The 144,179-nt window shown below is 38.8% G+C and overlaps 2 protein-coding genes and 1 long non-coding RNA gene across 5 annotated transcripts in view; 1 reads left to right on the top strand and 2 right to left on the bottom strand.

Moving 5' to 3' along the window:
• Positions 1-10,128, bottom strand: part of CLN8 (CLN8 transmembrane ER and ERGIC protein) — an 11,387-nt gene extending 1,259 nt beyond the window's left edge. Inside the window, exons 1-3 of one of the 3 annotated variants that reach the window (XM_057372023.1) lie at positions 10,008-10,128; positions 3,010-3,648; positions 1-2,601 (exon numbers count right to left, since the gene is read on the bottom strand). The exon at positions 1-2,601 is cut by the window's left edge and continues 1,259 nt beyond it. In XM_057372023.1, coding sequence (XP_057228006.1) covers positions 2,287-2,601; positions 3,010-3,597 — 903 coding nt within the window. In that variant the 5' untranslated portion in view covers positions 3,598-3,648; positions 10,008-10,128 and the 3' untranslated portion in view covers positions 1-2,286. Of the gene's footprint in view, positions 2,602-3,009; positions 3,649-4,930; positions 5,047-10,007 lie in introns of those variants that run through there. The other 2 variants (XM_057372005.1, XM_057372014.1) reach the window with 2 other exon arrangements.
• A 6,323-nt stretch (positions 10,129-16,451) lies between these two features.
• LOC130576593 (uncharacterized) lies at positions 16,452-24,567 on the top strand. Its single transcript, XR_008965676.1, has 3 exons — positions 16,452-16,512; positions 16,920-16,979; positions 24,427-24,567. It is a non-coding gene; the product is annotated as an uncharacterized LOC130576593 (long non-coding RNA).
• A 13,830-nt stretch (positions 24,568-38,397) lies between these two features.
• Positions 38,398-122,095, bottom strand: DLGAP2 (DLG associated protein 2). The gene is made up of 10 exons (XM_057371990.1): positions 121,034-122,095; positions 105,266-105,477; positions 90,862-91,009; positions 87,469-87,688; positions 71,213-71,562; positions 61,028-61,113; positions 59,430-59,845; positions 51,175-51,266; positions 46,652-46,804; positions 38,398-44,349 (listed from the first exon to the last, which is right to left on the bottom strand). The coding sequence occupies exons 1-10, from the start codon at positions 122,033-122,035 to the stop codon at positions 44,131-44,133; spliced, it is 2,898 nt and encodes a 965-aa protein (XP_057227973.1). The 5' UTR covers positions 122,036-122,095; the 3' UTR covers positions 38,398-44,130.
• Between the last annotated feature and the right edge of the window lie 22,084 nt (positions 122,096-144,179).

Raw genomic sequence — 144,179 nt, 5'->3', positions numbered from 1 at the left:
CCCTCCATAACCCCCATATTCTTTTATTTTAGCATATATTTTAGCATATCACATTCTTTAGCCAGCCACTGTAAAAATTGCACACTCATCCCACACTTCTTCTGAGGCCTCCATTTTCTGTTAGGATTCTTCAGAATTCTGTAGCTGGGATTTTTATAATTACTACCTTGTTTTATCAAATTCAAACCTTCAAGTTTTAAGCTACATAGAGTACACCATCATTCTAATATGCAGTAACTTATTCTCTGTCTTTCTCCCTGGAAGTCTTGCAAGTGATGTCTGGATTTTGCAAGATATGCATTCAGACCATACTTTTGGTTCTGTTTCCAAGGAATTAATCTCTCTGGTTTCTTCCAAAGTACTTTTAACATTACTCTCCCCACACAACTCCTCAGGACAGGTACATAATTTCAAGATGTTGAGAACCCTTTTTACAACAGGATGGTGCCCAGACAGGCAACACTGCTAAAATACTGCAACTTCCTTCTGCTCAGCTTAGAAATAAGAAGATAGCTCCAAATTTAGATTTTTTCTATTAAATATCAGCAGAATAACAGACAGGGCTGCCGTGTAAAATTGCTGTGACCCTCTCAACCTGGTTCTGAATGGGCAATTTCAGATATTTACCACTTCATTACTATCAAAAAGATCTGGCTATATATTTGTGACCCAAAATAAGAAGTTTCCTCTCCCTCATAGAACAGCAATTCAACACTGTACTCACACACAGTGAATTAGGGAACACAGTAACCTGATCACTTCATTCACTCAGAAAAAATCAAAGGCATTCCCACCAAGAAGTAATAAAATGGGGCTGTTTACAGCAAAGAGTGATTTCCTCACACATTTAGAACAATATGCTCCACCACAGATCAGTCCACAAGGTCTCATTCATGGCTTGACCTAAAATCCTCCACAGCCTGGGCTTTCCCAGTTTTATTGCTTTGGGAAATAAATCTGTGTAGCAATCGTCACAGAGTTCCAATTAACCAGTTTTTTTATCTCACCAGCTCCGTGCACCAAAACTAATACCCCTGGCATTCTCCTGCCACTAGGCGTCACTCTCTTCTATAGTGATCTTTAYCCCTTCATCCACTTCCCAACATTTCAATGCAGGAACCATCAAACCAGTATTATACGTGGGAAAACGTATCCATCCCCATTAGCCCCTATCTAAAGAGTTATCCTACTTGTCAGGTCAAGGAAAGATTTTTGTGATGTGTCAGATAAAGTGCAAAGGATTGTTAGCGTTGCTTGGTATGCTCTTAAAATTAAATAAAAATATTAGAACAGAACTCCTACAGGAGGTTATATGGGCTTTCCTCCATAGAGGAATCACCTCAGATTCTGAAACCATCTAAAACTAAAGGTATTCCCAAAAGTAAGAGGAACCATTACAGGAGCACTAGTGGAACTAATCGCATGATCCCTCATGTGGGACATACAAACAAAATAATTTTACTAATCAAGCAGCATTTTTTCCAAAGATGATACAGAGTCACATTCTGGTGTTGCCACTTACATTTCATTGCTTTCAAGCCCAGAAGGGGCTGCTATGATTACCTACTAACCACTCATATGCCAAACGCATGGATCCTCACATGTATGGTTTTGATGGATATGAACTCCTCCCATACTAAGGGCAACCTGGAAACTACAACTTGGACAGCAAAAACTCAAACAATTATTTTTCTGTTCCTTAAGTGCACTTAAAAGAAAAAAATAAAAACAAACACWCAAAAAACTCCAAACCCACAAACCAACCAAACCCAATCCATGACTGCATTCTACCACCAACCAGTTCAGCCACTTGGAATGATTCACTGGCACACAGGAACTAGGTATCCATGCATACCTAACYTGGATCATAACTGATCTTAATAAACAATTTAACATAATTTCCATTATCAGTATCGCCACTGTAGGTGAAATAGGATTCAAGCTAAACTTGATTCAAGCTGAGCTTAATARACAACTTAACTGTAAAGTCACTTTGAAGCATTAGTCAAAGGATGCCATTAGGGAGCATGTCACTACTAAATTAGGAAATACTGTCCAACATGACAAATTGTTGGTGTATTTCATAATGAGGGTTGAAGTCTTCATATGTACGTACATATGAAACCAAACAACGCTTTTCAATACTTGTGATGCATACAGAATGCTACCAGCAAGGAGTCACTTAGTCAATGAGCTTCTTGCAAAAGCTTCTAGCTCACGTGCAAAGAATGACTTTGCATTGTATTCTTCCATCTGTTACCCTACTAGGAAACTGCTGTTTCAGTGCTATATTCTCTTCTTCTGTTGTGTTTCACCATTTAATTTCCCATTTTCCACTGCTTTATTTTCAAAGTTCCAGTCAGTTGGTCTGAGGAGTTGCTGAGTTTTTTTGTATGTCCAGTATGGGTTAAGTACTAGTGTAACAGCAAATAATCCTGAGAATAAAACAATGAAGTGAAGAAGTCCCAGATTTTCTACCACGGAATTCCAGTTGAAAATACACACCCACCACATGTGGTAGGTAAGAATCATGCGGCAGTGAAACAGATGGATCATCACCCACTGGTTTGCCTTCCAGAAAAAGGTGTTAGCACGGCCAGCCTGGAAAAAAACAAGAACACAAAATAYGCAGAAGTGAGATTGTTACTTCAAGATAAGGAACTGAGGAATCTGCAGAACTCATGCAAATATCCAGCTTTCATATACACGCACTCTTAGGCATTTTTTCCTCATAGTGCTACATTATTCCACATGTATATGGCATCCCAAACTTGGTATGGTTCTATACCATGCCACTGTGTACATGCACACAGCAACATACAAAAACCAATAGGGAGGCCTGCAGAAGTGTCATCACAACAAAAGCAGGTATGACAATAACATGGATACCAGTTGGGTAAATGCAGTTTTAATGAAAAACTAMCCAAACAAACCACACAGATTATCTACAGACAAGTGAAATGCATGAAACCTGTTACAAACAGAATCTGAAAATTATCATGTTCTTACCTTCAGAAGTATCCAGGAAATGCACGTTACAGGAGTACTCATCTCCAGCAACATTCCCATCAAAGGCAGATAATGTCCAGATTTCACATTAATTACTAGACCAGCCAAGCCACCAAAAGCAAGCAAATGATGAACTACCAAGAAAACATCAAATGTTCTAAAAATAATGTTGGACACATGAACTGCTACATTTTCAAGCACGAAAAATCCAGCTGCTATTAAACAGTTAAACCAACTCCACTTTTGCTGTGAATAGACTTTGTCAGCATGAAAAACAGGATCTATCAGCAAAGCCCATAAACCAGCAACACAACTCTGAAGTCCAAACACACCACGTGTGACTGCCATATTCCAAAACACCTTCTCCTTTGCATATAAGGCACGATAAGTGGTACTTCTCCATGAAGACAAACAGTGAGACAGAAGGAATACTCCCAAGTAGATTAAAAAACCAGCAGCTAAAAATGTCAAACGAACTTCCCATAAGAGATAGTCCCAGTCAAAAATGGTCCCAAACACTGTGTCATCATTTGTAGGATTCATTTCTTCTCTTTTGACACTTCTCATTCCCACTATAGTCTCCTTCATGTCTATTTAGCTTCTGCTATTACACAAACCAGTAAGCAAGAACTCTTCCATCTGGAACAAGGAGAAAAAAAATTTAGTGAATTTTTAAGTACATCTGCAGATTCTAAACCATAGAGGACTTGCATCCACTGAACTTATCACTTTGGTCCTGTTGCTATAAGGCACAGTTATCCCAAGACAGGCAGACAGACAAAAAAACATAAGCAASATGTTTAGCAACAGGCCTGCAAASTCCATACTAGTAAAAAGTAATGCATTGAAGCAAAAGCTGAAGACAGTCAAGTAGGAAGGTAAAAAAGAGGAAGAGAAAATGCAAGAAGCAAATCCTGTCTTGTTACTTGTGAAACTTTTATTTCAACAGCATTGCGTATTGTCTTACTCCCCTGCTTTTCCCTCACTGATTTCCCACCATTTGCTACATCTTTGGGTGCAATTCAGAATCTCAAATACAGATCCAGGACATAAAACTATAGAAAACTAATGCAGTAAAGGGGACCACTTACACCAAAAAAAGGCTGTTATGATCATGGCTCAAAACAAGACTCTGCAATAAGTTTCTGAACATTAAGCCACTTTCCAAAAAAATAAAACAACATATTCAAAAATGGAAAAAGTATGGAATGCTGACAAGCAACATTATTACATATTATTAGCAACATCAGTGTAATTAGCTGAACAACACAGACATTAAGCGTCTCAAGTTGTCTGAACTTCCTGAACACACTGTAGTCCAAAAACAAAGGGTTGTGGGGAGAGAAAAGCCAGATAACACTGAAATATTTGAATGCCAGCTCGTTTTATGAACCACATGGGTGGTATCAGCATGGCCACCACACTCGCCGCAGCCTGTAAAGGCTTAACACCTCGGTGCGTTTGGGAGTCTGGAGAGCACAAGTGAAAAAGCCACCAAATCCACCGAGGCTAGAGCGCCTGGTGAAAAGCTCCCACCTTGTCTCAGGGGGCAGCAAATACCGCCACCGCAAYCCGGATCCTGTGGGCACCTACTCGCAATGCCCTTTGGTCGCAGGTGCCTCGCTCCAAGGAGGGGGATGGGCTGGGAGCTCCGAAGGCCCTTCGCCCACTCCACGGCCTCACACCYGGCAAGACCGACTCGAAGTCCGAGYWGCACCCGCCTTTATCTCTCCGGGGAAAAGCGGGGCAAAACACACCAATCCCAYGGCACGACCAGGCCCTGAACAGCGCGACCCCTATCAGAAGCCSTGGCTCCAGCAGGGCCGCGGCAGCTCCCGGGGCCCCGCACAGACACGGCACCGACACCGACACCCACCGTAACCGCCCCCCGCCCCGCGGCCGCCCAGCCCCTCACGCAGACCTGGAGACCGGCCCCGACGCACAAACCCCGCTGTCACCCGCCGCTCCTCACCCACAGCGCTGCCCGCAAYGACGGGACGGCCCTTCCCGGCTCCGGGACTGCTCTCCCCGGTCCCCCGGGAGCGCCCGGCCCGGCCCGGCCCGACCCGCCAGGGGAGGCCCCGACCCAGCTCGACCCGCCGCTCCCACAGCGCCGCCCGCAGCCGCCGGGCGCCCTCTGCGCATGCGCCACCGCCGGCACCAACCACCGGCGCCGCGGGATGGGGGGAGGGGGGAGGCGCGGCTGTACCACTTGGGCAGGGGGAGCCTTGTTTGCAGAATGCCTTTCTCTACCTGAGAGCACTTCTGAGCATCGACACCGCTGAGAGGGCAACACTKGATAGACATCTGCTCAGCAAGAATGAGAGTGGAAACGAAATATCAGTGATGCCAYAGCCAGTACATTTACCTGTAATTACCCAGTTTCATTAAAGGCAGTAAATTACTAAATGGATGTCGCGGTATTCTGCTACATGATTCTCTTCATACTTGTGACAATTGCTGCTGTCATCCCAGTGACTCAGACTGAATCTCCCGAGGTCACTGAAAGCAGCCCGGGAGGGTTCCTGAGCTCTGTGAATCCCGCACCCGCGGTGTACTTTGGCTTCAACAGAGTGACTGAAAGGCACTCTGAATTTTGCCAGGAGAAAGCTCAGTCCCACAATAGACCAGGTGATTCCTCAAAAAAAAGTGACCAAAAAAGACACATAAAATCTAAGCCACAACTTCTCTCACATGGAAGATTGGCCAGAACAGCTGAGTCTAAGCTGATTCTACTTGTGATGAGAGACCAGAGCTGGAAAATCTACATCGGAAGTCTGACTCATTCTTGGCTTCCAGATGGGGAGAGGGAACTGCYGTTCCCTGTGGAAAACTGGGCCCTGACACACGGCAGGATATTTGGGCAGCAGGGGGTTTATACGTTTGCCTTTATTTGTTAATGTGACAGCAGTGTCTGCGGCAGACCCCTAAACTCTGTGGATTTTCCACCTCAGTACAGGCCGCAGCGACACCTGTTTGTTGGGAAAGTCTGGGGACAAACCTACCTCCTGTGCCTTCTTTTATCGTGCTGGCTGTGAGGCATCTGAGCGCTGAGCTGCTCTGCAGACAGCCCAAAGGGATAGCAGGGCTCGGTGCCACACACCCAGACACCAAAGGGTGCCATCGCGGTGAGTCACAGSCGGAGAGCTCCTGTCACTTGGCTACAGCAACCAGGACAACCAGGCTCRGCAGTAAATGCGGGGCAAGAAATGTCAGCCAAAATACTGATTTTATACAGSCAGCGCATTCGAGTGACAGAGGTCCTAATGACATGCTCCTACAAATTGGTCTTGTAGACAGGAGGATTAATTTTTGCACAAAAGGGAGAGTAAACTTATTGCAACGTTTTGGGGGGTGTCCAGTGCCATTTACTAACACTGAAAGGGAAAAGGAACCACAGGGCCTGAGAGTTGGAAAGTAAAAATCTGGAGGAGTTTTCACCTGGAAAGTACTTCCTACCTGATGGGATATTCATTTATCACCCCGCCCCGTTCCCTGGCAGATGCTGGAGCTGTACTGGGAAACTGATAAGGATGATAAAGCTGATCAAGAAAAAACTGGGAAGAAGTTGGAAGAAGCTGCTCTCTCAACTTGATGGGGCTTATGTACCAAGGGCATGTGTTTTAGCTTTCCCCAATTTTATTCTTTCCCATAAGTATCTTTAAATAATTCCTTTWAGTTGTCACATCTTGAGGAAGGAGATTTCTTTACTTACGTATRAGGAACTAAAACCATGTCAAAAGCAAGATTGCAGGCTGTTGTCTTCCTTGTGGATTTTCTTTGTCTTTGCTGCATTTCTTGCCTTCTCAAAACAATATCACATCTTTTAATTACTGTCAGCTGTAGCTGTGTTGAAATAGTTCAGTGTTACTTTGCAACTACTACAGAATAATACTTTCTGTTATTAYACTGATAATACAACCAAACTTAGTAACAGCTTTTTTATAGGCACTTCATTGTGATCACTTCAGGTATTCCAAAGTAGTTCTTCCTGCAGTGAGGCTTATCTTCCACATTATGTCAAATTCACTTCTCCCTTTTACAAACATTCTGTCTGGATGCTTAWACATACCCTGTCAAAGCTACATTTCCTGTCTACACTGTCTCAGTTTTGGAAGTCTTTCTCAGCATCTTCAGAATGTCATGGAAGCACAAAGARCACCTCCTGGCAGGGATTCCTGCCTACAGTCTGGATGATCCAATTGCTCCTTGTAGCCAAAAGCCTCTCCATACTGATTTGATGTGCTTTCCTGAAGTAAAAAACTGAATATGATCTTTTTTCTCTTTACAATATCTGTGTTTTGTTGCCTCAGTRTCTACATCTATACATCCTCCATCATGTGGGGGCTTTGAAACAAGTGGTTGCATCCCTGCTGTGAATTGAAAATTATTTCATACACACTMTTCCCGAAATGTGTATAAATGTTGTCCTCAGAATGTTATTTTGACCAAGCTCTTGCTTCAAATGGACCCATGCCAAATTCCCAGGAACCATCTCGACAAGTACTAGTTAATTCAGGTGAAACTCGTCCCAGGTAGCATAGTAATAATTAAATACTGCATGTGCTAACAAATCAGTAGCTCCTCTGTTTTATTTACAAATGCACAGGTATCTGATGATAGTTAAAAATATCTTTAGTTTTAAAGCTTTTGTTTGCATTATTCCCAAGTCAAAGTGCCATGATCCCAAGTCCTTTTCCAACTCCCTGTGCTTCTGGAGAGAGAGTAGCTGCCTCTYGGTGGTGTGAGAAGGCAGAGGCTTAGGAGATGAATATGGGGGAGACAAGGCCAAACAGTGGCATTGTCAGTGAGAGGGGASCCTACTTTGTCAGAGACTGCAGGATGACTACTGTAGGATGTGTATTTTATGCACATGTGGTGGGAATACCGAATATGGCCAACCTGTGCTTCCACTAGCACTTCCACCAAGAAGTTGAGTAATGTGTTTTAGGACTGAGTTGAGAAAGGAGTTTCAGTCCTATTATTGAATTAATCCATCCGTTGCAGGCAACTGTTTGTCCTGCAAATATTTGCCTTGGGCATGTAGTGGCAGAAAAGTCCACAATAAGCCACCCTGAATTCTGCCTTTGCAGTGGCAACAGAGGGCATTTTTCTCCCTGCAGGAGAACATGGCGTGATGGGGCCAGAAATTACCTGTGGCAGAGAAAAGGTTGGAGATTGGAAGAAATCCTACCTGACGAGGATATTTCTGATTTTATAGCTCTTTCTCATCCTCTGAGTAGCATRTGAAGGAACTCAAGTTACTGCCTAAGGATATTTTCATTAATTTTTTTAATTCCAGAGTACCAAACACTTGTAGTCAGTGTATGTTGAAGTCATATGATCATATGTAAAACCTGAGCTGGTAATMTTCCTAATAGAGAACAAAAAGTCTACTGCTAATTTAAAAGACAWGACCTTGTTCACTTGTCAAAAAGTTTTAGCCCTCTGCTTCCAAAGTTTCAGAAAACCTTGCATGTTTACAGGCATTGATTCATGCATATATGCACAATTTGTGCTGACCTGCCACACAATCCTGTATTTTCACTGACATGCTTCTTGAATTCTCTTTTTKAACTGAAATTTGTACCTTCACCACCTACTAATCTACAGCCTGTGTTCAAATCTATGGGAACTTTACTACTAATAGTGAGAGCTTTGGTTCACATCTGTGGGAGGCTTACTTCATACCTGCCTCAAGGAACACTGTGGCAATACCAAATGTGTAATCTCGGTTTTTTAAATGCTTTACACATACTCTCAAAGTTCTTCTGATTCTTGTTCAACAAGTACTTATGCAGTATTCCTAGATGCAAACCACAGTTGTTCAAATGAGCACTTTGAACATGCTCGTTCAAGGCCTTTTTCCTCTGAGCTAGTAGAAAGTATACTTGACTTCTTTTAGAAAACCTGTATTACAAGGCTTTCATGTGTGCCATGAATTCAGAATGCCTTTACATTGCATATTCATCTACCCAGGCTTCTGTGCTTTCCTCAGTACTGGGAGATCAGCACTAGTCTCTACAAACTCATTTTGTACTTCACTTATAGTCAGTTTTAAATGAATTAATCAACTCCTTATGCTTCAGAAGAGATAGTGAAAATAGTTGCCTTGAAACACTTGATATTCTCAAAATTTTAAACAATTYAGATTTGCTGAGCATCCACACTTTSAGCTACCARTTGTGGGGAAAATCACAGCAATKAAACTGTTTCTGCCTGCTTGAATCTTTCCAGATAATGAAAGTAATATAGAAAAACTGGAGACTCTTTACTCAGTCCCTCTCAAGCTTATCCCCCATTTCTGTTTACGAACATTCCATGAAAGTGCTGGAGGTATACATCCACTGCTGAGTAGTGCTGGATACCTCAGTTTCACTCAGAAGGCTCTGGTACATGTTCACATAGTTCAGGATATTAATCATTCCCGTGCTGACCCTGGGACATCTGGCCATTCCTTGTCCACTGCTTAACTGGACCTCACCAAGTACAGCCTTTGGACAATTATTCCTTCACTATTTCTTCTCATTCTTTTAATTCCATTTAAGTCAAGATATCCTATCTTCTTTTTTTTTTTTTTTCCTAGTCCTAATTTATTTATATTTTGATAGATGTCAGTCTCAAGGTTCCTCCTGCTGGGTCCAACTGTTTGTCTCCTGAATTCATCTAAATATCAAATTCTCTTTTCTGCTGGCTCTACAGTTAATCTGCAATTAGTAAATCATTGCAGCTTCACCTCTTCTTTGTCTCCTTAAGTTCCCTCCTCACTTCTTAGTCTCCTTCAATTTTGCAAGCTTCTCTTTGTATTCCATGCACCATAAATGTGTGTTGAGTCATTGCTTAGATATATTTAATATTTTTCTTACCTCTTTTCACTATCTCTGTCTAGTCATGCCTCTTTATGGTCCTCTCTGAGGATCTTAACCTTCTTATGCCCAGTATCACTGATCATGCTAACCCCTCCTTTTAACCCACAGAATAATAAGTAAGAATAATACCAATTGCATCCAGTCCTGGACATGAGTTCCTCAGTTGCCTCTGGCTTTCTTCAGGTAACAAGCATGAGGTGATGATAAGGTCTTGGATTTGCAGTTGAATCTTTTTATACCTCCCTCACCCAAAAACATGTCTAAACAATGCTCACTGGAACAAGTTAATCTGCCTTAGTAGTCAGGCTCTTGCTTCACCGCTGTAGTCATGAARGTTAGTCTTAACTGGTGTTTCAGGTTTACCCAGTAAGTCTACTCCTTCCTTTTCATTTCTCACACAGTTATCTCCGGTGCTTCTTCAGGAATCAAAGGAAAATACTGTGTCTGTCTCCTGGATATTGCTTATCATTATGGGGATTTATTTAGTTTCAGGTAGTCTCACTTGGGTAAAAACCAGGGGCTTTATCAGCAGGTAAAATGATGTTTTTTTCAGATTAGAGCAGCTAGTGCCTGGCTTACCAATGGGTCTCTCGCAAGGGTTTAGTTCCAGGTATCACCTCAGAYCATCTCTCAGTTGCATCTGTAGACAGCTACAAACAGTTACTGTGAAAATTATCCGAGGTGAAGTTAAGGACCATACAATTACTGTGTGGCAACAGTGGGCAGAAATGAGGAACATTTCTGTGGCATCAGCCAGAATTCTGACTGGTTTACTTTTGGGGATTTTAGCAAAAGAACAGCAAATCCATCACAGTAAGAAGATTCTCAACAGCCTAAATCGCTTCTTGGAATAAGCAGTCCATCAGAAGTAAAGAAGATGGAAGGTGACAAACGATTTTCTTGTTTTCAGCCTGATCCAAATGGAAGCAATCAGTTATTTCACAAATTGCAGTACTGTGCAACAATTACAAGAGTATAAAGCAATAATTGATGTTAGAAATTAAAAGAAAAATTATTTTTGTTGCAACATTTTGCTAGGAAAAGTTGGAAGAAATGTGTACTTAAAGCAACAGCTGAGAATAAGCTGCTCTTATGGCAGGTTCTTTAGACTTGCAAAAGATAGAATCTATTTTTTTTTAATTTATTCTATTCAAATTAGTTCAGAATAAGAAGATTGTTACCATTTACTTCATGAATTTCTAAAAATAAATTCTTCACCTATTAATGTTAGTAAACGGCAGTTGTACTGTCTGTTTTTATCCTTAACACAGATTTAACTGAGCCTGTGGTGCTGAAAAATCTTCCTAATATCTCCTTTCTCCTCACAGCTAGCTTAATATGCAGTGGTCAGGAGTCAAATATTTGATGTCTGCCACAAATCTGTCAGTGTTAAATGAGCCCAGAGCTTTCATCAGTCTTCCATTTACTGCATTGGTGTGGTGTGCTGAAACAGAAGGCATCATCCAGCACATGACCACTGAATTGATTTATACCAGGCCCTGTGTGGGCTTTTGCCATTTCTTTGTATTCTATTCTTCCTGAATTTTCACTTTCAGTAAAAAGTAAAATGGCTTTTTCACTATTCTGCTACATTCTTGCATAGTACGGTGGGTTCATCACATAGCTCAATAYGAAAAGAAAGACTTAAGGCCTTTCATTCACAAGTCATATCCACAGAGAAAAGAGTACATTTCAAGGGTGAGAAGGAAAATGTGCCAGAGAATTCTCTGCCAAGTTATTCTCTCCTATTTCTTGCAAACTTAATCAAAACCCCACTGAAATAAACCATAGCAAGTTATGGATATAACCCATTGTAGTAGCATTTACAGTATTTTAAAGTGATTTAAAGGAAAACACACAATTAACACATCACAGCATTTTAAAGAAACAAGGTTTTATGTAATCTTACCTTTTGCATATTAGCTCACAGGAGATTTTTATAGTATGTTTTGARCTGGTTGGCTGGTTTCATCCAAAGTAAATATGATCTGAAAAGTTTCATAGAAATCAGTAGAAAGGAGCTCCCAATCAGGACCCCATGAAAGGAAAGGCTGCACCACAAAACATGAGTTCTCTGTCCTGTTTGGCTACAGGTCCATCAATTACCAGAGACAGCCCAAACTCAACAGCATATCACCAGATTCATGCAAATTTCGTTCTGCAAATTGCTAAGGATGGCAGAAGATCAGTGAGAATAACATGTTATGAGAGAAAATCATAGTGGAAAAATCACAGAAAACAAGTTTCCTTTGCTGTGCTGCTCTCAAAACAATTTGAATTTGCAATCAGTAATGGCCCCTCAGGACCATGAATAAGCTTTTCAAGCTTTTTTTCAGAAAAGTTGACACCCAACATTATCAATATTTCAGAGGGATCCTTCACAGYCAAAACCAAAATTAGCCTTAGTGGACTGAGGCTGTAATCTGTTAAATCTATGTGTAAATATTTCCTCAAGTTCAGAGGGTAATGCTGAGCATGGCCCTGCTGGTGACCAGTGGGCTATGGAAGGAGCCATTTTTCACTGGTTCAGTCATGTTAATAAAGGAAAAGYGCCATTGAGAGTTACAGTAAAGGTCTTCACTGTAACCAGAGTAAATTTTTTTTCCTACAAAGGTGATAGACTGGACTGAACTTTATACTGAAGTTGCTGCATTTGTGAATTGGCAGAAAAGWGATACCTGCTCACACAAACTATAGAAAACAAGGGCCCTAGGTCTTTGCCAGTTATTTGGAAAGAAGACAAAATCTCCCATGCATCAGGCATATCTAATACATAAGCATTCCAAATAAAATTAATRTCTCAAAAAAAGAGAACAAAGTGAAGGCAAAAGGCGTCAGTTAATCAAAACCCTTTGTTAAAAGGAGACAGTTTTTGCAGTGTCAAAGGTGCAGGATCTCTGCTGTTCCAACACCTCCAAGGGACAGGCTATTAACAGAAACTAGATTTTACCTGCCAAGTAATTCTATTTCTGATTTGTTCTTAAGGTAATTAAAGGTTACTTTATTAGCTCAGTTGGTTACAACATGGTACTAATAACACCAAGGTCATGGCTTCAATCCCTGTATGAACTGTTCCCTTGGGAGTTGGACCTGATGAGCCTTTTGAGTCCAGTCCAACTCAGAWTTTTTTGTGAAATAAAATCTCCCTCAGGAAATGTGTTTCACAGAAAGGGTTTGAAATAGCTGCACAGAATGAAACTTCCCTTAAGGTCTTTTAGAAGGAKAAGCTCACTTTTCCTTATAAAATGAAATCTCAGTTTACCTACAMTACCAGAAATCAAATTGACAACAAGGAGATAGCAGGTGTGCTCATGAAATCAGGGAAGGAGAGTTTAGTGAACATTTAGCYCTTCAGTACATGGAAAAGAACTCTACATTGACAAGGCAGTACATTTTCGTTTGCTAAGGTTAAAGTTTCATTCTGCTGAAGTGACTGGATTTAAAACTGCATGCCAAAAAAATCAGATCAATCATTACTATGGCTGAAGAGGATAAACAAAAAAAAAATACTGTGAGTATTTTAAAATGACAGGTGTCTGAGGAAATCTGATCATCAAAACCGTATTGCAGCACAATAAATAATGAAATACCAACTTCGCCTGAAGCCTAGACATAAAGATCCAGATTCACTCTTCTTATTTTACCCCATTTGTTTTGTTATGTATTCCCAGTCTCCATTTTGTATTCAATACAGAGCTGSAACTGATAGTTGGAAGCAACATGAAAGAAGAGAATACATTAGAAATAGCAACAAATTGCTTAAATTCAATCTGTTAAATTAAGTTTTTGTGACTTGAATTATTGTGACTTACAAACCCATCATCTACTGCAGAAGGTGAATTTTTCATGAAGCAACCTGAAGAATAAAAATGAGCAAATACCTCTAACTTCTTCCAAAGTAACAGTCAGGAATAAGTTCAAATACTAATTGGTACTGCTGCATAACAGAATTTGCAATATGATCACAGCCACTGTCTTTAGAAGTGAGTGGGAAGTGAGTAAGAACAAAGGAGCTCTTAGAGGGCTCAATGGGCAAATTAAAATCCAGCATTAAGGGGGAGGCATGCATATGAGATTGGGACAAATATAAGCTGCCAGAGGAAGGTCCTACTTTCTATTGTGCTCTTTATTTTAGACCGATGAGAAATCAAGCAAAATTAAGGCTGCTGCACATGTTCACTGCAAGATCTGGCTGTGCTGGCAGAAGCTGTYGCCTTCAGCTGACTACCTCTCCCTCACCATTCATGTTGCAGCTTACTGCCCCTTCTAATCTGCTGCTGAGCTGCTTATACTYTTGTCAAGGCGAGCTGGGTTACTTGGAACAGTAACCCTTTTCTGACCTGTAGCAGGAAGCTCCAGGTAGGAAAGAAACAGTTCTGCAAATAGCTTAGCTGACAGCTGGAATGGAATGATAGTGTCTGGTGGGAGACCTGTAATGTCCTTTTAGCTGACACAGCCTGGAGCTGGAGAAAAGAGTGTCCATTGTCTGGTTCTTCAAAACTAGCGGTGACTTCCATGGCTGCCATTTGCCACAACTTCATATGCAAAAGATTTGTAAAGCACCAGCCCTTAATGGTAGCAAAAGTAGTGTAAGGGTTTTATTTTACAAAAGAGAAATCTGTGACCAAATCTGTACAACACAGACCTTGAGTTAGGCCAAAGTGKTATGTGTCTATAACTGACAATAGAAATAAAAAAATAACATTACGCCAAATGCAAAATAGCATATAATTTGGCTAAAACTCACAGCAAGTTGTAACAGCCTTCTYCCTGAAAATATAGTTCTTGTTGCCTAAATGTGTCAGATGCAAGGCCAGTAGCTGTTAGCAAATATCTACTGAAAGAGAAATGACAAACTATAATAAAAGGATTAGGTGAAATCATAGAATGAAATCATAGGATGGTTTGTGTTGGAAGCAACCTTAAAGATCATCTGATTCCACCTCCCTGCCAGTGGCAGGGACACCCTTTACTAAACCAAACTGTTCAGAGTCACATCCAACCTGAACACTTTCAGCGATGTGACATCCACAGCTTCGCAGAGCAGCCTGTTGCAGTGCCTCACCACTCTCACAATAAAGACTTGCTTCCCAGTATCTAATCTAAACCAACTCTCCTTCAGCTCAAGCCCATTCTCCCTTGTCTGATCACTGCACACCCTTGTAAAAAGTCTCTTGCTTACTTGCAAGCTCCCTGTAGGCAGTGAAAGGCCACAATTAGTTTTCCCCCCACGATATTCTCTTGAGTTTTTATGCTGCTTGTTCCATCGTCATTGGTAGAGGTGAAAGACGAGTCACTGTGCTGGTCTGGGAGACGTGCTGAGATTCACCTTCAGGTTACAGCACACTGCATAACAGCACCTAAGTCTAGCAAGCCCCCAGAAAGCAGATTATTGTCATTTGACACATGGTCCCAGGGAGGTGAATAAATCACCGCCAGCCAAATGAAAAGGCAAGAGCRATGATTAGGCTTTGGAATTGCCTGACTGGGAGCTTAACGAGAAGCACACTTAGATGTCTATTTCCTTGAAAAATGAGCACATTGTTCCCAGGCTGCACTGCAATGCATTTTAAAAGATGCAGCTGTCATGGGACAACTCTAAGCAGGGTATAGTTATAACCCCAAATAATTTCACCTTCTCTATAACCCCTTTGGTCAACAGTGCTGGTGAAAAATCTGATCTGATGTGGCCTCTGTGAAGGTTTGATAACACAGGTGGCCACATGATCTAGAAGCCAGGATGTGTCCCAGTGGTCTGTTGTAGGCATGTTGCTGGCTGTGGGAGGAAGAAAGTATCCCCTACAAAGGATATTSTGATTTGATTAGACAAATCAAATCAAGACATAAGGATTAACCCATCTAACCAAGCTCTGACATTGTTGTTTTCATTGGATAAATTAAAGAACTCAGTGATTAATATAGGCTTTGCAATTATTTACTTCAGTCCTTTGAGTAATACAGGTCACTGGACATCCATTATTTAATTTGCTTCAAGTCCATAGATGTTGCTGAATTAAAATATATCAACCAAATAAAAAAAAACAATGTTGATTTAATTATTTTTAGTGATGGGCAATCCTTGATAGATTCTTTCAAGAGTTAATATGCACACAGATAACTAATGAGAGCATTATTTATGGTCTGAATTAGTTTAGCTTCATCTTCCAGCCACTGAATCTCATTATACCTTCAACAGCTAGAGTTGGCATTTATAAATTGTGATCAAGGGGCCTTTAATCTTTGATCATTTAAATAGAACAAGCTTTTAGGATAATTAAACAATCTATAAAAAGTTTTGTGGTTTTAATCAATAACTTTTTGAAATCTTCATCTGTTTAGACATAGTATTGTAGTAGTTGTTTTACCAGCAGCCTATAGGAAAATACTACGAAAATATTTCATCTCTTTTCTAGCCCTGTSTTTGTACAAAGATTACCAGAATGATGTCCAAATCTTTTTCTATATTTCTTTTTCCTGAACAYTGTTGTGGAGGCATGTTCTTTGTGCCTGAAGTCATCATCTTACTTATGACTAGGGTAGGTGTGCACCCTTTCCAGTGAATCAAACTGTTGATCTCCTCCTAACTCAGTGTGTGACTGCTCCTGTATCCAGCTGGGATTTCCTGGACTCATAGGTAGGTGTTAAGCCTCTTCACMGAAACACAGTTTTTAGATGAGATGCTGTAGCTAAGAAGTAATAGGTTTTAAAATAATTCTTCAGCTGTAATTTGCTTTGTTAGTTCTTCTCAGTCTGTTCCTGAAAGACAAGACAGTGAACTTATAACACTGTTGAAAGACTTTTGATCTTACTTATCGACATGCAAATGGGCTATAGAAGAGAAGCATTTTTAAAGAAAAGTATTTTTATATATAAACTTATTTTTAAATAAAGTTATTGGACTACAGTTGTTATTACTTTTGTACTGTCAACACTTCTGGCCAAGAAAATATGGCRTAGCTATTCTATTGAAAAAGAGAGTTGTTTTAAAGAACTTTCTCTTGTAAAACATTAAATGAAAATGTTTGCCTTTTTTTTTCCCAGAAAAACAGCTGACAGASAGCTCATAGATGCTAGATTAATAAAGCTGAAGGAACAACACAAGTAAGTAYGTGATTTTGCCAGATTCATATCAAAACAGCTGAGCAGGAATGACATATAAGCAGCTGGGGAGGGCTGAAAAAATGTGAGGCAGACTACYGGTCCAAGTTCCGTATGAATCGTGCTCAGAAGGCTCTCGGAAGGAATGGAGGCACATTTAGACAGAAATCCCAACTAAATTGACAGTAAGACAATCAGGTGGGTCATGAGGGTCTTCAGCTGACCAACACCAGGCTTCCATAGACTCRCATGGCTGTCACCCTTCTACAGTGCAGCAGCCAGTCCACAGAAAACATTCATCCTGAATAAACCAGTTTTAGCTGTGGCTAAAAAGTGATTTCTCAACAGAAGGGACAGCTAATCTGCTACTGCAAACACATCTTAATGTAGCCCTTTGCCATGTCAGCAGGTGTTTGCCCAAGAAGAAGGCGTTGGGAGTGTGCTTGTGTGTGCCTGGAGAAGGCGCTGACAGCAATCAGTGTCATCAGGCTTGTCTAATAAATACTTCTGTCATGTCTACTCCCATCTTCCATTTTGCAATACCCTCAGGCCCAGTTCTCAAATCCCTCTCAYCTCACTTCAGCACCCACCTCCCCTCTTCCTTCCTATTGCAAAGTAAGACATCCTCAACCTCTTTTCTGTGCCCCACCAAAACAATTCCCCAGTCTGTACCTCTTTCTCTTCCCCATTCCAAAATCCCTCTTCTGCCAAACTACTAAACTTTTCTGTTGCAAGGCCCTTTATCCAAAATCATGGGATCCATCTCCCAGCATCTTCATGCCTCAGTATTTTAATCCTATCCACCTGATACTCCTTTCCTATGGTTTGGCTTATTCACACTTGACAGGTCATATTTCTGTAAGACTGCCTTCGAAGATGGAGAGAGAGTGGCTCAATGATTGACTTCTCAGAGCCAATAACAGTTCAGTTCATAGCATGTKTGTTTTCCTGCTGACAGGATAAAAGCTTGAGATGGTTTGAAGGGAATCTTTTGCAGTTAAATCTTGTGCCTTCTACAATTAAAGCTTAAAAGATCTATTTTTTCACATTAAGAACAAAATTTAAGCTACACAACAAGGGACGTCTTACTTACTTCTTTCTTAGTGTTTCTCAACAGTTAAGTGATGTTTCTCCAGGGACTGACAACCCTGAAGAAACGAATGGCTTAATGCCTTTGCTGCTTTTAGCCCAGACCTCTTACCAGGTGCACAGTAGAATTGCAAAAAAAGGATCAAAAGCTAATTCAACAGAAATGCAGGAAGATATATGGAATTGAGCCCATTCAAGTCCATAATCATAAAAACATTTATGTGCCCAGTTTTATGAGCTGCTCTGCAATGGTATCGTTAAGCACCATCTGAGTGCTGTGAAGGCTGTGCCACAGATGATGTAAATCACTGTCTAAATCACACTTTTCCCAACTGCCTTACATAGAAGACAGAAAATAAACCCTCTGAAATCCAAGGACATTTTGGATTGGAGAGTRTTTAAAATACAACTATTTCTGTGTGTGGAAACCAGTGTCAATATTTGAGGAGAGTATACTGAGAGGACAGAGGTAATGAGYAGAGCCCAGAGAATAAGGCAGAGTCATCAGACAATCAGGCAAACATCTCTGTTCAGCACATTACAAGACACTAAAGAGGAGAAACATTGAAGAGGGGACAAAAGAAAAGTGTTAGCAAAAGTGATTCTGGGGGAAAACAAAACACCCTGGTATGTATTCTGGGTGTAATAAATATCAGTTTTGAACATTTGAACAATATTTATTGGGAACTGCCTCATTGCRGAGATTTGTGGTATTTAATGCCTCYRTTTCTRATGGGGAAGAAACTCTAGAAAAGTAACAGAAAGAATAAAAAGGAAGGGCAGATGTCTCCTTGTTGAGTTTTGGAATAGTTTCTATATATGAAACTTGYTTGGCTGTATTAAGCCTGCCAGTTGGGAGAAAACAAGTGCAAAATTATTTTAGAACMGAAATTTCACACCCTTGTCAGTGTTGTATTTTGATTAGCTTTATTACCTAATCTTGCTTTCATATTACAGTTAAAAAATTGAGATTATGTTCATCGATATGTCTTAAAGGACCCTCAATTTTCAGTTTCTTTGTTGTGATTCAGTAATTGTGCAAAATAAGATAATATTACAAGTTTTATTTACAAAGGTTGAAGGTCTGCTTAGACTCTGTGAAAGGACTATTTGCCAGCCACTTATTTTTCTACCATAGGTTTCTCTAATATCTCTTAACTGTTTTCTTTACCCTGTGTGTTAGCTCATTCTAGTAAGTATATTTAAAAGTAGTCATCAGCTGTATATTAAAGGGTTGCTTTGATACAAAGGCATTGTTTGTCTCACATAAATGAAAAATGCTTTCAGTTCTTTTCAATATTGCAGCATTTGYATTTTTGTTGCATGCATGTATGCATTTATCAATTGGCATTATAGAGTTTTCCTTAAGCTGAACTGTGGGTGTACACCTAGTATGTGGAAGAACAAGTARGCATGTGCTTGTGATTGCTCTCATTTCAATATGTCCTTCAGGCAATTTATCCATAAACTAGAACAAAGARCACTTTGAATATTTATCATATTTAGGAAAGTTCTGTCCAAGAAAAAGTCAAATATTCAGGGCTTGGCTCTGCCTTTAGGCAACCGGTAAAGTGGAAGAGAAAAGGAGAAAAGAAATCCTAGGGGTCTTCAGAAAGGGTGTTCATGGTGGCTAGCTCAGTATTATAATTGTATATCCCCAGCTTCCCTCTRGTCAATGGAAAATAAACATGTTTTCTGGGAATATTTCTTGGCAGCTGAGCTCGGTGTGATCTGGGACCCAAAGAACATCAGTGGCTTGGCCACCATCTTCCAGGACATACCTGTGCTGATGGTTTGGCTGTTGGGAAGAGTGGCTCAGCAGKAAGGAGAGAGTGCTGCAGTCAGCGCAGATCAGCTCCACGAAGGCAGGGAGCAGTGCTGGCTGTAGGTCGTGCAGCCCTGCAAAGGACAAGAGTGCTTTTGGAAGCAATTTGGCTCCTTGGCAATTGCACAGTTTGCTGCACAAGATCTATGGCAAGGCAGGAGCAGTGAGGCTTTGATGGCAGGGCTGTGAATCCCCATGTGCCTGCCAAAGCCTTGAGCCATCCAGGATGGTTTCTTTCTGGGTTATCAGCCCCTGCAGCCCCGTGTCTCTCAGAAGCTGCCCAAGGAGGGCTGCTAACACAGAATAAATGTGATATTGGCAGGAAGGTTCAACCAGGGTCACAGTATAGCAGGCACATCAGTTTGCACTGAAAACATGCCAGCCACTGCTTCAGTGAGCTCTGTCAGCCAGGCCATAACAGAGGGAGCACAATAATATTTGCAGAGAGGAGAAACCTCTATATAGACTCCCATCTACCATGGCACATGTGATCTCTGCCTTTCCCTGACATGTTTTCATGATCTCTGATAGCCACACCAGACAACAATTCACTCTGTCTGCCATTGCACCCGCTCAACCCATCTTCATCAATGATCACTTCAGGTCTGAGGCTGCATTTAAGACCCTGAGTGCAGACTATTCTGCATTTCCTTTTTGTTTTCCCTCTTCTCTCCATAAATAATCTGTCATCACATTAGGGGGGGAAAATGACACTTCACATGGGTGTTGTAGGATACAGAGCAATCTCTGTGTAAAGATGGAAACAYCAGAGGGAGATTCAAGGCAGCACAGGAGCAGAATATCTGAACAAGTTTGAGAAATAGAGAGAAAGAGAGGTCCCTCTTACCACCCTCTCTCAGGACTTTGGGCTTCCAGTCCTTTTCTGAGACAGTTCACTGATCATCTGCTTTACTAAAACCTTTTGAGAGAGAGGGTGAAAATAAATGTCTCCTGCACCCAGAGCTCCAGAGCTCCATGGTGACAGCCCTTGGCCACTGAGCACYCCTGGTAGCCCACCATTCCTCAGACTGGCTGGGAGGATATGAAAGCACATCAGCTGCAGARCTAATGGACTTGGCATTTCATCAGCTGCACAGAATTCTCCATGCTCTTGTCAAAGACAGCTTGAAGCAGCAGCTGGTTCTTAATTTACTCAGATCAGACCATTAGAGACAGAATAGGGAAGCAGCATAGCATACCTTTGATGTAGGAGGCAAAAATTAGCTCATCCTCTCCCACTGTCTCTATCCACACTCTTTTCTGTTTTCATTACAGTGTACTTCTGTGGAGAAGGGAGCAATAAAAATGGACACCCACCATGACTCCATCCTGCCTGGTGGCCTGGGCCCCAGGAGACCTTAACCCTTCTTCTCTTCATGGGAGCTGCAGAGGGTCACAGCACATGATGATGCCATCAGAGGGCTCAGCACTTGAGCCCCACTGTGGAACTGGGTCCAGCATCAGCAACGTGTGCCTAAACCACAGGCTTCTGATCAGCCTTTTGTCAGGGGGTTTTATCATCCCATAGCTCCTGTCCCTACACACCAAGGCAATGTACAAAGGCAGACTCACTGCTGAAGCTTTGGAATTCAGTCTCCACTGGCAAGGAACCAGATCCAGTTATTGCTTTGTCTATATATCTATTTACTTTCTTTAATTAAAATAGGGGAATACTCACAAAAACTATTGCAGCAGCCCCAAATAAAGCAAATTAAACTCTTTCAGAAATAAAGGCCTGGAGAAAGACAACAGTCTAATTCATTGTACATTCACAGACTGAGCTCATGCATAGATACATCTTGCAACTCCTCCAAGGTCTTCTGTAATGAAGCAAAGTGGGGGTTAGCACGCAGCTCCTGGAGGAACTGTTCCTGGAGGATGATGTSGGCTGTGCTCCCAAGGGAGAGCATAACTGGGCTGGGTGCAATTTTAGTTACACAGTTCTTCCTCCACCCTGTGGCTGTATTTGGCTTYACAACTCTTCCTGAGCAGCTGGGGACCTGTGGCAGGAGATTCACACACTTTTTCCAGGGCTGTAGGGCCAACTGCATGGCTGCAGCTGCCCCTCGTTCGGGGCAGGAGATGGGAACAGGGACAGGTCAGAAAATGCCTTTGGGGTCTCATCCTCAACTTTAATGTTCGAGTTTGTCCATGTCTGGTTTAAGGCGGGTGCAAGAGGTGCAATTTTGCCTGGTCACTGGTTGTGAGGYACAACACCCAGTCAGGGGCACAGGGTCTGTCAAGCCCTGGATTGCCCTGGGGACAAGCAGCCTTATGCCRCTTAAAGGTTGATGCAATATTACCTGGGAAAGTCTGGCCTGTTAAAAGAACACTACAGTTTCTTGCTTTAGTTCCTAATCTTCAAATTTCCTAATCTTCAAATTTACAACTTTATATGGTCTAAGAGCAGCCTATAAAAAATACTACAAGCTCCAAAAATTATAGTCACCCTACTATTCTTATCCACTGTTGGGTTAAATGTCTGATTTATAATTATTATAAATAAGGTCAAGCACAGGGTAGGACTGACCTCTATAATAAAAGCTTCATGATAAAAAATTTCAGTAGTTTCATAGTAGAAGTCTAGTGCTGACCCTGTAAAAGTCAGTAATTAAGATTGAAACCCTCCYGAGGACCGAATTACTGAGGAAACTCACCTGAGTTTCAGTGCTCAGAAATTTATTGCTCAGAAAGGATTTGGTGCTGGTTCCAACAATAATTTTACTAAAAAGACGTGTCTTGCTGTGTCTYACTTGCTAATGATTAAAACATCAGAGTGGCACTATCACACATCACAGCAAGGGAAGTTAAAGGGTAAATAAATAAACGAGATTTTGTCTTCTAGACAAGAACTTGGCCACAGCATCCTGTGCATAAAGATCCGACACATTTTGAGCGGCCCTTGTGGGATTTGTCACTCTGGCAAATTCTCCTTGCCCTGAGTTCTCATTGCAGAAACAGCCGCCGGTCGGCAGCCGAGAGAGCCTGCGAAGAGCTTGCGGTGCATCCTCCAGCGCTGCACCTCGGAGCCCGGGTCATTTCTGAAGGACTCGCCAGCGCTCCCAGCTTTCACTGGGTTTCTTTTTACTTATTATTGATTCGAAACCACGCAAACAAATACTAAAATTACTACATTTTCTGCCATAAAACCCCCCAAACCCCTGCAACTTTCCCGTGCCGCTCTCCGGCGGGGCACGGCGCTGCGGCTCTGCTGCCACCTGGTGCGGGGACAGGGACAGGGATAAGGACAAGGACAGGGACAGGGACAGGGACAGGGACAGGGGCAGGGACAGGGACAGGGACCGGGATAAGGACAGGGACAGGGACAGGGACAGGGACAGGGACAGGGGCAGGGACAGGGACAGGGACCGGGATAAGGACAGGGACAGGGACAGGGACAGGGACAGGGACCGGGATAAGGACAGGGACAGAGACAGGGACAGGGACAGGGACAGGGATAAGGACAGGGACAGGGACAGGGACAGGGACAGGGACCGGGATAAGGACAGGGACCGGGATAAGGACAGGGACAGAGACAGAGACAGGGTCAAGGACAGGGACCAGGATAGGGACAGTGATAAGGACAGGGACAGGGACAGGGACAGGGACCAGGATAGGGACAGTGATAAGGACAGGGACAGGGACAGGGACAGGGACAGGGACAGGGACAGGGGCAGGGAGGGTCTGGCTGCGCCGGGAGGGAAGGGCACCCAGTGCTGGAACCGGGCAGGATCTGTCTCGCCCGTTCTCCTCCCTGTCTCAGCGCCTTTTCCAACCCGTGGGCAGGTCACGGCGGTGTCCCCAGACAGCCCGAAACCGCTCGGTTTGGAGCCCGGGGGTGCTGCAGCCTCCGCCGGTGCTCCGCAGCGATGCCGGGGGGATGCGGAGGGTTGCGGCTCGGCGGAGTGCGGAGGTGACGCTCCCCCTGCGGGTTTGGGCACTCATCCCGGTTACGATGGCAGAGAACGGAGCGGGAAGGCTGTTTGTTACCCCTTCCAAAACGACAACAACCCCGCATGGGGAAGCAGGGGCATTATTCCTTGCTGGCACACGGGCACCTAACGTGGTGCTGGCACATTCCTTGCTGGCACACGGGCACCTAACGTGGCTCACAGCCCGTGGTGTTCCCAGCTGCCGCAGGTCCTGCCCGTCTCTCCGCCCGTGTCACCCATGTCCTCCCTGCGGGATCCCCGAGCCCCGCTGGGGACAGGCGCTGCTGCCCGTGCCCTGCGCTCTGCCAGAGCCCCGARCAGCTGCGGCTGCTCTCTTCCACCGGCTCAGCAAGAGCCCCATGCACGGATGTTAATTCCAGGGAAATAGCAATGCTGCTGTCGTGAAATCAGGACCTATTCATGAAGCACSGTGTGAGGCACATGGATATTTAGAAAGACCTTGTCAAAAAGGGACATAGCTCATCACCTGTGGAATTACTCCTCGGAGCAAACAGTGGTAGTGCACTGCTTCTTTGCATCACTTCATACTTTTCAAGAATATTGCTATTAACAAACCTTTTTTTCCCGTTTAAACTTAACCCAGCACTAGAAGTCATTCAGGAATGGAAGATGCAGTGAGAGCATCCCTTGCAGAGAGATAAGGAAGAAGACACAACCGCCAGAAGGCTGGTGTGGGACAGGCATGACACAAATCTGCAGAACTGAAATTACTGTTTTAATTAAATAAACAAGCTTTTTGAGCAAACAGTTACTTAAACATCTTTGGTGTTTATTTATTCATAGAACTGAAATTACATCTGAAGCTCCCAAGGAGTCCCTAAAATCTTGCCATTTATCCCACATGCCTGAGGCTACAGCATGCCCACTGAGTGCCTGTCATTTCTGTGGGTTTAGCAGTGATAAATATAATGGTTCCAGCTCTCATTTATATTAATGCCATATTCGTGTGAAGGGGTCATAAAGTGAATTCTGCTTCTTTTCAAGGTTTAGGAGCATAAAAAAATAGCAAAGCAGACATAGATGGGAACATGGCAATTGTCTCCCTGATTTCTGAAAAGAAACATAAAATTGAGGAGAAGAAAAAGGTGGATTTGCTGAATCCTGATCATTATGCTTGGAGCAAGCACAATGCTGTATTTACTCAGAGCGTTTAAGGAGAGATGGTATCACCAGAGCATGTAATCCAGCCTCCTGCACATCACAAGCCATTAACATTCACACAGTCATTCCTTTATCAGGCTTCATCACTTGAGTTTGACTAATGCTTATTTCCAGAAATCCAGTTATTGTGCTTTTGATGGCCAAAGAAATGAATTTGCTGCTTTTATTAGCAGCTTGTTCCAGTGACTAATCTCAGCCTTAAAATGCAGGCCTTCTCRGGAGCTTGAAGCCGTCTAGCTTCCCCTTATGTGCTGCCTGTTGTACTTTTCCTTGCTACACAAAGAAACCTATTAATTTTCAGTACTTCCTGGAAAATACGGAYATATTGAGATGAGACGACATTTTAGATTTTTGAGCTTGGAGTAGGATGGGTTGGATGGAGTTTTTTAGTAGACTATACAGATCCTGTCTTCACCTGAAGACATTTTCTGACATTTAATGTAACTTTCATGATTTTAAATTTGGGGGTGTCTTTGAAAGACTATATATGGACTATAAAGTCTATGTCAAAAATATCAAACAAGGAGTTTTAACACTTAGTTAGAGCTGAATTTACTTTCCTAGCTGTTTTATATGTAAATGTAAAAACAACTTGTTTGAAGTTGTTCATAATTCTATTCATAACTGTTTTCATTCCATCAGAATGTTCTGATTTGTTGGTGTTGAGATGATTTGCAAAACTGGACTATTTTRGGTAGAAACTATTAAGGATTGGACAATTCACTGAGGAGTGTCYTTTTTTTGATAATTTTTGGTTGCTCAATTTTTTCATTCTTTCTGGTGCAGACAACATTTCTCCAGAGAAAGCAGTAGTAATACTAATAGCAGGGGAGCAACATTAATCCTACACAGTGCAAGTCTACTTCTAGAAGGAAACTGCTGTCAGAATATTATGTAAGATAACATCTGCAGATGGAGAAGAATATCCTTTGTCCCCATCTACCAGGATGTGCACYAGTACCCTGGCTACTCCATTATGACTCTGACTAGCTTTGCCTCCACAAGTTAGCATCAGACTCTGGTAAATGATCCTTTATTAGTGCCTTGAAAATCCATTTGTAGTTCAGAAAAGTAAATCTTGAACTGACCTGTGTCTTTTCTCTAGGTGGAAAAACACAAGAGATACTTAATATTTCAAGAACAGGAACAGCAGATTTTCCCATCCCCAAATATACTGACTCATTTGAGAAAAGTTGCTGAGCATAGACTGAGACCAGCCAGGTACAAAGTTGCATTCAGTGAGTTTTGTGCTTGGCCACTGCCTATGGTGGTGGGCTGAAGCAGGGAAGAGGGGCAATCACGATCTCAGAGAAGGTGTTTGCTCATGTCGGTTTCCATRTTGTGACAGATCATCCTGATTTTTATGACAAATTTTCATTTTCAAATTGTACTTTTCTCTTTCCATCTGAAGCTAATAGGGTTCCTTTTCCACCTCCAGTATACAGAAATATGTCCCAAATGCTTATGCCACAAATCTTCATGCAGTCCTTGCCAATAAATGACAATTTGTTATCTAGAGCAAAGCAAGTGATTTCTATTCCATGACCTCTCATTAACTCAGCTTTTTCTACCAATGGTATCAGATTGTGCTGTGGTGTAGATTGCTRCAGCTATTAAAAGTTCTCTTAATTGCTGAATTCCAGGGTAATTTAAAGGTAAACCCATGTGGGCTGGATGGATCTGTCATTTAGACACTCCCTTTAAAATCCCTACTTGAACAAATGCTCAGTCAGACAAGAACTGTCTTTCACAGCATTTTTAATTTAGAAGAAACTGAATTATTTCTTACTTTATAGAACACAATAATACTTTCATTATTTTTGGAATTAAAAAATTGTGTATCTTAAAATAACAATATCAACCTTATGGATTGTATCTTACATTGCTGTTTTGAAACTGAAGAATCTAGGTGGTATCTAAGTCAGCTTACACTAAAGTTGTGCCTTAAATTATTTTATTTAGAGGTATAAAAGGATGTATTCTGTTTGTATGGTTCAATTGTCTAAATGTAGGCAGTCAGAAGACAAACCCAGGAAATTCAAAATTGTAGGTTTAAAATTCAAGTGCTATTCATGAATGCTCAGGGATAAGCCCAGGCCACTAAAGTGAGGGGCAAGGATAAGTACAGGGAGTCAACAGCAGGTACTTCTCTAAGATCTGGTAGACCTGGCTTGACTTATATTTGATAAATGTACTGTTGATTTTCTTTGGCATACTATGGCTGATTATGCATTATTGAAATGAAATTCCATCTGCAATATTTTGTAGTGAGTTTTAGTTSTTGATTTATTTTTAGGGTATTAACAAGATCTAGATATTACCCACAACTCCAAATGTTTTGTTCGTTTATTTGTTTGGGGTTTTTTGAATTTGAATGAAAAAACAATAAATAAAATGAGCAAAATGTATTCTGTGATTCAACATTCTTGATRTGTTTATTTATTCATTTATGCCTCATTGCTTGCCTTGTGTCTTGAAATGTGTCTCCTGGCCATTAATTAGAATTATTGAAATTCTTTTATGTTCAGATAGAAACCTTGTTTAATTTCATTATGTATTTTTCTCCTTGCTGTATCATAAATCCTTATGTTTATTTGTAATTTCTCACACTTGCATATTACAGGACATTACTAGGAGTGGGAAAGTGGAGAGAGGGTTCTGAAAAACACTCCATGCCCCAGCTGGGAATTTGCTCATCCTACTTCCCAACAGCTCTCTTGGCCTAATATGAGCTGCGTTCAATCTAGTCTTTATAGAATGAGGGACAGGTTGGGGTTTTTTTTTGCACTCTTGCACTCTGCAAGARGCTTTTAAATCTCCCAGCCTCTCAACCCCAAACTAAAATCCAGTTTGGTATTTGAAAGAATTGACCTTCATGTGAACTGATCTCTTAAAAGGGCTGAGACATAGGTGAGTAATGATCTGCTGTATTTTCAGAGGCATTGACTGAGAGTAGCTGAGCATCTACTTTTGAGTAGCTGTGAATTCAGTCTGGCCCAGGGAGAATGAGGTCCTGCTCTATCCCAGCAGGCAGCCTTGGCCTCCAGCACCTTTTCCACATGAATTTCTTCCTGTTTCCTGAAGCATACCCTTCCTACCCCCTGGCTCATCTYCTGTTCTTCTTCTTCAAGCTTGCTACCCTCCTTCTCAGTATGAGCTAGATTTCTTCCTCAATAAYTTTTTGCTTCCTGAGCACTAGACATGAAAAAACAAACATCCCTGGAGATACTCCCTAGCTTCCAGTTAGAAAAATCTACTCAGTTTCTTTCCGGTTTCTTCAAAGCTGGAAGAAACAAGTAGAAGGAAATTCCTGGTCTCCTGTCCTGTCCCTTACCAGGCTCTGCATGATTCTTGTGCCCAAAATCTCAAAAAATCCAGCTTGAGCTACCATGCACAAATRGCTTCTGTTTTGTTTTCCACATGACTCATGCAGAGCTGAGCTTTACTCTMGACATACCATGGAGATCCTCATTGCTATGATGCTGGTGAAATGAATATCACAATTTTTTTAAATAGAAAGAAAAATAGTTTTCTTCCTAGTCCTACTCATRAGAAATGCATTCTTATGCCTACAAATGCTCTGCCAGGAAATTTCTCAAGATGCTGATCAATGGCATGGAAAATTTGAGATTGAATTTCATTAATGACAAGTACTGGTGTAAAGGAATTTATTCTTTATGCACATGTGTGCATGTGTTGGGAATACAGATGCAAGCTGGTTATGTATAGTTATAGCAGAGGAGCCAAATGGGAAGAAATGAAATGAAAATTAAAGTTCTTTGAATAGCATGAGCATGGTGCAAGGAAACATTTATASAACTACATGACAACACGAAATTCCCCAAACTCTCTGAAACAGGGAGAATCAATACCACCGGAGAAAAATCTTGAATTTGGTGCTTTTTATTATACCAAATGCTGATGTGTTGGTTTGATGCCTTTTCTCTTTTTTTTTTTGCTGATGTGTTGGTTTGATGCCTTTTCTCTTTTTTTTTTCCTTTTTCTTTTNTTTTTTTTTTTTTTTTTTTTTTTTTTTGACAAGCTCTGTCTACAGAAAAACATAGATTCCATTATTTCATCAGTACACTGATGGTCCAGATGTACCAGCACAGTCCCAAATGTAGTTTCCTTCTCATCTCATTTTACAGGAGATATAGTTCCCATTGCACCTGCCCTACAGGTGCAGTTGTTTCCAAGCATGTGGTGCAATGTATCTTGTTGTCAGGCAGTGGATGCTCAGCCTCAGAGGTTATGAAAACCTGATTTTTTCCCCCTGCACCACTGTGACAGGCTGACAACATCTGGGACAAAACCCTGTGGCAGAGGGACAAAGCTGGGGCCAAAGTATTCTTGGCTGAGAAGAAGCAGGCACCGAAAACAGATCCAATGACTCCACACTCTGATCATTGCCTTTGAGAAAGCATTTTCACTCTAACCTATGCAGACACACTTCAGAAACCRTTATTCCCAAATGTATCTGTTTGCCGTGATGGAGCGCTGTGATTCCAGRAAGAGAAATGTGTTATTGCGAATGAAATCTGTTCCAGAGTTTGTGATCACTTTTGGGGAAAATGTGCTCGGATGCAGCAATGGGTGGCAGTATAAACTCCTGAAATGCAGAGAGCTGAGCTCAGAGGTGCTGGCTGAGCCTGCTGGACACGGCAGCTGCGCTGAGCCTGTGCCAGCAGCCCCCAGTCCAGCTGCGCAGCAGGACACAACCAGGGTGCAGCAATTCTGCTGAACTTTGCTTGCCTTTGGAAAGACATCCAGGAGGGCAGGCTGCGAARCAGATGAGATGTGATGTTTGCCTCTCATTCCTCCCACTTTCCAGACTAGCAAAATGGGACRGCAAAAAGCTTCTTCTGTCCTGCTTGACACAGCCAAAAGGAACTGAATAATTTAGTGCCTCCCCACACTGTCCCTCCAGACAGTATTCAAAGGCATCCCCTAATTCATTGGTTTCTCTATTTCCTTCTTGACAAAGAAGTGTGRGAGAACTGCATTTATACCAATTTATTATACAAGTTACAGTGGTTTATTTAGTTAAATGAAAGAAACAGTGAGGTTCCTTCCAGAATAAGGTAAAATGAAGCAAGAAGGGCCAAAGGGGGTTTGCCTTTAACCAGCACTGTACAAGGAGAAAACTCCCAGGATCCTAGTAAGTGTCTGTTTAGAGCAAAAGCAAATAACATTATAACTTCAGAGATATTCAGAAAGGGAGGCACATCAGCAGAGAAAGCAGGGGGTATGTGGTGGGGGTTGAAAGGGCCGTCAGCCCCTCAAATGCTTTCTGAAATCCAGATCTCCCTTGGGAAATGTAAGTAAATACAAGGAGAATTACAGCAAGTTAGATGCTATTTTGATCATAATAATATTTCATTTTTAACTACTGGAAATGAACTTGTGACTGCAAAGCACCTATTGTTCATTCCTATCCATCTCTTGACATCTCTCACCCACTTCCCCAGGAACAATTTCCCTCATATATTTTACTTTGAAAACTACCCCCTTTCATGGGTTGACTGAGAGTTATCACTCATCTTTTTCCTGAGCTCACCCAACCTTTTTCTTCACTGGTGAAAATACAATATGAGCTTCACTGGAAGCCATTAACCTTTGTCCAAAAAAGTCAGTGGTCCCACTATAACATCTGACACTATATAACATGACAGACCATCACAGAAGATATTTACAGATATTTGATTTGTGACAATAAAGATAAATGCTTAGCAGCTCACGGGCCAGCTATCCTCTCTGTTTTCCAGAAAAAAAAAATGTTGAGCCTAGAAAGAAGCCAAGGAAGGGTCACAATCTGTTACATCTCACAAGGTAAATGCCATCAAAGTGAAACACATCACAGATGGTAAATGTGCCCCAGAGGCTTCCTACAAGTCTTTCACATTGCCATGAAWTGCTGCCGTCTGCTCCTCAGGTCCTTCCATGCACAAAACCCCTCCTCTCCTTGCATCACCTGRTTCTCCTGCGACACAGTAAATTCCAGGTGAATTTTGTAGCCTCTGACATRCAACAGCATTTTTTATTACACTCCCCTTACTTAGATATTTGTGTGCAAGCAAGCTGGGGAAAGACAAACACAGGGAACCTCYCCTTGGCATGTGCTATCACAGCTGGTTCACAGGTGGTCTTAAGGGACTCTTCTAACTGAATGGATGGAAATTCACATTTATCTCCAGGTATTAGGCTTTTTTCCTTCTTTGGTTACTAATTAGGAATGTAAAATCTGATGAAGGGTTACAGCTTCTCTAGTTATTTCAAATGGAGGTGCTCTTGTAAAATTTGTTTATTCCGGATCTTATTAAATAAATGGACAATAAAATGTATTTTGGRAAGATTTGGGAGAATGGAGTGAATCTGAGTGGAGGAATGAAAGATCTTGAATTTGTTATAGACCAATTTGTCTCAAAACAATACAACCACCTGTCCTAACTGAGGCTGAAAAGTGTCAAAATGAATTAGCTCATCTCATGCAGAATCTGTTTGCTTTCTGGCACAATATGCATGTGTGCATTTGATTTGAGATCTGGCTGTAGAAACAGATATGTAGCATGAATTAGCCCAAAAATGTTTTTTCACTGCAAAGTAGAATTATAGTAAGTCCTATTTCAGCTAAATTATAGAATATAGTAAGTCCTAAATCAGCTAAAGCAATCATGTATTTCTAATAAGTAAAGAATAAAGAATATAGAATTGACATTTGTTTTGCTCTATAGGTTTTCCCTTTCCTCAGCCCTGTTCTCCTCATATTTGTTTTCAGCTACCTCTTTCTGCGATTTAGACAAGTRAACGGTTTTATTCTGAGATAGAGAATGCACAAACAAAAAATAACATGAATTCTTGCCATTTAAATAAGTAAATATATATAAAATTTACAGTTGCTCCTCTTTTATTTCTGTATGGATAAATATATACATACATATTATATATACACATATACATATACATATGTATATATATATACACATACACACATAAAAAGCCACACAAACTAATACAAATATATTAATWTAAACATTAATAAAATTCTAAATACCAGATCTTTTAAAGATGTTGTCAATGCTTCATAAATTTAGAAATATTTTACAAAATTCACTTTGACATGTTCAAACCCCAAAGCATAACAGTCATCTGCTTCCCTTGCTGTTCAGTCATGATTTATTTCCTATCTGGCAAAACTGATTTATCACTTTTATTATGATTGGAATTATGTCATTTTTTAATACATTGAATCCTTGATTTTTACCAAAGCTAATTTCCTTTTAAGATTTGTCTGAAGCAGTCTATCATAATATACACCTCCAGGATCTGCATTTAAATTGATCTGTCATTACTTTCCATTCCATTGACCTAAGCCCTGTCCTCCTCAAATATTTCAGTGCCAAGCTCTGCAGCGAGTGTGATGATGCTCAGTTGCCAGGAGGAATATGGCAATGATGGGTGCAGAGCCCTTCTGACAAGCAAACTGCTCCGTTCTTCTGATAGCTCTCACCTCTGCAGGGGAGTTAGTGTGGGTCACAAAGGGTACGTGAGCCACAAAAAAAACACACAAAAAGACTTTTTATGAAATTCCGGCTGAGCAGGTTAATACTGTCTAATCCTGGTCAGGACCTGGGCTTCCATTCAGGGGTAAAGGCTGAGGTGATGTTACCCCTCATGTAGAGCAGAAAYTTTAGGTGTTTTTCTTAATTGCAGCACCTCAAGCAGCCTAGTGCCTGYTACTAATAAAAGGGATATGAACCTCATACTGAGAAAAGAACATTGCTGMCTCAGCTGTTATCACCATTTTTCTGCAATTCCCTTATTTAGTATTAAGGTGTTTTATTCTAGAACAGCCCATCTTTGTTCCTTAGTCAGCTGATAACCCCAACACAGTGAGGAGAAGAAGCGGAGACCCAGCCACAACATTGAGCACTCACCTCCCCAAGTGCTGAGACCAGCAGAGGCACTGGCCTCTTGTATCCACTGCCTGGTCAGCTTCCCCTTCTGGGAAGAGCTGGGGAGCAGCTCGCTGGGCAGCCCTGGCAGCTTTAGGAGGCAAATGCCTCTTTTTCCTCCTGCAAACCGTGTGTTGCTTATAAATAGAACCATGGGATGAGGGTACCAGTGGTCTGGACCTTTCAGAGGGGATGTGTACAGTCAGGATCTGGATGGTGCTTCCTGTGGCTTTTCAGGGAGTTCTGACACTTGGATCACAGCTGCAAATCTGCATAGGKAATGTTTGCTACCTTGTCCTTGAGTTAAATAGTTAAATAGGRATTCACTACCCTTATCCAAAGAAACAAAAGCTAGCCTTTTCCACTAATGATGCTAATAACCTCCTTCCAGGGAATGGGGAAGCAATTTCATTATCAGCTCATAGCAACTTATTTGTATTGAAACAAATCACTCTTCTTTTAGATCAATTTTCTGAACTCTGTTCTTTTTAAATATTTTCTAATCCTTGTTACTTTCTTTCAAATTTTCTCCACTGCTTCTCAATTCCTCCAAAATAGTATTTAATAATCTAATCAAAACTTAACAGTATTGAACAAAGTGAAAAAAAGAACCTCTGCAGCATACAGATTTCCCTGCATACCCAGTATCTCACTTGCCACTTTCTCAGTGGCATCACTGAGTATTCAGCCAGTCACTGTCACTTTTAGGCATTRAGAAACATTTCTGCCTATCTCACTTGTTAACATTTTGTGTTTGCAGGTTTGCCTGAGACTCAGAGGGTAATTTCTGCCATCTCAGACAGAATGTGGGTGGAAGTGGCTAAGTTGAAGATAGSATGATTGAGTCTGTATCCCACCATTGCCCAAACATGACAGTCTGGTTCCTAAACACAGACAGGCAAGCACACAGAAAGCAGYCTGCCCTGTGCCCCAGACGTGCTGGGCTCATACCTAGGACAAACCCCATCTCCACCCAAGTCTGTTAAACTCCTTAGACACCWGACATAGAGCAAAATGCAATGCCCTTGGACATTTCTACTGAGCAGCCTGGATGGGGGAGGATGAGCCGTGTCTCAGATACACAAGTTTGATTTTTATTGATCTGAAGACTTCTTCCTTCTATGGGTAATTTGTTTTAGCTTGGCTTGCAATGTCAAATCCAATAATGTGTGTGCACACCGCARTTTAAGATTGTGTATACATGGATGATTACACAGCACGATAATTTGTTAAGCCACACTAATTTAATGATATGCTAATACATTGACTATTAGATTTTCTYTTTTCTTAAGAGCATGTGTTGATTTAGCATCAGTTTGACTCTCCTTTAGCTTGTGATCCACCATAGATAACATTTTCTTAGCTCTGCATTTTCTCAAAAGAATATTCTGTCACATCTGAGTACAGCATTTAGTGTAGCATTAAGTATAGCGTTTTTCTTTTTTTCTTTCTTTTTTTTTTTCACTGAATTACATCACATTGAATTTAGAAAGCCTATTTTCTTGGGATCACCATGAATTTTAATCACATCCTCTATAGAATCTGTAGCAATTYCCAGGTCAATAAATAAAATCCTCCCGGGTTAATGATGATTTTTTTAGTGAATCATCAAAGTTGTCAGGGAAATTGCTGAATAGTATTGAGAACAGATTATATTTTTCTCCCTCTCACACTTCAAAAGGCCTTCAGATTTGACAAGAGATCAAACATATCTATATTTAAAATAATATTTTAAACTGCATTAGTTTTAATTTTATGAAAACTTCATTTAGATAATATTTTCTCRGTTTTATATGAAAATGTTACCCTGGAACTGAATCAAAAACCTCAATGAAGTGAAAATCTATCACAGCCTACTGTTTTTACCTAATTCTGTRGGCCATTCATCCTGTTAAAGAGGAAAATTAAATTGGCTGACATGATAGGATATTGGCGAACCAGTGTTACCTACTTTTTATCACTCTGTTATCCTCTAGCTACTTATAAATTGCTTGTTTAAAAATTCACAGCAGAATCTGTTCAGGGATTGTGTTAGRGCTGCAATAGGTTATGTAAGGTACTTGTCTACATTTCAAAATYTTCACACTTCAGCTGTGCTGCTACAGTTAAAACAATAACAGCCTTCCACAAGCCCACTGTCAGTGTCAGTGCAGTTCAACTGGAATAAATATGTTAATTCCAGAGCATGTACTCTGCACCTGATTATTTGGTTCAGCAATTGAAATAAAATATGTCACATCTATGCCCCAGCTTTACTTGACCTTACTAGCTCATCAGGGATGCCTGTCCTCATTTATRTGGGTGCGCCTGTAATACCAAGGCTGACATTCAGCCATCTGTGAAGCTRTTGCACAAGAAACAGCTTGGCTGTTAGTCCTAAGATCCTTTCCAGATTGCAGGAAGGATCACCCTATTTCAGGGAACTCGTGAAGGTTAAGAGGAGCTAAGAGGTTATTGGAATTTTGGCTAGAAGTGCTCAAGGCCTGAGTTCTGATATGGCAGTACAGAGCTGCTGTGAATGATGCTCCATGTCATAATTTCCAGCGTTAGGAGACAGACAAAAACAACCACTCAGCTGCTCTAATGACCTCTCCCTAAATTTCATTCTCATTAAAACTGCTGACATATAGCTGGAAAATTTKGAGCCTTCCACAACAGGTACTAAAGATGAAAATTTCTTCATAGAAGCAATGAGCCATCAGAGTATCAAATGTTGAATTTTATTGGTCTTACTGTCAAGACCTTTCACAGCCTCTTTGTACACCACCTGTCCATGGTGTACCTAGCACCAGTCATTAAATAAGRAGATGTCAGCTTCCACCTCCAGGTGGTTCAGGATGCCAAAATTCATCATCTCTGTGTTAAATTTTCAAACAAATACCTTTATTGAACTCAATCCCTTCTYGGCAAGACACCCCTGAGGGTATCTTCCACTTCATTATCCTCTCTTTTTCTGATGACTGCAAAACAAATGACAACTGATGGGATGCTGCTCTTCATTTTAATTAATAGCATCTCACATTTCCCATCAATTTCTCTCCTGTGTCTGYGTATCTGTTGTTTCTTATCTATTGGTTAGGCTGTAAATTCTTTGTGGTATGGGAAAATTTTCATTTTGTAAATGTACAATGTTCAAATGGTCTGTAGCTAGAGGTCCTAAGAATTATAATGGTATATATAATAAATGAGCAATAAAAATCTAATGATTCAAGCAACTAARCACTTTTCTATGCAAAATAAATTCATATTTTTCATATTATTTCTGATATCTGCTTTGTTTAGACTAACCTTTGTTTCATGCCTATCACGGTTTTTTTCTGATCAAGAAATGTGGCAAAGTAAATTGATCAAATTTTCTGCTGAGTTTGTAAAGTCATTCCCAGAAGGAGACTTGTCTGCCCTGAAAGGAGCTGAAAACCATGAAGTAGGCTAGAAGCTCTTTTTGGTTATTCTGTTGCAAACAGTAAAAGCATAAAGAGAAATGCTTCAGGATTCACCTTGTCAAAAAATAAAAAAGAAAAACAATCAGTTACTTCTGTGCACAAGTAATTCAGTTTTGAKGTTTTTAACAAGCAAAAGAGACTAGTATTCTTTCTGTTAGCGATACACAATGTTCTCATTTCAAATCAGTGGATGGCATTCTATACTCATAGAATTAATTTCTATAAATCAAAACGAATCAATGGAATTGCATAGCTTATTCCATTATATGCTTTTTTCCTTCAGGTTTTATTTGTTTCTTCCTTTGATTTCAGCTAAAATCCTATCAAAATTATTTTTTTAATAATTAATTTCCTAATGTTTCAAAGGCTAGAAGTCTAAAGTAATAATTTAGTACTGTCTAAAAATTGTCTAATTRAAAATGTCATATTTTAACTAATACAAAATTCAAAATGTAATAAAGAGTGTACTCTATTTTTTCTCAAAAAATTTAATTGCAGAATTATTTACAGGAGATGAACATAAACAATACATAAACCAATTGAAAGAGGCAGCTTCATAAAAGAGCCATGGGGCAAAATAGTGAAGCACATTTTCTTACAATCAGCTGGAGGTGAGTAGAGAACCATGAAAAAAGAATAACTCAATAATAAAACAATTTTCAAATATGTCTTCAAAGTAACAAATAACATTCTGGTAAAGAAGATATTACTGAGAAGCAAGAAATTATTGTAGCAATGAAACAACATACTGTACATTCAATTTAGGTATCCTGCATGCTACTAAATAGAATTTATCAAAAGAACCATAAAAGCATGAGAAAGAGAATTACATAAAATAGTTTAATTCTAGTGAAGTGTAGCTTTATACAGATGGTGAATATTTGGCACTCAGTTCATCCTCATTGTTGATATGATTTCTTATGTATATATATATTTATATATATTTATATATACTTTTAATGATAACTAAACAGCTAGTTTCCTGGTTCTAACATTCCTTGAAGTTCTATAGGAGGCATTTAATTTTGTCCTTAGGCCACACTTGATTATTTTGGCATGTCCATGGTAAATGAAAGTATGAGTTTTGTCTCTGTACAGAAAATCCTGCACAGTCATAGTGGCTTTTCTTCAGGAAAGAACAGTTCTAGAGCATATAAGCCAGGCTACTTGAAAGGGAATTTTATTTCAGTAAGGAAATTAATARATAAATTGAACTAAATAATACATACATGCTGAGCCCTTTTAAAATGAGACAGCCATGCTATTAAACYTCCAAAGGGTAAATCAAAAGATGGATATGAGCATGTGGAATACATGGATAATTATAAACAAAGCCGGCATTTTTTTGTGAGGACTCTCTTCCAAGCCTTGAACCTGCTACTGAGCCCTCTGCATGACTGTGACCTACCTGAAAAGAAGAATGAGCTCCTACTGAGTAATGGCACACTCGCTGCCTTGAATGGAGAGTCCTTCCTATCTGAGACTTGCTGAGTCAGATTATTATACTGATTCAGATCTGATATTTCTTTCTGGTTTCAGTTTCTGAGCRTTGATTCTAACACAACTGGGATCAGAACTTAGCCTGAAGCTCTACAATAATCCATCTCACAAATAAAAAACTTGTATGACAGTGAGGCTTTAGGAATTGGAAATAGTGTGTTGAAGGAGAGAGTTGCAAGGTAAGGAGAAGAAAATTCCTCACTAATGGGTTGTGTTTGTGAATAATGACTATATATTCAAATAAGCCTCCCCCTCATTTATGCTTAGGTGAAAATATTCATGRTTTTGTACCTAGAGAAGTAAAAAATCCTGTCCAACAAAACCAATTTAGAAAAATAACAATTTGGCCTTAATAAAATATAGAATTAAATTGCCAGCTGAGGAAAACTCTTCTGTGTTTGCTCAGTTAAAGAGCAAGCTGTGTAGATAAACTAATTTACCTTAACTACGATCCGACTTCAAAAGCCTGGTTTTCTTCTGGTAATGAAGGGAAATGGGAGAGAAGCTGTGGAAAGGTGGATCACTGAACGTGCAGTCTTCTTCTGCCATCTTCTTTTATGAAATGCAATATGCATTTAATGAGAAAAAATCTGGAATACCRTTTTTAGATGAAGAATCGTAGAATCGTTTATGTTGGAAAAGACATTCAGTAATGAATGCCATGGCCTCTTTCAGCTATTGGAATTTYATTTCATTAAGAGGAGCTGAATCAGCCTACATATGCTGGCCAAATTTTCTTTTGGGCAAYGTTCCATTTCAATTTTGGTTTTATACTTGCTGTCCTGAACAGCCTATTATGTAGTTAAACAGCTACAGCATTATGCCATAGAGGAAGCTGCATTTCCGAGATAAATTAAGCAATTTCTCTGGATACAGAGAGCTTAATTCCTGACAGAACTCTGTGTATGCATAAGAGTGTGCTATAAAACATCTGTTCCTGGAAGATGGTCCCTGGAAGGGAATGTGGTGAGTAGTTGCTGATGGGCCATGGTGCTGCAGTAGGCAGTGAACCTGCCACAACTGGCAGTGTCGAGGATGAGCTGCAAGAAAGTGGCACAATCTACAGGAATGTGAGTGTTGGCTGTGGTTCCCGGGCCCRGTTGTCTGGAACCATGACAGTGAAAATCGTTATGTGTGTCTATAGATCCGTGTAAATCTCCTCTTTCTGTTCTGTGCAGTGTGAAGCAGTGGCCTCTCCTCTGCTGGTCCTGTCCATGCAGAGAGGGGTCCCCATTGCTCTGCCACACCAAGAACCCTCGGGGTTAGGGCTGAGTCTCACTGAAGAGCAGCTGCCCAAACCTAAGCACAACCATCAATCCTCCCCCTGTGCCCCATGCCATCCCTCGTGCCAGCTGGGCTGGAGGGCAGGCTCGGGTAGAGAGCAGGGYGCYTGGGGAGGCTGCCTGTGCAGGACCMCGGGTGGATCTCTCCCGCTAACAAAGCCGGGGAAAATGCACTTGTGAAGGGGACACTTGCCAGGATTCCTGACCRGGAGGGCTCAGCTGCAGGTGCCATCAGGTCCTGTGCCTTGCACCAGCCACGGGTCTCCTCTGGCACCCTCCCAGCGAGCTCCTCCACTGCAGGGCCCTCACTGCCATTGTCAGGAGCAGAAAAGGCAGAGTTTGTTCTGGAGGATTCATTTGGTGCTCATCACTCCCTGCCTACTCCCTGGAGAGAGTGCTATGAGCACTGATTGCCCTCATCTCTGCTTTGCTCAGGCCTTCCTCTTGGTTCAGCAAGTCTTTGCTCTCCTTCAGCACAGGCTCAGACTGTGAGGTSCCAGATGCTGGAAGGGTCTGTGGAAGGAAACGCCCCAGCAGTTGGGAGAACCCCCAGCATYCCGCCACGCTGGGTGACCTGTTCCAGCTGCAGCCCAGCCTGGAGCTCRTGTGTTGGCTAATAAAGTGCTTGGAGATCCTTCTGGATGAAAGGCACTGTGTAAGTGTGGGTGCCAACCTGTCCTAGAGCAGGAGACACCTCTCTAGACATTGAGGGGTTTGTTGAGACTCCTCCCCTCGAGCGCAGTTGGCGGGCRGGATCCTCACATCACAAGATGCTCGAGGAGCAGTAATGGGAGGAACGTTGCTCTTTGAGCTCTTTTAAGCTCTGAGGCTCTGGTTTCACAGGTTTTCAGTGCACACAGCCTGACACCTGGAGCTGCCAAAGCAGCTTCAGACCTCAAATTGGCATGCACGAACCAGCACTCGATGGGTCAGCCCCCGGTGTGCCCCCTGCCACTGGTGCCAACACAGAAATGCTGAGGAGGACACCAAAGCCACCGACTGGGCAGGGCAGGCTCAAGGCTTTGTGTGCAAAAGGCTGAGCTGGGCTGATGTGGAGGCTGCTGCTCTGAGCAAGGGGCTCYATGGAGAGGGCCTGGGACAGAACGGTGGCACTGCCTGAGGTGCCACAGGGCCAGGAACCTCTCCAGGGCATCGCTCCCGCAGGGCACGAGGAGGCTGCGGGCCACTTGTGACACATTGGGCCACGTGTGACACCATCACGTCGCTGTTACTTGCAGAACCACCCTATGACCAAACACTCCTTCTCTTTATATGAGATGCAGTGCTGAGAGTACTAATTTACTGATACCACAGGACATGGGCTTATTTTAAAACAAATCATTTCCATTGTATGAAATATATGTTATATCTGTCTATATATATGAAATTCACACACTTCCCTATGCACGCTTTAATTCCTTCCTGATTGATCTCAAATCTAATATAATGTTAAGGTGTAAGAATGAATTAAAGTATAATTTTTGGTATTAAACTGTACAATGTTTTTCATCTTTGCATTCTGCCAAAGGCCATTCTAATCAGGTTGACATGAAATAATAAATTGCTTCATAATGTACTTCACCAAATTACAAAGAATTTAAAATCTAAAAAAATATACAAAGCAAAAATAAGTATGGTAAATACCAACAATTTTACCATTCAGGACTTTTTCCTTATTTAAATTTTCTGACTTCTGTTTATTATAGTTTTGTTTTACAGGCAATGACTAAATGAACAGAGACTTTCTATAATTTTAATGTACTGAAATACATATGAATCCAATTAATATTTAACACTAGACTATTTTRCTGTGTTCAGCTGTTCTGAGTGGGTCTATACCATGAACTCTCAAAGGAGAAAGCATTCCAGTTCCTATCTTTGTGTTTATTTATGTTCCTCCCATGCTGGTTTTGTGACTGACTTTTGTTTTTATGATGTGGGGTCAGATTACAATTGATCTGTTTATATGTTTATCAAGATATGGTGTTTCTCATGTCAGAGACTGAAGCAATCTGACTTTGATTTATTTGCAACACAAATGTGATAAGCATAATGTTATCTTGCTAAGCTAACCAGACGTACAATATGTAAATTGAAATGTCTTATTTGCCTTAAAAGAGATAATGTTACCTGTACAATAATTTAATATATTGCACTTAAAAATGTAATGTGCACAGATAACATATTATCAGATTTGTCAGTAAACATCTAGTTTAATTTTGATCCTTTCCAATAGCTTTTTGTGTTTTTCTTTTTTTTTTTGTTTTGTTTCTTTGCTTGTTTGAACAAGGTGGAACAAACAGAACTAATAGATTCTTAGATCTTATATTGAGCATTTTCTTATAACAGCAGGGGAAATGTAGAACACAGACTCCTCCAGGTCAGTATTATTAGTCCAGCTGGGATCTCAGTTTATCTGTAATCTGCTGGRTTTACAATTTCTCTCCATAAAGTCTGATTACTGGCAGGATCAGGTACAGCTTGTCTCAATCGCATGGCCTGTTGCTGCAGGTGGGAGGGCTCAAGCGAGTAAGGCAAGTGTGATTCCTCCTGGAAACATACATGGAAATTAGATAAAATATATCAGCTGCCCTATGTATGCATACARGTGTGTGTGTGTCCCTATTTTAAATCTCTTCATTCTAGGAAAAAATACTGGCTTGGGTTTTGTGTGGAAATTCTAATTAGCAGCTCCACTTTAAGATACCAGTTTTCAAGACTAAAGATGCCAATGTCTTGCATGTAYTTTGTATTTAAAATTGCACAATAAATATAGGAAGTGTCAACCATATTGTACACTGCCTAGGATTCAGCTCTTTCTGTAATAGAAAATGCCTTGAAAACACAAGGGATGGGAAATATAATGTTTTCATCTATAGAAGAATATTTCAGGGATTTATTATTTTTTATTACTTTATCTTTTTTTTTTTTTTTTTTTTTTTTTTTTTTTTTTGCATTCTTGAAGGATATACATTCGTCTTGGTTTTTGCTTCAAATATAGTTTAAGGCTATTTGGTAAGGTATATACCAGATACCAGGCTTATTTTACAGGGGTGTCTTCTCACAGAAACTTCTCAAAACTTCATCTCTTAAGATTCATACCTTGAAGCCAAGCATGCTTTATCAGCTGTCCAAAGACAGAACTCATGCTTAATACCACACACTGTAGGAAAAAGAAGGAAAAAAACCGAACAAATAAACAAAAGAAAACAGATTTGAAGCAATGTCAGATCTGCATAACCTACGGTATTTCATGTTTTCAGTCATCCATCAGGCTGCAGGGTGCGTGGGATTTGGATTTAAAGTGCTCAACAGGTGAAGAACCAAAGTGCTCGAGTATAATTAAATAGTTGTTCTGCCTATGGCTAAATACATTGCATTTGTTAAAGCAGGTAAACAGGGAATGCAGTAGCTGGGGCTGTCTGTCTCACTGGGTTCTCACTGKTTTGACCTAAACTTGGATTCAGTAGGATTCAAACATTGGAACTGGGGCTGCAGGTTACTCATTTTATTGCGTCTTCACCTGAAGACTTCTAAGTGCTGGATTGCTTGATTGGTTCTGGAAGGTAGGTGAAGTGGAATAACTCTGTCTTAATTTGTTTTAAACGAAAACCTCTTGACTGCAGTGGCTACCACTACTCTCTTCTGACAATGTGAGGCTTGAAAATATATTATTTTCCATACATTCCATGGAAATGGAAGTGCTGGAAATCACTTATCTCTTGAGTCATGGTTTTTTTTTTTTTTCCCTATGTATGAAGCAAGCAAGAACCTTATTCTTGCCATAAATGATACTGCATAGAAAAATAGTTCTTAAAAAAACCCCAAAAAAACGAACAACTGTAAACCACAGTTCACCTTTACCTTAACATAACCATTTAAACTTATATATACTTACCACTCACATTCATATTTCTTAAACTGTTTACAACATCACAACTGGCATTTTAAACAAGCAAAATTTTTTTTGTTCTCAAGGATACCCTGGAAACTCAATTGTTATAACAATTTGAGAGTTTGAAATAGTACATGTAGCACAGCTCTTGAAATGAAAGAGAGAAGGTTTATAAAATAAATATTAACATGTAAAAGAACTGTTAAAAATGCAATGAGTGGTCCAAAGGAGCGAGAATAAMTTTTTCTTTACTCATCTTACTACAGAAGATCTAACTTTTTAAGGCTTCCGTTTTCCTTTCACCCATCACTCAAGTCCTCTTGCATTACAATTTTGCTTAGGTTTCAGTGTYGTTATACTGCTAACAGCAAACGTTTCTGCGTGGACATTCCCACCATCACCAGACTTGTATGCTTCTTGGTTTCTGATGAACTTTGGAGTTTTAGTGACTGGATATCCCTGTTCATCTCCAGAAACTTGAACGAGATGAGAGGCCTAACGTTATTTTGCAGTAACAAAGATGAGAAGAGTGGCAGAGTGCATGAGTAAATATGTTAGCTGGGTTCTAGGAAAAGAAACTGGAGGTCAAGGAGATAAATGGGTTCTTTCTTTCCTGCTCTTTACATTTGTAGCACCTTCTACTTGGAATAGCTAATGCCTCTAGTGAATGGTGAGATGCACCCATTTATAGTTTGTTATTCTTATCCCTAATTATCACACATTTTATAAAAATATAAATAACAAAAAGTAAGCTGGGTTCCATCTCAAGAGGTGTTTCTTGTTGTCCTCTGAGAATATGTTGGATAAGTCAGGTCTTGACAAGCCCTATCCATTGTAGCTGATTGTAAGTCAGACAATAAATACAAAAAGAAGTCRTTCTTGCGGTGAGCTCAGCAAATTCTGAGGAAATCAAAAGCATTCCACTGTGCTTATGGCACAAAGAACACAACAGCAAGGGCATATTTAGTGGAGAGAATGAGACAAAAATTACCAGGTAAGTGACAAACTGTACAAGCATTTTGTTTAAAAAAGGAACTCTGCAGCATTCTGTCTTTAAAGCCGGGTTTGAGCCTCTGGGATATAGATCTCAATGCTGTCTGCACGCTCTGTGGCTGAATTCTGCCGGAAAGAGGCTGCTCGCTTGGCAGCCATCAGCCGTCTTCTGGCTTCTTGTCGTTGTCTGTCAGGTAGGTCCAGAGATTTTTCTCTTGTGATAGGGAATTTTCCTTTTGGGGGCTTCTTTGGTACAGGAGGAGGAATCTTTCTTTCTTCCTGCAATAGGGCATTAAAACTAAGGGTGAGGTGCATGCAAAAGGTACTCATCAGCAGAGCATGCACATCGAAGACATGAAATGCAAAATACTGATTACATACATCAAGCATGCTCAATTTGTGCTTGCCCATCAGCTAATGGATTACATGAACAGCTATCCACACTAGGGACACTGACAAAGCCCTCTTGTTTTGACACTTATTACACGTTCTGTGGTCCTGTGCCTGAAAAAAGACTGCGCTTCCTTCCACTGTCCTTGCAGGTATCAGCACATGCAATCTGCACACCTCACTTTCAGATGGATTTATTTAATTGCAGCTGACACATTATTACAATCATTATAAACAGAAACACACACTGTCTCTCCAATAAGAATTCAGCGCATCTGTGTGGTCTGATCAAGTGAAAAGACTCTCTAAGATTAGCGGGACAGGATTTCTGATTAAATTAATCATACTGAGTTTAGCCTCAGCTGGGTATGAGATAGCAGCTGTGTATACATGTCTATTAGTTTAGTCTCCTCCAGGAATTGCTATATGGAAACATTCAAGCGCCAGCCAGAGAGGGAAGATTGGGCTAATTGTTCTGCTTGCCAGCCTGGGCCATTTTAAAGAAAATTATTCTGAAAAGTTATCAAATTATAAAGTGAAAGTCAGTAGATTTTATTACCAAAGTAGCTGTGAATTTCTCTGCAGGTGTTAAATCAAGAATTGTTTTGAAGCATGAAATGGATATTTTACTCCATTTAGAGACTGTGAATTATCATATGAGGGCCTATAATCAAGGCATTGTACACTAATTTAGGTTAGAAGAGACAGACCTCTGGAGGTGATTTCATACAATCCCCATTTAAAGTGCATTTGAAATTAGATGCAACTTTGAAGTTAAATCAGTTTTTTTWAAAGTTATGTTTAATACTGGACTGCATAGCCCTGAAGATGGAGACTCCACAACTTCATTTGTATAGATATGGTTATTAGGATAGATGTTTTTGCTATATAATTTCTTAAAGTAATAGTAATAGTCCAGAGCATGGGCTGTTCCTTATGGAGAACACAGTTAACTTGATGCACAGCAGGATTTGAATAATACAAAAATTGACCTGATATACCTATGGTTTACAGACTCTTCATTGGTTTTTGTTTTTTGTTTTTTAAACTCATCTGAGTCTACTTCTGAAATGCAATAGCCAAGACTAAATAACTAAGGTTATTAAAAAACATTGTTCTACATTAAACACGAACAGTGCAGCAGCCTAAAGTACTATTCCCTATGATAGCCAGTTTTTCCTGTCTTTATTTTCTGTTTCCTGTTCTCAGGCAGGAACATAAAGGCTCCACTCCTGTCATCCCATCTTAATTTTTTCCCCCACTTTTGGTTATTTCCCTCTTAAGAATATCACTGTTGCTGYCATTATAATTTCTTACTTCCAGCTGTCACTAGTAAGCAAGAATTGCAAACTCACCATCCACCAACCCGTTGGCTGAAAATTAAAATCCAAGAGGAGCATGAAGAAATGAAAAAGTTGTCAAAATGCCTCCTAATTCCTCCCAAACCAAACAAGTATTCACCTGAGGCCAACAGTACTGACTCAAACCAAATGCTGTTTTCATCTGACTGATACAAYAATCAGCAAGGGATAATCAAGTGATGAAGTTCTAGAGAAGGGAAAGGCAGTTTCAGAATGACACTGCTTTTATGGGCAATTTTCTACCTTTGGCTTGCAAGCACAGTGTGGGGCATCTCCGAAATCATGGAAATGAAGGGTAAAGGTGTGGGCAATTTGCCATAGTACTTTGTCCCCCAAAAGTTTGTGGGCTGAACTTTAGTATGTCCTGCCCTATGTTTTGTCACGTGCTCTTATCTCATTCCTGTTCTATTATCTGTTGTGTCACACAGGTAGGGTTAAGCACTGCAGTGCTCAGGTTTGAGCTGCCCCTAATATAGCGGAATGCAGAATTTACCTTGTTGGAATTCTCGGGCTATTGTCTTCAGTCTGAATTAACAAGAATATATTTCTGTTCTAGCCTTTAGAATATGAATCCAAATAATTTGAACAAAGTGTCATGGAGTAAACGAGCCCAGCAAAATCCATTTTATTTATTATACAGTTCAGCTCAACATTGGTAAAATAGAAAATAACTCCTCATATCTGATGAAAGTTTCCATGTAAAAATTGGGCCATGCCAATTAAGTACTTCCCAGGGTTAGAAACCTATTGAGTTTCACTTTTGTACTTAACACAGGGAGACTGAAGAACTACAAATGGGGAATAAATGGTATTGCCCATGGTCTGCTTACCTTCCTTTCAGGTGATTCTATTATTTTCCATTCATTGAGTTTCAACTGGTGCAATTCATCAAACTTCATGCTGACGTCTTCAATGGAGAGCTGCAATAAGTCCCAGAAACCTGCAAGGTCCTGGGAGGTTGGTCTGGGCATGGCACTCGGGTCCTGTAATGCACAAAGGAGAGAACGTGGCTACTCCAGGAGGCTTTCAGTGGGGTGCACTGAGGCAGGAAGGGCACTGTGCCAGATTTCATCGCTGCAGCCCTGCTCAGTGCCAGGGCTCTGTGTGCCTTGCAGCTGGGAGCTGTGACTGGAAAGCTGTGCCTCCTACACAACCCAAACATGAATGAGTCGGATGTCACACACGAGCTTTCTTGAATCTGCGGCATGGGAAGTTCCTTAGCACCATATGCTGTGCTGACCTGCATTTCTAAAARGGAACAAACTGACAGCCTCTGTCTGCTGATTATTAAAGGCAAGGGGAGGGAATGTGATTTGTATTCCAGCCAGCCTGAAGACTTTCTGGTTAAAAATTACCTTCACAATAGCTGCTTAGAAGACAAAACAATGCCACAGAGATGTTGTCAGCTTACGCTCAACTTGATGTTTACACTGTCTCGCAYTTTCGAATGTATACATGAAGTATGAAATTTTGATGGCATGCTTGGATTTTGTTCTCCTGAGAGTTGAATCACACTCAGGAAATTGGGAAGGCACTACCACCAGGTACTTCAATTAAGAGGCTCTGTGTGCATAAGACTTAATGGACAAACATTGGTGGTAACAGTTAGCAAGATGATCCTCTATGTGATTATTACCATTACGCCAATGCTGGATAAAAATTGTATTATAAAATGGTATGCAGACTCTTAACCCTAAGCTTTCTGAGCACTGGTACTAGTTCAAGAAGACATCTTTGTCACTTTTATGAATGAGGGCTAAATTGGTAAACAAGTCTGTGAAGGGGATGAAGAAATGCCTTTTTCCKTCCAGGACAGGAAGAAGGAATTATGATGATCTAAAACATGGAGCTGGGAGAGATGAAGTCAAAACCAGGCCAAACAGACTTTGGATACYCCCCTTCCTAGGCAAAAGTTGTAAAGACAAGTTTGCTATGTTAGCAACACTGCAGTTATTGCAGGCTCTGTGCCTCACCTTCCACAAATCCAGTGGTCAAAGGCATTTTATATTTTAACATAAGCCTGCAGCTGGCTAGAAACTGGGAAGATAAGTCAGCATTGCTGTTGAATTCCTCCCTTGAATCACACATTTCTATGGGTTTTAAACTTAGAATTGCTGCTCAGACTTGGGTTTACAAATGCCTTTGTAGGAGATGAGAGCCTGGAACTATGCATGACAACATGCAGTGTCACCCATACCTAGACCCCTGTTGGAATCTGGGCCAAGAACAACTCAGAAATCTTCTTCACTAAAAGAATGGGTCTCCTTTTAATAGTAAGCCTTAGGGATTTAAAAGAATTAGCCATACTGAGTATAACAGACTTCTGGGAAACATAACAACTCCAGATTAGTGTTTACTGAAAACTATTTATTTGGGTGGATCCTAATTTACTATAATGCAATTTAAAATTTATGTCAGTGGTTTACTTACTCTACAGAGGTCAATATCTCAGGCTTTGGGAACTCACTCCCTGTGTGAAACTCATGAGGACAGTTCCACAGCAGTCGGTCTTATCTTGCAGTCTGCTCTCTCCTGCCTGGTCTCAGGCTCAGTCACTGTCCTCAGTTCCCTCTAAATAGGCAGGAAATGATGCCACTCCTTGCAAGGCCATTGCCTTCTGAATCAAGGCTAATTCTTCTGTGCCTTTGTGCACCCAGCTCTGCTCATGGCGTTTGTGCAGACCATGGCCCCCAGCACGACTCTTGCAGAGGGCTGTGCTGTGTGTGGTCTGGACACAAGAGGGCTGCCTCTTGCTTCTTACACATCCACAGCTCACAAATAAATGCTGGCACAAATGAGTACTATTACAGCTAACTAAGTTTTGAGAAGATTGGCTCAAACCTGCTTCTTCTCAGAAACTACTCATTTATTTCTCTCTTACTTGGAATTCAGCTTTGCAGCCTTCCTTCTGAAGGAAGCCTAAAGCAAGCAACAAGTACCTAGCTGGTGCTCAAGCTGCTCTGTTTTAGCCTGCAACCATGACACAAGCTGAGAAGGATCTATGCTGAGTAGAGAGACTGGAGGAGGACACATCAAAGGAAAAAAAAAGGGTGTTGCAAAAACTAATATGAATAATGCAGAATGGACTAGTTATTAACCAGTAATGACCTTTTTTCTAAGTAGTTAGTGCAAACAGTATACATGTAGGAGATAGCCAGCTAGATTCATAAAAAAATACTTCAYTGAAGTTTACATTTCTGTGAATTTACCCTAAGTGAGAGTCTTTGATAAGAGCTCTTAACCCAGAGCATAATCAAATGTGCTGCTTGAAGTTCCCATGACCCTTTAGAAAAATCCAGAGGTGAGCTTCCTGGTTAAATTTCAGTTTGAGTAAGTATTTTCCTCTTAAACCCTTGTTACATTTTGATAWGGCAGAAGTAAATCCTATTGTTCTGTGTCCTACGTTTAGGCTTATAGTTGCCGAACACTGTCACAGAAACCGCCTTGTGCAGCCCTGCATGTGCTGGGTGTTTTGGCAGGGGGAACACAGACGCCATCAGCATTCCTGTGGGGCACTGAGATGCTTCCTGAGGATCCTATGGAAAGCTGGCTGTCGATATTCAGTGACTATTTAGCAACAAATGCTATCATTAGGTACGGGAAAAAAAAGCCTTCGAACATGAATGATCTAAAGTCCAGTTTTGCAGYCGCTGCTTTCTGCAGAGCCCATGTCTGATTTAATGAAACTGAAGGATATTCAGAGCCCAAACTTTGAGAGAGGGAGAAAGTTGCTGTTATGAAATTCAGAGGTTTATTATTCAAATAAGAAAAAGAGAAGTAAAATCCTGCCAGCTTTCTGGTCGTGCTGTCTACAAAGCTGCAGATTTCTCCTTGTGCTCCTATTGCTTTTGCAGTAATGAATTGCTCTTGCTCCCAAACAGCTGGGGGCTGTGCTGAGCAGGAGCTGCTGTTAGAGTAATGCTCTTGAGCACAAGTGCTGGGCTCACTTAAAGATAAATGGAGTGGAGTGGAGGTTAGGCTCTCCAAATCTTAGTTTGCATAGCTTAATCAATCAGGTAGTGGAGGGCATTTTCAAATTTGCAGTGAGAAACTTTCAGACAATGAGGAAGATTCCCTCCTTTTGGTATGAAACAAATTTACTATAGGGAACACACATGATTTAATTGATAATACAGATACGGTCAACTGTTGCTTGTCTGACTTTGTGTATTTCCTCTGTTACTCAGTAACAGCTATTAAAATTCCTGTTTTGACAGAGCTTTTGAAGTGCATAATTGGATTCTTTCCTAATGAGGACCGTATATCTTATTATTTTCTGTGAGAACGTATGACATTTTTGGCATGACTTTCTCAGTGTTATTTCACTGCAGTTTCTGGTATTCTGAGTGTTAACTTTAGGGATGGAAAGTAGCAAGCAGGTCTTTGCAGAATGGATGTTCTGCCTTGGAAGTTATGAGACAAATACCAATGAGCAAAGAAAAGTATTTAAGCAGATGTCTAAGTTCTGTCTGCTGTCCTGCACAMAACAAAATTCAGTTGCTTTCAATATATGAGGTGTAGGGACAGTCAAAAGGAAAAGGTACACTYGATATTTGAGAGAGACACAGAAAGGTGTTCTACCACCAGCTGTRGCAGGAAGAATTAYGTTCTTCTATTGATTAGTATCATCKTGCCACAACRTTKGTATCACTGATGGCTGCTGTCATATTAATGAAGATAACATTTTGAATTGAATTAGTCTCTAATGAACTTCCAGAACAATAGCAGTGACTCTCATAAGTAATATAATGCATCTGTTCTTTTAGCCCCAGGACATCTTATATATAATTGGCAATGCAAATTATCCATCCCAATTTTATGAACATTTTATATATCTAATTTCCATGATCAGTCCTATTTTTGGGTAGGTACAAAGCTGGATCATGTATTCTCCACTATTCTATTTTGCTRTTTTCCACTGATTGTAATGTGAAAATTTCCCCCTTTTGTACCTAMAATATAATTACTATACTAGAATATTTCAAAAACAAGSCATCATATTATGTCTCAAAAAACTTGCATTTGTTCCCTTCTCATTGTCTTTTCTTTAATAAATACAAGAAAAAGAGAAAAGACAAAACATAAACAGGCTGAAATTACTGAAATTGTGTATTTGCTTCAAAAAAAATTCTACTAGAATCATACTTAAAGACTAAGGTAAAAAAAGGGTGAAGTAAATGTGGGCTATGTAAATAACATTTCAGAATGCTACTGTTTGGGTACTTGATTTTTTTGGTTGTTTTTGAAGTAAAAATATGAAATTCTAAAATTTTAAGTGAAATTTAATGGAATGTGAAATATTATKGATTAATAACATTCAACTCTTAAAGAATAGCCAGGCAAAGTGACTTACCAGATTTTGTTGACAAAGCCAATAAAATTGCTGGAATTTCTGAGACATGAGTAGCTGAGCACTTCCAACAGCACTTCGGATCTTACCTAGGACTAAACATACAAACAGATTATTACCAATAATTTCTTTTTTTTGCAGTACATACAGTATCCATCTGAAAAATATGAAATTCCAGCTGAAATTTTTGTTTATTTTAAAAGGGAAGTAAATATTTGGTTTTGTTGCTCATGATTATACACAAAAAAAAACCCTAAAAATCACTGTGGTAGAGGAAAACTCAGTGGCACCTTATCTTTTGGCAATAATAAATGAATACTGAATGATATATTAATAAGTTCAAACAGCTAAGACTTTATTTGCTTAAGGAAGTAGAAAAAAAACAAGGGACTATATTCAGTTTCCGAAAGTGGGCATCCATCCATCCATCCATCCATCCATATGTTTTTGAAAATACTCTTAAATTTCAAAATAAATGACACCTCCCCCACTTACATTTGCTCATACAATTTGAGAGCTGTTGAAATTGTCATGTCTAAAGATCCAGTTGGATGCCTGTTCCTTCTGATGTCAAAGGGACGTGTACCTTAGATAATACCTCTGGTTCTGCAATTGCAAATCACTTCACTCTCTACACTTGTGTGGATGATCCCTGGGTAAGCTCCCTTTATCCTGTCTGTTCTGAGGGTAAAGTTAATGCATTCAACTGTAACATAACATATTCCTACCATAARGATTAGATCCTCAGAGAATTACATCTCTGAGACACGTTTTGGTACACTCATCAGGAATTACAGGCTGCCTTCCCAGGAAAATACACAAAGTCCTCAGCACAGGAGCTTCAGACAAAGTGGGACACMAGCAGGTGCTCCAGGACTTTGCAGAACCAGGATCAGCCCCCCAGGATGTGTTGGTCTTTCCTCCCTGTCTGTGTACRTGCCCTTTACAGAATGCACTGGGGAAAAGGACCAAACTCATTTTACTTGACTTCTGTTCCAAGATTCATCTGTCCATATTAAAATTTTTGAGTGCTTTATAATCTGAGCTCAGCACCTCAGCCATGTTAGGCACTTATTTTCAGGGGAGTTGAACTTCCTCCTGGAGATGCTTCTGTCTTTCTACTGACAGTAGAGCCTAAGGGGATTGGCTTCTCCCTAAGAAATGAATTCATCCTGACTCCCACATTTGCTGGGATAAATACCACACTTTGGTAGGTGGCACCATGCTTTTCTATACCTCCTTCCTACATATCCTTTCCTACACTTCCTTTCCTCTACAACCATCTCTATGATGAAAAAGCAACATTTTAAAAAGCATTAYAAGCTGTGGTCTCAATCAAAAATTATTTTAGCTGGAGAATTTCCAGATCTTTAATTAATGTTAAAAATATAGAGAGGTGGGGTAAGGGTAAAAAGGAATTACTCTGATATATTTTACTTGATTTTAGAGAAACCAAGTTTGATATTCAAACAGAATAGTGAGTGTGGAATAAAGCTAAAGTAGTATAGCACAACTGATCTGCAGCCCATGACACAGAAACATTAAACTATGGCAGGGTTTAACATTTTGTTGTTACTTAGAAAAAGTATAGGAGGGCATGTGAAAACAGTATTTTGGTAACAGGTTTTACATTWTAATTCTGCTTTGTATAGACCAGTGAAACATCTGCTCACCTACAAGTAGCAGCAAGAGATAATTTGAAAGTTTTGGGCTCTAATTACAAACTCAGTAACTCTCAAGGCATGTGTTAATATGTAGAGCTCTGGTTCTTAAACTCTATTCCATTTTCTGTTAGACAAACAGTATAGCTGTGCCACAACACTAAATTAAACAGCAATATACATAATTCATCAGTCCTGTGTGACATCCATTGTGAAAGGGTTAAGTGGTTCAGGGCKGCATGAGTAATTCACTGGGGTTGTTTTTGTTTTGTTGGCCAAATGATATAAAGCATTCTAATTGGTTTGGGGTTTTTGATCACCAAACGCCTCACTTTCCTCTACAGTGTTGTTGGCATACAGAAAGGAATATTTTGAGTATTAAAAACTGAACAAAYGTATGAAAACATAAACAAAAATGTTTCATTTCATCTGAAACAAATTGCTTAAATGTGGTTTTCAGTATTTTTAATAAAGGCAATGACTAYATTGACAAACAGCCTTGTGTCCTCCTTTTTTCTCTCAGTGATCTGTAGCTTAGGACATTAGACAAACTCYCTTTTCCAGGATGAGGAATTTGCTGTAGCAGGTCCCTGACATCACCTATTCCATGCTATGTTCACYGATTCACTGGGCAAAGAAAGAGTGGGGATGACTCCACGGGCTGATGGTTGTATTGCTTATCTCTAGAGAGTAAAGTTCAGTTTGAGTTTCCTCAGCTGAATTTCACAGCTCATAGTTCAAGTGCAYAGTCTGAGTGAGGGGCATTGGTTTTAGCTCTTCTGTAGAAATGTAGAACCTGACAGAATCTATACATGTCTGATAYTTTCTGGTGAATCTCAGTTACCCAAACCCCCACATTAAATAAATATTATTCTTATCTTCCTTATCATGAAACATCATGTCAACAAGAATTAGTGACTTAAAGGTCAGTCAGACTGGTCAAGACTTAGACACYGGTGATGTAACGTTTTGGTGGGACACACATCTGTCAGGGATGTAAGATGGGGCTGGTTGCATGTGCCACTGAGTCTCGGTGCTGAATACACATATATAATTACAGCCTAGCATTCGYCCAAGATCTAACTCTATTTCCATTTTAATAAGTAAATCAGAAGTAATAAAACATAGAGGTTAGAATCCCTCATATTCATGCTACTCTGCCTTGCTGTAATTAAATTAAAGTATTAAAACACTTCAACTCATAATCTTTAGCACAATATTAATAGACATCCAAAGCCTTGTTATTAATTTCATGCATTGGGGAATTATTCTGATGAGTGCAGATTGATTATCTCCATGAAAGAATGATGAATGTTAGACACTGGAGCGATTGAGATGTTTGGTGATGACTAGAAGATTTTTCTTGTAAATAAATTATGATGAAATCTACCAATACACAAAACTAACTAGACATAATAGTCATATAATCCATATACCTCTCTCTGTTAAGATAATGCTATATTTGCCCAAATGTCAGGAAAGAGTCACACAATTAATTAATTAATTCTGCTCTCTAAAGCACTCTATTTTTGTTGTGTGATCCTGTATGACTTCAGTTTTGAACATATACAAAACCCTGACCACGACYTCAGCAAAAGCAGACTCAGCATTTACTCCCTGGTCACAGATTGTACAAATTGTGCAATTAACACAATGATATATTTTCCTGTCTATGTGTGGAATGGAATTGCTTGGGAAATTCTACAAAACCTTGTAATCAAAAATTATTTCATATCATTAATATAGAGGGGGGGAAAGTTAGGTCTATATTGATGAAACCGAATATAATCTGATGCTGTAATGCTGATCTTGACAGCTTAAAAGCTTTGCTCAATTGTGCCACTGCTGCACCAGCAGTGAGAAAATACTAACAATCAATCTGCCTCTGGCATTCATTACTGTTTATTTAAATGACATGTTTTAATTTAAATTTTCATTCCATTTGATCATTCAATTTTCCCCTTATACTTGTAAATAAATTAGTCCACAAACAACCTGAGAAAATATGCCTGGAAAAAATATTGAAACTGGCATTTAGCTCATCCTCCTAACTCAAAGTAAGGCATGATATCTGTCTAAACTCTAAAGCTAAATGAGGACTCTTTAGAAATATCTTTTTCACTATCAACAGAGCATATAGACACAAAAATAAATATATAATGTTCAGATGGCATTTTGAGACAACACAGCCCCTAGCCAGCAGTGCTCTGGAGGGTAACAGAACCCAAYTGGGACTTGCTGCAAATTTGCTTTTTACCTCAACAAAGCTAAGTTCAAAGAGGAGAAATTTCAGGAGAACAATACAAATACTAGGGGGAATTCTTGCATGCTACACTGTAGGAATTTACAGACTCTTTCAGTCCTGTTAAGACAGTCTTTAGGCAGTCACAATTCTCCAGCTGTAAATTTCAATATTTCCTGAAGGATAGTTTGTGAAAAGCATTAGAAAATTATGTCAGTAATTTCTCTTTGGTTAAAGGAAATTATATTTGGTCAAACACCTAAGAGAGCTTTTATGGATAATTAATGCATGAATATAGCAAAATCAATTGGTTGTGAGGATTTTTTTGTTGATTTTCATTCCCCTAAAATTATGGGAGATTTTACTTTGTGTTTTTTATTCTATTCAGCCCTATTAGTAAAGCCTTTGCAGTACTGTGGAAATATCAGCTAGAGGATTAGCAAGGGAAAGTCCAATATCCACAGAATTGAGTGGAATGGGAAGGGAAGGTGATACTCTTAACTCCCACTCTAACACCTTAATTTTTTTTCCCACTAGAGATCACATTACTGCTATGCCAGCAGACCTCCAAAACCACGAAGCAGCAGCAAAACAAAGCGAACCTTTCTTCTGGCATAGTTTGTCCTAGAGTTAATTTTTGCACCTATCTAGGATTTTTATGTGAGAGTAAACTCTGTGGAGCTGTTCTCCATAACAAAGTACTCCAGTGGCCAAGCACGTGGCACTAAGAAGCCCAGGGCATTGCCTTCTTTCCCCTGCCAGACCTTGCCTGAAATTCTGGGCTGGGACTGTGGCTCCCTCTCCCTGCTTCCATCACTGCCCTCAGGGGAGGCAGAGTCCTGACTCTCTTGGTCTTCAGCAGCTTTGTGACACTTGAAATTGTTTTTCTTGTCATCACCTACAGAGCAGTAACAGCCAAACACAATTTTCAGGGTGTGAAACTGAAACTCCAGTCAGCACCCATGAGAAACACGTATCTTTGCCTGAAGGTGCCTTGTGAGTACAAATGACCAGATGTCTAACCCTAGGAACTGTAACAGCCACACATCTGTATTTTWTACATGTATATCAACAAACAYACACAYATRTATGTAYACAAAATATATACATATATATAATRAACAGTTAGAGCACAAATAACTGYCCCCCACAAACAGTATAAKAACTTTGCAGARACTTCAAAATAAAATTCATGGCAACTGGCCAAATAAACAAATTCTGTGAAAAGAAGGAGAGAAGTTATTTTTGCTGCAATGACTATCTTCTCTAAGACCTGATGAGTGAAGTTTTAAAACAACATTACAGGAGAAAAGCTACAGTGAAAGAAAAAATCAATATAGCAATCAGACAGCTTTTGGTGATCTCAGGGCTGTTGTATTAATGCCAAAAATGAAATAGTTTTCTAAAATGCAKTTCTATATTAACTCTTCCCTTGTTTAAACAGAGAAAGTACTTATTATACCACTTTTGTTACAGAAAATAGAAGTTGTGYCATAAGGAAAGCCTTCTCCTATGAGATGCTAAGCTATATTTGTTCTTTGGGTACAATTAATATATTCAGGCCAAAAAGAAATGATTCAGCATTAAGGATGACTGTTTGAATGTACAAACTTTGCTGTGAAGTGTTTTGGGAATGGTAGTCTTGCTGGAAGATGGAAAACCATATTTATTTACTTTTGGTGAAGCCATTTTCATATATTTTCTTCAAGGAAGTGCCAGATGTTTAAATCTATCARGATACATTTCATGCTGGGATATAATGAAACTTAAATTCTTAAGGATACAYACCTTACAACTCTGTAGCTCAAATTGGGGATACAAAGCATTCCAAAGACTCAGTAGGAAAAAAGAATATTCACATAGAATTTTTAGAATGTTGTGAAGCTCATTCCTTTAGTGAAATTAATTATTTGAAAACTTCCTTTAACTTGATCTAAGTGTTATTAGATGAAGGGATAGCATTTAAAAAATAATATAATTTTGAAATTATTTTAGGAAGTTGTCTTGAAATGAGTCACAATGGAAAACTGGAACTTTACGGTTCACTTTTGATGGTCAACTGAATGCAAACTTTTGACTTTGCAAGCACTATGTAGACCTAGTCTATAACTTCTTTAACCTATTAGGTAGATCAAAATGTTCCCCCAAACACAAGTAATTAACCCATTTTTGTTAGTTTCAAAGAGATTTCAAGGGTTTCAGTTGTATTTTATCAACTCTCTTATCAGGCAATTGCTCTTTTTCTCTTACAGATTAGAGTCCCTCCACAAACAGGGAAACGAAATCATAATGTTTTGTTTTTTTGACTGAAATATTCTGAGTTAAAAGGGTGCCACTAACTCTAAATATTAATAAAAATTACTGAAGTCCATATTGTCTTCATGTCCTCTGTACAATTTCCTGAAAACTACCTTCTTGACTGCCATTTCACCATGCAGCAAAATATTTCAGAGTATTTCTGGAGTGCAAGAGTACCGTTTCACATGATGGAAAAGAGAATGGTTCTGCACCTGAGAGCAGGTAGCCAGCTAAAGTCAGATCATCCACATTTTCCTCATGGAGCACCAAGTTTCATATTTCAAAGAACAACAGTTCTAACTGCCTCTACACGTGTCTGAGTGAAGGAGGAGTACGGATGTGAGGGTGTTTCCATTGCTCATTTCGTACGGCTGCAGATTTGACTAGGGCTGTGCAAAAGGAAGATCTTAGAGAGAGAGGAAGTAGGAGAAGTCCAGCCCTTGCCTGCAGAGTCCTCACTAGGAAAGAGGGGGCTAATGGCCCGTGTGCTTCTCTCCTTTGCTTCCTAATAATCTTACTCTTTCCAAGGAGATCAAAGTCTTGCTCTTTGAACCCCTGCTTCAGATTGATGTTCCTACATCAGTAACAGGTGATCCAGGAAGCAGGTGCTTTGGGATTCTTAATGATGGCAATGAAACATCAGCAGTGYAAAGATTTGAAGAATTGAAAAAGAAGACATATGTGATAAAAAGAAGTACGGAKGAATAACCATTATCAAAGAAGGCTTGGAAATCCTCACACAGGCTAATCAAAGAAAAATATTTTATTATTCATACTTTAACAGTCYCTAGGAGGGTATTATTTCCCCTTCACAGTATCAGTATGAGGGGAAAATTGTGACCTCTGCTCTGCCATGGTGAAAATAAGGACAAAACCTACAGTCCAGAAAGYACCGGAGGCTGAATGAGGGAAAGCCAGTCCAATGCACTGCCCCGCCCCCAATCCTATGTTGTTACTTGGCAGACTTATGCACAGTRGAGAGGAGAAATATGACTGTAAAATAAAAAAGTGATGACGTAAAAACATAGACGTTCTTTGTTTTGAAAAGGTCAGTGCAAGAAATATAAATTGGCCTTTTGGTCACCATGCTGGCCTGGCTCRATACCTGAGGGCACATCATAGTAAGAACTCATCAACAACTCTGAAAGAAGATGATCAGGAAAAAGTACTCAGAGGTGATGGGAAAATTTGTAAGGGTGCAGGGAAAGATGCTAGTAAGAAAACTTAATATAAATTAATTTGTGCTCTGAAAAAATCTCAGCTGAGACAATAATTCAGATTGTCAGGGATTGAAATATTTATAAAACTGAGACTGAAGAACAAGGATAATTGACCTCAAAGGGAATCACAGAGAGCTGGCTACTGAGTCCTAGGACTACTTTGATATATTACTATCATTAGCACTGTCTTGGATCTTGTTCCAAAATAGTCTACATTATTTTTCACTTTATCCCATCGCTCCTTTCAAGGTGTCCATGGGACATGAAAGAATAATAAAGATTCTTGACAAAATTGTAATAAGAAAATGCTGCTGAATTTTCTAAGAATGCATATGCCTTGTAACTGCAGAAGCGCTTTAACCATTGTTCTGGCCTGTTACTCCTTTCTGTTCTTCCAACAGGCTCAAGCCTCTGTAAACGAACAGAAACATTTTTAAAATGGCTGCTCACTAATAAGAGGCAAARTCTCAGGTTTCAGGAAAAGGACAACATAGGACCACCCTGTGTGCTCTGGCAAAGGGTCAGGCACTGAAGCCGTAGAGGGGAGTGGGAAGGATGTGTCATGCTTGGAGTTGTGGATGGAGCTATTGCACCATCTGAGCTCTATTTAATAACAGACTTTGACCCTGCACTGCACTCTTGAGCTGGCTCCTTAACTACTTCCACAAAACCTTACTCTGGGAGACACAATCTTGTGCACTCAGCTGCAGGATAGAGTTCTTATACTTTATGATTCTTTGCCATAAGGTATAAGAGAAACCACAGCCCACAGCTTTATCCCAACAGATTTCTTATTTTAGCTATTGCTTATAAGAAAAGACACTGAAATGTTCTTACTTTCTTCAGAAAGATCATTTTCCTCTGCTTCTCTTTCCATTTCTTTGCACCATCCTTCCATTCTCTTAGTTTCAGTGTGCAGTAACTTCATAAACCAAGATCCGTCCCGTCGACAAGGAGACATCCGGCCAGTCTCTACTGTCTCAATGGCTGGCTCCAGCCAGGGCTCTGGTGGTGGAAGGTTTGAGGTGTCCACTGGGGTCCTGTAATCTTCTCTGTAACTGAACAGTCCCTGTGTCCGCACAGTTCTCACTGCACTGTACTGGGTGGGTGTGCTGGGCTCGGAGTGCTGCTGGAATGACGAGCCAAATTGAAGTCCCTTATCTTCCATGGTGATGTGTCCTGGGAAACCCTCCAGTTCCAGGTCAGCCTGGACTGCTGCTGTTACACTGTTTGAGCGCTTGAATCGTCCATGCCTTGGTGAAGAGGGAAGAAAGAAAAGGTATTAAGACATACAAGTAACATATATGATAGTACAGAGTCACAGAATAATTTTACAGTGAGCGGATTCTGTTCTTGTCGGACTTTAGGTYACACATTTTTTCTTTGTGTATATCTCACTGAAATTAGATGGTGAGTAGCAACAAAGAGGAAAAACAAAGTGCATAGTGGAATCATTGATCTAAGCAAGGGTACAAAAGAAAATAATTTAAATTATCTCTGGAAGCAAATATTGRTTTATTCTCATACTACAAAATAATACATATAATTTCTAAATAAACTGGAAATAACTAGCAGAACTAGAACTTCCTACAAGTAAGTCTGTAAAGTATATATATATATAAAATTTTCAAATGTTCAGAATTTTAAGTATAAAAATCTGAAAAACTGCTCAGTTAGGACTTTTGAGAATCCTGTTTTACAAGAAAGATAGCTGCCCATTAAAGGTTGATTTTCTACTGTTACATGACACCAAATAATGATATCTTAGAAAAGCTTTGTGTTAAAAATTTAGATAAAGAAGCAAAGATTATTTGTGAAATCTTTTCACATGGGAGCCTATTGTCTCAAATTACTTCTAGTCAATGATGGCAAAAGGCAATTAGAGGCAGATACTGTCTGACAGCTGCCGTGAAAGGAGATAATGTTCTGGTCCAGTACTTGACAAACAGCGCCTGCCAGGGATAACCCATGGGTCAGTACATGGGCCAGCAGCTTTTCAAAACCAGGGAAGGACTGAACAAGTGGAAGAGCTGATTCTAGTCTAGAAAAAAGGAACCATGGGTTGCATCCCAGGCATTATGACTCTTGTGTGGGCTGGGAAAGCCTGGATCAGCTTCAGAAGTCCTATCAAAGGAAGACTGTTCCAATACACAACTATTAGTATTTGTTCTGTCAATAATGAAATTATATTAAGCCACTACTTCAATTTAATACTTTCACTTCCTTCCCTCCAATTAAAAACTGGAAAGTTAGTTAAATGTGAGCAAATATTAAGTAATCTCCACAAATTTTACCAAATGACAAGCATGCATATAATAAACTTGGCTTTGTGAATTATTTAGTGGCAGCACTTGCCAGGTGTTTGTTATTAACTCTGTTTACAAATGTGTGTTGTGTTATGAAAGACTACAGATTTTTGAACATGCTTGAAKTACCGTTTTTCATCTTCCACTTGTATTCCAACAGAGTGGTATTCCCGCAGGCCTCTGCTTTCAGTGTCTGAATCAGTTGCTGTTTCCACCTAATTCAACACAAAAGATACATCTGCAGAGTGAGCATCGACACCTCAGCACTATTTCTACACACATTCATTCAAAATTAATTATATATTTCACCTCTTACTGCTAAGAAACATCTAGAACAGTAAAATAAATGYAATAGGTATTCAGCCTGGTATCACTGTTTTGGTGCTTTGTCTTCTTATTAAAGCTTTGCACAAGTACTTCTGCTATGTAATACCTTATTTCAGATGTAAGCAGAAGCAATTACTCAGTTGGGTGGAAGCARGAAATAAGCTTGGTCTGGAAGGGCTGTTCTCAGAATGAGGAATCCACAGGGTAACCCCTTTTTATATTATTATAAACCAGTCTCATTATAGTCCTTGATTTACAAAATAAAATAAAATCTCAAGTAGCCCCATAAGCTTGCAAGTGATAAAAAGAAATGGAGCAATGAAATTTTATCGACAACTGTGTTGACAAATATAAAACCATTAAAAGATGTGAGGGTTACAGCAGAATGCCCTATCTCACCTTTTTAAATAAAACAGTCCTGAAAATGCTATATCAGGCAGGCAATTTATGCACTTTTTATAGTATTCCCATCTGAAATACACTTACTGAAATATATTCACAGCAGTTTCCTTCATGACTGAGACTTGCGTTTGCAAGTTTCTGTGGGATTTTATATARCACTTCCCACCACCACACCGCCCCCAAGTCTTTGACACAGACAGAGCAATTGCTGCAGTATGCAAATTTTACTGAATCAAGGGAGAGCAGGAATAAAAGAAAAAGTAAAACTGACTTCTCCTTCTAAATGATAGTTTCACTGTTAAATCACAAAAAATATTATTAGCAACCAGTTGTTCAATATGCACACTCCATGTGTGAATTCAAAGAATATATCTGATGATAAAGACAAGAAAAGTTTTACCCTTWCAGCAGTCACAGGCTCCTCCTCAGGAAAGAGCCTGATGGTCTTTGCAGCTGTGTCTCAGCTGCACAGAACCAATCCCACCTGGTTTCTGAAAGGATGCAGAGACAAGGTGGGAGGAGGGTGGCAAATGAGTGTATATGTGGTCTGCACTTCTTGAAGAAGCCAGTTGCTGGTAACTTCCTCTATTTTTAAGYCATAGCCTAGTTGTACATTCAAATTGAAGGGAATTCCAGCCAGAAATTAGTACATGTTCATATTTGCCTGTGYGTGAGTCTTGGAGATGCTCATGAGAACAACTAGTGCAGGAGCCCTYCAGGAAATGTTAATGGCAAGATTGAACTATGCAGTGTAGCACCAGGCACAGGAGCTAAAATCTCTGGCTATCTGTGTGACAATGGTATGAGAAAGACACATTTCCCAGCAATTCCATTTATTCTGCATAAGGCCTAGGGGACAGTGCATGCTGCCATCTGTTTGCACCCTGGCAGCTGCATGGGAGCTGGCTATATTCACTTGGATGGGGCAGTGCATTGAGCGGACTAAAATATTAAACTTGATAACAGTCCCCAGAATGTGRTGCTGTCAGTATTAAAAGAAAGATTCCTCTTGACATTGGCAGTAAAAAAAAGCCTCAGCCATGCAGGTAGCAGCTTGGATGAAAAAAAAGCCAGAACAACCAACTGAAATGATAGGAAAATTGGTTTCCTAGTTAAGGTGAGTCTTGGCTGCAACATGACTGAGATGCTTCAGCTGCATGTGGGGTCACAGTCTCTTTAAGAACATGTTCTAAGCAAAGCAGGTCCAGTTTTTAGCACAAGAGATATCTATCAGGAAAGACAGAAGGGTCTATTTATAGCACACAAGAGTCCAAAAGAGGCTTAAATAACAAATTATAGTCTAAGTGAGGTGCTAGGCACTCACCTAGTCCTTTCAGTGATTTGAGGAATTCTGCATATAAAACATTCATTTCATGAATTAACTGGGAAAAGAATGAGATGCTCATGTGGGCTGTTGTGGGGGGCAGAGGGCAAGTTACACTTTGCAGCTTTGACTGCTGCAATGAGACTTCAGTAAAATTTGCGTGGATATGTTTTGAAAAGTGAAGCCAACTTATTCTCAGAGGCAGAGGAGGTGACTGAGAGGGGACCTTACAAATGTCTTTCAGTATCTGAAGAGAGGGTGTCAAGAGGATGTTTCCAAGCTCTGCTCAGTGATGCCAAGCACCAGGACAAGACACAAGGGGCAGAAACTGAATAGGGAAGAACTGCTTTACTGTGTCAATGACCAAGAACTGGAACAGATTGCCCAGAGAGGCTGTGGAGTCTCCCTCAYTGGAGATATTCAAGAACCACCTGGATGCATTCCTGTGCAATGTTCTCTAGGATAACCCTGCTTGAGCAGGGAGGTTGGACCAGTGACCTGCTGTGGTCCCTTCCAATCTGACYCATTCTGTGATTCTGTAGTGAATAAGAGCAGATAGCACAAAATGCTTGGACAATGGCTCTTGGTTGTGCCTGTATGAGTGCTAGAAGAATGATGATGTCCGAGGTGGGGAAGCATTTTCTGGGGGATGTTGTTTGATGTTGAAATCCATAACAACATCTGGAGTGATCAGGAAGTCTAAACTGTTCCCAGGAGCTATGGTGCTGGGGTTCATCCCCAAAGCAACCAGTCACTCTGTGTTAAATAACATAATTGTGGAAGATATTGCCCAGAGAAGTTGTGGATACCTCATTTCTGGAAGCGTGTTTGAGGCCAAATTGGATGGGGCCCTGAGCTCCCTCGTCTAGTGAAAGGTGTCCCTGATCATGGAAGGGGGTTGTAACTAGATAATCTTTAAAGTCCTTTCCTACCCAAACCATTCTATAATTCTATGGTATTTTATTATTCTATTGGACTGGGTCCAAAGGAAAAGACCAACATAATTTATTACTTCCACTTGTTGATTAAGATCCCTGAACTAGTTCAACACTCAGGATGATGGYGTCAGTGATATAGGCACAGGCTCCACAGGACTACAAACCTTAAGATTTGACAAGGGAAAAGAGGTTTGTGGATGGCCAGGTTGAAGAAGTTGAGCAGATGGGAATGCAGGATTTATCAAGGCCTTCTGCTCGCTCACCAGGTTCAGCATGGAAGGACAAGACATTGTGGGTCAGTTCAGACCTGAGCCAAAGCCAGAGAGATGAAGCCAAGCTGACATCTCCACWTGTCAGTCTACCTTCACCCCTTCCAAAGCACTGTGCTTCCTCCACAGGGTGATATTCTTAGAATGATATTCTTATTCTATCTAATATACTCCTTGGTACCTATGGAGTGAGTCCTGGGGTGTGAGGTGTAGGCCAGATTCCTGGACACAGAAATAGGGTAGGGAGGGTCAATGGCATCATACTCGTGGGGCTAATGTGGCTGGTAACACTCTAGAGGTCAGTAATGGCCAATGGACAGAGAACAGCCTTTTGCTTTCCACAAAGATGTCTCAGCAGCTCAGACATGGTGCTGTTGAAATWTGATGGTCCAAGGATATCAACAAGGAAGGGCCCCTATGGAAAACATCAATTGGTCCCTCAATTTTTTCTGGAACAAAGCAGGCAGACTTGCAACATGGACTCTTCCTTATTGCACATAAAAACCAGACCTGTTTTTGCCATCTACATTGTTTGTTTTACTAAGAAATAGCAGGTCTTCTTTTGAACTCTGCTTCTGATGTGTGGAGGCAAATTTACCTTYTGTATTTGGAATGGGTTTGTGTATTTCCACTGATGCAACACATCAAGAAAAAAATCTTTTTCATCTATCTGTTTTCAAGTGTTTTCTTGCTGGCATTTCACCTAGAGATATAATCCTGAGTAGTTTACCCAATAKTCAATTGACACCTAGAATTCACAAACACAAATCAAGTAATATGCTCTACACTTTTATTAAAAACAAATTATCAGAAAAACCATGATCCAGGTATCAAAATAAAAATGATACTACTTATCTCTAAATATAAACTCTTGCCAAATTATCCTTCTCTCTGTCTTGCCAAGACTGACACTAACTAAATGACCTGATGATTGCCTTGATATTTTAATGCTTTCATTTTCTCACTGAGCCTTGTAACAGCAGGAGATTGCCAATTTTGTGTGTGTGTGTGTGGGCACGATCTAGGATTGCAAATATTGAAACAACCAACAAAATGGAAAATGGAGGCAAATACCAACACAAGGAAAAATGGAAAATAATATACTAATTTGCAATCATAAAGAAAAAAAAAGAACAAATAAATTACATTGCTGTATGACAGATATTATAAAAACTCCTGCTAGAAAAGAGCATGAAACTCTTTAATCAGATTGGCCAGGCTAAACTCAAATGAACAGAGGATAAAAAGTAATACATTTGGTTTGACTGTGTGACTCTTAAAACTCTAATAAGTCTTACTAAATCTGTTGTTATTCTCCTTGATTTATTATAGTTTTAATATTTACATGGGTTGTAAAAGCCTTAATATTTGCAAATTGGCCTACAGTATCAGGAAAGCAAAATAATGTRAAAAATTGTATCTTTACATGTTTATGATGGAGTCTCACACAAAAGAGGGAAGAAAACAATAGCCAGTAATGACCAAAAGCAGAAGGCATAGATCTAATATAGTACATCATCTTCCTCTCAGTTTGCAAAAAAAAAAAAAAAAAAAAAAAAAGAGCTACAAGCTTCTTACAAAATGGCATTTTATGCCATGAAAAATGTTTTCTTACATGCTTGTGTCCACTAGGCTTATAATATTAATAATGAATGTAATGGAGCATTTTGAGATTATTTCTATTTTGTCAATGTTCCTTGTGGTTCCCTTCCAACTCTGGATTTCCACGATTCTCTGATTCTATGTTTTACCTTTCACAAAGACATACATTTGTCTTCACATTCCTTTCTGTTGATACAAGGAGCAGACAATACTATTAATCCCCCAAGATCAGTCATTGGTGACTGATACAGCTCTAAACTTGAAAACTCAGTATCACATTGCTYGGCAATAAAGTGTCAAATATGCTCAAACATGAAAAAACAACAAGTAAATTATAGTAACATAAAATTATTTTAATAAATGTAATTCACTGTTTCAAGTAACTTGCTTGTTGCAATCAATCTTGGTATGTTTATAGGCATGTATTCTAGCAAAGAATGCATGAACTAAATTATTCCTAAAAATATTTACATTTGCTTTTATTAGATAATATTTTGAATCACTTAAAACCAATCTTTATTTCTGTACTAAAGCCKTATTCTGCTCTTAAACATGAGCACTGCAACAAAACAGTGCAGCATCTTAAAACTTCCAGTCTGAGCGTCTATGCATTCTGTCTCTAAGGCAGACTYGAAGTCAATCTACCTAATGCATAAGAAAACAGATTTTAACCTGTTGACTTTTGCTTTTCTCTCAGAAACATTAGTAGTAAGAGTCCTCCAAGCCACATTATCTCTCCCCATGCAACTTCACTGCCCTCAATGGGTTTTAACTGCTGTAACCAATTTATTCTATAATTAGAATTTAATAAAAAATCTCTCTGATGATGTACAGGAAGGGAAATAATTCACCCTTCCTCTCTTGCATASGTTTCTCCGTGAACAAGACTAAAATAGAGTAGAAAACACTGCTTTTGACATCAGATCAAGTGCATGTAATTGTGAATTCAGATAACCATTCYTAAGTATGGGGAGACTTATTTGTATGCAGTGACTTCAAGGTARGAAAAACACCTCAAATAAAACTACAGCACTAACTGCTATTGCTTTCCTTAATTAATGGAATACCTTAACCAGCCAAAAAATATCCACTCTTTCAAAATAAGTTTTAGAAACCCAGCAAAATAAATTTATACATTCATGCTTGGGAGATTTTTTGTGTCTCACCACAGAGCTCCATTTTGTCACTCCACTACTTCGCAGCTGAACATCTGGACTACTCAAATAATGTGGCATGGCACAGTAAGTCCTAATTACCAAAAGAATATAATATAATACCTTGAAAACTTCCTCTGATCTTTTAAGAAAGGACTTTTTACTAAAAATACAAGTCACAGTTTAGAAATGGGATTTAGGTCAAGCTAACATGAGATTGTAGCAAGAAAATAATGCATGCAGTAGAGGTTACTGATAACTTTTTTGGTGCATTTAATCCCAAGTGGTAAATTACTCTGAACCACAAATATTCACTGACATCTCMAAGCAAAGGACTTCATGCACTCTTCTCACAAAAGCACTGGCAAAGTCTCATTTTAGGAGAATAAACAATATTTACCTCTAAAACTTTAGATCATTTATGATCCAAAGACAAGTGTAATCAATGAAAATATTTATTTTGATTGCTCTATATACACTGAAGTAGAGCACTGACAAAAATGGCATAATCTAAACAGTACAAAAAAAATATGTAGTTGCCTATCTGAGTACATTTGCCATGTGGGTACAAAATGCTTTGTGCTMAAGGGGAATTCTAGTTTGAGAGTGTAGGATATCATGAACAATGTTTTTGCCATGTTACATGAAAAATGTAATTAAAATATATGAATATGAATATAAATATATAAAAATATATAAAGGGCAGAAGATCCCCTTTTGATTTTTCAAAAAAAAAATCAGGCAGGCGAGCTCTCGTACTAATCTCCCTGGATACAGCCTTTAATTTRTAAGGATTTGTTTAATGTAGATTCTGAAGATTATAAAAATCCCACTAGGTATTTTAAAGCRTGATCTTCTGATGATAAATGAAGATGACAGAGTCCATTCTCTATGCTACAATTAGTGCTTGTCTCCAAAAATACCACCATGAATCAGCCTTCACACTTGGAACATTTGTTTCTATCTCATTCGTTTCCGGGGTTTCTGTTCAATTTGAGAAGCCTTGATGTCTTTTAAATAGAGAAGAAACAAAGGACTGTGTGTTATAAGGAGAAACTTCTTGACATGTTTTCTTATATATTTCACATTCCAAATGCTTTTAATATGAAATGGTTTATAACTAGAGCAGAATGTTAATCATTAGCATATATACCAGGGTGTGCAAAAGAGCAAGGAAAATCCTGGAAWATATCTTAGCAACAACCTTGTTCTGATTTAGTGTTTATTTTACTCTTGACAATCTCTACTCTCCATTCTAATTCAAATAATTTGATTAGTCTTTTGCTATCATGATAGAAGAGAGRGATGAAGTTTATAGCTACTAGTATTACAAGAGGTTTTTTTCTTTCTAGATCTATATATTCTTACAATTGCTGACTAAATTTTTAATCTCAAAATCATTATTTTGAAATTCATTTGAATTAATACATCAACATTTTTCTTCCCAGTGCTTGCTGACATGCCTGACAGTATTTGTCTTGATTTAAATATGTCACTGGAGAAAAACAAAAAAACCCCGAAGTCATCCAGCTATTTGCAGGCACAGCTTTGTTTCTGAAACTTTTTTTTTATTTTGTTCAAAATTACCATCTGGGATAGGACTAACATACCGTGGGCTGGATTAGTGTATCTCTGTGCTGCTCTCTGTCCCCGCAGATGGTTGTTACTGAAATTTGTAGTAACTGCAGTGCTTTCTTGGGAGCTTGAGTTCTCTGTGCACGTGAATACCRATCCTATTGGCAATGCCTGGCACACCAGGGCCTTTTAAAAGGACTTTTATTCACTACATGCACCCTACACCAATCATATATCTCAAAGACTTGGGAGCCTGGGGTGGGTCCATTGTATTTCCACTTGCAGAGGCACTGCTGGTTGCTCTGTACCTTTGCTCTTCTCGGCTCTTGTATGAGGCTGTCTTGGCAAGCAACCTTCCATCAATGTGTTAAAGGAGTGGAACATTAAAAAATGCACGAATTAACCATCCTGATAGCAAATTAACTAATGCAAATAAATGCAAATTCAATGCATTACTCTGGCATGGCATACTAATGAGAAAACAAGTAATTTAGTCAATCAAGGAAATATGCAAATAAAAAACATCCTTTTCCAAGGTAGTTTGACACAGAAGTCTAAAAGAAATTAAATACTGCAACTGTATTTTGAATGCATAAATTATTATTTGTGCAGTTTGCAATAMGAACATTCTACCTTGTGTTTTTAATCTATACAAACTTGGCAATAGTAATGCAACAAAATGCATTTCCTGTTTCAAAATATTTCCTATTGCAGAACTATATTTTTCATGCTAATGTGATGTTTGACACTTAGTGCTGAAAAAAATCCCAAACAACTAAAATGTTCTCTCAGGATACCGTTGAAAATTGAACCTTGTCTAATGTCAAATGCTACAACCGAGCAGTTTGTATTTCTTGAAAGATAGCAAACAGCTCACTCTTCTAAAACCTGCTGCTGCAAACATTTGCCTTTCTCCATGTGTGCACCTGAGGATCAACATTACAGACCAAGTGTCAGATGATGAGCTGCTATGGGAGATCCGCTGCTGCTCTAGAAATCATGGCACGGGTGTTTTTGTGGATTATAAACATGGATTATTAAAGACAGCATACATAAAGGAGGGCCAGGGCCCAGTGAAAATTACCAGTCATCAGCTGTAGTAATAAACAGGATCAAGTGATGTAATCAAAGTTCCAGAATTAATTGCTGTAATATCAGGACTGACCAAATCAAGACACCGACATTGATAAATACCACTGTGCACAAGTGTAAAAGAGAGACATGAACAACACTGGATACTATTCTTTTCTGAAGAGTAAGTTTCAGGGTAGGAGCTAAAAGGTACCAAAGATTCCTTTGCTGCTCCTATGAGMTTTTCAGCTTTATGTGCCAAGCCCCTTCTCTGAACAATTCAGGATACACTAACTACCTTGTAAAACATCTGAAAAGTAGCCATCTGAATATTTTACCATGGTTGTTAAATTGAATTCTACTCTTCTGCATCTGAAGAATCAGAAGAAAATACTTATATGTCAAGAAATGGAACAACAGCTTTCTGTCAAAGCAGATTCCTTCCCATTAGACTAATGCATTATGGAACAGCAAAATTACAGTACACTAAAATGTTAACCTGTGAAGTTCAATCAGCAGCTGTGACACGCTTAACCCAAACACTTTTGTATGACTATATTACAAAATTCATGGAAATGGAATTACTACTTTTTAAAGAAAATAATATACTTCCTTTTATATTCTTGTATATTTCTAGTATACAGTCACTCCCTGGGCTTTTTTACACGGACAATTACCTTCTCAAGATCTATGTCGCTGTCTTCACAATACCTACAACTATGTCAAAATAAATGTCATTTTCTCTATAGCTGATCTAGCAAAAATAAGCACAGAAGTGAACCCAGTGATGCAAAACGGAATATTCAGCAGAACCTGAATTTTCCTCCTGTCTCAAAGGACTTCATATTCATTACAAATTCACCTTTCCGATTTTTATTATTACTTGATATTTCCTAGAGATTTAAACAAATGACCATTTCTAGCTATCTAGTATTTTCCATTTAGTAGAAGGAATAGCAATCTAAATTTGCATTTGGAATTGTCTTATTTCATTTGCCTGAAACAACAGAACTTGACTAAGCTTTCCACAGTCTGACACACATTTTGTCAGGTAAAATAAATGTCTCGAGTTTTGATGGACAAATGGAARAATGCTCAAAGACTGTGTTTATTAATGTTATTTCATTACTTGCCATCTCTAATAATGCTGTATCTACACCAGCACATTTCTTTCTCCTTTTTGATACCTTCTTCCCAGCACAATTAAAAGTAAGGACAAGGATCTCTTTTTAGGTAGAATAATCGAAGATCGAGTGGCATTWCACATTTTTCAAGGTCAAAAGAGAAATATAATGAAAAAAGCACAGTAAAGCATTTTAAAGCTGGTGAAATTCTATAAAAAGGACTGTGAATTCATGGAGGGAAGGAGATGAACATGCTGTTCACCTGCAGCTCTGCAGTATAATTTTCATATCAAGTGTTAATGACAGGTAACCTCCCTAGAGATTTATTCATTCATTCATTTTCTCCCAGGTACAGTGTGTTAGCCAAAGACTTTTCTGCACAGCCATGATGTGAATTACAATGAATGCTAAGCAGCCAGGGGTTGTTTGTTAGATTATTAGAGCAAGTGAAGCTGAATGACTCATTCTCTGCTATTTACAGAAAGAAGACAAGCAATTCATGGCAGGCAGATGTTAATGATAGACTACCTGGATCCCTATAGAGGAACGGCGACTCTTCAGAAACTCCTCAGCCTTGGACACGAGGATGGCCTTGTCGCTGGTGCGGATGGAGGTGCTCTGGCTCTCGGCCGCGTGGCGCTGGGCAGCCGCCGTCTCCAGGGCRAGGTTCATGGCCTTGTTACTGTCCAGGCTGTCGGTGGAGTTGTAGAGCCCTCGCCCATCCTGAGGCCACGGGGATATCCTCTGAGCGCGGCTGTCGTGATACGCGTCCTGCGTGGACTCTGTGCTGCTCTGCGCCGTGACTGAGATCAGGGGCTTGGAAGTGGTACGAGGGGGTACTGGTGGTGGTGTTTTTTTGTAACTTGTGTAAGTTACAGCTATGGAAAGAATTTTTAAAAAACAAACAAAAAAAAACCACACGCAAAAAGAAAAAAAAAGGAAAAAGAAAGAGAGAAATCAAGATTAATCTGAAGGAAACTTGAAAACAGAAATCAACTTAAGATTGTGCTACCTGAAAACTTGAATGGTAATGTAGTGCTCTTCATGAACTTTTTTGAGAGTGTCTCTCAGTGTCTGATCGATATCCGCAGAAATGTTTTACTTCAACAAGGAAGAAGGAAAAGGAGGAAAAGGAGGAAATGGGAAATTACAATGAAGATGAAAGAATTATTGAGGATATGTGTGTTAAGACTTGTGTTGTTATGTATACACTGGGGCTTCTGAGATTGTCCCCACGTGGATAAAGCTCATAAGAGAAATAAAGGAAGATTATTTTCCCCCATTCTTATCATCTGAACTGTGAGCTTTGTATRGATACAATATATTACAAAAATAGCATCAATATACTGGAACAAAATATTATTCATCTTCTACTTTATGATATGCCACGCTTTGACCTTTTAAAATCCTTCCAAGTGCCCAGGAAGGAATTAGGCAAGGTTGGCTACTTACTTGTTTAAGAGGCATTTATTTTTTAAATATCCACAATACTGTTAATAATAGGAAATTCAAGGCATGTTAAAAATATTATAATATATGCAAAGCTATTAAGACTTTGATGAGCAGAGCAGTTCTGAGGCTGGTTTAACATAGATTCTGTCTTCCAGCATAWGGCTCAATAAAACATCCAAGAAAACTACAGATGCAGAACTGTGCCAATACTGCTTCCTTGCAAAATTAAAAAAAAATTATAGAGATTAATATTTAGTCATTAATAKAACACAGTTATATTTTCTAATTGTCTAAGCCCACTATACACTTTTTTTTTTTTGGTACTAATAAGAGTATTTCTGTTGTGGAAGAGTATTTTCCCCAAAGCACATATAATCACTATTTATAAAATTAGCAACTGATAATAAAATGCATTGTGACATGTCTTTCTTTATTCCTGTATTGGGAAACCAAGTCAAATTCTCTTGTGGAATTACAGGAGTAAGTTTGCCTTTTTCTGGTGTTACTAAATGAATTGACATTGCAACAGTGATGCTGGTAACCTTGGAATTGGGGTTTCTTGAGTCCAAAAAGGATTCTGCAAGAGTTCCTCTTCCCATTACACCAGTATGGGCTGATGAGCAATGAAGTCGGCCTCTCCAGTTGTGTTTTTTGATATAAGGCTGTGTTGCAGCTGTCTGGAGTGAAGAGACCAGCTTAGGAATTAATACCTTGGCCTGCTGAGCCTAAATCACCAGGCTAGCCTATGTGAACTGTGAGTTTAGAGAAAATTACTGTTAATTGTTGACTCTTGATAATCATAATTAAAAGTGTTATCATACATAAAAGAGAGCAAGGCAGAGCTAGGAAGTGAAAACCTTAATTTAAACAACATTTTAAATTACCACTGATGCTGCCCAATTCTGGTAGAGATTTAGTCTTGCTCTGAGCTAAATTGCTGTAAGAGAGTGAAACACATAAAACATGTGAAACATGTTCTTCAGAATCGGAGACTGTGGTTTTTTTTGAGGTGCCATTTTGTTGTCCTGTCACCAATCTTATCTCCTGCCAGTTTTGTAATCAGCAGTTAAGAAGGAAGAAACACTCAATATTTTTCAGATGCTTTAGGGAGCACAGAAAGTTCACAGAAGAAGAAAGACTAAAAATTAAGACAGTGTCTAGTGAACTCAAGCAGTGGCTCTAAGGAATGTTTCCACTAAGACAGTTGCCAAAATGCTGTTCCCCCACCTTGCTCCTGCAAATGTAAGTGCAAGTGATCAAAGTGCTGGGAAACATTAGAAGCACAGACAATGGGGTGATAGAGGGTGAACGATTTCCAGTCAATTTCTCCTGTAACATTAGACAGGTTATCATGGTTATAACTGCTTTACTACGTTTACTGTCTGCATGCAAAAGAATAGCAGTGAATAATGAAAYACATGGTTAATGTGATAATGAAACATCACAAGTAGGTATACCCTTACTACTAGAGCACCTTATCACTTCTCTGTCTAATGAATAKAAATGTTAAACTGCTGTTGCAACCCTTCATAACTGACTTAATCTTCATTTACATTTCTGAAAAGAAAAATTCTCCTTGTGGCAAAACCAAAATAGTTGCTTTGTCATCCCATTCCCCACCCCTCCCTCAGCTTTTTTCTTCCCCCAGGATTGAATATTTTATTCGAAAACTGTATGATTATTTCAGTGGAGTGACGTATTTTAAAGTCATCAAGTATTAGAGCAACTGYAGCATTCTGGCAAGCATTTGATTGTGAACACTAAGCAAGAATTWAAAATCCCACAGATGTTCAACAAGTAGAAGAAACCAGGAGAAAGTTTGTGAGAAACTGGTGAAATATGGCAGGAAGAAATCTGATTAATTTCTATACAGTCAAAGAGATCAAATATTGAGCAGGGAATAAAAAAAAAATCTATATCTATACCATTAATGAGTTCATATTTGGAACAGTTTCAGAGACAGAAATCTGGGACTAATTGGAGACTAACTAAATCAGGTAAGAGGATAGAGACATGCATTTGAGAGTCAAATCTTGTTACCAAACTCTGTTTGCTTTAATCACTCAAGTRGTTCTAGTGAAATGAATGGGATAACTTTGCATGTGTGGCTGATTTAAGAGATTTAAGAGAKCTGACATAACAGATTAGGGACTTGTTAAAGGAGAAAGTAACCCAGTAATCCATAGTTTACTGTTCATGCTTGGGTTTAGATATTTAAAATAAAAGTATTAATTTAAGGCCCAAAGAATGAAATTTTATGTCACTTGCAAATTGTTTCTATTAATAATTAATTGCAACTGTGAATATTCCTGTTGTAAACAATAACATGTTTTTCTATCATGCCCAATTCTTGGTCCCGACAGTTGTACATACAACACACTGTATATGGGAAGAAACAATTCCTTCTCCTAATATAAAATCAACTTCTTATTTGTCATCCCCTTATGCTGATAGACAGGGGTGACTGTCAGCTTTGCATCATTCTCTACTTTGTACATTTTATTGTCTTAGTAATCATTAGCTCAAAGCAAGCATACAAAACCTCCTCAGCACTGCTTCATATCTACCCCATTTTTTAGTCCATCATTCTGCAAACTCCACAACGCTGGAGGATTTTGCTGGCCCCACAGAAAGGGCTGGTGCTGGGCAATGCAGCTCTGGGGTGCTGAGCACTGGCTGAGGACAGCACCCCATAGCTCCACAGGGCACTGGTGATGAAAATTGGGCTGGGAACAAGAAGACTGGGATGGGGAATTCTTGTCTCCAGTGAGACAAGCTGGGTGTCAGAGGCAGCACAACTGCAGGGGGTGAGTCCCAGCATGAGGCAGGGGTGWCAAAGAGCACAGCACCAGGAGGGCAGAGCTGGTGCAGGATGGCTTAAAACTGATTAAATTGTGGACTTGAGCAGATGCAGAGACCTGCTGCATGTTTGGACACAAGAAACATCAATCTGGGATAACCTCCTGCTGTTTCTGGGGCTGACCGAAGATTTCTGATTTCTTTAGTTTTCTGATTTCTTTAGTTTTTTAGTGGGTTTAGTGTGCATATCCTGAACAGTCCTGATACTTCTCTCACCAATCCTGCTGCCTAGCAATGAGGCTCAAGCAAAGTAAATAAACAGCCCTCCACCATGCTATTAATAGTTTGTTAAATCTATAGCTGGTCTGGAATGAAAGGGAAAAGAAAGTAGATTGCACAAGATGTAAATATGTCTTTTTCATGAATAAACTAGAAAAAGAAATTAGCATTTTCTTCATAGTCTCATTCAAAGGCTATCTTGACATAGCAGATTTTTTTGCCTAATTTAATAAAGTGGGGAAAATATTTTTTAAAGTTCCTAACATACATTCTGTCTCCATCTTTTAGCTTACAATAATCAATCAATAATTATAAAAAACAGTTCTRATTCTAAACCATATGGGTATTTCTGACTTCCATTTGAATCAAAGTATTAACTGCTTAGGTATTTGCTTCACTTCAACATAAACATGTGCAGTTGCCTCCACTGGATTTTTCTTTAAGGAAGGATATCGTTAGAGAAGTGGAGAGAAAACAAAACACTTTGTGCTGCTTCATGGTGGGTCAGATTAAACAATGATGCAAACCAGGTGTAAATTGCTCATGAGAAATGAACAGGTAGCTGTGCAGCATAATGTGCATAAATTTRTCACCCAGTCGGGAAAAGGCGTAAAACATCAAATCACTTTTGTAAAGATTGGTATCTTAACTGCCAGACCCTCACATATACAAGATTGCATGTCAGGGCTGAATTTGGCATACAGGTTGTTATGAATGACGTGTTCTGTAAATGACATTTTTCTTTTATGTGCTGTGTGATGCCAGTAGCAGTCACAACCAGAATATCAAGCATTAAGGCAATACTGCAGCGTAGCCAGGAAGACAATTCCAGCACTGAAGAAATGTCARTTTGGTGGTTTGGATACACACAACAGAAGTACAAGGAAGATTTCCTGATAATTCATAAGCAACAAGATATTTGAAAATTTAACTAAAAAGCTGGAAGCAGATAAAACTGGAAGCAGAATATCCCTCTTAATCTACTCTGCATTTGTCTAAAGGTTACTGTTGATACAGCCATAGAAATAAAGTCAGGTATTCTGCCTATATTTCAGTGCCAACAATGTTTGCACTAGAAATAAAATGACTGAAATAAGTCAATTTAGATAGAACTTCRGGTTAGCCATAGACCTTCACAGACACAAGGCAGAAGGAGAGACGTGATGTATCTGATGAAACAGCAGTGGCTGTGGGTGACATTCAGAACACCTTTAAAAGGCAGCCTTTTAATAAATCACCACTTTTGGTCCATTTGCAAGACAGAATCACCTGAGGGGCTTTTACAAATCAATATAACCATTAAGCACTTAGTCAAAATAACATTATTTAGGCTGAGATCATAAAGTTAGCTGGATGATGAATTTACATGAAAGCACCATCAATTACAGGAAATGGTTGTCCCTTATGACACATGGCAGGAGTAAACCAAATTTTCTGTTTTGTAGGAGGTTTATTCAGAAGGAGGATAATTATTCTGCAGGGAGCTTGGAGCTGCCCTGGAGGCAGAGGTCCCAGGGGCTGAAGGCACACAGGGCTCCTCTGAGGAACCAAAGCAACAGGAGAAACACAATGCAGATTCTCAGGCTGGTGTGAGAACTTCTGCTTCACACAGGGAAGGTAAACACCAACCCTGAAATCATTTCAGCAGAGGAAAAAGAGACCTTCTCCTAAGGAAAGGCCAYGATCAAATGTGTATCAAAAGAGTACTCAGTTTTTGGAATAGTGTTTTGACCATGGTGTATTCTGTTCTAGCCAAAGGCTTTAGAAGTCCCAGCTAACATGACTGTCCCTGAATGCCCTGAAATCTCTTCACTGTGCTCCATTACAGTCATTAGAACTTCTCAGTTGCTCTTAAAATAAAAATGTACATATGGAYGCCTATCAGTGACTTCTCAAAATACAGAATGATGATCATTAAAAGAACATTAAGAAATCTAAGGGGACTTTTGAGAAAAAAATATCAGGCACTAAAAGAGTTTAATTTTCACAAAAAGAATCAACATTCGCATGATTTTTTTAGCAAGCCATGGAGGTCAAAAACAAGAATGCAAGTCCCTATTGAAAAGAGAGGRTGTTGGGACACATCTTTTTATATATGCTTCTTTTCAGCTTCCATTTACACTGGTCTCTGATGTGCCAAATGTCATTAAAAGGAGACTGTAGTGTCAAACAGACCAGTTTAATTGTACAAAATAATCTGGTTTTTTTTAGTCAAATTCTAAAATGTTAGTACAGAGTTTCCTTCCTGAATCAGTAATACCTTTAAAGTTCAGTCATAACAAAAAGGTTTAAAATTKCTTAGCTTTGACAAGTGTAGCCTCTGGTATTTAATTAAGGAAAATGGATCTGTTAGAATGGACAGGAAAAGGTTAAGGTGAATCAGCCTGTTTGGATCCAAGCCTGCCATTTTCAATGTGTGCCCTCAGTGGATGGCACAAACCTACACTGATGATTGGGGTCTCTGCTACCTCTTTTCAACGCTGGAGCATTGCTGCGCTCATGCTGAACAGAAAAATGAGTGATTTGTTCCATTACCTGACCCTAGACAGGCACCTGAATGCAAATGCAAGTTCTTCCAAGTGCTTTTCTAATACAACCAATTGCATTTAAATTGAAATATCATCTGTGTGAGTGTAGGGCAGGTGAGGGAAACATGTCAAAAACAGCCCAGGGCTCTCCAGCCCTTTCCTTTGCTGTTCCCTGGAAAGGTCCACACCTTTGCTTGCTGCTCTGGTAGTGAAAGATCCCATGTTTTCTGAGGGTTTCCATGTTCAAAGATTTCTCCATTTGTAAGGTAATTGAGAGTGGGTTTTTTTTTTAATTGTAAGGATATTCAAACCTTTCAAAAGTAGTAATTAAAATTACCAATGTCATACTGTGATTGAAATTCAAGAGATAATTTTGGTTTTAATTAAGTTAATTCTTTTAATTAAATTTTGAATWAATTTCTCTCCAATATGATCAGAGAGGTTCTTTAGTTATTAACCTATCTTCCTATCCTCCCTTTTCTCATTCAGCCCTCCATAATGAATCCTAGCCAGTAAAGGGTCCAGAGGGCTTCTCAGCAGAGAGTCTGGAGCTTGAATGTCTGTGAAAAGACCCTGTTTCTTCCTTTCCAGATTAAACAGTTAAGACACAGTGATATATATATTTATCACTTTGATATATATATATATATATCACTTTGATATATATATATACATATATATATATATGATATAAAATATCAAAGTGATATTTTAATGAGATTTTTTATTGAAAAGACTGCTCACACACAGATGATTTTTATCAGCACAGTTTATATGATGGGCTTATATTTATGGCTTACTTATTTAAAGTACATAACCAAAAGCATTGGCTGGGTAGTATTCATCTATAACTTTGTAACCTTTTCTCCTGTTGGATCATTTTACATGTCTTATGATTAAGTAAAGCTGGATGTTTGTTACACCCTAAATTCAGGTGCTAATTGATAGTCTCATGTTGACATAGTCCATGGGGACAAAATGTTGCATTTATCCTGTAGGGTCTTCAAGTAACAGTGAATTACCTCATACCTTCAAGACAGTTTTTGAGAACTATACATGGGAATCCATCTCACCTCATATCAGTCACGGAAAAAAAACCCAATCATCCAGGTCTGAGTTAGTTGTCTGATCTCTTTTAGAATTACTGTTAGAAAAAGAAGCAATTCTGGGGGCAATTCTCGCCCATCTTAGATGCTTATTTTACCAGGAAATGAATCATCCTATGCTTTTTATGTCAACCATAAAGAGAATCAAGGACAACCAGCTCAAATCAGGACATCTAATTTTGACAGTTACCATCACTGGAAACGTCCAAGGAGCAACTGGGCCTGGCACTTRATTTAGTTGATRTGGTGGTGTTCAAAGGYTGGACTCAATAACTTTGGAGGCCTTATCTGACYTTAATGATTCTATGGTGCAATGAAATGCCTAAAGGGATGAGACAAACTCCAGCCAAAAGCTCTGTCCCTGTGACACACTGACATAACCTCTCCTGCCTTTTTTACCAGTGTTCATTGGAAAGGTGGGAGCTTCTTGTCCCCTGCTCCAAATCCCCTGTGAGCTGGATGGTAAAGCAAATTTGGATGGAATTTGCCTGCAGTAAGGACTGAAACCTAATTTTCTGCTCCTTGATCCCTTCTGCTAAATCTACTACAGAGCAGCCAGTACCTTGGGCAGCTTTGCCCAAGGTACCTTTATAACTTCAGATAGGTCTGAAAAGCAAACCTTTTATCTCTGTAATTTTTTAATTAAATGCACAGTTTGAGGCTCTAGACTATACCATGCTGCTAATGCCATTGAAAATGTTGATATTGAAGTCAGTGGAATCTGACTAATTCACACCAACTCAGGATCTGGACCATTATATTAACATATTATTGACAYAGACAAGAATTGTGCTTTCTATATATAACTTTTTATAAGAGTTTTTCAAAATAGCATGTCACTAAGATATTGCTGCCAAATGAATTCYGTATAAAACCCCTAGTTTTCTAAGCAGCATCTGTCTTTRACAYCTCTCTGCTAAACAGAATCTGTACAGCACTTTTAAAAACTACTGAAATAATTTTTATGAAAAATAACCTCAAATAAAATTTACTGGGGTAAGACAAAATTATTGGATGAGTCTTTTCTTAAAAAAAAAAAAAAATCCGTGTATCAGGTTAATCTCAATATTCAGAATAGATCCTCTTAGGCTTCTGTTCTGCACATCTGTCTGACTTTGTACAGGATACTAACAATTAAGTGAAAATGTGACCACTACATTTGGAAAAAGCTGGAGCCACAAAGTCTCCTTGAAGAAGTATAAAAGGAATTACTATAATCAAATCATTCAGTGTGCAAGATGTTACCTCCATATTGAGAAAACTTAGGACTGTAGGCAGCTCCATGTTACATAAACGATAAAAATCTGTTTTGACAGTGTAATTAATGTTAGTCTCAAAACAGAAATGCAAATCAAACAAGACATCAAGATCAGAAACTGAAGGCCTCTGCTAAAATTAAAAGAGATGTGGGCAACACAAACCTCATAGATTGCTGACGGACTGGTTACAAAGGGTTCTATTTTAGACCAGTTAATTAGYGAGAAATTACAGCCTAACCAGTATCCTGTAGACGGCACAGCGAAGTGCTGACAGCTGTAATGCTCTTCTAAACAGTTCCTATGTGTCCCTAAAATACTGAAGTTGCATTAAAAACACCATCTCGGTTTTCAGCTGCAGGAAGGAAAAAAATGTTCCTTTAACTATGTTTCATTTTCAAAATGTAAGTATGGCTTTTCAGGAATACAGATTGCATTTTTCACATCATCGACACAGCAGAAGACAAAGAGAAAAATGAGTTCCAAACACTAAGAATCACTCTTCTTGTGCTACTCTTCTCACATCAAAATAAAACAAAAAATTGAAAATGTTTTTCAGTAGCATTTCATCTTGAACTCCCACATACCATTCTCATTCAGTTAAATGAATTTCCATCAGCCTCCTAAACACCCTCATGAATATATTATGTAGGTTTATAACTGGTTTTGTTTTTRTATTTTCTATTCTCTTTCTTACAGTAACTATGTGTGGCTTGTAATTTTATTTAACTGACATTAAGGAATTCTAAGATGAATAGGATAAGAAAAACAACTTGCTCTACTTACCCTTAAGGAAATGTTGCATAATTTTATCACTACATYATGATAATAATCTGACATTAAAGAACCTAAGTGATTACTAAATATTTTAATCAAATGTARCTTAAGCAGTGAATCACCTTCCTTGCATGTTTTATTTTTCTGATATATTATTACTTTTTTTTAATTTATTTTTTTACTCTGTAATACCATAAAGAAAACATAGCTGAGAAAATTCTGTGAACAGAATACCTTTGAAGGCAAATTCTGCTAGGGGAGGGAGYACAGGTGTTCTTTTTAATAAAAAAAGAACCAGCTGTCTGGCAAATCCAGTGGGTTACAGAGGAATTTTGTCAAGCACAAAACAGCAGGAGCAAGAGAGAAATACTTATTACACATTTTTTAAACTAACCATAGATGGAAGGTGGTGACTTCATTTTTAATCTTTCACTCTGAAGATAATCTGTACCAGGGAGAATGAAAATTATGAAAAGCTCCTGGCTACTGTTCCAACTGCTTTCATGCCTCATCAGCCTGAAGAGGCCAGGCAGCCCTGATTAGCACAGCCTTACTCCATCTCCAGGAATCCCAGAGCTGTGAACARTTGTGACAGCCCCTTGGCCATCCTCTGTCAAATTCCTTGAACCAAAGTGTTTGTGTCACCTTCATCCCAGTGACTCCCTGGGCCACTTCCACCATGTAGAGCTGCTATGGAACAGCAGTGTCAGCAGAGCAGCAGAACTTCAATATATATATAAAAAAAAAATACTAATTATGCCCTCTAGATACACACAGAGCAATGAAAATCATGTGTGCGTACCCAAGTATAGAACTGGGCTCATCATTTTTTAGGATAAGATTTATTTTCACAGCACTGGAACACAAGTTGACACAGCATCAAAGGATTAACACAGGATGCCCAAGTGCTCCCAGAGGTAGATGGTGTGTTTCCTGCAGAGAGTTAGAGTGTCAGATAATTCCAGGCAGCCCCAACAGTAATTAAGGAAAGTCAACACAGTAAATTGTGATTGAGAACAGAGCCTTGTATGTCTTATTTGGACYCAATGTTTTGTATTTTCAAACATACCTGTTATGGATTACACTGCTAGCTATTACTTAGCAATGGATACCAGTAAAATCCTCTAAGGCTGAGCATTTATTTCTATAGAGAGAACAGAAATTATGGGGATGTTAGTTCTTGCATATGTTTTCCYGCATTTGGCTGGGTTTTCCGAGACATAGTGCATCAGATTAAGAAGATCCAAACAGACACSTGAATGAAGTATCCCATACCTGAGGAAGTAATAGAAGAGCACACATTTCTTGCTCATGAATAATTTTTCTTTTAAGAAATGAAGAGCATTTTTTCTCAATTTTTATATTCACATTTATAAAATTCCCTCTGAGCTTTCTCATCTCCAGGCTGAGCAGTCCCAACTCTCTAATTTTTTTCTTATGGGAGGGGTGTCATATGTAGTAGCACCCCATGGCCTTTGCCCANAAAAAAAAAAAAAAAAAAAAAAAAAAAAAAAAAAAAAAAAAAAAGAAAGGCAAACCAGCAATACCTTAAAACAATAACTACCGTTAATAGTGCTCATAGCAACCAGCGAATCAGCACTTTTAGGATCTGAAGGCGTAGCTGTGCTATGTAACAGTACAGTTTCTCTGAAATAGCATATTATCATCCCCTTATTTCTGTAAGTACATGCCTGTGCAATCAGTTYACTGACTGTAAAAGTTTTGTGGGTAAATATCAAACACGGGCTGAAAAAATTTGCCCTACATAGCCCTTTATTTGAAAATGGAAAGCTGAAAATAGCTTGAAGCCAGAAGAAGGGAAACCTGCAATTCCTCAGGCATCCTGAGTAATTGTAGGAACTCTAATTGAAAACTCCCTCATCCAATGTGACCTTGTTTGAATTAATTGGTTTTGGAATTAGCGCTCAATAGTTCAGTGAATGTGGAATTCTCTGAAGTTTACTCATTGCCAAGCAGAGTCCAGCTGACTGAAAAAAGCAAAATGGCCAAAAGAAAGTTCCCTATTTTTCATCTTCTTCAGTAAATTCTTTAGCCAGCACAAGCTTAGCTGAGCTACCTACTCTGAATCAGATTAAAGGAGGTGCATGCACAACTGAGAGAATCATTAAGGCTGGAAAAGATTTGACAGATTTGCATAATGCTAATTTTCCTAGAAGAATTAAAAAAATTTATCATTGTACTGGCAGCTTAAGGCTAGTAACTATATTCCCTAAATCCAGCAATGTTTCATGCTAAATTTCTCTCCAGATTAGCTGGAAATCCCTGAAGTGGGACAAATGAYTTTGGACTGACACTTAACACAAGACAGAAATTCAGGATGCCTGACAAAAGGTCCCCATTGTGCTGAAGTCCATAACTATGTGGATTGTTCATCATTAATCTGTTAATTTATCATTAATCCAGAAAAAAAACCCAAATCATGTTGTAACTAAAAAACCTGGGTTAGAGGAAAATGTGAAAGACTTTTAAGAAACTGAAAATGATCCTCATCAGCCTAAAACCCAAAGAACTTAACTGCGGCCACTCAGTCCGTGCTTGTGGCTGGAGAAAGATTTCCTACATCTGACTGAGTCACATATTTAGTATTTTTGGTTTAGCTGTTTYAATTTGAATATAAAAGCAATGTACACTGAGAAGGTATTCCACCTATTGGGTGAATTCCATCATGAGTGGTGGCCCAGAGAGGCAGTGTTTCTCTCAGCAATGAAGGAAGTGTTTTATATAATGCATGATACTGCCAACAGGAGAAAATATGTGTGCCACTGACATCTGAACWGATGGTAACTTGGTGTTCAAGTTGGCCAAAAGTACAAATACCAAATTACTCTCTCTCTCAGGGAAGGTATTTTAGCATGTTCTTCTGCTTCACAATAGACCGTCCTAACTGCTACCTACGTGACTATTACAATTCAGTATTTCTGCATTCACAGGAAAACAAATCTATAAAAACCTGTGAGGAAACATCCTGAAATAGTCTATAACATATAGGAGTGAGTTTTATGAAGTACTCTCTCTACATAAGGAACTTTTAACAAAAATAAGTTGACCTTCTGAGACAAAAAGGGARAAAAGGGAGGGAGTGATTATTATCTTCCAGATATCCTTTCTGGTTACGTTTTCATAGTACAGTGCAGTGTTGTAGCCCGGTATTTGAACCACATTTCAGTGAGAGCAGCCCGGTGCTGCAGGTGGGATAACAAGTTCCTGCAGCATCGCTCCCAGTCCCCTGTGCTCCATTTCCCTGCAGGACTCTGCAGCCAGGGATCCCCGCAGGCTGCCCGCTGGTGACACAGCCCCAGCACCTCCCACAGCACCGTGCCACCATCCCCGGGGTCACCGGGAAGGGCTCTGCCGAGCTGCAGCGGAGTGATGTGCTCAGACAGCAGGAACCGGGCTGGTACAGCCCCGCAAAGTGACCCAGTTTCCATGAGCTCTTCCTGAAAAGTGAAGCATTGCTTTCAGGAGCAGCAGAGCTGTAAGGCTGCAGCACTTAGGATGACAACTGCACTCAGTGACTTCCCATTCAGGAAATTACATGTTGTCTGCGGTGGAGGAACGAGGTGGGAGGCAGCAGCAGCTGGAGCTGTATTTTCTCAGCTGTGCATCTGACAGCTGCGACTGCATACAGCTCAGAGACTGAGAGCATATGCTGTCATTCAGGGCTTTTAGCATCAAGTATCTTTTACTGGGTTCRTCATCTCTTCGCAAAATGAAATGTGATGGCTAGAAATGCCCTAACCTCAGTGAAACAAGAGTCTGAGAGGGAGTCACACAGAGCCCAGGTCGAGCTTACCGTGGGCCAGCAGGGCTGGCTCCSTCCTTGGCACTGTCACTTGTCACATTCATTTACACCTGGGACAACAGGTGTAAATGCCTCATCACAATTTCCTTCAAAGGTGGAGAAGACTGGTTTCACAAATAACTAAACTACATGGATTTGTGCAGAAGTTACACGTTCTTCAGTATCATAAACATTAGCAATGAAACACTGGGCTTTCTCTGTAAAGTTGTGTGCTGTTAAGRAGAGCCCTGTGCTGGAAGTTCTTTTTCCATCTATTATTTTCCTGTTAGCAGAGTCCATTAATAGCTTCACACATAATATTCATTGCAATGTTCCTGCCTTCTGAAAAGTGTTAACACATCTAGGAATGTTTTAGGAAACTGCATGCTGTAAATATATATTCCAAACTTCTGTAATTGAATTCATAGATCAAATACTACTATTTTATGGTAGTTTTACATTTTTTAGTTACAAAAATTAATTTTTATCTAAGCCTATGTATTGTGATTCAATTGCTTTACAACAATGATAAGAGGCAGTCTGACCTATATCACTAAAACTAAATGGAATATTTAAATTGATATGACTGATAATTTTCTTAAAAATTCCTTTGCCAAGAAGATTTTGTTACATCAGAAGCAAAAAAGAAATTAATGTAATTTCCCTAAGAATTCAAAAGAGTGAATTGGAACTAAAAGTTGATGTGAAACTCTGACCTTTAGGCATTTATTTGAAAGAACCCCATATAAGTGTCAAATATCTGCCAACACCATTTTCACATTTCAGGCAACTGCTTCTTTTACAATTTTCAGAGAGAGATGGAGAAGAGAGATCTTTTTTTTTTGAAATTTAGTAATGATAGGAAGTGAAGCATCTCCCTCCAAAGTGACAGGAATTGAAGAGAGAAAAATTTAAGTGTTATCCCTAGGGTTTTAAAAACAAGAACTTACCTAGTTCTTGTGTATCATATAATTATTTCTGTTTGCATATTTACCTTATATAGAAGCTGAGGACAAACTTTCTCAGTGGCACAGAGATAATATATTAAATATAGAACCACATTCAGAATTGTATACAGTCCATAGGCCTGGAAATAATCTTGGATCAGGAAAACACCTCAAAYAATCTTTTTTCTCCAGATTGTTAATATCACCTCACCTCAAAAAAGAAGAATTACATTTTTGGGCAAGATAATCTAGATGATGAACTGTTTCTGAGAACAMGAAATTATACGTGAAATGAAGGTTAAAGTTTTCAAAACCAAAATATTTAACCAGCGGAATACTAATCAATGCAAAACATTTTTCATAAGTGAAAACACTGTGATGAAGACATAATTTCTACCTAATCTTATATTTTCTCAAAAATATTCTGTTATTCAGCTTTGTCTCTCTAGAGAAAATAAAAGAAATTATTTCCAGTCAGAATTTTGGACTTATTTATAATACGAACTTAAGACAGTTTCGGTTAAAAACAGTCCACTTGGTAACCAAGGTAATTTAAAAAATATTCCAATTCAGTACTTGGATTCAGACATCAAAATAAGTATCTATTTGTGTCGTTTGCTATGGAAGGTGTCTTCATAATGATTGCACAGTAATATATGATAAAGATAAAAATTAGTCTCTGGGGTAGCAGTAAGATTGCATTTTATATCATGATAGCATCTCGATTAATCGACAGGAACATCCCTGGAGGGGGCACTGTAAGCAACAATTTCTAGTTTTACACGAAGTTTTATATAAYAATTAAAATACTATGCTTAAGATAAAATAACATTTTATGCTAGTTCTGGAATGCAAATGTGTGTTATTCAAATGCAGCTTCCTTCCTTCCCACTGTTCTGTTATACAACAGATGTGTCAAGCAAATAATTTAGAAAGTATTTTTATATGATACATTTTGAGCTCATTTTTACCTTGTGTAGATGGGTAGCCTACACAACAATTTAATAGTATGTGGCAAGGACAATATCCTAATTAGGAACTGACATTAACATATTTGGAAACACAGAAATGAATTTGGATCACTTTACAAAGAATATATATTTCCTATAGATTTCATTTTAATTATTTAGCTTCTCTTTGTGCAATCTTTTCTCTACCAGTACATGCTAATATTCTAAAAGGAATAAAACGATCATCTTTCCAAGCAACTAATAAGAGAAAGTTGCCAGAGGAATGTTAAAAGATCTTAACAGTGAGTGTCTTAACAATGAATGGATTGTACCATAAGCTAATGGTACTGCTGAGTAATTGCAGATGTATGAAGCTTGACAAAATGTTTACAATTCATTGCATTGACACAATTGGTTACACCTTCCCTAAAAGTAATTAATTACCTTCTAAACTAATTTCCTTTGAGAATTTAGACTAAAAATTTTTAACCTTGCATATCTTTTTTTTTGGTACTTTAATGACCTAAATTAAAACTAGTGCAACTAATCTCCATTAGAAGATCAATAACTTGTTAGACAAACCACAAAAATGTCCAGCAATATTGAAATTATACCATTTGCACTAGCATTTTTATATTTGCATGTAGATAACTATGTATGTGAAATGGAGGTCAAAAATCCATTACATTATGCATGCAGGATTCTTCCCAGAAGGAGCTTATTCCAAGATGTAGCCGCAATGGTACAGTATTACAAATTTACAAATGCTGGTACTGAACGATATCACTTCACAGGGAAAATGTTYCCAGTGTCAAACATCCTTTTAGAAAACAAGCTGCTATATTTTCACATGCAGAGCAGTGGAAGGGTCAGTGGAGATTGGCTTACCTGTGGTTGACCTGATGGTTGAGGTGATGTTGGAAGATGTCAGCGCAGGGATACATTCATCATCTTGGGAATAGCCTGCCTGAATGGCACGCAAGTAACTGTGGCTTCTTGTTCGGAAACATCCAGGGAGGTCAAGGGCATCCATTGCCTGAGCTTCAACTTCACTAAACACTGATTCACACACCGATTCAAATTGCCCATTAACCTCTGCTTCACTCATCTGAATAAACAACAACAATGCATTTGATTTTTGACTTGCTTTTTTTGTGATCATCACGGCCTCAACATCTCAAATGGACACCTGTACATTGATGAAGAACTGTTTTAGCAAATAGTTAAAATGTAGTAATGCCTTCTGAGCACATTCACATTGTTAACTTACATCATGTTTACATGTATAGATTAATTGCATCACCCATGCCATACAATAATTTTGCATTAAATATCTTCTGGTGTAGTTGAGAAGGRGCCCAAACCAAACTCACTCCCTGGTTAACTGGGTTAGCCATTTGCTACCATGGAAGAACATTTTCTTCAGCAGCATTATRTAAACTGTGATATTTCTACTAGCAGGTGTGCTGAGGAGCCCTGCCCGGCAGAGCAGCCCAGCTGTGCCTCTTGTACCCTCTACCAGGCTGTCCCCTTGGGGTGTTTCAGCAGCACCCTCCAGCTCTCTGCAGGGCTTGGGCAGCACCCAACATCTACCAGGCTGTCCCCTTGGGGTGTTTCAGCAGCACCCTCCAGCTCTCTGCAGGGCTTGGGCAGCACCCAAYATCTGCCTGCTAACCCTTGCTGGTAGGGCATGATGCAACATTGCCTTTTTTAGAGGCAATTTTCATGATCAGCAGGGCTTGGGCAGAGTGGCCAGGCTTGGGGAACCATGTGTTACAGTTTTGAAGACTAGTGCCTAAATTCTACTTAAAGCATTTTTCCAGGGTTCACTGAAGTTAGCCCTAACTACCTGTAAATGTACCTGAATAATTCAATATTATGTTTATCCAAAATCAGATCAGAAGTTAATACTGATAATTGCATGGATATCTGAAAATAATTTTCTTCTGAAAAGTGAGYGCTGGAAATCAGAATCAGTATGAATAATTTTACAAGTTGAATTTATAGCATCACTAAATGGTGCATCCAGTTCCTATTAATTTTCCTATACAGCTGCTAAGTGCTCCCAGTGCTTTATTCATTATGGAAAGAGAGGCCATGCAAATTTTTMAAATGTTTTAGGGTTTTGGTTAAGTAAATGGAAATTTTATACAGAAGTTCTGAGTATTACGAATATAATTTTAGTTTTGTGTAAGACATTTTGGCTACTAAAACTCTTCTGAAAGGAATTACATTACTCTTCATAAAATTTGCTTTTAATGAATTTAAGTAGACTAATGCAATCTCAAAAATATTAAAAAAAATCTTATTCTGAACTATTTTGCAATATTGTTGATCAGGAAATTTATGGTAATTTAGTCCATAAACTCTGTAAACCATTTTTTTCAAACTAAGGTTATTGACAATAGAAAAATCAAAGTTTTCAAACTTAAATTAAAAATATAAACCATGGAACTCAGCACTTTTCTTGAAATGCCTTTGTCAGGAGTGAAAAAGGAAGGCTCTCATAACAAAAAGGCATAAAACCCCTCACAAATTATACAAATTACTATTATGCTGATGGAACAAGAAGATGATTGTATCATGACAAAAGATAAGGAAATAGCAAAGGTTCAGAACTTTATATTTTAATACATTTGTTCTGTGTAATATCTATTAATGGTTTTTATTAAATGGTCTAGGAATAGCTGGACTGTGAGATAGGAAGTGTGTGGCTAACACGAAGTAGCACAGGTTAGTGAATACTGAAAAAGTGAGGAACTATATCCAGCAGGTTTAGTTAATCTGCCCAATTGAGCAATCTACCTGCAAATGAAATCTATTGTGGAAACCTTCCAGGTAATGCACACTGAAATGAAGAATTTTAACCACTACCAAAAGCAATTAGTCATTATGGACAGCTCAATGAACATCTCTGTGCACAGATGTGCTCAAAGAAGCAGAAGATGTTAGGACAGTTCTGTGTGATAACACTGTTAGGTGAGAGCCAACAGCACTCGCTTTGAATGCAGAATCCAATTCCCGTGAAACTTTCTCAAAAGCAGAGTGTAATAAAAATAGAAAATAACCAAACCAGCATAATAAAAACCAAGGCATGAGAATGATGGGAACATGTTTCACAAGGGACCTGTGAAAAATAATGAAAGGTTCGGAAAATGACTGACTGTGTTTAATTTCAACGTGTGTTGCAGAAGATTGTACTTAGAATTATGTCACATAAATGAAGGAATTTGACTGAAGGGCATTAGTCTGGTGACTAGCCCCACCCAGCTCTCTACAGTCACTGGAGACTGAAAAGCACTTCCAGAGGGCTCTCAGCCCACTCGGGATGTGCATTGTCCCGGAAGAAACTCTTTCACTCCATTAACTACAGAGGAAGCTTTAGTTGTAGCCTCAGTTAAAAGCCTCAAGTCAGATGAGTTGAATCCAGGCCTGAATAGCTACGCAATTCAAATCGAATATGAATTAATATAAAATGGCTTTWAAAAGATTTCTCTTTTAACATAACYGTTGTGCCTGTTACCCTCGGGTGGGTCACTAAATGGTCAAAGAAATGTTAAGTAACTTGTCTGAGAAGAGGGCAGAACCCATCTGTCATGAAACRATACAGGGAAGAAAAGTCAGGACCAAAAAACATTAGAAACTTTGGGAATTCTATCTAAAGTCCTCTGCTRAACAGAACATGCACTTATTTCTTATGGCTGCTTGCCCTTCAGGCCTCATTCAGACCTCAGTCTACCATGAGTTAGTACAAATTAACCAACAKAAAAATGGTAGGGAGGAAAATTGTATCTTCTCAGAAGTCCCCATACATGGAATAGTTGATTTGACTTACTCTTTCACCCAAGAAGAGTGATTTGGTTTAGGATGAATCACTGCTCCTTTGAAGCTATTTTTTTCAATCTATATCTTAATCTGGCAACCCACATTTACTGAAATCAGAGCAGGTACTTTCAGAGGATGAGTATTGTAGGAGTGTACTCCTCATGCTCAGTCTGAATTTTCTTAACATTTAAATATTTCATATAAACTGAAAATAAAGGCACATTTATATTTTTAACAAAAAATAAATGTAAAATATGTGTGGTAGTGTCTCTTTGTCTCTAGCAAATTCAGTAATTTTCTTGAAATTTTGAATTACATTCCTTAGAACTGAATTATTTTGATATTCACATCCTCAGTTTGATATTAAATTTAAAAAAAACCCCAAAAATGAAAACCATCCACTAGTAACAACTCTCACATCTGTAGTTAAGAAAAGTGATAAGAAGAATTTCCCACCTGACTAACGCAGCTGGCCTGACTGAGCGTGCTCACTGCTCTCATATAGCTCTGATTCCTTGAGCGAAACTTTGGGGAATTGTAGTTGGCAGAGGGATCCAGGTTGTGACCCCCAGGCACGTCACTTGCAGTTTGAAGGTAGCTCTGACTACAAAGGAGAGAGGAAAAAAAGAAAGGAAAGGGTGTAAAATTACAGATGGAATCAATTAGGACACTAAAGACAGTAATTTGTATGAGACTCACAAACCCACTCCCCAGGGTCCAAATCTTGCTCTATGTAAAGCATCACAGAGCTGTTGAAGTCAAACGTCTTAGCACAAGTAGAGAATCTGTCTGTGGCTCTGCCACCTAAATGGTATGAAATTTTAAGTCTTTGCTGTATTTAAACATCATCAATCCTCCTGGCTATTAATGTTGACCTTTGCTAAAAGACAATGTCTAGGTCAACAGGAACAAAAAACAGAGCTAAAGCACAGACCAAAGTAACTAAAAATCTTTCTTCAGAGATAAGATCTGCTCCTTGTAATCTGGTTTTCATCAGGGTGTTAAGCATCAAGAGACCTTTTATCTTCAAAGAATAGAAATAGTTTTACAGAAGATTAAAATATCCAATGTTCAGCTAAAAAAAAAAAAAAAAAAAAAATAAGGTGCCCAGAGCAACTGCAGAAGCTCTAGAAATTGTTTCCTTGCAATACATTTCCCGTTTTGGAGGACTGGGACCTTAACACCACACTGAGCCCTCTTTAGTATGTTTTCACACCAAGGGTATGCTAGCCTTCATGTTTTGTTTTAAATGTATTGATTAACATTCCAGAAAATAAATAAATGTAAGAAAAGTGCAGTACTTTGCCTTGAATAAAAAAAAAAATAAAATAAGAAATCTCAAACATGGTACACCAGAGTTCTCAGAACCTCCACATAGCAGATTTTAGAAGTTTCCCATACAAACCAGCGCAGAAATAAATGAGWGTCCCAGACAATATTTGGTTTCATGTGGTAAATTGGCAGGTTTTATATTTATTCCTTAAAGGTAGCTTTAACAGAAACTGTTTCTGGGAAAGTAGATTTGTGCCAGTTGAATGCCTAATATTGTCCATACGGTTACTTCACGGCACAGCTGGTCAGTCCAGCAGTGTTTGTGACATGTGCCTGGGCTGTTGGAAACTTCCTTGGGAAGGGTGAAGCTCTCTGGAAGAACCAGACCTCCCAGTGAGTGAGAAAGCCACAGGTTCAACTCCTGCTGCAAGATGAAGCCAAACCAGGATCCTGTCTCTCAAACCGTGTTTATCAAGCATTGAGCATGACCACAGGCTGSTGCTTGGGGAAGAACTCAGCCTTCCTCAATGAGTGGACACAACCTGAGTTTGGATGCAATCCCTGAGGATCATCAGGGAGGAAGCTCAAACATTTTATCGTGGCTTTGCCTAGAAAAGCAAAGTGCTGAGATGCATCTCCCTGTGTGGCCATGTCCTTTGATGTCTGGCATGTGATGATCCAGTATTCCCTACACCACCAGCTGCAAAAGTGGGTGGGATTTAGAGACCCTTTTACTTGGGAGATCTGTTCTCAAGAATTTGCATGTGTTCTCCCATCTCAAAGTCAATACATGCACAGCCTTGCTTCCTCAGTGCCTCTGCCTTAGACTCACAGAATCATTTACTTTGAAAAAGACCTCTAAGACCACTGAATTCAATTGTTAACTTAATGCTGCCAAGTCCAGCACTAAACCATGTCCTGAAGTACCACATCTACATGTCCTTTAAATACCTCTAGGGACTATGACTCAACCATTTCCCTGGGCAGCCTGTTCCAATGCCTGATAATCCTTTCAGCAAAGAAATTTTTCCTAATAAATTTTGCTGGAGCATGTCCAAAGAAGAGCAATAGAGCTGGTGAAGTGAAAAAAAAAAAAACAAAGATGGGTTTTGTTTCATCTTTGTTCAAGGCAGGCATTCTTTTAAAATACTAAGAAATTTCCCTGGAGAAAAAAACAATTCATTTCTTCCTGTCTATTTAATTCCTTCTGTGGACTATCTCTGTACCCTCCTGCCAGAGGTAAACTATGTAGAAACTATGCTATAACTGCTAAAACCAAAATGAAAATCTTTGAGATTATTGCGGGTATGTGCTCAGAGGTTAATTAAATCATTACCGTCAAAGTGATTCTATGATTAAGATAACAGTCTGATAGTGGCTCTAATTTGGTTTTAGATGATAAAAACAAAAGCTGTAGCAGCATTTTTTGTTCCCATAGGTATGAAGACAAATAGATTAGGTAAAGTGGTGTAAAGCCTCACTGTCTTCATTTAGTTTCTGGATGTAACTAAATTCCCTTTCCTCTCTAGGTAGGCTGATGGCTGACACCTGCTGTGTGTCATTCTGATTCTTTTCATATGCTTTACTTAATCATGGAATCACAGAATGGCTTGTGCTGGAGGGGACCTTAAAGATCATGCAGTTCCAACCCCCTGCTGTGGGCAAGGGCATCTCCCACTGGACTACACTGCTCARAGCCCCATCCAACCTGGCCTTGGACACATCCAGGGATGGGGCAGCCACAGCTTCTCTGGGCAACCTGTGCCAGTGCCTCACCACTCCAAAAGTCAACAATTTCTTCCTAAGACCTAACCTAAATCTCTGAGTTCAAAACTGATCATCCCTTTTCCTATCACTGCCTGCCCAGGTATAATGTCACTCTCCCTCTTTTTTAAAAGTCCTCTTTAGGTACTGGAAGATTGCAAGGTTGCCTTCTCCAGGCTGAACAAGCCCAGTTCTCTCAGCTGTCTGCACTGCAGAGGTGCTACAGCCCTCTGATCATCTTGTGGCCTCCTGTGGACCTGATCTAAGTCTCACATTGTTCTTGTGCTGAGGACTCTTGACCTGGACATGCTACTCCAGGTGGGGTCTCACRAGGGCAGAGAGAATTTTAATCTGCCTGGTAATGTCAATAATCTCTTTGGTGTTGTCACATTAGTGTTTTTCAAAACAGGTAAGTCCCTCCCAGACCTTCTGCTTGTCATCATCAAGTCGCAAAATCTAGATTCTGAGTTCACAAACAATTTGTGAAAGAGATGTTTGAGATTTCATTAAAACATGGGCCGCATTAGGAAAAGATAGAAGGAATAGAATTACATTATAAATTGCTGTATGAACTGCTTAAAATTAATTAATTTAAATTTAATAGCTGTCCCCTTTGCTAAGTAATGCTTAACAACCTAGTATTTAATTAATCACATTCTCATTTCTTGTTAGGTATTGCTATCATTAAATGCAATCAACAGCAATAATTTCTTAGGGACAGAAGCCCAGTACTACACAGTAGTACTTCTAAGCAGCTGAGTTTTGATGAATGAGTTTGGATATTACCTGATAGTTTAATAATTTTTCATTTATCAGAGAGGATTAATTGATTCATTGAACTGTAGCAAAAAAAATGTTACATATACTGGGCTATAAGCCCTAAAAGCTTAAAGAAATTTTTGGGAGAAAAAGCAGTACCATGTAATGACCTTGCAGCTTTGGAGAACCTCTACTCTAAAAGAGGATTCCCAGTGAAGATACCTAAATTTGCCACGGCCCTCTGAGACTCAGCAGATTGCCTGAGTWTGTTCAGGGAAGACAAAATACTTTATTATAACCACAAAGTGAGCTACAGCATGACATGCTTATCTGGGACAGTACATCTGATAGCACAGCTGGGATTGCATGTCACCCTGCTGAAGACTGAATGGCAGTGAGGTTAGGCTGCATATTCACAAAAAAAAAAAAAAAAAAAAAAAAAAAAAAAAAAAAAAAAAAAAAAAAAAAAAAAAAAAAAAAAAAAAAAAAAAAAATCAAGGATAAGAGAGGAGACAGTAGTCCAAAGCACTTCTAAGCAGTTTCTAAGAGTCTTGCATCACATTCTCCCTTTTCCAGGATTTCTCTAAACTGCAAAACCTCAGGCTTCTGTATCCAACCTCTCGTGCCCCGATGCCCCTATTTGAAAGCTGCCCCTTCCTGCAGCCCCAGAGCTCACATTTACCAGAACCTCCAAGGACAGCTCTTTATCTTTGGTCCAGCCAGATCCTAATCCTTACTGCTCCCTCTTTAAGTTCCCAGGTCACAGTTTCCTGTTTTAAGATCTTTTAAAACACCCATACAGAAGTCAGCATTGGGTCACTTATCATTCTTCTGTCCTCTGCARGTTTCAAAAGTCCCCCTAAACCTCTGTTTGTCATCACAGTCCTGCTCAACCTGCTACAGCCACCTAACCCTACCTCCTCACTTAGGAGGCTTCCACAAACACAAAATCTCTTCTACTTCTTGTGCAAACTAGCAGTTCTTACCCACACCTCACCAAACACAAAATTTAAGAGCAGAATGGGGGAAAATAATTGCAGGAAAATACCTGTCAYTTTAACCTTACAGCAAGCAACAAGATGTGCTAAAATAACCCCAAACCCAAAGTGACAAAAAAAAGGCTTTTTAAAAGTCTTTTGACTCAAATCCCCAATTTAAATTTGTATTTTTCCCTTTCTTGAAGCCATCCTTAATAGGACTCCATACATCAAAAATATAGGAAGAAATTTAAGTTTCCTTGTACTGCAATCAAAAAGCACTACATAAGGTTTGTGAAGAGATTTCAGGAGATGGAAAAAGATGCCTACATCTCCTTATTTTTCCCAATTTAGGCTGCTCTAACAGAAGATTTGGAAAACCAGAGACCTATTTAGAACATGTTTTAATGAAAGGAGGAATAATGCAAGCTAATCCAATAGCTGCAATAACACATTAACTAATGATATGAGAAGAACATTAACAATAATGGAAAGGCTCTTAYTTTCTCATCGTCAGCCATCTAATATTTAACCATCTATTTCTTTTTATATTAACAGTGTATTTTTAAAAGGAGTAAGATACTTTATAAATAAGAGATAGCTAACATTGTTTGGGTTTTCTTCCCGTATTCCACTGTTTTATATAACTTTTGGAAATTTTATAGGACCATGGGTAGTGTCTGAAGTAGCACTGCATCTATGGTGCTGGGGATTTGAGGCATCCCCACTGCTGTCTATATGACAGCACCTGGTACCACTCAGTCGAAATCTATCACTTTGTAGCACTCAGGCCATCCTTTGTTGTCACTGAGATCAGAYGTTGATGAACACCCAGGATGGTTTGTGGTGTGTTTCCTGAAATTTMTTGTCACTGCTGCATGACAATTATTGCTCTGAGCTAGATTTACAACACACAGCACTGCACCAGGAGTTATGCAAGCATTGCACGTTTTGCAGAAGATGAATCTTGCCATTTGGTGAAAAGGTATGTATGATAAACAATATTGTTTCACTTTTAAGACCGCTTGAAATGCCAGAATTAGAGAATGGCATGGTTTTACTCTTAGAGTTAATCCAGGGTCAAAACAATATACAAAATCACAGAGTCAATTAGGTTGGAAAAGACTTCTGAGATCRTCAAGTCCAAGTACGACCTAACTAAACCTGTAGATCATGCACTGAGAGCTGTGTCCTTAAACACCTCCAGGAACAGTGACTCCACCTCGTCCCTGGACAGCCTATTCCACCATCGAATCACTCTTTCTGTGAAGGACTTCTTCCTAATGCCCAACCTAAACCTCCCCTGGCTACAATCTCCTCTTAGGCAGTTGCAGAGAATGGAAAGATCTCTCCTGAGCCTCCTTTTCTCCAGGCTAAACATCCCCAGATTCCACAGCCTCTCCTCACAGGACTTGTGCTCCACAACTTTCACCAGCTTTGCTGCCCTTCTCTGGATATGCTCCAGCCCCTCAATGTCCTACTTAAAGTGAGGGGCCAAGAACTGGACAAGAGAATTGAAGTTGGCTTACCAGTGTCAAGTAAAGCAGTCCTCTAAYTTTCTTCTGACAAATTCTAATTCCTCAGCAGCAATACTGAGCAGCAAGGATAACCCCAAGGGGAGCATGGTGCATATAACTCCTGAGAAAGGGATCTCTCAGTCACATTGGTTTTGGGTTTTTTTTTTACTCTGGGCAATTTTTTTTCTAATAAGTGATTGACATCACATACTTTGTCATAAACCTAATACCTTTGCTTAAAAAAGTGTGACTTTGATATCAACAATGCTGTAAATGTCATACACTTGCCAAGGTCATTCTTTGATCTACTCACATTCAAAATAGTGATCACTCCCCAGAGTACCTCTTTGTCAAATGTTCAGTCACCAATGCACCCTGRGTCAAGAAGGTACTGAAAGTGAATTAACATCTTCTGAGGCCTTTAAAAGTTTCAGCAAGAAGGTCACCTTCTGACTCTGAATGGGTTTATCAGGTTTATTCAGGCAGGATCCAATAAAAAGAAAGCCCATGTTCCATCAAATTAATTTTCAGAACTGACATTCTAAAATCACAACTTTTTATTTCATGATCATGCCTGCATTTGTGCAAAAATCTGAGAATGAATGGGAGCATTAAAGGAAGTACAATCACTTGTGTTCAAATCAGTATATGCAATTCAGAAGTATCTTTCTGGGACAAAAAGATAAAATTCGCAAAAGAATTCATCTGGGGTGCCCTAAAAGGGAGGTGCATTAGGATTATCAAAGTAGCAGCAGTTATCAAAACCTATTTTATTGAGGGATTTGCATTTCAATGGATATTCATTTCTCTATCTGGATCTATCTTAACTAGGTCCTTTTAGATACATGAAATAATTCATCGACCAGAATCTAATGATTAAGCTTAGCTAGCAGTGCCATTGAATAGCAGCTGCGAGTCACTCTGTATCTCCATGGAGCCCTGCTGAACTCAATAGACTTCTGCAAAGGGGCCCAGATGTGCCTGCATGCAGCCCATTGGAGAGCTCAGAGGGTACACATTAAGTCTGATTCTCCCTTTGGAATAGCACATTTAGTCTGGCTTTTTGAAAAACTGAAAGTGCACATAAATCTCATAAATTCATCTGTAGTGAGTAATATATTTTTTGGTCTTTGCCAGTCTGAAACTTCTTTTTGATCACTGGAAGATATGAGAATGTGRGCCAAATTAAATTGTTAAGATGCCTATATATTTCATCATTGACCCATACTTTTTTAAAAAATGTGCCTGAAAAATATTGAACATTTGATTTATTACAGGAACATTCTAGGAAAGAGGTGGAGACTGCTCTTTCCATCCTTATGAAATGCCTACTAATCACTGATAGGAGAGAACTCTTATCRTCAGTGAGTGTTTAGGGATTTGGTACAACATGAACCAGAAGAGAATGAGAGGAAATCACCAGAATCGTTAAACAGTCTGCTGGTTTGATCACWCCTTGCAAAGATAGAAAGGATGTAGGCTCAACCAAGCCTGTACTCCGAATCACTCAAAATGTGCATGTAATAAAAAAAGTATGATATGAGAAATCTAAGCTCTAAACTTTGTAAAAGGTGACAGATTTGCACATACAGCAAGTCTATAACTAATAGTAAAAGTCTTGTTCCAATATCATATTTTGAGCTTGACCTGGCAAGGCAATGAGCTGGTCAACACAATTCAGGCAGCTGCTATGGCAAAAACTTAAGGGGCATTTAAAGCATCATGTAGCAGTTCTGCAAATGGGTCTATGGATCTAAGCAGAACTCAAATATTGGATGTRTGCTCCTAAATCCACTTACAGAATTGAAATATTCATAAATTTATTCTGGAAGCTCTCTTGTTTTCTTTTTGCTTTTGGTACATATACATGTACACATGCAAGAAATCCTAATTGGGCAGAGCAAGTGTAGACTATGACTATCAGGACTTATTAAAGCATCTGAACATGAGCTTAATTTAAACATACATCTAAGTCCATTAAAACCAATAGATCTAAAGAAAATAAGTGACCTTCATACTGAAGTTGGAAATATTAATAAGACCACGTAACTTCTGGAGAAACAGTTGAGTAGAATTGGGAAAAGTGAATATATATGTAACATTTCTGCTTTTTTAACCAAAAGCATCTTAATTTTCAAATCCTTGCCTTAAGAAGTGCTTCTGCACACATGCTTTMTAGTCCTATTTAGTTTTTATTCAAAACTAAACAAAAGAGAATATCAGCCTTTGATCCTTCTCAAATGAAAAGTAAAACKAACATATWTGTTGGAAACAGAAACAAATAAGCACCAGAAACCAGAAGCATRTTTTTTTCTTGGATGTCAGTATTTGTGTTTGTGAGACTGGTCTGAATCTTACGCATTTTCACCACAATCCATCATGTAATTGCATTTTTCTGAGAAAAGCCTTTATTCCTGAAAGGACTCTGCACTTTGTTTAGAGCCTTAGGACACYCCTTCCCTCCCTAATCCAGTGTAATACATTTCAGCCCTACAACACAAAACTGGTGTTTACTAAAATAAGGCAGGAGATCTGGTCTCAGTGGCTCCCTGGGTTTCACACTATGCTACTTCTCAGAGAACAAGATGCCTAACRCTGCTTAAGAGCATTTCCTTTTATTCTGCAAGGGAAGAAAAGATRGGGATGTCTTCTGACCCTACAAAAGATGCTTCCTAGGTAGCCAGATGACTGTCTGCCCTTCATCAGCATTCCCTCTTAACCCTGCAGACTAATCTAACCCAGATCTTATTGACTGCAGCACAGAACASGATCACTGTGCCCGTGGCCTTCTGATTGCATTATCAGTTGATAAGGCTTTGTAATTAGCCCTCAAACTCTCCTCAGTAAATCTCCAATTTCACCCCTCAGAGACTCTGAGTAGATGCTACTATACTATAGGGCCTCAGAAAGCTGCTAATGAAGTGTGTAATGAGGCTTTTTAGAGTCAGAAGATTGAGGGAAAATAACCCAAAGATAAATAAAAAGCATATAAAAGATGAGGGTTCCTTTTCTAGTGTTTTTCGCCATCTCTTCGACTGAAAATATTTCTCAGGACTGGCTTCAAAACYATTCCTAATTTAAAACATAGAAGAGTTAATGGCAAATTGAAGTTTACCTTAAAAATTAAAAAAGGCTTGCATCACTGGTGTGCAGCAATGAATAATATTGAAATAGGACATTATTTCTCTAGCAAAGAAGATGTGCTTTAACTCTCAATCTGTGACGTTTTGCAGCACACCCACTCTTCCATGTGTGCACTCTTACCCACAGCCTTTTCTGTCASTTGCCAAGGGCAGTATTTTAGGAGAAACACCCACAAATTTGTTTGGCACTAAACAGTGATGGAGTCTGCACTGTCATGGGCAAAGATGGATAAAAACACACAGGGCTGGTCTCATGCGCTGCTTCCAAACTTCTCATTTGCTTTCACTTTCTCATCTTGTAACCATGTTACGGTTAGCACAAATGGCTGCAAAGGGAAAGGTTTTTTTTTTCCTTTTAGATGGAGAATTGCCATAAGTCTTAGAGGGGCCTGTGTTATTCCATGATTCCTGCTGAGCCAACGGGTCTGGCAGCTAACTGCTGTCAAATCTGGTTGCAGTTTAATCCCCTTGCAATGTGTTTTGGCAACAATTTTTTTGCCATAATAAAGCCTGCAGACAGAACATGTGGACATGCCCTGGATAGCAGTCCAGATAAGCATTAAATTAGTGTGGCCACAGATAGATGTAATCTCTCACTCTGGGAAGAGGAAGAACACTCTGGAAAGAGTGAAAGGTCATTCTTTTGCTCTTGTTTACTGTCAGCCCTGAAAATGTGTCAACAAYTTCAGGTTTTAGGCATATTAGTTGAAAATACTGAATAAAGTATTTTGTGTTGAGATAGCAGCCTGTGAGTAAGAGAGGCTGAAATATGGACATGCATCACGCTCTTCAGGTGTGCTATGAGCATAAACAACCTACATCACAAAGGTGTTGAATATCTGAGGGAGGCACAGATGCTTTCTGTCTGTGAGCATGATTCACAATTTAAGACACTCATTCCATACAGTGGCCAAAATCTAGCAGAGGATTAAGTGAAAAACTTAATCTTGGGTTGTCAAGACAACTCCAAGTATCACTGGTATTGTACTGTGGTAGCTCACCAAATAATTTGTACTATGGCAGATTTCCTCCATCCTTGAAACACTATATTTTTGTACCTCCTCTGTTCTCACACGTCTTTCTCTCTGCCTGCTCAGCTTAAGGTGTCTGAATTACCAGAAACAGCAAAATCTGCCACTGGAGCTTCACAAAAGTATACATTGCTGTCACTCAATTTATTTCATTGTAGCTTAACCTATTTTGTCTTCATGTTTGCCACATCTAGGTTCCTGTGAGTCACTTCAGAACATAATGGAAAACTTCAGCATAGCACGACTATTCATTTGTGTGAGTGATACCAGTATGATCTTCAAATAGGGTGTATTTACTCTGGGCTAAATGCTATTGTTATCCCTTTTGACTAAATGGTGAGATGGTTTTCAGAGTCTTTCACAGCACTTCAGAAAGGAGATACTGAAAATGGAATTTGTTATTTCTGCACTGTTATTCTGTTCATTTACATAATCGGTATATTAAGTACTTTTCCCCTGAAAATGAGAAGCATCAAATAACTGTATTATCTTCAGTTTTTCAGAATTGCTTTTCTATTGCAGAGTACCCAATTCTTGTTTTATTGTCAGCTTTGTTTTCTGGATCCCCGTGTCTCTGATGCTTCTACCTGAGCTTTGCTTGGTTTTGTCATAAATRCAGAAAAATGACATTTACCAGGTTGGAAAGGTACCCTTACAAATCATATGGGTCAGTCTCTCTTGCAGGATTGCACAAAATTTATTTAGGACAGGTTAAGACATTCCCTTTGATTCAGCTATCCATTCCATAAGCTGTTYAATTGTTTTGACCTTAACTGTAAATGAAAATGCCTAGCAGTATATGGCATACCTTTTACAAACTACTGCCTTCCAATGCAGTTTAACTTCATCTTCAGTAGCATCACAATGCAGCAGAAAACAATGGACTGAATAGAAAGATCTTGCATTTCACTACTAGTATAACAAAACTGTCATCTGARCAATTTTGTATAATCAATAGTGAAAAAAATCACTTTTTCTTCTGGGACTACTGGGAGTCAACATAATTTCCCCATTAAATAAGACTTCTGGCACCATTCCAAGAAAGCAAAAAGTTGAAAGGAAGCAGATTCACGTATGTGTCCTGTCTCCACCACAACAAATCTGATTACATTATATTTTGCTCAAATGTGATTTCCTAAAAATACTCATAAATTACACTGGTCTTCAACTTGATATTATAGGACTAAGTAGTGCAACCTACTATTTAGTTTTTTGAAGAGCATTCATAAAGAAAGAATTGAAATTCACTTATCTTCAGTGAGTAATCTAGCAGTTAGGTGCATTTTATTTTGGAAAAGTCCAGAAAAAAGTTGAATCCCTTATGCCATAGGTATGCTAAGAAATTAGCCAGGTCCATGATCTGACCCTACAGTGAGGATGGCTGCAGAGTTGGTCCCTGAACATTGTTTTGTCCCTATGCAGAGGTGGGACAGGTGGYCTAGGCTGGAGGTGGCTGGGGATCCCCTGGCTGTGCTGTCTCTCTGACAGAGGGGATGATCAGGTGGCTGTGCTTGGGTGTGTGATCTGCTTCTACCAGCTCTATGAACCAGCAGTGGCAGACTATGCACTTCCTTTTTATTTTTTTTTTTTTCCACTTGTAATAAAATATGCTCTTTTCCAAAAGTAACTTAAAAGAGATTATTTCAGAATTTTAATGCTTCTATCATTTAAATTTACCTATTYGTATTTATTTATTCAGATGCAACTACGCAATTTTTTTTTGCTTAGAAACTTTTAACGTTCATTTTGCTGAATATTTGAGCAACACAAACCAATAAAGTAGTGCTTAGTTTTGTGAACAYATAAACAGAATCTAAATGGGGAAAAAAATCCTTGCAGAGATGCCTGATAATACTCTGCAGAGAAACATGCATGCATGTCAAAGGTCTGTTGAAGGTTAAGTGAAGGCTGTTCTAATTTTCATTTTATCTTATTCAGGATAGTGATAGAAAACTAGGCTTTTTCTTGTGAAATCCATCTACTTTTGTTTCGCAGCCAATAAATGTTTTTATGCTGCCAAACTATCAATATTCAGCTTTTATTACAAGTCTGCTGGTGCTCTGGCAGACCCCYGTTCTGAGCTACCCTGTCACCCAAGCAGAGGACTAAAAGAATTAGAACCCCATTTCATTTCTGTGCAGTAGCTCCCTCCATCTGGGTAAACAAGCTAAAAAGCCAGCTAATGCAGCTGACATCTTGAATTATGCARTTTCTCATAACACATTCCAGAAATGCTATTCAGCCTTGCTATATATGCAGGAATGCTGTTCAAAGCCCTGGCTTCTGGTTCAGCAGCATGATCAGTGCTACAAATGGTGCTCAGCATGCAGTGAGGATTACTGAGCCATACTGGAGGAGGAAGGAAGCTCCATAATCATTATCCATTGCTACATCCTTCATAGAAATCTGCCAGACATAAAAGGCAACCGCAGTGACAGGGGACAGAGATATACTGGAAGGAGATGGCTTGTGGTGAAAACTGAAGCTTAGGATCAGTGCTTCGTATTTCTGTGCCACATGAAATTTTCTGTCTGCTTTAGGATTGCTGAAATCTGTAGATTTTTGTAAGAAAGACTTACAAGAACAGAATAGTTTCATATTTCTGCTTTAAGTTCACTGGAAAATCCCATGYGTGTTAGGCTGGCAGATTCAAGGTGCTGCCCTGCAGTTTAAGGAAAAACTGAGGACTTAAAAGATCTCTGTCAGCATCAGCCTGGCTGCTCAGTTATTCCTAGTCCAGTGTTAGTGAAAAATTCTCAACAGAGCCCCTAATAATATTTTACAGTATTAARAAAAGCTTCCTCCTTTTCTGACTGGTTAGAGGTAACTATGCCATGAAATCCTCTGGGGCCATGAGCAGGCACAGCTGTCAGCCCCAGCACACACATCAGCAGTGCACCCGTGCTTTAATCAATTGTCTCTTGAGTGGTGTATTTGCAATACATGGAAAACTGACAGAAGATACAACACTTGGTATTGACCTACTAATAACCACCTGTCTTCAGGAGTTAACAGATCAGGAATGCTTTTTTTCATGAAATATATTCCTTATTTTAATATTTATGTTTAGTTGCTGTCTGTTTATAAACTGTGGTGGTCTAGGGCAGGCACCAAGACCCGACACTCACTGGAAAATTTGTGCTGCTGCCCAGAATCCTTTGTGGGAGGCCCAATCATAGCTGGAAACAAAGAACAGYGTAGAATATATTTTATTTGGTCTAAGTGCTTGGAAAGTTAGAACAGTGTCTAAGAGATTTTAGTTTGTGGTATTAAGAAAATAAGACATCCCCTTCAAAATTGGGATGATTGCAATCAAACTGTTTCTGGGAATGATCCCTGGMCTGCAGCAGTGCCCAGAACACCACMAGGCAGTGAMTGGGACAGTATGACATGAAAMAATWAAGTTGTAAACYCTTCTMWTCAAAAATRSTGAAAGTAGGTGGCTTTCTTGCAGATTGCAAGGTAAATAATTCCATTTCATTAAGCCAAAAGGATTTTTGCCTAGGGTTTTTCTTTTGTTTTATTTTATGAAAAAGTGAGCCACTATGGTAAAAAATATTGCCTACAGAACAATTAACAATGCTTGGTCAAAGGTTTCACTCTTAATTTCTTTAGTATATGTCCCAGGCAAAAAGACAAATTCTCTAAGTCATGAAAAACACCCCATCACATTAACAGAGCAGATTTAAATCAGGCTACCACTTTGAAACTATCCTCCTGAGGAGATTTACAACTCACTGATAAAATTATACATTGAAAAGATAAAAAGGAGAGAAAAATAAAGATCTCTTGGAAAACATATGTAGCTACATATTTCTCTATAGTTTTAAGATTTGCTTTAGATATTTAATAGGCCAYATTGTAGGTAGAATAAATGAAAAATAACCCAGTTCAACAAAATCCTCCACAATGTGTTTAAATGAGTATAAGACAGTATAGCTCATACATAAAGCATTATACTGTTAAAAAAACTGTAAAATGCCAAATATATGGTACAATTATTTATTTACTATTATATCTAGTGTAGAATRGAGTATATTTTCTATTTCAGAGAAAGCAATGAAAGAACAAAAATTCATCATATAAACCAATCCTCCTAGAGAAAATAATCAGAACTTTGAATTTCAATAAAAAATATGAACATATTTCTTCTAGTAAACATAGCAAAGTCATTCAAAAGTAGCAGGCTGATTTCATGAATGGAAGAAGATGGCAGATTTTAACCCCGTAATCGCAAGAAACGGTAGCTAAATTAAAATAAAGCTACAAAATTACCTTTTAAACTACTCATATWTTTTTCCTATGATAGCTGACCATTGTTTGTAAGACACAAAGATAAATTATACAGGTCACAACAACTTCCAGAAAGATGTAGAACATGGGGTAGTGAGGCTTACTTTTGATGATCTCCCAGTGGTCTTTGCCCAATGGATTTTAATAATGACTCAGGTCGAACTGTTAATTTTGGTGATGTCTTGGGGCTTGTATCAGAATCTCCACTTTCCTCATCTCCCATGGCCTTAATATAGCTCCCACTTCTCATTCTTCTGCAGGGGATCTCTTCATCTTTCCCACCAGCTGGGTATCCTCCCCATTCATCCTGAGGTACCTAATGGAGACCATAAAACACACACACAGAATGTGCTTTATTCTTTTAATACATTTAAACACTTCTTTCCATTTTTTATTTTACAAAGACAAAAAATGCATTTTTTATTTTTCAGTAACAGCTCAYTTATAAAGAGATTTCTAAGAACTCCAAATGATTTTGCCATTCAACTCCAGAACTGGAAATTTTCAGTTTATAAATGTTAAAACCCAAGGAACAATGAAACCGGGGAACTGTGAGCTGAGGTGCAATATGTATTAGCAAACATCCTCTAAATTGCAGGAAGCAGCATAAAGTTTGCACATAGATTTTCAGCAGATAATAGTAAGTTAATCAGGTATCTCAGACCTAAAACTCTTTGAGAGCTGAGCAATTCAGGGGTTGCTACCAATAGTCCTTATAAAGGGCTTCCAGCAAGGTGAATGACATACTTAAGATAAACGACTCCCTGATCTTGGCATAAATGGRTAGGACTATAATTTAGGCAAACTTTTGTGGAGAAAAAAAGAAAAAGTGGCAATTTGTCTTTTTTCTACTTAGAAACTGCAAAAATAGTTGATGGAGACTGTAACAACTGGAATGTAACCAGTTAAATAATAGATGTGATTGCAGGGTTGGAGCTGCTTTTATGCAGTTGAGGTGATTTTCCAAACAGTAAGATTGGTAATCAGAAAATCCACATCTGGTAGATGGACATATCTCTGCACCACAAATTACCGAAGAGCTGAGTAGGAGTGGATTCTTCAATCAAAAGTGAAAACAGCCTTGTTTTAAGCCTATGATTAAACTCAGCAAGCCTGTCTCTGCTAGTGCTGCTTATTTTATGTTGATTTTTTTTTTTTTAAATTTAATCTTCTAAGGTGCTGAGTCCTCTGGCTCTAATCCAGAAACACACTTATGCATTTACTTAGTTTAAAGCACACAGGCAACTCTCTGAAATGCATTATAAGGACTTATGGTTTAAAAGGATGTGACAGAGTTCACAAGTGGATCAAGGCTTATGCCCTTAGCAGCATCAAATCCTTTATTAACATAATGATTCTGTCTATATTGAGCAGTTTAATGGCTTTATTTACCAACATACTATAAATCTGAAATTTCAGTTGAACACATTTAGCAATTTCTGTAAAGCAGGATGTCTAAAAAAGATTTTCAAGTTAAACATCTTTGAGATCTTCTCTAGACAAAGTTCACTGTGAAGCTGAAGSAAATGCTCCCATTGGTTTCGGAAGTCCTGAAGATGGGATTTAATAAAACTAACATGATCTGCTTGCCATCTTTATGGCCATTTCAAGACAGATGAATTAGCCACGCACACCAGGTGAACAGACCTGGTGCTTTGAGTMCTAAAAAAAGATTAAGGGAGAAATGAAGTTTTAAAAAGGGGTGAACAAGTGAAAATAGAGATATAAAATTTAAAAAAAACAAGCTCGAGACAGGAAAAAAAAGACTGAAGTCAGATAAATGAAATAGATTGCATATATCAGAAAAAATGTTAGAGATTACTATCAGAAAAAAAAGTCCTAWTCTTATACAAAGTAATAGGACAGAGCATGAATCTAAGTGAAATATGGGTTAGATCATGCCAAGAAACAAACTCTTCACATTATTCAGCTTTGGATGGTGATTGGAAAGGAAGCATCGAAAATCTTCCCAAAGAATCTTCCCAAACTTGAAGCYTGTAACAGTGATAAAACATCCTCATTTCTTTTCTAAGACTTAGTATGTTCAAGATTATTGTTATAGGATTTTTTTTATGTCTTTTTACAAGACCTAAAAGGTATTTACATGTAGCCATAGTAGTTATAGCCAATCTCTTAAAATACTAAAAATAAATATATTTAATTRAGCATCTTTTAATCTACAGCCGACAACACTAACAACTGTAAAAATCTCAACTAGAGAGCTATTTTATAAGTTGATATCATAAAACATACTCTTACTTTTAAATGTTCTCTATTAAATGTATGTCAGCAGTATGGCTAAAACCAAAATCCAAATGCTGAAAAAGTTGTTGCTGGCATTTGCGTAGGCCCTCTAATGCTCAATTTTCAGTACTAAAGTGGAATAATCACATCTTTATATTATTTTTAAAAAAAAAACCCTCACAACTTTTTCACAGAAAAATTATTTTGGCTTGAAACTTCTTTCCTTCATTTTAGCTCAAAGATAATTTAATAGAAAGTTTAAAAAGACATTGATCAATAACCTTTTACTTACTCAAATGCAGAAAATTATTACTTTCTCAACTTTRTTTTGTCTAAAATTCCATTTTCAAATAACTAGATAAGAACTGGATTTAAATGAGTACACACAGCTTATTTGTTGATTGAAGTTGCAATCTTACTTTTAAAGATAGGAATGACTGATTTTATACATTAAAGTACCAAAAAAATTAAGCTTCTTCACTGTGATAAGGAGAAATCTTACAGTTACATGTTTCCCTGTCTCTGTTGATTGCATTTCTTTTGCTTTCTGCATTCATAACTTTTATCAATTCACATAACAGCTAAAGACCAAARTTAAAAACCAAAGAAGTGCTGCTCCATCTGCGCTCGTGATGTGCTCATGGTGCACACCAGTTTCACCATGTGTTCTTCCAGAAGGTTCCATCCAGAGCTTTGGAGAACAGCAGGAGTCATTTTGCCTTCTTCAAAACAAAAACAAAACAAAACAAAACAAAACAAAAAACAAACAAACAAAAAAAGGCCCTTGACATTGTTTTTTCTCACGGACTGAGAATAGAAGCAAAATTTGATTCCCAGTTCATCCCAGTTCTTCATTTACTTGAGCCAATACATTAAATACTTGGAAAAATCTTTCCAAGTCCGGGCCATCTCAGACCCAAACATAACTTTAAAGAAAAACAAAAGCATTATACTAGTGCAGAAAAGATTTTTAATTTGAGATACTAACAAAAATATTTAGCATCATGTATGAGGATCATAAAATATACATCTACTAAATTATGGAAAGGGCTTTGAAACTTGCAGAAATTCTCTTACAATAGTTACCAGCCCCTGAAATTCCCATCTGCAGGGCTTGGAGCTGGTAATTTGGAATAATTGCCTTAATTATCTACTTGCATATAGTGATGAGCACTGATATTTGTAATGCCTAAAAAGGCCTTCTTTCTGTTCTAGATGTTAACATGAATCCTTGTATATGTAGTTGTTATCCACAGAGGACTTAGACTGCATATTACCACATGAATTTCCTTTTGCAGGAACAAGTAGATGATATGGTTATAACTGTTAGAGAGAATGATGAGTCTCCTTCATAAAGTATCATGCACGGTTGCAGTGAGGAGAACCAGGTTCAGAAAATTTGACACTTTTCAATTGTCTGGCTACTGATTCACTTTATATTTTACAATTATCACCTAGAGTCAATTTTAATGAAGCACTTGGTACCTACACTTACTACATGTTATAAAGCTGAACTGAGTGAAGTCTAGAACCATAGGAAGGATCTTAAATTCCCCATAAAAGCATTTAGGAGAGTTAGTGCCTTCAAAGTAGCATCTAGTGAGCAAACAAAAATGCAAAGAAAAATCTCAAATAGTTCTCCTTTCTTGGACTTACTGTATCTGATTACAGGCAGCAGAAAGGCCTTCTGTTATTTCCCAGCCAGATCTTAAAATCATCTTGTGAAGAAAAAGTTTTAAAGTTCTTTTCATTTTTTAAAATTTTCTTTTCCTTTCCAAAGAGCAGTATTATTCTTCCTTTCTGTGATGAAACAGCTGTGTAAGTGGGAGACYTTACTGCTCAACTTCTAGTCAATAATGTTTGGAAAGCTCAGGATGGAGAAGACCTAGGGCTCATGAATAAACTGTTGTGCTCTCCTCTTTTTGTCACTCACAGCCTTTTCATGAAGCACTCAGATTGTCTGGGGTGGGCTGGTTAGGGGAGAGGGGCCCCATACACATACAAGGGTGGTGGGATGCAGCTTTGTGGTCCGGCATTTACCTGAAAGGAGGGAGCTCAGTTATAGCCCCATGGCCAAGCACTCACACAGCTTTTATGTAAAAGAGTGTTTGAATAAAACTTGTGGAGCCTCTTAACAAAGAAAGAAGTACCTTTGCTCCAAATGTGCATCCTGCTGCTCAGAATGCAATTCAGGGAACTGAGTACATGGAGTCTGACCTTGTACAGGCTAAGGAAGAAACTGAACTGTCATCTTCACAGTGGGTATTCTAGAAACTTTGTTACTATAAAAACAAATTTCCTTGCTTCAGATGAAATGTCCTTGTTCTTTGTTAGAAGTTCATATCTTAAAATACACTTTAGTACTAGTTTTTTGGCTAAATAACTAGAGTGCCAAATGACCAGTTAATGGCCATGAAAGTGATTATTTCTGAATTTTATTCTAAATCTTAATATCTCCCTTTTATAGAAACAGTACATATTTTGTATAAGCTTAGTTCTTATTTTTCTTCATTTATTATTTSTTATGTTTTACACTCTTTTAATTTGATTAAAATGGAGGCTGCACAGGCAAGTGCCCATGATCCCTGGACTTATTTAAAAGATGTGTAGATGTGGTGCTTAGAGACATGGTTTAGTGGCGTGTGAATAGTGCTGGGTGAATASCTGGACTCAATGACCTTAAAGGTAATTTCTAATCTAAATGATTCTATGTTTCTGTCCTTCCTGTTGTGTGTACTGCTCATGCTCAGACCAGACAAAAGAAGGATTTTGTATCTCTGACTGGACTCCAGCAGTAAGTCTGTACCCTGATTCTCAGAAAGAAAATTTGATTCACAGATTCTGTAAAAAATGCTGTAAAAAACAACATGTTGTCAGGGAAAGCAGGGATAGATTTAAAATAACTACAGAACAAACTAGAAATCATGGAATTGCTGAAGTTGGAAGGGAATCTGGAGCTCTCTAGTCCAGCCTTCTGCTCAAAGCAGGGTCAGGTACAGTAGGTTGCCTCAGACTGCTACAAAGATGAGGGAAAACCATAGGAGGAACAGCTGAGGTCACTTGGTCTRTTCAGCCTGGAGGAGACTGAGGGGAGACCTCAGTGCAGTTACAACTTCCTCATGAGGGAAAGAGGAGGGGCAGACACTGATCTCTGTGGTGACAGTGACAGGACCCCAGGCAATGGCCTGAAGCCAGGTCAGAGGAGGTTTAGGATGGATATAAGAAGATTTTTCACCCAGAGGGTGTTTGGGCACTGAACAGGCTCCCCAGGGCAGTGGACACAGCACCAAGCGTGACAGAGCTCAARGAGGGTTTGGACAATGCTCTCAGGCACATGGTGTGACTCTTGGGGATGGTGCTGTAATGGGACAGGAGATGGACTGGATGATCCTTGTGGGTCCCTTCCAACTCAGGATATTCAGTGATAATTTGATTGTGTCCAGCTGGGTTTTGAAAGTTTCTGAAGATGAAGACTCTACAATGAGTCYAGGCAACCTGTTCCAATGTTTGACTACACTTAGGGAGAAAGTTTTTCCTTATATCTGATGAGAAATAGGTGATCCAAGAWCCCTAAAACTAATTCTAGGAGTGTGAATATCTAATCTTGCATCTGAGCAATAGTGACAAAACTGGAAGAAACAATGAAATATTCATTCTTCTGGACTTTGACTACTGTTAATTTCATTTTAGTTTTYGTTTATTTCAGTTTAGGTTTTAGCTAAAGCAGTCAAAATGGCAACAGCCATTGGCATTCCAAAACAGATCTGCTCCTGTGATTCCTTCCACTTCTACGGCATTTGCTCACAGCTCCCAGAATTTTAAAGATGTTTTACCTCTAAACTGCTGATCTGCCTAAAACATGCATATCACTTTACTATCTAGAATAAAACTCTTCTAGATAAATGGCTTCATATGAGGGAGATGACTATCCCTTCATATTTGTCATTCCCAAAGCTCAGAGTTAGSATTACCTACCTCATAGGAGTTCTGTGAAATTTAATTTGCATGCAGATGTAAAATGCACTGAAATATTAATTTTGACCTCAATCTTATTTTAATAATACAAATTTCACATTTTACTAGAAGCAGAAGGTTTCTGCACATGGAATTAGACAATAGATGATKTGAAGAAGGGTAAGATATGAAACACTGTTTGAGATACATAATTTTTGTAATTTTATGCTTTCTTAGCCTGGTCAATAAGATGACACAATCTGCAATGCAGGTAAGAGGTTTTATCTTAAATCATGTYTTCTTCAAGAAGCCTTAGAACAACGACCTTTCTGCAAAGGTGCAAGTAGATGAAAGTAAATGACAATCTTGGAAGGCAGTCAGAGATTATTTTTTGCAATGGTAGAAAGTTTCCTTGATACTACAGTAGGAGGTAGGAGCTGGACTTCCTGTGTTCAAAAATTTCACTGAAGAAGGAATAGAAGCAATTACAAAAATATTGYTCTGAAGTTAATGGCACTAAGACATTCCCCTTTTACTGGGACTTTAGATCCTGTTGCTCAGGCTTTTTGCAGGAGAAGAGTGCAGTATCTGAAAACAGAAGTTTGTTCCCTCAGTAGCTAATCTTGTGCTTACAACTCACCACAATTCTTGGTGCACATTTTTGACTAGTTTCTTCTCTGTGGCTTTTATTTTTTTTTAATGTGCTGATTCATTGTGCAAAGAGCATGAATTATGCAATGAAGTAATTGAAAAATCTCTGCAAAACATGCCAGGGACTCCTCCTCACCACTAACAATGTCATTCTTCATAATTAGCTTTAATTTTCACATGCCACCCTCTGCTCCTTGAACTCCTTGACAGCTCAGAAGCACAGAGAGTTCTTGCAGCATTCCCAAAGGTGTGTTGTCACTGTCCATCAAGGCAGGAGCTAATTTGAGAAAACAAAAGTCATCTTAACCTTGCCAGCCATTCCTTGCAGGCATTTCTAGGTACAGCCATAGAATTACAGGAAGAGGAAAGAAATCACATAGATCCCAACCAATATATACTTTACATCGGGTTGAAAACAACTTGACTTCAGGAATTTGGGATTTGGTAATAATCTGGACATCATGCAGATCACAGAACACAAATGTACTGTTCTAGCTGGAAGATGTTCCAAGGGCAAATCATTGGCAGCATTATTTATTGCTTGATTTGTTTCTTTCCAGGACAGTTCCAGGCAAACTGCACTAAGCAGTCCTTGAAGGAAAGAAGATTTCTGTCCAGTGGGCATTCCTTAGTTACCACTTCATGTTTTCTACAGAACTTAGGTGTTCTTTTCACTTGAATAATGTTTTATAACTCCTGTCTCACAATTGATGAATTAAAACAAAAACAAAAACAAAAACAAACAAAAAAAACCCAAAAAAACAAAAAAAAACCAAAAGAAAAATGAAATTAAAAAAAAAGAACCAGCACTGTATTTCCTAACTGGTTCTCCAGCAACAATGAATTATAATTAGAGCAGGCTAAATACTGTAATAGGTGTTGTGAGGACTTTGTGGTTTTGTTTATATTGTTTGGATGAAAGAGGGTCAGATTTCTGCCCCATTACCATCTGTGCACAGACCTGTGCAGTTCAGCCACCTGCAAATCCCCTGCTGTGTTGTTGGGTTTCTCTGGGACCCTCTGGACTTTTGACATGGTGGAGCAAGGTGCAGTCAGGCAGGAGTCATGGTGGGCTTGTCCTCCCTGATTCTGGCCTGCTAAACCTGGTGCTCTCTGAGATCTCGTGCCAAAGCTTTGATATGGGGTGAGCTTGGGCTAAAGGAAGGGCTTGGCCTGTACTAATACTGCTCATAGTCTCTCAGTCTAAGACACAAAACCTGTAGAGTTTCAACAAAGAAACTTGTGTTTCAGTTGGCTGCATATTTCCTTTGGTATATGATCAAGGATACTGCTTTGTGGTCAGCTAAAGCCACTTTATTGTATTGCCATTACTTTGGTGGGGTAGGTTCTCCTTAAGAAATATTAATCATTTCAAGCAATTGGCCAAGTGACCTAGAGTGCTGCCTGAAAAGCTACCCTGACAGCAATAATAAGGATAAATAAAGGTAAATGTTCATCTGAGCTGTGCCAGCTCCCTGTGCTGCTGCACAAGTGTAAGAACTCAGGAGAGAGAAGGATGCAAACGGGGCGGTGACCACCCGAGGGCTGGGCACACACGGTCAGTAAACACCCACTGCCCTYGCTGGAGCTCAGCTGCCTGCAGCACTTCACTCCCATGCTGTGGAGAAACCTCCACCTCCAAAACAGTGCAGCTACTGGGAACTCCTGGGCCTGGGCTGAATACTGAACCAACAGTACTTGGCAAGGTCTTTAGGAAAATATTGGCAATTAGCTTGGATAAAAATAATGCCTGAGACCAGTTGAGCCACATGACAGCACTAGGATCAGGATGCAGTTCCAAGGAAATCTTCCTGACACTATGGGCACAAGGCAGCAATTATTTTGCTAATGGAAGTTCACAGAAACATCAAAGATCAAAACTTGGGATGTCACATGCTTGCCACAACAAGCAAATTTTCTGCTAAGAGAGTTTGCACATGAGTTTGTTTTCCTATTTCTTTGCCTTTTTGGGCCAGCTCATAGATGCATTTTCTTTTAAATCTTTCCCTACAAATTGAATTAAATGCAAATTCTGCTAAAACCAAGCAGCAAAAGGCTGAAGATCTAAACTGGATTCCAGTCTGTCCCTTACTACAGGAATACACCTGCCAGCTGGGCTGCCTGATTGACAGGCAACAGACGAGGCCCAGGGGACCACAACATCAGAAACTGAAGCTGACTACAAGATTTTCTGAGTCGGGCAAGACCCCACAGATCATTCAAGGTTACAGAAGTATAAAGTAAGAGGAAAAAATGCCCATAAAAGGAAGAAAAGGAGAAATGATCCCAACATACTTACAATTCACAGCACCTCTAAAACCACAGAGACTAAGGTGTGAGGACTCCAGTGCTGCAAAGATATTATAAGAGTAGCAAGGGATGAACTGAAAAGGCAGCATATGCAGGGCTGACTCAGAAAGTGGTCTGCAGTAAATAGTGTCTTATTTCATTAAAGCAGGAAATGATATTACTTTTTTTTATTTTTTCAAYTTGTTATAGATCTACTATTGAAAAAACAGTACAGGTCTTTAAAACAAAAATAATTTTAAAAGCTATTTAATATATATATTTATTTTCCTTTCATCAACTTTTCTGATTTTAACTAATGTTGACATAATGTGTTGAACAGTTAAGTTCAGATGACTTCCAGAGAAAAATAAGTATTTTTTTCCTGTTTGTCTACTATGTAATACTTAACTATCTGCATACTTTTCAAAAAGTGTTTCCCTACCACAAGTACCAGGAACCTCATCCACATGGACAAGGAGCTATTTAAATAAAACTGCAATTCTACTTTTAAAAAACAGCCTCTAAACACACAGCACTGTAAGATGGCAAAACACAGAAAAATCCAAAAAATGAAACMAAAGCAACATTTGTAAATACTTCACCATTTTTGCAGTCACCTCCTTGCAGGAAAAACGGCATGGAGTGCTCGAGAGAGAAGCTGGGTCTGCCCTGGGCAGCAAGCCTGTGGCCTAGGAGGGTGTGCAGTCATTAGAGCCCCAAGTRTGTGCTCCTGGCCGTCTCCTTTGACAGATGGCCTGAGTGTATAGAATAATAAGCTACTCCTGTATGAAAACTTCTTCAGCACCAGAGACACCTTTGAGTAACAACTGCAAAGGTCAGCCTTCAGCTTTAGTGAAGTGAACATTGAAAAACAATTTGGAAACACACTTCTAACATAATAAAGGAGGACAATTCCCCCTGATTAAAGGGCAGTGGGATCACGGCCTCCCTTTTCTACTCATAGCTTTGACATTTCCACAGTAATAGGGACTTGTTCTGGCAGCTGTAAGAAAATACTAACTCTGAAATCTTGCTAGTCTTGTTTGGAAAAATGTTTCAGCAATTCATTTCRTCCAATATGAGGATCCTAGTACATGGGCATGGAAGCAGTGCCCTGTATCACTGATTAACACAATAATTCAAGATAATAGTGATTTGAGACAGTGTTTGGCCAGAGATTTACACTATCGTTGATTTTTTTTTTTTTTTTTCCCTTGGAAGTGGTATTTAAGTATTCTGGGGTTTSTGGTATACAAACCCATCAGCATTCTGTAAATACAGGGAAGTGTAAGCTTTATTACTCCTTTTTATTTAAAGCCCCACAAGATGTTGCAAGCTGACATTAAAACTGTAAATGGACTGTAGGGCAAAAACTGTCCCATCATTTCTCTTATTTTCTGGGCACTACATGCCTGTCTTGCACATCTCCAGTGCTGACTGGGAGRGCATAGGGGTAGCTGAGCCATCCTTGTGGGATTGTAATGGGCTGTRGAAAACCAAATGGTACAGCATTTGTCCATGCTGATTTAGGATGCAGGCTGCCCTGCTACCCTACTGTCTGTACTAGCTTTTCCTGCTGTGGAAACAACCCAGTTAATTCTTGAGTGGTGGCTGGTCATAAATCACCRTGAAGGCAGCGTGGGTGATAGTGATTTGGATGTGAGTATCAAAACTCTGCTAGCTCTGGTTAGCTCCACAGTGTACATTCACTGGTAGAGGATTGGATGTAGTTTCTGTGTTCATGCACGAGTTTTATGTCAAACAAACAGATACAATCTAGTTTCACAGAGATGAAGTGCATTGAGTTCAAATCCATCCATCCTTGCAAACCAAAGGGAGAGTGCAAAGCAATTGTGTGCCTCACAGGGGTAGTGGTTCCATTTGTGGGAATCTGTCCTGTCCCCAGGACAGCTCCTGGGAAAAGGTAACTGAGGGCTTAAGGCCTGTTTATCCATTAGTTTGTCCTCAAAGATTTTCTCCATGTAGGCTTAACTTAAACCAGCAGAGAGCCGTGTTGAAACAGCTGCTTTTATATTTTTCTCTTTGAAAGAGACCAAGTCTGTGCTTTTCTTTCATTCTGTAGAGTACACAGCTGACATTATTACTCACAGGCTTGGCAGTGCCTCTGCTGTAACYGATGACGCTCGTACTTAAATGCACTAGGAAGACAGGAGTGGGCTGAAGCCATTTTTAGAACAACATGCTATTTCCTTTTTTAGTGCTGACTCATTCACTGTACCTTGTGGTGTGTTTACCCCAACTGCTTGCTGCTTTGGAGGCTGTTGAATGGGTGAGGAAGGAATATTAATCAGTGACACATCACACTGTGCTCCAGAGCTGCAGTGATGGTGAATGTGATGCCCTTGCCTACCTTTTGGCTTTATTGTAGGAATTCTTTTTCTTTAAGTGGCATTCAAAGTTATTGCAGTTCTAGAAACTGTAAGTGACTCTTTTGTGCACATCCTTCCTGCACAGCTATCTAGTTCATATCCACTTTTTTTCTGCTAAAAATCTTTGCTCCTTGCTAGTACTCATATCAGAGTGAAATTAATCAAAGTCGTTGCACCGTACATGTGTGAAACCTAATTAGCCAAAACAGCTGATGAAGACAGAGGAGATCTCACAGCTCATTTATCTTTTTCTTAACATATTTTATATTAAAATTAAAATGACATGGAAAACAGTAGCAGCCGCTATAGCTAAAACTATACAAAAAAGTSTTTTATTGCATCTGAGATTTACTTGGGCTGTTTTGCTTTCTGAGTGAGATGGCAAAGTGTTTGGTGCCCAGAAATGTACTAAAATGCTCAATTTGTCTGTGTTCAAAATAGAAATTAAAGGCCCATACATAATAACTGCAGCTAATCATTCACAAGATATGATCTTATAAATGCTGTTAGTGTGCAGTTACAAATGCTTGCCCTCTGCTCTTGAGGTGATAGTTGACCATCTGGCTGACATCCCAGCCCTCCCAAATGGGCTTCTCTCCCTTCTCCTCTTCCTTGTCTCTGTATGTTCCCACCACCTCCACTGTAGCAGGAGTGATGTAAATCTGATCCAAGTTATAAATGAGAAAAACGAATCACTACTTTATACAGCTTTATTTCAACTAATTTACTTCTCTTAAACCATCCGCTTTAGGCCTAGACGACTCCCCATGCTTGAAAAAGGCACATTGACTGAAACACCTCTCTGACTTACAGGRCCATACTCCCAGTCCAAGGAGATGCCCCAGCTTCCAGGACTCTGTGTGGAGGAGAAGGGAATGTGAAATCCTAAAAGAGGAGTCAGAGATTAAGCTTGCAGATTAACCAGGTTAAAGAAATACTTGCTTTCATAGCTAGGACATGACTGAAKCATATAATGAGTAGATGCCTTCAAAAATCTCATCCCATTTCCAAGAATTTGTTAATTTGCTAGCAGCTTCCTTTTTAGAAAGGRAATTCCTATATTCACTCTTCAGAGTTTCAGTTTGAAGGGAAAGGAAGATTAGTAATTATGGTGGAAGACAAAGTGGAAGCCCAGAAAGATAAGACAGAAAATAAAGTCTCAAGCACAGGCCTTAAGACACTGCCATGGTCTTTCAGTTTGAGACTCTGCATATCRAAAGTCTCAGTGCAAAATAGAAGTAGAAATATTTCAGGAAGATAGTGAAAAAAATGAATAGGAGGAAACCTAGTAGCAGGAAAAGTGAGTTGGCTATTAAGAATCTTCATATAACTAGGTAGTAGAACAAAAGCCATATATATATAATAATCGATAATATTAATATATAAACATAGAAAATTTATTTTTATTATTCTGAGCTATGCTTATGTATTTGTGTATTCATTGAAGGAATATAATTTCACRGCCTTATTTTAAAAGAATTAAAACTACATAGCTGACATAAATCAGGACAAATGTATTTAATAGCATGAGCTGTAGTACTTTAAATACAGAGACCCTGAGAAGGGTCTTGGGGTTTTATGCTAATTTGTTCACTTGTGCACCTCAGGGACCTCTTCGGCTTCACACCAACTTCATAATCCCTTGAATTCTCTTTGCCATTTACTCTTGAGCAAGGCACTAAACTCTCCTGGGTATGGATTCTGACATGTTTCTCTACCTTTCTCAGTTTCTGAACCTAATTATTCTTTTTATCCARTCATTATCCAGTGATGCTGCTTACACTGCCATAAAAATGTTAAATATCCTTCCTCAGTTCTGCAGATAGAACAATTGAAGTGTGCTGTGTTTAACAAATTACATTTCCTGGGTCAGAGAGAAAGTTCCTGGCAGAGCTCATAATGGGACATATCTTTGATCTTAATGATTACATTGTGACCCCAACATCCCTCAAAGTAAAAGTTTCAAAACCAAGCATTTAGTTATGACATTGACAGAATGAGGTCCCCTCARTTTGTTTGCTGACCTGGGCCTAGTGAATAAGCCAGCCACTCAGTCTGAAGGATATCTATGCTCTGAATGGCACATTCTGATGTGATGGAACTTATGTTTTATTTTAATATTTTATGAGAATATTCCTGTTATAGAATTCCTTGTGTTATTGCTTTGGACACAAGTRTAGATTTCTTGAGGTAGTAACTGAGCACTTGAGTCTTAGAAGATTTCCATTATAAGATCCCTGTGAATAGGGAATGGGTATTATTCCACTTTTAAAGGGTGTTAAAAACAAAGATCACAGTCTCTGAGAAATTTGAATTCGTATCTCCTAGATTTTAAGCTGGTTAAACCTACTTGTGGATGAACCTTCCTAATCACTAAATTAAAATTCCTTTCTGTAGCAATACCAATTCACAAAAAAACATTGAAAAAATGGCTGTAAAGAAGTGTGCTTTTTTGACCCCTAGSCTTGTCACTGGGCTTGATCTGAAGCTTAGCCATAACCAAGTTAGTTTGTGAAYTCAATCTTTCACACTCACTTGAGGATGCTAATGTAAGTTGGGAATAAGGAGAAGGACAATGAAAAGTAAAAATTGATGGCTTCTGCAAAGACAAATGAGATGGGGGATGGGGTGGGGAAGAAGAAACAATGAAACATGTTCATGAGGGAAAGCACTAAACCCAAAAGAGTTGTAGAGGAACTGGAGCTGTCAGTGTAGAAGTATGTAATGGGAAGGAARGAACCAACCATATCTAAACTTCTCTGTAATGTCACAGCTGTACACATGGTTTTAGAGCACAGATACTTCACACAGAGTGGAAGTCTCTGCACATGACGCACTTCCAGTTCTGGCTCGTTGAGTTAGATCAAAAGCTTCCAGGGAAGTGCAGTGTCTTTTACGTACATGAGAATGTACTTGGATATGATAAAATACCGCAGCTGTCAGTCTAGATTGGAATCAATTTGCATGGTAATGCTATGAGGGCTGCAATTTATTTTCCTTTCTCTGCAATGAGAAACTTTCCCCGTTTCAGTAGGGAAGAYTGATCCTGCATGTCTGCGTATGCATCTGAAAAGATCTGGCTCTTCAAGAGTGACTCATCACAATTGGACACCTATAGCTCTGCGGGGGGGACACCTCTGCTCAGAACTATAGTCATGTTGCTGATCTGTGTTTGCCAGTTTCTGCAGGGCCCAGAGGAACTGAAAATCTCCAAACACATAAATCTGGACTAGAGATTTCCTCATGCTCATGTGAGAATTGGTTAAGTTCTGGAGAAAGAGCAGTTCCTTAAAAAGAAATAGAAGAGGATGTACTCAGAACATTGAACTCAGTGGGTTTTGCAGGCTACACTTAGTATGTATTACCAAAGGAATATTTGTATATTACATTTTTTCTAGTGACAAAGATATCCTCCCAGGTACTCCCTCCGTTCTGCCCTGCACCCACTACAGTTCTCTGTACAATTTGATGTGCTAATGTTGCTTGTTATGCACTATGCTGGACGTAGGCCATGTAAATGACGTAAATGCTAAAAATAGTATTTTGGAAAGCATTTTTTAAATACATGTCACTTTATAATCCAGATCATTGGGCAGCATGATAAATAGTTACATTAGCATGACCTTGGAGTGGCAAACGGCATCAAGAAGGTATAAAAATCTAAATGCAGGAAGAAGTGGGAACTTCTTCATTGCTTCAAGAGAAAGCATCTGCAGAACACCACCAAAACCAGTCTGAAGGCCAGGCCTGAAATATCTTTCTCCCTGAGGTACCCATGTATCTTTTAACACAGATGTTGTTGTAGTATGGTCTCAAAAGACGCTCAGTTCAATATGCTCCTCGGATCCAATCATTAAAAAGAAATATGTGGGTGTTCATCACAACAAAACATTTTAGTACATCAGAAAATCCATTCTTCTGTTACTTACAAAAGCATAGAACAAAGGAATAAAAGAACACAAAGCAGGATTCCCCACAGCCTGCTTTTAAAATAATTCATTTGTAGATGTAGTTGAAACACTTTTTCTAGCTCTCAGACTGCTGTGAGAACTGCTTCTTCTTTTTAGTGTGATATATAGATTTCATCAAGGTGTTCARTGTGAACTCCAAAGATGAAAACATATTCACTGACCTGAGACTAATTTATATCACACCTGTGTTATAGTTTTTAATATGCGCTCTACACCAAAGACAAATGCTAGAGATTTCTCGCTTTAAGGAATACCTGCATTAGGTGAGCTGCACAGAAATTCTTTGAGAGTTACCCTTGTATTTTTTATGATGACTATGGCATATACTGCGATGCTCTTTTCATTACAAATCTCAAGAAAATCTTCCTCTTACCTGAAGGTAATGGCACGGCCTCAAGGAAGGTTTGATTTCCTGATGAACCAGAGGCTTATCTAAGTTCAGTGATGATTTGCGATAAGCTTCTTTAGCCTGACTTACTGTAAGCGTGGACCAAGAACTCCTTTTCATATATTTACTATCAGGGGTCATTGGTAGCCCTTCACAAGCCGAACACTTCACATCATTGTTACTTTTGGAAGTCTTCAATGAGAGATCCCCAAAATGCCCCTGGAGTGCCTCAGGATAGCAATGGGATATATGATCTGCATGGTGCCTATTTACCACACTAGGGGTTCGGTAAGTGCTATCGCTGTCCAAATTATCATCAGAGCTCCACCAGCTACTCATTCCAGATTTATGCTTGCCTTCTGGTTTTCGCTCCTTACTTTTACTCCTTTTGCTATGCTTGGAATGGTGCCCATGATGATGATCATCCCCTCGACTGTCTCCCTTTGTTCCATTAACATTGCCCTTGGATGATCCTTCCAGAGAATGAGATTTAGTAAAWAGTTTCTGGACGGAATGAACGAGATGGCGTATTCTTCCCGGGCTCTCRCTGCGCTGTTCCGCAGCTGTTGAGGTCCGCTGGTACTGTAAAGTATGAAACCCATCCCGGTGAAGAGGAAGYTGTTTCTCAAATTGGTCCAAAAGATTGGCAGGAATACGGTTAATCTTAGGGTTACCGTGAGACATGGCGCAGTCGTCTCTTGAGTCGTAATGTGAGCTGTAGTGCATTCTGGGGAAAGTGCTACTTGACATGTGATCGCCCATTACCATGGGCATCATCATGCACTCAGAATGGATGGAGCTGCGTGGGGAGCAACGATGGTGGTCCAGCGGGCAACTCTCCGTGGGGCTGAGAAGATACGACTGCCTYGGCTCCTGCCCATGGTGGATATGGTCGTGGGTATGGTCACAATCTTCAGGGGATGCTAAGCCACAAGTATGAGCTGAACATAACTGTGGTTGATTGCGACTACCAGATAATCCTTTCATATTCCTCGGAGCAGGAGAGTATCTTTCTTCATTGAAGTGCTGAGAAGGCGACCATGAGTACTGCTGGTCTGTCATGAGAACACATAAAACCTGTGTTATGTGTCTGATTAAAAATTTAACTTGAAAATTCCAAGTATATTGAAAAAATAAACATTTTCTCTATGAGCTTGGTGGAAAGTCTCACCGTTCATGAAATTTCCTCCACTATTTTAAAACTGATTAAAACTGTTCTCTACAAGTGGAGAACATAGCCTCCTTCCTGTTTGCAAAATTGTCTGCTAGCTGTTCTAGATGTTATGAAGCTATTCATTGTGTAAATTTACTCAAATTTAATGGACACATTCAAGTATTCAGTTTATTATTTGATATTTATAGCTCATATGTCGAGTTTTGTGGCTAGTYATTTAAGTTACACAGGTCTAATTTCTATTTTGGTGGTTTCACAGATGGATATATCAAATTTATTCTTTCTCCACGGAGCCATTTTTGTATCATAAATTGGACTTCATTTTCTTCAATGAATCTCAGCTTCATGATCCTAAGTTCACTCTTCAAAAGTATAAATAATAAACAGCAAAGAGAAAAAAAAGTGAACATGTTGAAATGAAGCTCAATTTTTATATTGCTAAACAGTTTATGAATAAGCATTTCATATTGTTTGAACATCTGTTATCCCTAGTCCAGAAATATTATTACCATACATGTAGAGTATTCCCTATTAGTCAGTTTTGTCCTTTTTATGACCAAACTACAAAATGTTTACTTAATGCTCTAAGTTAGTCCTGAAAAAAACAAATATCTTTAGGTACAAGCTATGGGGTTTTATATAGTTGATTACTTGTTCCTATAAATCATGTGCTCCAAGTTGTGGTTATTATGCAAGCATGATTGCTAAACAAGAGTAGCTTGTAAGCAAAGATTTTGATACTTAAGCCTTTGATTTCTTTTCCCTCATGTAATTTCTTGCAGCTGTCAAATGCTACAAACAGAAAATTAAAAACAACCCCAGAAATATTTCAATTTGATTTTCTCATTCACTTTCCCTCTTCAATTTCAGCTTATTTAAGAAACATTTCAAAAGCAGACAAAGAGATAGGATGCAAGATAATCCTTTAGAGGATCAGACAGATGTGTAAGTGTTTATACAACCCACTTAGCACAGCCTTTCTGCAAATTTRCTCTAAGCATCTAAATAATCTGGCACAGGTGCTTGATACAAGGAATTTGCAGGTCTCAACCAGAATGGAAGCCAGAGAAAATCTATTAACTGGACACTGGSATACAGGCTGTAGAGATAACACAATAACTGACAGCACTTTGAAGGGTTTCTAACCATATGACAAAGCTCTCCTAAATCATATGCCCACTGCTGGTGAAAACTCAGTGCCTGGATATGATCATGAAATAGATCAATACTCATATATCTCTTATTTTATTCAGCTAATGTGTGTTACATCATGATACCTTCAGTACAGAAGGCAATTTGTTGCAAGTCTTCAGCATCAGCTATCCCATAACCTAAATGCTCTCTATTTCCTATTATGGGAGATGCCTTGATAATTTTATTACACCCTCATTTCAACTGAGCTCCACATAACATTTTAAAATAAAYGCAGGATAAACAGTGAAGTATTCTTCAGCCTAAGCACAATCTTGCCACACTGAAGTCAAAGATGGATTTAAGGGTCCAAATGTCACCTCCACACTTCATCATAGCATGAAACTGATGGGTCTGTACATATATCCTTTTTTGCTTCTATTTTGTTTTCCTGTCAGGTTTTTTTTTTTCTAAACTTAATTCTTGGCTATTATCACATTAAAATAAAATCTTATTACTGCTGATTAGCCTGTCTGTTGTCCTATTTAGGTTATAATACCTTGCATAAATGTAGTTACAGAAAGGAAATATAACTGTTTCTCTGCAATGACGTAATTTTGATTATATACAGACATGGCAGTAAATTGTAACAGTGCTTTGGAATTCAGCCACATAAGTAGTTCCATAATTAGTGGCACTTTACCCAGGATATTACCCAATATTATCAGGGGAATAATAAAGGACTATGTGCTGAATTTAGTCTATACTTCCCATAAAGGGTTCCCAAAGCAACTGACAGACATTACTGCACTAGTTCTTTTCAAACCCATGAGATCAGATAGATGGAAGAAGTTGGTTTTTTTATAGTGAGGGTGGTAAAACACTGGAAGAGTCTGATCTAGCTGAAGATGTCCCTGTCTGTTACAGAGAGGTTGGATTAGATGACCTTTAAAGGCCCCTTCCAAGCCAAACCATTCTATGATTCTGTGTGGAAGGTACTGTTTTCCTTTTACAGRAATAGAAAGCTGCAACACAGGAAACATTTTCCAAAGTGCTTATGGATTTTCTGATTTTAATGTCCACAAAGGTGTGAGCCAGAGGGAGGTGGAAGAAAGCTCTTCTGTCACACTGACAGCACGGTGAGAGTCAACCCCAAGCCTTTTCATCACAATCTTGTGCATCTATGAATGAATATAACTTGCACTATGCCTCACCGGTGCACTGAGAMAAAAAAAAAAAAATAAGGGCACGGCAGAGATCCAGAATGAAAGAAAGAGGATAAGAAACTAATTTTAAATGAGTTCCCAAGCACACAATTGCTGGTCCCTGGTGATTTCTTTAGGCCTCATGCAACATCAAACATAGCCCAGAAGGCTTCAAACATTTTCATCCTGTTACATCCCTAGGAATATGAGATGTGATGATTTGACTACCCTGCAATCTAGCAACAGCTTTTCTGTCCCTCATGGCTCCCTGTGATTCTAGCTCACTGCAACTACAGAAAAATACAATTTCCTGTTGCTTTCATACAAATTCCAGTGTGTTGCTTTCACAGCCATGTAGCATTTWATGTACTACATGGAATGTATGAATTATTTTTGTTTGAAACAGTAGCTAGAAACTGCTATAGGCATTTATTAAGCTTAATCAAAATAATTAAAACATGAATTAAGAAGTAGATGTTTTCCAGAAGTAATTGTCCCCACTTAACTCTGTCATAGAGGGTAACGAAAACTAGAAAAACTCCTAAATTACTTACACGTGCRCCATTTAAATTTATCACTCTAGTAAGGTTTGTCTGTCTAGGACATTGAACCTGCTCCTTGTCCCAGACACAATTATTTCTTCATACAAATATTTTGAAAAATCTTCAGAATTTTGAAATATTATATAAAATTTTAACAAGTCATTTGTGCTTTGTACTTTTCAGTCCACTTTGTTCAGGAGACTGAAGGGCTCAAAGAAACAGTTGAGCTGTGGCTGAATGATTTACTGTGTGGTACCAAAGCAGTGTAATTGCCCATGTGCTAGCTCTTAGCCTGCCAGAAATGCAAAGAAAAATGTTCTAGCTTAAAATTCAATTAAGCTAACATGCTTTTCTAGCATTTGCAAGGGGCTAAAAAGTGTGTCTATGGTCAATGACCACAGCTCAGCTGGTTCATAAAAATTTATAAAGCTACAGCAATTTTTTTTCTCAATCTTTCCGAAAAGAATTAGTATTTTGGTATAATAAAATAGTTTCAGATTTGATAGATCCAATAATACATATTGGACTAAAGGTTTAGTCTTTATCTTGAAGTGGTTTTTTTTTTTTTTTACAGCCTACGTTTGCTCTGGGCAATCACTCTAAAAACCTAAAATGCTGCCATCACAACTAAAGAGCTAAAGGGAGACAGAAGAACAAATAAACATAACCTAAAGCAGACAAAGAGAAAAAGGAATAGGAACAGAGAAAAAGATATTATATGAGAGCAGAGAAATAGCTTTTTTKTTTATTTCATCAGAACAAAATGGAATCTTCCAATTAACTTCAAWGGATAGTCAGATAATACCTAAAGACTGGGGTTGGGAGTGGACCTAGAGCAAGACATAGGCTGTTATGTCGGAGAATCCAGTAATTCCAAAACCCTGAAAATCTCTTAATGCTCTTCTTTTTGAGAGACTTCTGTACAGATCTGTCAACCTTTAACCTCGACAGATGGAAGGATTTCTGCATCCCTTCCCATCTATTTCAACTCTTTCCCTATTGCATCATGTCCTATGTCCTGCCCTGCTTTTTTTTTTTTTTTTTTTTTTTTTTTTTTTTTTTTTTTTTTTTTTTTTTTTTTTTTTTTTTTTTTTTTTTTTTCCCCTCCTGTTTTCAGTTCTGGACTTTCTGATGCTAAAAGAGTTGTTCTCTTGCTCCAGTAAGGTTGGTTTTCCTGTGTTTGAAGTCTGGCCACAATTATCAGATCAGACAAGCTTTTTCCTTGTGCTAGCCAGTATCAAGGAAAGAAAGGTAGCTTCAAGGACCAAGAATAATGTTTGAAATAATGAATTAGAATTGCTATTAATGTTCTAGGGCAAAAGGCTAAAACCCTCTAAGTAATGAAACATAAGAGCTGTGCTTTTCTAGAGTTCCTGGAACAATGTTTTTGGTTAAAGAGCATCATATAAAGACACTGAAACTTCTCTGACATTTAAAGGAAGTGCATGTCTCCAGAAAMCTTTTTGCATGTTGCATATTAGAAGCAAGCTCACAGAGCATGATAATACACTCTGGAACTACTAAATGATGTCTAATTTTTTCTTACTTCTCTTTCTATTGTGAAATTAATTTGGATTGCTTTAACCTTATAAGCCCCTTGGTAAACTGCTTTCCCATCTGACACATCTGTGCTGTTTTCATCAGAGAAGGAACAGTTCTTCTGCCTAGTGTATCCAGGAAAATGCACTGCTAAAAAGAGATACCTAATCTTGATTTCAAAAAGAGGTGGTAGACAAAATCTGATTGCTGCAAGTTGCTATTTCACACAGTTGAATCAGTGTTGCAATGCATTAAGAAAAATATATGCTCATGGCTTAACCTATAACTAATAAAAAATGAAATATGGGAAAAATGTGCATATTAATTAACTAAGTAGACATTAAACAGGAAAATGGACAATTAAAATGTTTTAACTGGAAAAATGTCTGTCCAAGKTCTGCATTAAGTAGTAGGAGATGAGCACTGTTTCCTCATTAATTTGTTATAGTACTTTTCTCTGTTTTATTCTAGCCTTTAAAATGAATATCTACAGGGGTTGATAAGAGTGACTAATCGGCCAAATGCAAGGAAGAAGTTCTGGAAATGCAAATGCCTTAATCTTCTGTTATGGTCTCATGAGATTTCCAATCTATTTTTGTAGCACAACACCTGGTATAAAATTTACATAAAATTGCAAAGACTGAGTGACCGCCTTCCAGTTTTAGAAGATGACTGTGTGCACTTCATGCAGTGCATTGACCTCTCTGTGATTTCCTACATAACTGCTCAGGCTGCTTACTTGAAATATTGAACATTGAGAAGCATCCCCTCAAAAACAATTAATATTGGACTGTTGCAGCAAGGTACTGTGTGCACCCAGTCTCCCTGCACAGTGAAAGGGAAGAAGTAGGTGGTTCTGAGGACCTAAAGCCAAACACCAAAATGCCCAAAGCTGTCAAACAGCACATGGACTGCTTGTGGATGTTTGGTTTGCTCTGACACATAAATCTGGAAAATAAATACTTCTCCACTGAGAATCCGGGCATTGTGTGGAAGGCACGTATGGCTCTGTTTCCATTGTCAGTATAAACAGAGCTCGAGGACGGGTCCAGCCCATACAAACTGTTCCATCAGAGTTTCATGCTATGGAAACAGAGCTCTTCCAACTGACACATAGGTATGATTTCAAGAACAACATGAGCTAAAGATTGTTAGAAATATGCAGTCTGAATGTGGTTTTATTTCTGACTGTGAAAAACTGGCATGATTCTCCTGAAGCCTGAAATACATGCCCCAAAACCACCAGATGAGTATCACCCATCGTGTACATGTTTGCCTCTGCTGACTGTGGCATAAATTATGGCTGACAAGCTCCAATGCAGAAACCTACATCATAAATACATAAATTTAGGTTATCTGAGGCCCATGTATTCTGCTAAACTGTGGAAAATGTTTTGACAGCCGAAGCTAATTCAGAGAAATCACATGACAAATAAAATGACCAAGGGTAAGGTGTTCTTTAGAAGTCCCATGTTAGATAAAAATGGGCATTCAAATTCTATTCTTAAAACAGCACCAGTGTCCAGAATATAACAAATTGGAGCAAAGTCAGAAAACCCAAAGGGAGAATTAAGGAGCATGAGGAATGCTGCAATTTATTCAGTAGTCAGTTTTGAGCACTGTTATACAAATGTCTGCACGTGGAACAAATATTTGATGGCATCRAATCTTATTGTTCAGTCAAATGGTTCTCTGAGTCTATCCGCCTTTCACATAAAGATTAGTGGACTGACAATCCAGCATCTCAAGGGATTTATTTCTAAGATAAATAAGTGAGATAAGAGAAAAGAATAGATAATAAAAGGAGTGCAGAATAATAGTCAATGACCAAGAATGGAATCTTGAAGGTGGTGGGGAGACAAAGCACAGAGAGGAAGAAAAGCACAGAGATTTGTGATAACTGAGTAAAGTTGTGACCAGGGTCTAGATAAAGCCAGGTTTGACACTGAGTGTCTGGCATGAAGAAAAGGGCATGCTATATGTGAAAATGGAGAAATGTGGAAACAGTATTTGAAGAATGAAGGCATCTCACATCTTCTGGGAGGAAAAATCAGCCCTTGGACTGTATGGAGGGGATGAGAGCCACAATACTGTGCCTATGCCATGACAAAGGACAAATTCATGAGAGGCAATATGGGATTTGAATAAAGCTTCAGGATATGGTGGAGTGGAGCAATGCAGAAAGTTCTCAAGATGGTGCAAAATTATTTTCATTGGTTTGAAGTGTGTGATGTCTTGATACTGACTAGTAAGCAGCACACCGACCTTCACAGCGCTTTTCAAGTTTGAAGTACATTGCCATTATTCACCTTTCAACAGTGCTACCACACAGGTAAGTCCACAAAATGATTTATGACTTTCATGTTATTTATTTTATTTTATGACTTTTTTCACAGAATCTGTAGGATCAGCGAAGTTTTGAAAAAATTATCATGTATCAGGACTAAATTGACCTAAAATAACTAACTCATAAGTTTTATTTTCTGGAAAAATACAGCTGTATGGAGTCAACCAGGGCTTCACTATGTGAATATCATTGAACAATTGGTTACAATGCTTCTAAATACAAAGCAACTAAGCTAGCCCAAACTTCTGTCGTTCCTTATTGTGCCTGGCTTTATGGACTGCCTTTCCAAAAGGATTAAATTTTGCTGCTTGCAGTTATTTGGTCATGAGACAATTCATTTCCCTAGGTGTCATGAAACTGCCACTATTTCCTCAGCAATTAAAGAAAGCCAGAGTAATTGCATGGTACAGCTCAAAGATATACACAGAAATCTATGCACAACTCTGGAAGTACAAGGGAAATCCTTGTCACCTTGATAGCAGGAACAAATCTCCCATTAACTTCATGGGGCCAGGAWTAGTTCTAAACATTTGCTGAGAAAGTTCTTGTTCATTTTACCTATGACACCTGTGTTACTTGAGGCAGATCATCTCTAATCAGGGCTGTATTTTGCAGAATGCACAAGTTGTGCTGGACTGGAACAAACGTGTTAGAAACCCAAAAGGGTCTCCAGTCAGAAAGAYGATGGTATAGAAGGGTGGAACTGGTTCTTTTAAAGTACTGCTAACAAAATTTCCAAAATTTAAGCCCAAGGAAACTACTTGGACCAACTATTCAGCTGAATGGAATCACCAAATATCTAGGGTTTCTTTTCTAACAAGAAATACTTATAATTGATTATTAAATAAAAAAACAAACAAAAGAAATAATGCTGATATTTATGATCTTTCTCCCTCATTCTTTTTTCTTAGTGTTTCTGTAATTCTTCTGAATTTTTCCATTTTTTATGATGATATATTGTAGAAGTTTTCCTCCTCATCCGATACTAAAGGGACTGCAAGAACTAATGCTCATGTATTCAAACAAAAACAKTTATCATGTATTCCCTCTAAACTGCCTTTCATGATTTTTTAAAAACATGAACATATTTTAAATATTTTGGTTTTTTTTATGAAGTGCTCTTCAGGGAAAGAAATAAGGTAATCATTAATTCTCAAACGCACTGATTATTGCCACAGAACATCGACTGCTCAATTTAAAATAACATTGTATTTCAAAATTAGCTTTATTTTTCTTTTTTAAAAAACATTAATTCCTCATTTAAATTGTCAGRACTGAAGAAAAATTATTTGCTTTTCTGTTTGCATCATCATCAGTTCTTTGCAGACTTTTGATTCAACAAAAATTTTAGTTTTAGCCATGGTATGAACCCAAAAAGTTATTTTACTATTTGGAGTTCATCATTATCTGCTCAGGTGTGCACCCTTGGTGCTTTCTCTTGCTGATTTGCCATTGTATGGTGAACTTTTCTGTTCAGTTCAACCCACTGAGATGGAGGAGGACTCATCCTGATTTTCCTATGGGGTGCAGGAAGAAATAGCAGCCTGGTGACAAGATCCCTTTTAAACCTGTTGCCATAGTAACAGGCAGACAATCTTCCTCTTTACATAACCTTCAGATTGGGAATTTTTCAAATCAGGGTGCTGTCTCCTTTCTGCCTGGCTGAGCTCTTTTTTGAGTCTGTGACAAACACTGCAAACATTAATTGCCTTTGCCCACAATCAACAGCACCCAGATTTTCCATGTGAAGGGCCAAACTGCAACTCCTGGGATGAGGTGGTGGTGTAAGTACCCCCACTCTGGGCGAGTTTCAGACAGGGCATCTCAATATGCTGCTGCTGTTCTCTTATGAAGAGAAATGACATTATAAAAAAATTGAAAAAACAAGAGAAATTGCACAATGAAAGGTGACAACTGATCTCAGCAGCCAAAGCTGGGATTGTGTTAGCAATCTTTGCTGGTGYTTATACTCCTGAACTGCCTCTGCCAGTGAAAATTCCTTGGGAAAAGAGTGGCCTGTGTGCTCAGCACTGTGACAGAAGTCTGCAGTCATTAACCTCCACACTGGAAGCATCTCCACAGCCCTGGCTGTGCCAAAAATTGTCACACTCCTGACAGAACCTAAGCAGCCAATAATGAACATGGAAGTAGAGTGTGGTAAGTTTTTTTCTGAGGAAATGGAGAACACATCATTTAGGCTGCTCATCATAGGAATACATTTTAAAAAGCTGYACATTCTATCCTTTTGAAAAGGGACAATTCAGTGAAGACACTCACTGAGGAAGGAAGGTGTGGCAAATCAGTCAGATGAGCCAGTCTCTGATCTCATCTCTGTTGTGCCACCACACTCTTTACGGGAAGGTAAATGTTGAGTGTCAGGTATGCACCCAGGTGTTACAGAGGTCAGCAGGGCATGAGGGAGAGAAAAATATCCCTTCTTTGCTAACATCCCACCTGTGAAATAATTTAAMACAGAAATATTTGTTTATGAATGCATAACCCCCTTTGTATTCTGTAGTGGAAATGAATGAATAATTCATAACAATGATCCTATTTGATTAATTGTACACCCTTACAAATATCTTTTCCTGTTTGTGAATTGACTTTGGGCCTAATGAAATTATTACAGAATTATTTGACATTATGAGATATTTAGTTTTTAGAAAYAGTTTCTGATCTGTTGATTGTTAGTAAGCATTTGTAGCCAGCAGCCTATAATTAAAATGCTGGACAGTTAGCATGTTTTTATATGATGTTCAGGCCATATGATATGATTTTGTTCTATGACCGTAAATAATTTACAGAATAAGTTCTCAAACATAATTAAAAGGATTTAAAGATTAAAATTCATTTTCTGAAAAACATTTCCTRTTATTTCACTAACATTTTCTATGGTCTTGATCATCACATCAATAAGCTCCTGCACTACAGCTTCTGGGTACAAAAAAATGAAGGATATGAAGTGGAATTATTTCAAGATATGATGCAACAAGAGTAATAAACAAGGTTATTTTTTGCAGTATCTGCTCATCTAGTCACAATAAGCAAATAATAGGGTGACACTGAACCATGCTGTGGTACCTCACATTTAAAATCTYGTGCAAATATTAAAGACTTTTGTATTGTCATACCAAACCACTTGGCTACATATTTTCWTTATCTGACAGAAAGATAGCCCTGTGATTAGAGGATTAACTTGGGAAATCTGCAGTCAAGTTTTCTGTCAGCCATGAATTATCTGTGTGGTTCAGGACAAGGCCRTGGGCAGGCATGTCATTTGCCATGGAGAGGCTTGACCTTGCCTCACCAGGTTGCAGTGAACCTTTGTGGATATTTCTTATAGACTCCCTACTTCAATTCCCCATAGGACAGAATAAACCTTCTGTACCTCTGAGGGCTTGTGCCAGAAAWCAGGGAAACATTCAGTCTGCAGCCCATCTGAGAATTTAAAACACAGCTTTTTTTACTGTGCCTGCTGATTACTGGGATGAGTGTCACTGTAGCTGTCACTCTGTGTGGCCAAGCCGTGTGTCTGACTGGAGTCACTGCAGTTCCAGTCAGATGTTTAGCTGTCTACAGATGTTTAGCTATCCCTGGATGCTCTGGGGGAAGGTGCACTAAGGCATGGACGTGGCACAGAAGAGTCAAGAGGTCACTGACAATTCCTTCTCTGTCCTCGGGAAAATTTCCTGTTTTGCCAGGTACAAGAAGCTAAAACCCTTGAAAAGTGCAAAGTGTTCACACACTGACTGCACTGAATAAGGAGGGATAATATGGTAGAAGGACCCACAGACTGTAAAGTCAGGCTTTTATTCATGTTTTCATTTCAAGAACAGCTACATCCTTTCTCCCTTCCAACACATAAGGTCAGAAAGGCATGATCATGCAATCAGCAGTGATTGAATAACCATGAGTTACTGGCTGGCACTTGAACCCTACCAATTAATCAAAAGCACGACCACATCAACTTTGARATAAAAATATATTTTTGTAACCTGYCCTGGAACTCCCTTGCAGTTTACTTTGAAATTGGGGCATGTTAAGAGMATTATTAGTAACTGTAACCTGTTTTACAGGTTTCAACCTTTCTCTCAACATCAACTCATTATCCATTCCTAAAGAGAAAACAGCAATTTACYGTAATAAAAAGCCTTTAGAGCAACTTCTCTTTCTTGCTTGACATTAGACGCTGCTAACTAAAAAAACTTCTTTAAAGGTTTTCCTTACCTATAAAAAGGAGTTAAMATAATTTTTCAGTAATCTATTTTTCCCTCTTTGCTCTGTGCATGTACTACCTATTAAAATATATATTTAAACAGAAGTTCACCCCAGTTTCCCTGGCCACATTTCCTTAATTATTTGAATGGCATTTTCTGTCTCTCGTTAAGATTGCACTGTTTGCTTCCTAAAGCAAAATGTTGCCTTACCCTTTACATGCCTAAAGAAGACTGTGAGAAATTTTCAGATAACACAGAAAAGTGTAGCATCATAGAATGTTTATTTGCCATTAACATTGTTTAGATAATATAAACACCAGCTTGAAGAAAGCTTGGACTTAAAAGAACACCAGTTTCCATGACACTTACAGTGAGCTGCTTGAGATCACATGTCAGATCTCCTGCTGCCATCACCATGCCCTGCTACCTTTATTTGCTTATTTGTTTAAAAAAGTTGCTCATTTGAGATAYTCCTAGTGAAAAGAACAGGAATTTTTGGTGTGACTGTGAATCTTATAACAATAATACTTATCACCCTGAATTCTGGGAAGAAATAAATATTAATGGAAAAAACTATAAACTATTGTTCTCAAAAAACAACTGTTAATGCTTGGATAAGTTTTTTTTTAAGGAATCCATTGCATTGCTGCCTTTTTTAACTAATGAGGTCTTTTATAGAATCAATAGTGTGAAAGTGTTGAGATCAGTCCTATCCCTTGATAGTTTTTTTCCAATTAAGGCAGTGGATCATTTTATTAAAAATATTATTTAATGACTATTCAGCATTTTTGCTCTGGTGAGATACTGTGCAAACATTAATTAATCCCCACCAAAGCCCCAAACCTCACTGGGAAATACTAAACCCGTTTTACAAATAAGGGCCTGGAGCCAGAGATCTTTCAGTACCAGAGATATCATAACTTGAAGCTCCTTGGGACAATGAGAGTCCAGAATAATGAACGGTCCTGCAGTTAGAGCCACCTCAAAGAACATCATCCTGACTCTGGCTTGGCTCRGGGTGATTATTTTACTTCTCAAGGRAAGTTCTTTCTGTGTTTTTGYCAGGKATGAAGGTCTCTAGCAGTCTGTCAGATTGAAGCTGTTCATACAAATTAATGACAAAGTCAATGGGTTATGTACAAATGGAAGAGAACTGARCCCATTTCCATAGCCCAGTGGTTGGAGCATCCACCCAGAATTGTATTTCTCTCCAATGAATATTTAAATTTATACATGTGCAACAGCAAGAAAAAGTGAAGACTGACAAAGATCCTAATAGTTTGTAGCTTCTTCACTTATGTTATATTTCCATAGATCATTGATTTGAGCAGAAATCTTCAAGTGACAGAACACAGCACTGGGGCAAAGACACAGAGACAGATGTGTCCTTTCCATCTGTAGAGCTGCAGCACAGTACTTGTCTGCGCAGAGCTTAACTATCCCACAGACTTCATAAAAGGGGATTCTTCCAAGGGGAGAAGGGGATATCTTACATTTTTACATTACTCATGGTATCCAGTCCACTAATTTTGACCACTTACAGTTTGGTAGTTGGGTGAGACAGACAGGATTTTCTTCTGAAAATAYTGAAGCCATCCACCTCTTCCCATGTATTATCTAGCAATCTTTGGTACTTACTTTCACAGTGCTCTAATAATGACAGATACTTTAGGAGCAAGGACAGATCTTTCCTTGCTTTAAGCATTTTTTTTTCAGTCATTTAGCTATAAATAGCTGAAATATTTGAAAGAAGCTTAATTTCTTTGTATTCTAGTTGTGATTTGTTGTTGTAGTTGTTGTTTTAATTTCCTGTTTCTCATTTCTGACTAATCCCCCATCTTCCTAGTCAGGATGATTGTTCTGGATGATTGATCAATTATCTTTGTGTTAATCTTTGATTATCTCTTTCATAAGCGGGTCCTTGCTCTTTTAGGCACCTGAAATTTAATTTTATTGACTTATATATCATTGACTCTGGCTCCAAAAATCCTTCAGTTCTTTCTCAAATGAATGGGAGGGAGAACAATTTTGACATACTTCTTAAGAATGTCTYATCTCACTTTACATTAAGCTTCTAATGTAGGCCAAACCTGCCATGTCCTAGAAAAGTCTGTCACTCTTCATTGACCCTAAAAGAAGTCCAGAGAGCTACAGTTTAGAGATCCACATCTGAAATACCTTCCAGCTCTCAAATGAGATGAGTCTAACCCAGGGCATCTGAGCTYCTTCCTATGTCCTGTGGAATGGGAAAGCAGGGTGAAAAAACTCCAAATGTGCAAGAAGGCTGAAGGACTCTTTCATTTCATGACTCCTCCATAGGATCCACTTGCGAGACTCCTGGGAAACCTCATGTTTAACCATATCTCACCTTTTACGCCACTTTAAATAAGGCAGAGACTGTTGAGGCTTCTTCACTCTCTTCCTTAACACATTCTTTTGTCCAAAATTGGATCTATCCTGTAGTGTGGTTTTGTTTTTTYYCCCCACTTGTTTTGGAACATTAAGTGAATGAACAAGTCCAGATATTTTTACATTGAACATTTATGAAACTCCCCAACTTGAGTGCAACTGAATGGCAACACTGCATGATTTAGAAAATCCTCTTCTAAGAGATTGTCTAAACACAAGGACACAACCTTGTTCAAACTGCTTGGGTAGCCTTYCTTAACATAGCAACTATGATTTATCTTCCTAGCAGTGTGCAATAATATGGTCAGGGCAAGAGTTTATAATATTCTTGTCAAGTACAACAATATCCCAATTACAGAAAATAAACTATTGCAATATATTAACAAGAGCATATGCACAAAAAGAGAAAAATTACTTTATACTGGCTTCTGAAATGGAAGTAGGCTCATGTCGAAAAAAGYGAGCTTTAAGTAGCAAACACATAGAAACCACTTCCCATATTGCTTTTCTAAAAATAACCACATGAAGTAATTGCATATAAATCAAAATTTTGATGGATTTCACATAAACCAGTGACAATCTGAGTATGAAATTCCAGGAACAGAAACCAAATATTTCACAATCTAAATTTATAAAAYTGAAGCCAGTGGGACATTTTAGTACTAGCTTTGTAACACAGAAGTATCAAGATTGCACTCATGGGCTTTAAGAGTTTCTGATTTCTTCTTGCTTATGTTATGCTTTCAAATTGAAAAGGTAACATTGAAAACTCTGTCTGCATTTAGGATATTCTCTAGGGGGTAAGACAAAGAGAAAAAGACAAAAGAAGGAAGATTTGCAATTTCCTTGAACACCTTCTTTTGAATTCTCRGTTGCCTGAGTGTTACCCAAATCTGATGTTTTTTCACTTTGTATTCTCTAACCTTACAGAACAGGTGAGAAATGCCCAGAAGGATTTGACTGAGAGTTTTTTGGCCACTGTCACTGACACCCCGTGGTGCCGTGCCTGCTGGGGCTCGGTGGTGGGGCTGTAGCCAGAGCAGCCTCCTGCGCCCCAGCCCCGCGGCTGCGCCCAGCCTCGGGCTGCACAAGCAGTACCAGGTATCTGAGAGATGGTGTCTGTACCTAGCTCCTCCTCTGGCGTCCCTGGAAAACTGAAGCTCGACTTGAGCAGATCGCCACCCTCTTCTTCTGAAAAGACAGAAACAAAGTAGCTATTTAAAATAGACAGAAATATATTTTTCTGTATCCAGACATAACTCTCCACTAGTTTTTAAATCCACTCAGTGATTCCTGTTACCATCCAGGATCTCTGCTACTGAGCTGCTATTATCTGCAGCATTTATCCTTTTGCCAGTTGTTCTAGTGTTCTTCTTTTAGTATTATTATTAATTGTTATTATTATTTTAATTTTGCTAGACATTTTCAAAACACTAAAGCCATAATATTCATAAATGCCTTTTTTTTGGTAACATGTTTTACATTGTTACTTCCAAGTTTTCTTAGTCGCATTGAATTGCATTGCTTTTCAGCCTTCATGCAATTATTCCAGAAGAATCCTTATTGTTGGTCCTTCAGCTGCACCTCTAGGACCTCCCACATGTGATTCTTAGGTCACTTTTATTACCTTTTACACACAAACACTTCAATTCTGTCATTTTAAAGTATGGCAATGCTGTGATGATGACTTTTTCCTATCAATAGCTTTTACTTTTGTGCCAGAGATGACCTCTATCAATCTGGAAAATTAAATTTAAACTTGGGTGATATATATATGCTGTATGAAGGCAGAAACCACCTGAATGAGCTGAGTGCAGCTCTGAGCTATCCTACTTATATCCCTTTCAGAGCTGCAGTTTGCTGCCTCTGCATTGCCCTCTTGTCAAGCTGGCATACAAACTAATTTTGGGCCAGGCACCTTGTCTAGATATTTCTGTAACTGAGCTACAAATGGTAAACTGGGTCAGTAATAATTCTGTGAGATGCAAGATTGGCTTCAGAATACATAGATTAGGATACAAACATCTCAGCAATATGATAATTTAATGTATTTACTCAATACGACCTTTTTAATTTTTTTTCAGTGTTTTTCCCCTATTCGGCATAATTGCTATGTAAATTTGGTTTCTCAGGTGGGTGCAAGTCATTGAGTACACTCAGCCTTCCACTGTCTTCTTTCTTACCAAGCACAGACACCCCAGAAGAACAGGGAAATAATGGAGTACTCCACATCCCCTCACTGTACATCCAACCAGCAGCTCTTGAAGGAAAGATAAAATCAGGTACTGCAGACCATGTTTTCTCAGGGCACAGCTGAGGACTGATGACTTCCAAATAGCTCACATCAGTTCATGTTGTCATGTTCTAAGGCAGACATTTCTGCAAGGTTGAACCAGCGGAGACTTTCCTTAAGAGCACCTCAATGAGAGCAGCTGGTTTTTGCAGCTCAGCTTACAACAGACACACAGTTTTGCCTATTTCAATGCTCCATTTAACATACACATGCATTTTGCATATTGCTTGTTCTTGGTTACACTTTTTATTTGTACTCTGATTTTTTCCCAATTATCTCACAGCAAGCAAAATGAGTGAATATACTCATGTGGATCTCTCARGCAATTGTTCCGAGGTTTTGACAATTTCTGAGGTTACGAATATCTAATCTATAACAATGAGTTCTATAGCACAGATACTGCATAGAAAATTAGTTCCAAGGATGTTAAGAATGCTGGATAAGCTGAGCTGTCAAATAAACATCTTGTTTATAAACTCAATTGTTAAATAAACTCAGTCTTCTAAAATACAGCCTACAAAAGATCTCAGTAAGTGACAGATGAAAAGTCATACACAATTTAAAAAATGACTGGCGTATGAATTTAAATTAAACTTCATTTAGAGAGGTAATGGACAACTCTAATTAAATAAAAGCACAAATTAGGCAGTTTCCATGGAGACTTTGCTCACATGATCTGCCTATATTGTATAACTCATATGCTTGTCCTCTAATGTGGCTGCACAGGAGTAAGGAATCAAATGAAAGTTATGACAAAAACATTTGCAAAGGATCCTTTATGTTCTTGTAAGTAACTAGGAGATCTTACTGCTAACTTCAAAATAAAAAGATAGTTTAATATTTTTGAAAAAGCTATTAATTTATTCCAAAGATCTATCATGCACATATACGCAGAAACACTTACAGAATGAATGCATAATATTATTTTCCCTTTCAAGAAATCAGCATCATATAACAAATCTGCCCAAAATTAGACTAAGATACTAGGAGTGGGCTAAACAAGATTAAACATTTGTGGGTTTGAAGTGTTTGAGAAAAAAAGAAAAAATTATTTTTCAAAATTAAAGGGAAAGGTCATGCAATGAGATCCATGAGCCRGATTCTGACTTTGCTGTAAGCATTCTTGTGCAAATGTGGACAATCCACTTATTCTTTTTCTGTCTCAATTTCCCATTAGAATTAGGCTTAGAAATTAATTCTAATTTCTTTCTTGTAGCTATAGTACATTTGTTAGTGTCAGTGAGCCTGCTGTCTAGAAGAGCCTGTACAGAGCACAAAGAKATAAAATGTCCTTCATAGAGAAAAGCTGTATTCTGTTTTGAATAGGGTCAGTTGCAGATATTTCAAAGGAACTAAGACTTCCTTTGTTATTCCCTCAGGTTTATGAATCTGTATGAGGGGCATGAGTAGCTCTTAGTGATTAGTTTATTCCTAATTATGAGGACTTCTTATTTCTTTATATTTTATCACTATACCTATTCACATCACTATTATTTCATTATTCATATTGTCTTTTCAAAAGGCTTCTGTCATTTCAGCCCTTGAAGAGATTCAGTTTTTGTGTTCTGCACTCACGAGGCATAAATTAATCTAGAGTGGCTCTCGCAGTATTACACAGACAATCTTTGTATGAAGTTGAACTGTRCTCCAAACTCATTCCTACAGCAACAGACATATATGGCCTTTGTTTCTTCAGTTTAAACTTTTCCTAGAAATTACCATTTTTATTTAGAAATAAAAAGCACGGCCTTCATTCATGAACACACAGCATTCATGATCTCTTCCTATCTCACAGTAATGAAGCCAGGTGTATTATCACAGAATTCTCCCTCATGCTGAAATGCAAGTGTCAGAGAATGAGGGAATTCATTTTATGTCATTCACCTTCTCTATCTCACAGATCCATAGGATCTCAGCTTACGCTTTGCTACCTACTGGTAGAACATTCTACCAGTGGACATGGAAGGAAATTATGTCCTTAACATGGAATGCTTCCACAGGCAATGAATTGCAGATGAGATTATGAAAATAGGATGATTTGCAATGTAAGTTTTAAAACAATGTATTGAACACAGGTCACACACAAGGGACRGATCAGTATACAAACTACTGCATCACAGACTGGTCTAAATAGAAAGAAAGACTCTTTCTCTGAAACATATAGCAGGACTAAACTAACATACAGCAGGAAAATCTTTACTCTCAAGAGGGCTCAAAATAGTGACAAAAATAAAAGTGCATAGATATTTGGTTCTGTGAAAGCTCAATATATAGTAAAGTGATGCTGTAATCTGCATAAATAGGAGAGCACAAACTATCACTTACATGTAGTATCTCGTTTTCTTTTTAAAATATGTGATGTATCTGTCATTCATTCCAGTAAAACACTGCACAGATGACGCTCAAAACTGTGATAGGAACCTTTCACAGCTGAAGTTCTCCAGACTTAAGCTTGGAAACGTCAGGAGATATTGCTGAGTTGGAACCAGCTTGACAGATCCAGACGGCTCATTCAGCCCTGAAGGTACTACATGTACAGTGGGAATGACACACACCAGTGCCCAAGATCAAGCTGGCATGGCACAGCTTTTGTCCCCAGAGCAGGCTGGAGAGCTGTCAGCAGTGTGCCCTGGCTTGTGCTGCTCCATCCCCTGCTAAGGAGACATTCTCTAGGGAAGCACTGCTTGGCATGGGCCAAATCAAGTCAAGGGCTTGTGCAGTGGCAGGGATGAATAATCACTTTGCCTATTCTTCACATTTTGTTATCCCAGCTTTAACCTCTCAGTCTACTCTCTGAACCTGATCTGTTGGTTTAAATTCTCTTTCTTCACCTGCAAATTCTTGCCTCTGTGTTGGCCCTCCCTTTTTATGCATTCATTCTACTCTATAGCCAGGCATGCTGTTCCCATGTCCGAATTGTACTTCTTTTATCCATCCACAAAATTGGCCCCAATGTCATTAGACTTGATGCCCATACTTTAAAAGGTTAACATCAGCAAGACTTGTAATCAATTAACTGCCTTCTCCATCCCAATATAAGAGTAAGACTGAACTAGAACTGATATTGAACTTCTTAGTTGATAGGATTTTAATTTATTTATTATTGGCCTGCTCTGGACCCCACACCATTTTTTTTTCTGTGTGTGCTTTTCTTTTTTTTGGGCATGCAAGCTTCCTGTGGTAGCTGTTGTTCTTTTAGTTTTTATATAGTGCCTGGTATATTAAATTTGACAGCAAATGAGAGAAAATGCAGGCCTAAAAATGTCTGAATTAAACTGAAGTTGGAATTTCATTCAATCACATTATGACAGATCATACAATGTGTCCAGAGGATGAATACCTTACCACATGACTCCATGATMTGAGAAAACAAAATCACCTCTCCCAGACTAAGGAAACTTAGACATCTAGAAGAGATGTCTCCTATACCTCAAGTCTTGCTATGCAATAAAAGCATTTCTCACAGGTGGCCTTTCATGGTGGCCAAAGACATCTCCAGTGTGTGTCATGAGAGCAGTGAACTGAGAGCTGGTCCTGATCTMAGGGAAACCAAACCCCTGTATGCCTGGGAGATGTTATGGGCTCCTCACCCCTCCTGGGAGAYAGCTAATTGGATTGATTTGGACCTTCCCCAAGAGGCTTATAACACTTCTGGCAAACCCATTCCTTTCTTCACCCAGTCCTCAAGAGGTTACCTCCAATCATTATTTACTATGCAGTAAATTAGGCATGTTGAAGGCTCCTCCTCTGGCCATGAGGCCAGCTGGCATGCTTTAGCCATATCTTCAAGAACAGRTTCGATCAATCCAAATTGTGATGGGGAATGCTCCCTTGCTCATGCTAATTCCCTAGTAAAGCCTGGGAATTATTTGGGACAGAAAAATTAGATGGCCAAATTTAAAACTAAGACAGGGACTTGTCTCATGAGCATTACAAAGAATCAAATCCCTATTTGTTGGGCATTGTCCCGACACTGTTTAATTTACTACTTCAGATGTAGCCCAGGTGGCAGTATTGTCAAATACAATATTCTCATGCGTTGTTCTCATAGCATGCTGAGAAACAACAAATACACAGAAGCACAGCAGGGCTGGGAAAACTATGATTGAAATAAAATTTAAAACTGATAGTAGCAGATTTGGGGTTATTGATGTGTTCTTTGCAAGAAGCCTGGGTGAAAAGCATTAACAGTAAGAGGAAGTCATTGTTTAATTAAGTCGCTTTTGTTTTTCTCATTACAGCCTCCTTTTTTCTTGTTCTTATTTTATCAAACTCAGGAAGGGAATTGTTACTGATGAATTCAGCAAAGATCTGTTTATCCCAATATGCTGGCTCCAGCACCGGCCCAAAAGGATGCTGCAAGAAACAAGGCAAACACATTGCCTASGATACCTTTCCAACTTCCTGCAATCAGCACTTAAGGGACTTCCTGAGATAGAAGTTTAATCTAGACCATCATTTTTAATAGCCACCAATGGATCTATCCTCTATGGATTTATCTAATCTTCTCTGAGCCCATTTATACTGATAGCCTCTTCTGCATCCTGTGCCAATGCACCTCAGAATTTAATTATGCTTTATTTGAAAAAGAATTTCCTTTTTGTTTGTTTATCAGGATGCCTGATAATTAAATTAGGTGCCTCTAGTTCTTTGGTTGTGAAAAATAATGGATCATCCAGCCCTACTCAACATGTCTATATCATTTATAATTGTGTAGACTGTATCCCTGCCTTAGTCCTCCCTTTCTAAACCAAGGAATCGATCTGTTTAGTATTTCCTTATAGCAAAGCTATTCAAAAACTTCCATGGTCCTTTTCACTCTTCTGTACATTTTTGTCACTCTGCTACGCCRTTTTCAGACAGAGCATCCAGAAATTCAAATGACTTTACAGTATGGGTTTTTTTTCCCTGTAGTATGGTATAGTTCTCTGCTTTTTTGGTTTTATTTTATTTTTAATATTTTCATCTGCCCTTTTCATAACTTAGTGGATTCATTAGTCTTATTAAGTTGTGCCCAAGAGAACAAATTTGYTTGGCTTTACAAACTCAAACATATTTCTCTTACATATTACACTAATAAATATTGAAGAATCCCAGCCTTTTACTTAGCTCAGGTTACTATCAAAACTCTTAAAACAAACCACCCTTCACAAGCCCTGAAAATCAGGACTGAGGAATTCCTGTTCTCCTGCTTTCACCCAGCCTTTCCACTTTTATACAGCATAGTTCCAGACAGCAGGACTATAAAATCAGCCAYCAGCTATCAGGGAGAGTAGCCAGGCACACAGCCTAATAAATCAGGGAGAGGAAGCTGGCTGTGTCCCTCAGGTCCTATCTTGGAAAAAGAATAATATAAAATATATTGCAGGGGACCACAGAAGCTGTCAGAGATCATCTTGGTCTTGGCACTCCAACTCCTACCTCCCAGCTTTTGGCAGCTGAAAACAATCCACAAAACACAGGTTGCTGTAACAATATTGTGGGGATCACCCTGAAAGGCTTTGGTTCCCCACAGCAGCCTTTCCTGAGCCAGTCAGGGTCATTTTGCACTGTAGAAGCCTTTCTGAGCTTTCTGCCTTTTTACCCCAGAGACCTGCAAGTTCCTCTTTTCTTCCCCACTTAAAGCAATAAATGCAAAAATGTGTTGGATGATGCTGTGAAGTCTTAAAGCAGAGTCACTTTTCAGTCATTCTAAACCTTAAATGACTAATTCAGTTAAATAACTCAATCTTTTCATCTCGAAACTCACAAGTCACTGTGAGCAAAAAATAGAGTAAGTCAGTAATAAGAGAATGTATTCAGACTCAGATCTGTGTGACGTGCTTCAAGCAATCCAGGAAATTTCTAAAAGTTCTTTCTTCCTGGATTTTTCATGGCTGGATGACTATGCTAAGTCCCTGAACAAATTATTTACCCTTTATTGTTTATCAGGATCTGTGAGAGGAATCCCAAATATTCTATAATAAAAAATGGTAATATTAAAAAATATATTGTGAATTATTGTGAATTATAACACATATCCTGTGAAGCCAGAAAAATCCTTAGTTCTCCCCACAGCTCTTCAGAATCGATTATTTTTCTTTCTGCAGGTAAACTGCAACAACTGCCTTTTGTACACTTTCATCTTCCACCTGCTGTGACAGCCATGGRAAGGACTTCCAGCTGCCTCCACAGTGGACAATTGAGGAGGTACAAGAAGTCTGTCTTGGATCTTGGCAGAGAGGAAATAGAAAATGCACGTCAGGAACACAGAATGATTTTACACAGCTGCGAA

The sequence above is a fragment of the Malurus melanocephalus genome, unplaced genomic scaffold, assembly GCF_030028575.1.
Source record: "Malurus melanocephalus ecotype Western Australia unplaced genomic scaffold, MMel_1.1 scaffold_6, whole genome shotgun sequence".
Taxonomy (NCBI): Eukaryota; Metazoa; Chordata; class Aves; order Passeriformes; family Maluridae; genus Malurus; species Malurus melanocephalus.
Note: the sequence above shows the minus strand (reverse complement) of the source record. Positions and strands in the feature narration are given on the sequence as shown.